The following is a 141,514-nucleotide window of genomic DNA, read 5'->3' as shown; positions in this document are numbered from 1 at the left end:
CGACTGCTGACGCAACGGTTTCGTTAAGGTTTTGTCAAACAACGAAAAAACGAGCCCTTAAGGGACCCTGCTACACTTTTCCAAGTAACCATCGAATGACTTCATTTAGGAAGTTCATTTCCTCACGAAGCGACCGCTGCAAAAAAATTTTTAGAATCCGTCAAGTACGAGCGAGTTACAGGGATCTGTCGCACGCTGTAATTGCTTCCTCTCATCTCTCGTCCCGACGAGCGCGATGGAAGCTAAGCAGGGAGGGATGGCACGGGGAAAAGAAGTTACGTCACGCGAGCCTCATAACCTTGAGCGCATTTAGAGCGCAGCTCCTGGGCGCCCGTTCCTGCGTTGAGCGGCGTCGCCGTCGCCGTCGGTGGCGTAACCGATAGACATGAAACCATAAAATAAGAACAAAATACCCAGGATCGAATGAGATTCGAGCCCGAACCCTCTGCGTGGCAGTCGAGTATTCTACCACAGAACAACGCTGGTTTCTTTTTTTCTTTATTGCAGGGCTTCAGCTGTCAACATTGACATGAAAGTACATCCTGTCTACAATCAGTTTAAAGCGCCAGCGTGGCTCTGTTTCATATGTTTCATATATGAAACAGAGCCGCGCTGGTGCTTGAAACTGATTTGCAAAAAGATCTTATGCAGGCGTCATGTCGGGCAAGGAATCGCGTTAACCTATGTAATATAGCGTGACAGAATAGTGAAATAACAAGCAGTCATCACACGATGCTAATTGCCCAACGAGTGTGTGGTTTAATGCTTCCCACCCACTGCAATGTGCTCGGCCACAATTCTTCATCGTCATCAGCCACATGCAGCGTCAACAAAGTGCGCATAATGCCTTACAGATGTCTAGCGGGTACCTCGCTTATCCGCAGAAAGACGAATAATGGCGTAGTGGGTGCTGTCCTACTTCACAAAAATTGATTTATGGCATAATTCGCATTAGGCAGTATCGTAATCGTCGGTGAATTTTTCTTCTTTTTTTCTTCGAACGCGCGGCTCACTTTTAGTGTGATCGCGTGCGCGCGCGCTCGGGCACGGGGCGGCCTCTCTTGGCGGTCGCTATAACCTTGCAGCTCACGAGGCTCACATCAGCCAATAGCCGTGAATTTGGGTATATGACGCTGTCCTTTGGGTATATGGCATCATTCGTAGAAAGAAGAGGGAACGATTTCTTCGACTGCGTAGCGCATAAAATACGGACACAAAAGATAGAGACGTACATAGAGACGAGTTATGCGTCTTTACCAACCTGCCCAACTTGCCGCACTTATCGGAACAATTTCTAGCTGATTTTGAAAATTAATTGTAAATTCCAGGCCGCGTGCTGTGCTACAATGTTTGGCTCGCGTGTTCTCACGAGTCTTGAGTACCGATCGGCAGCGTTTTCTGACCATGCTGAAAAAGTGCTGCAGGGCCCCTTTAAATTAAATTCTCATCCTTTCGTTTGTTTAAGTGACAGTGATAGCTGCGATTGGTGGCATCAAACTTTCAGGTGAGCCTCAACCCAAACTTCCACCTTGACGGCGAGGTGTGCCTCAGCATACTGGGCACGTGGCCTGGACCGGCCTGGACGCCCTCGCTGTCCATCGAGAGCGTGCTGGTGTCCATCCAGTCCGTCATGGCCGAGAACCCGTACTACAACCACCCGCAGTTCCGCGTCGAGCTGACGCCCGACGACGTGTGCCGCTACAACGACATCATCCAGCACGAGACCATCAGGGTGGCAGTGTGCGACGCCGTTCAAGCTTGCCTCGACGAAGAAGCCGCCGTCGAAGGCGTCGTCTCTTCGTGCGCGCCACTGCCAGCCGCCCTGAGGGAGGTGGTCTTCGAGACATTCGCCGAGTCGTACGACAGGTATGCGAATCGAAGTATGACAGCGTCTGTAGAAATACTGCGAATCACAGCGCACAAACTGGACAATGACGATATGGATGGATGGATGGATGGATGGATGGATGGATGGATGGATGGATGGATGGATGGATGGATGGATGGATGGATGGATGGATGGATGGATGGATGGATGGATGGAATGGAATACAACTATGTGTAATGGGTGGATGGTTGGATGGAATGAAACTGTGGAATGGGTGGATGGATGATTGGAATGGAATAAAATTATGTTGAATGGATGCATGTATGTACGGAGTGGAATGCCGGAAATGTAACTATATGGTAGGGATGGATGGATGGAATGAAACTGTGTGGAATGGGTGGATGGATGATTGGAATGGAATTATGTTGGATGGATCAATAGGAGGGTCTTTGGAATGAAACTATGTTAAATGGGAGGATGGATGGGTGGAATGGAATAAAACTACGTGGAATGGGTGGATGGATGGATGGAATGAAACTGCGTGGAATGGGTGGATAGATGAGTGGAATGTAATTATGTTGAATGGATAATAGGAGGATGGAATGGAAATATGTTGAATTGATGGATGGATGAGTGGAATGGAATACAACTATGTGGAATAGGTGGATGGTTGGATTGAATGAAACTGTGGAGGGGGTGGATGGATGATTGGAATGGAATAAAATTATGTTGAATGGATGCATGTATGTACGGAGTGGGAGGTATTCATGTGGGAGGTAGTGGCCAAGTACTACACCAGGGTGGCCAATCCTGCTCTGGTGAGGGAGTGCATTGCTGGCTGTGGTCGCCAGTGAGGCTGCACCCCAGGCCTTTTTTACACAATTCCATCATCACGCGGATTTTTTTTAAATCCGGTTGGGAATTGTCCGGCACCAGGATTCGAACCACGGACCTCTTGCATGCGAGGCTGATGCTTTACCACTACGCCATCGCTGCATCACATGTATGGAGTGGAATGCAGGAAATGTAACTATATGGTATGCATGGATGGATGGATGGATGGATGGATGGATGGATGGATGGATGGATGGATGGATGGATGGATGGATGGATGGATGGATGGATGGATGGATGGATGGATGGATGGATGGATGGATGGATGGACGGATGGGTGGGTGGGATGGGATGGGATGGGATGGGATCGGATGGAGCAAGCGGAATTATATGCAATGGAGGAAATGGAACTATACGTAAGAAATGGGTGGGATGGGTGGAATGAATGTAATGGATTAAATGAAATGGATGGCAACTAGTTGGTTACCCTGTATGGAGAAGAGAGCGGACGTAAAAAGCCGCGTACACTGAACAACCGTAAGTGGCAGTGCTCTTAGTCCGTCATGAAAACCCGTGGACCTCAGACATCTGAACAGCATGATTATTGCTCTCCGTGCCCAATTTCTTTGAAAGCAGTGGCCTTGAACCGTTTGTTCTAGGACATGAAATTTTCATTTTAAGTGTCCTTGTAAAAAAAATGAAAATAAACGCTGTTCTACTCTTTGAACAGTGCGTAGCTAACTGCATTCATTGACCTCACAGGTACGAAGCTGCTGTGAAGGCCCGCCTGGATATGACCGGATGTCTAATGAACGATCCGTTCGGCATCACAAGAGGTCGCTACGGCTACAAGACGCTGCTGCAGCGACTGCGGGACCTGAACGACAGGATCAAGCGGAGGAACGAAATTTCGCCCGGCAAGAACGATCAAGCCCCGGCTAAATAAACCCCGGTTCCGATAGGAAAGCGGAGCTCGCTTTAATGATGGAAGTGATGGGCTCGACACGTAACTGCGAAAAATCAGGTTAAGGTGGTTTGTTCAGTTTAATACCGTACCACATGAGCCAGGTTCAGCGACAGTAAAGACAAAAATCAATTACCACCGCGGTGTACAGGTTGAGTTGTCCGTACCGCCCCTGTGCCCTCCTGGGGCCAGGGGCGGCCCCAGGAGGGCACAGGGGTGCAGCCGTACCCCCAATATTTTCTCATGCCGCCCTCCCCCCCACCCCCTGGTGGTGCATATCGTGGTGCCTCCCCTGGTGAGGCCGTCTTTTAGGGCACAGAAAGCGAGTAGCACTGATAATTGGGCGAGTAGGTACGGACGCATGGCTTCAGAACGGCGTAACAAGGCAGACGAAAAGACGAATGATCACACGAACGGCGCTTGTGTTCAGTGGCGTACCAACTCGTTCGCGAGTGGGGGGGCTGGCGTCGCTCTCTCTCTCTCTCTCTCTCTCTCTCTCTATACCGCGACAACACAGCAGTGTTTAATAACATTTTGAAAACATTACCGTGAAGTTTGCAAAGTATACGCAAATTTAACCTGATAATCTGAGCATTGCATCAGCAAGCTTCCCAGTTTTAGTTTGGCGTTGTAGATACGATGAGTATAAAGAACCTGCTATGACTCTAGTGCCTTAAATTCTCACTTATTAAAGAAAACATGTGGCTGACAAAGCAAGGTACATCGCAGAAGTCTTCAGGATAAGCCGAGTGCCAAATTCTTTACTGTTAGAGCCCTCTAATATAAAGCCTTTCTTAAGAACAAGACCAAGTTCAGTCGATTAATACACCACATTGAGCTGATTGTGTATAGTTATGAGATCATAAATGCTACGAATTTATATACTGGGTGTCGTTCCTTGCCCTCCTACTTTTCCCAGCTTGGGTGGCGGGTGGACGGAAAAGCGGTGAAGTGGCCCTTTATTCTCCCCTCCGGTTCCTCCAAGTAAATAGCCTACGCAAATTATTTAAGCTCAAATATTCCTTTGAAAGAATGTGGGCGATTATAACGTTAAACTACCCGGCATTGTTTTCCTTCCGTAGAGGTCGTTAGCTGTTAATGATTGGTCGAAATTTTCTGGGTCATGCTCAAACCACCTGCTCGTAAAACGAGACAAGGAATGACGCGTGAGTGATACACCGCGTAATTACCACGTACGCATGATTGCGTAAAATAATAATAATGATGAACTATTTTCAATACGGCGTATTGTTTGTCATTGGTTGTTCCGTATTCGTCAAAAATGTTCAATGTGCCATAAACTCGCCTCCTTGGTACGCGACGTCACAAGTCTGCGAAAACTCGCGGCGTTAAAATGAAGTGTGCACAATAAGCAGCGCATTACTGTGCTGCTGAACAGTAACTCCTCTTTTTTTCGGAATAGCCAGACAGTGTCTCCTCTGAACGTAACTTAAGAAAGCTGCCCGCCAATCACATTGGCAGCGGCTGCTTATAGCAGCGGGCGAGATGGGTTAATATGTGTATAATAGATACTCATGACGGTTAGCGCAAACGGAGCACGGACGAAAGGAAGAAAAAACGACCGTGTCCCGTTTGCGCTAACCATCATGAGCATTTTCCAACTCGCCCAATTCGCTACCCTCATACGTATAATAGATTCTTTCAGTTGTAGTATAACGATGTTGAGCTGTTTTTGCGCGTGTACAACGCTCTGTGAACTCATCTTTGCTGACAAAAAGGTAGAGAGAGAAATAAACATTATTAGTAACAGACACAATCCTTTGCAGGTAGGCAGCCTTCTTAGTCCAGAAATCCGTGGACGCTGACCATCTCCCTGGTGAAGTATATCAAGTACCGGGGCAAACTTGCATGCTGGGCTTCTCAATGTGCTCGAGTCCACTGCCTTGTTACATGCCAGCACGATCGCTGCAGGCTACCATTTGATAAGCCAAGTGAAGCAGACTAATCGGAGACTAAAGTGGGAAGAGCTTGGGTGGGGGCTAGTTGGAACATACTGTAGAAAAAATGTTTTAGCGCTGCAAAGTTGAGGACGAAAAAACATGGACAACGCAGACGAAGCGCATCTAACTGAATTTATTGAAACAAGAAGGTCAAAAAGGAGAAGAAAAAAAGACGTAGCATACGAAAGAAAGGGCACTGCAGGCAAACCACGTGGGAATCTATTTTAGCTGTCCTGGCTAGCACAACTAAAATACTGGACACTTCTGCACACACATCAACTCACAGCAGCTTGAATATGGAGCAGTGGCGATGCTATTCGTTTTCAAAGAAAGAAACTCAATTTCCTGAAAAAGGAGAGCGTTTGATCGAGGTATAAAACGTTTACTTATTCCCGCCCGTATTTGCGTCGCCGGTTACTTAAATTTCAGGCCAGGCAGAACAAAATAAAATCATGACATATTGCTGTAATGTTATAGAGCCCCTGCTGAGCGATAGCCTCCTCTGCAATGCTCGAGCGCAAGACGAACAGGCGTGGAATAGGCAGCCCGCACCGCAGGTGGCCTACAGTGCGTGGTCAAGACACACGGAGGACAGTCATCACAGCAGAATCGTATGACAAATTTTATTACAAAATTACGTTATTGTTGCGGTCAACTAAAACTTTGCCTGACTCGTTAGTTTCCCAGTCTGCAGCCGGCAATTACCACTGTTGAAAGTGGGGGCCACTGCCTCCTAACTCAGGTGATGCGCGCTCGTCGCAAGATCTCGGAGGCCATGTTAATTATCCCAGTCTCATACAAAATTTTGCTGGAGCTGCAAGTATGGCGATTCTGTCAGTACGGGGATCACGGTTAGCGTATATATTGTACCTGGAATTCGCCCATTTATGGTTTCTTAATGGTTTTGCGAGTTCGCAAATTGACCATATTCTACTAGATTTCGCGCTATCCATGTAAGAGTATGCGCTTGTGCAGGGGCTAAATGCCTTGCCATGTTTCGAAAAAATATGATACTCCGAAAATGTGTAACCCGTAAGAAAAAGCGCCACAATGACGTTTGGAGCGAGAAGCGCGAGATATGACAAATCCATGTGCTACTCGTCGTCCGCGCTTTCGCCGAAGAATCTCCTCGCCACGGTAAATTTTGCAGGGAGCTCTATCATCCCGAGCGGTGCTGTGACTGCAGGTGCTAGTACGTTATTGATACCCGGTCGCATTATACTGTGCATTTTACAGCAGAAAACGCAGAGCAAGACACCAAGCAGGAGCCCCAACTAACAAATTAACTCTCATCTAACAACTCCTCCTTGTGTCTCTTCCTGTGGTTACTGCTGCAAACAGCGCGGTGGTGAGAAAAAGTCATCTATGCTGAATACCATCCACCCTTTCTCCTTTTTTTTTCTTTTTTTTTAACGCGTAGGAGTGTTTCTTTTTCTTGCAGCTATTGTTTCATACACCAGCTAAAAAGGAAAAAAATAATAAACGTAATTGGTGATCCCAATTAGTATGCAGAATACGGCTCTATGTCGTCTACACTGACCCCAGGGGCATAACCATAAATTTTTCCGGGGAAGGGGGGGGGGGGGAGGGTACAAGTATTTTTTACGTATGTTCTTGCGCGCGTTTGTATGTGTGTATATATGCACAATGCAAAATAGAATAATTTCTTGGGGGAGGGGTAAGAGGGGGAAGGGGGTATTAAACCCCTCAACCGCACCGCCCGCTTGGCTACGTCAGTGTAGAACGCCATAGTCTTGGCGTTATTATGGTAACTTCCGTAAGGGTGATGCGAATATCTCGCAATACCTCACCAGTACTTTTCACTGTAGACGAGAGCAGGCAACTTCGTTACCTCCCGCATAGATCTGAACGTTCATACGTTCCCGTCACTTCGCAAAATGAGCAACCTGTGCCGGTGGGAAACACTCAAGCCCCCCGCTACCGTCACCATCCGATTAACGAGGAACGTAAAAACAGCCTTCCTCAAGCTTCGTTCCTTCTCGAAACACTTGACGACGGCGCAAGCCTTTTATCTCTCAGAGAAAAGCCGATCACGACCAGAAAGAGCCCCCGGGGACTTAATTAGGTTAATAAAAGCGCTGTGCGTACGGCCGCCGCCCCCTTAAAGACTCAATCTGTAGATATATATAGCCAACGTGTGATAAGCCTATATGCTTAGACACGTGCCATGTCGTGTAACCGTAGGTTCGATCATGAAGCGTAGCTCTTCACGGGAGGTTGCTTTGGCACATGTAGGTGCTTCACGTGAAGAGTGTGGAGCCCGAGAACTAGGGCGTTTGCTTTATACGCTCTCATTTCGATCGTCTCGGGATGAATGAGCACAGAGTGGATCTCAAGGTCGACTCGTTTCCCGTTTCTTTCGGTACGGTAATTCGGCCATTGAATGTAACGAAGTCGGCCCGGTTCTTATAAATGGCCGTGATGAAACACTGCGGGTGTACTGAATTAGCGGCTAGGTACGAGCTAGTTGGCATAGTCACATATTGAATCCGGTGAGCGCACCAAGACAGGGACAGTGAAAACGACACGCAGAACTGCGGGTGTCATCCTATAACTTAAAAGCTAGTTATTTCGCTTTTTTTCTGTTTTGGCTGCCTATGTCTGGGAAGGATATATTTGCGAACAGGTTACTGAATTGTTAGTGGAGCTAACGTACAGCAGCGTAGCGAGAAAATTTTTCGGAAACGAGGGGGGTTAGAGGGAGAGGGGACTTTATACCAGCCTGACAAGGGGAACCTTGAGGCTTGAGGCCGACCTGAACTCGTCACACCGGCTCGCCGTGACGTCATTTATTATGACAACTTCTACACGTGTCTAGTCAATTACTTACCAGCCGGTACAGAAGATTAACATTGCGTCCTAAAAAAAGCCAAAGGCTGTAAGCCCGTGGAAAGTTCCGAGAACGTTTCATTGTGCTGAAACGACGGTTGCAATACGAGTGAACGTACCTTAATATTCGTGCTTCTTAGCGAAAAATAAGAAATGAAAGCCAGAAAAATATTAAGTCAACTGCAGTTTAAGATCCCAGAACTACCATATGATTATGAGAGACGCCGTAGAGGAGGGCTCCGGAAATTTCGACCACGTGGGGTTCCTTAACGCGCACCTAAATATAAGTACACGGGCTTCAAACATTTTCGCCTCCATCGAAAATGCAGCCGCCGCGGCCGGGATTCGATCCCGCTACCTTCGGGTCAGCAGTCGAGCGCCATAACCACAAGACCACCGTGGCAGGGCGGAAGTGCAAAGCTGGGTGGCCTTCTTTGGTTCTTTCTCTTTTTCTTTCTTTCCTTATCTCTTTCTTCCATTTTCTCTCTTGTCTCTGTTTTTTGTCTCAGTGTAAGTGTATTTCTTTCTTCCTATGTATATTTCTTTCTGCTTCTTTCTTTCTTCCTCTTTCTTTCTTCTCTCTCTCTCTATTTCTCGCTTCCTCTTTCTTTTTATATCTCTATTTCTATCTATATATTTCTCTCTCTTTCTTTGATTGTCTTTGACAAACAAGCTGGTGGCCTTACCTTCGTCAGGCTAACGCATTTCTATGTTTTGCAAGATATGTTGTATCACTGCTCCTTATTAAACACTCTTTGTTCAGTTTTGGGGTGGTAGTATAGTTTTATTGCATCTTGACCGTGCCACTCTTATATGCACAGGTTTACAAAGCAACTTCAACTGTTGCCTGTTTCGTTTTTAGTGGACCAGTGCGTGGTGAGTAGTGGGACTTGCACACTTTTTGTGGCACGTACCCCTTTACGATGGCGACAGTCTTCTGATAGGTCGCGCAGTGGCACATACCCGTTTGATGACGAGTTTTCGTCTTCATTTTTAGTGAACCAGTAGCGAGTGGCGGGATTTACCCAATTTCTGTGGCACATACCCGTTTATAATAAGCGTTGCCAAGGCAGCGAGCATGAAAGCCTCGACTAAGAACAGCTTCGTTATTAAAGACATTTACATCTTCCTGTGCTGCCATTTGCCGTTTTGGTAGGACTTAAGCAGGGGCCGGGACAAGCTGCTGGAATCGCCGGGACTAAAGCTTCGGAGATAGAGGCGTTTTCGCGACTTTTCCGCTAGGGGAAGAGCGCCGGCACCGCGGTATCGTGAAAAAGACTGATTTAATGTCGCCCATCGTCGTCATGTCTGCAACCAGCCCGTTTCTGATACGGCAAGTCTGATCTTCAACTTACCGAGGTTCTCGAGGTGACTTGTCATTTCACGCTTGCGACGTTTCACTGTTGCCTGGATATGAACGCGTGAGCGTCGTCGTTGAGCTGCTATAATGGGGGCGGGTACTGTCCAATTCCCGGCATGGATGAAGGTACGGTTATGAGGGGAGGATTGCGCAAGTGCGGCAGTGACGAAACGGAAGTAGTACTTCAGGTGCACGCGCACGCCAAGTTTCGCTTGCCCTCATGTTTTTCCCGATAGGGCAATAAGGGCGGGGTCCTGAAATTTTTAAATGTAAGAACGGCTCTTTCAGCACTTGTCGAATCGGCGTCAAAAAATCACTATTCGCACATAGATCGCGCACGATAAAGGTGAGTTCGTGTCATCCGATAACGTTATTTTGTCCCTCCTCCAAGCTTTCTCCCGTAGTGGGTCGAGCCACGCGTATCGCCTAGAATGAATCGACCAGCCATCACCAGTGCGGAGGGCGCGTGACGAAGACGAGGCCTACTTCTGGTGGTGGGCATGGCGAGCGGCTCGACAGAAATGTCCAAGGGCCAGCCGTCCACCAAGCGCAGCGGACTGCAGAAGTCCGACTCGTCCACCAGCGCAAGGAGCATCCTCCGAGTCCCCAAGGGTGCCTCCAAGCCGTGAGTCAACGCTACACTCGATTGGGAGGGGGGGCTCCGGGTTGCCACTACCTGAAATCTATTTGCGTAGCCAAGAAGGGGGGGGCGGCTTAATTCCCCCCTCCCCGAATTTTTTCGATCATGCGTGTGTATATACACGCACGCATACAAACGCACGCACGAACATACCTATAGTATGGTTGAACCCCCCTTCCTTGAAAAAACATTCTGGCTACACTACTGCTGAAATCTATCTATCTATCTATCTATCAGTGATTCCACTCCTGCGCCAACTGCGCCAAAGTGCGCCAAATTGTATTTACTGCGCCATCCTGATAATATCGACGAAATTTGCGCCAAACTGCGCCAAAGTCTCGGGTTTTGGGGCGTCTATCACCGGCAATCGCACCGCCGGAGCGTCAGAATATGTGCAGCTCGATCTTGGGGCTGCCAATAAAGTCGCAATCATGGACCAAGAATTATTCCGCTGAATAAATAGTGCTCGCGCGTGCGTTCCGAGTAAACCACGATGCCATGCACGGTGCCGACGCAGCTTCTGTTCTGCAAATCGGCTCGATAGCAAAACGCGCTCTCCGCCGAGGCTCGTGACGTCTAGGCCTATCGGTAGCGAGAAAGTGCGACGGCGATTCATCGGCGGATGTCGTCTGTTCCAGAAACGCTGCTGATAGCTCGTTTCAAGCGTCGCACGGCACATAAGGAAAGCAATGGTCAGTAATAACTACATGAGTGCCGCTAAAATGACTGTCAATCTGTTTCCGGACATCGCGGAATAAAATCTGGGATCGCTCGCAGTAGATATATGGGACAATATCGAATTTTCCTTGCTTAGCGTTTATGGAAGAGCACGCGAACGGTGGAAACGCGTTGACACTTTTCCTCAGATATACTTTATCCATGGATCTTCATCCAGAACAGCTTTTTCGTAACTCCTTCCGCCAGCACGTCCGAGTTAATAATCACTCTGCGGTAAATACTACCCCCTAACAGGGCCTGCCCTTTCGAGCTCACGTGCTAGGGTACCAATTCGAATTTTTTGCTTTCTTTTTTTAAAAATGTCATCTCATTAGTAAAATCATATCTCCTGGTCGGAGCAGCCGCAAATGCGCAGCTGTCAGTAGCGGGACCGTCGCTGACGGCCCACAGTGAAGCGGCTACGCCATGTTACACGTCTGCCCCTCGCTTTCGGGGGTCAATAGCTAACGGTTAAAAAAGCTCAGTTTCGCTTAAAAGCGAAGCAATGAATGCGATACCGAAGAATTGTATTGTGAAACGAAGTAAGACTAGCAGCTAACTCTTTTGGATCCGATCTCGCGTAACTCAACAAAACGCTGGTTTAAGGGAATACCATGGCCCCTCGAGGAACCGAAGCGTTTTCTTGCTCTGAGAACGCGAAGTAAGTGTTGAGAGCACAGCAAGTTTACGAGTCGTCTCCTGATGCCTCGAGATAGCGCGCGCGCAAGCGACTGCGCCCTTCGAACGATGCGCCCCCCCCCCTTCCGCTCCCCTGGCGTCCCTTCATGCTCCTTACGAAAGACGGGCGGGGCGTTTCCTCTCTGTTTGATGAGCAATCGACGGCAGGCCCGCACGCGGGAAGATGTTCTCATGCGCTGTCCGTGCGGCGGAGACAGACGGCCGGCTAGTTTAATCTCCGCTTCAGCCGCGTTCGTCGCCAGCGCTCGCGAGCTTTTACCCGCGGCTAGAATGCACGTGGTGATGTTATTAATTTGGACTCTATACGGAAAATTACGGCAACGGCGACGGCAAAAATCCGCCGAGAGTGTCCATATAATTGCTGTCGCAAGGGTCAATGTATGGGGCAGATTTTACGCCCCCCCCTCTTAGGTGATTAGGGGGAGCGGCCGCCCCCCCCTGCCCCCCCCTGTGCGCACGCCTATGCTCCTGAGATGATTTTTTCCGTGAGATTTGCAATGAATCGAAATATTTCTAGTCTTCATAAGAGCCCCATAATAATACTCAGGTGCTTGAATGTTAATGCAATATGCTTCTGTATTGCACTCCAGGATGTAAAATTCGCTGCTCCAAAGTGCTCCCAGATGCAAAATTATCTGCTCTAAAGTGCTCGAAGATGAAAATTTTGCTGCTCCAAAGTGCTCCAAAACGGAAATTTTGCTGCTCCAAAAATTGCTCCAAATCAGAAGTCCTCGGTAGCATCACTGATCTATCTATCTATCTATCTATCTATCTATCTATCTATCTATCTATCTATCTATCTATCTATCTATCTATCTATCTATCTATCTATCTATCTATCTTATCATGTCTGTCTGTCTATGTGCGCCTCAATACAAAACGCGAGTGAATTCCGTAAATATATGTAAGTACCATACAGCGCGCGTTTGTATCCGTTTTCCTGGTTTGCCGGCACTTGTGACGGTGGCTTAGACTCAGACTTCGAAATGCACAAATTTCACATATTCAGGTACCGAAAGTTCGAACTGCAAATTGTGTCGGGAAATTCGTGAGCTCCAGACATAGTTTCGGATTACAATCTGAACAAACGAGTACACACGGTTCTGTCTTCTAGACGAGTGACTACTCATACGCAGGCAAATATCTGTGTCAAGTGTTAATCCGGGTTTTTTTCTTTCTTTCTTCTTTTTTTTGAATGACAAAGCAACGTGCTTTGCGAAGTCCTGCATTATTATGGCAGCAGGTGCTCCGCACTCTGACGCCTAGCAGTTGTCACATTGAGAGAAGTCCTTCAGGGGGGCCAGGGTGACCGTCCAGGGGGCGGAGCCCTCCTGCTTCCGAGCTACCTGTAGCTGTTCTGACGTGTGTCCGCAGTATTTCGATTCTACTTTGATCTGTTCCGGAATCGAAAGTCACATGGTCCCTCATGAATTTGCCTAAGACAACTCGAACGCCAAGCCCATCTTCCTTTTTTTCTCAGCCAAATGTATCGACCCCCCCCCCCCCCCCGAAAGCTTTTTTGCACCCAAGGTGGATTTGCGGTGTTTCCGGAATCGGTCCACCTTTGACCAAGCGACGATGGGATGTTATGACGTCGTGATGACGTATAGAGCGACTTCATCACGTGACGGTGATTTTTTGCACTACTCGTGTTGACGCCGACGGTCACTCTTCGCGTTTGATGAGGCCCGTCGCCCTAAAACTTTTTCAGGGTTATTCCGGTGCCGCCGGATGCGGCCGTCAAGTGGAACGAGGAGAACGTCAAGAGCACCTTCCACCCAGAAGACAAGGACTACGGCCTGATGAAGGTGAACGAACCCAAGACGCCCTACTGCTACGACACGACCACGGAAAAGTGCCCCGTCAGCGCCCAGGACTTGGCGCAAAGGTAGGCACGCGTTGGTCGTTTCACGGAGAAGGTAACTCCAGCAGAAGGGTTTGATAGGCGGGTTAGTTGGTATAGATTCATTGCGGAATTTTGGCAGCGCAAACAAACGGGACACAGAAAGAGCGCTTGTTTGTGTCCCGCTCTCTCTCTCTGTCCCGTTTGTTAGCGCTGCCAAAATTTCACAATGAACTCCAGTAGAACCCCGCTGATAAGTTTTGAGGGGATCCATAAGAAATAAACGTAAGAGCCGGGAAACGCAAGAGCCGAGAAACAGCAAAAAACGCAAAAATGTTCAGTGGTATACAGACTTTCATTTCAATGCCTACGCTTGAAATAACCGTGCAACATTGCCCGGTGCGTGTACTCATGCCGATTGGGGGGGGGGGGGGGGGGGGGGTAGGGTAGGCGTTCGCCCTCCTCTAGTCACCTCAGAAGGGGGCGCAAAGTCTGTGCCCCATACTTTGACATGGTTAGCGGGGGGCGGGGGGGGGGGGCGCTACGATGAACCGCCGCCCCTCTGATGGGGAACCCTGCGCACGCCTATGGGTGTGAACATCGGTCGCGTAGAGTCGCTTTTTGATTGCCAGTCGCAAATGGTCGCGCGGCCGGTGCTAGTCGCAGGTTTGAATGAGCCTCCGAAAAAGTGAGCTGGCTTCTGGCGTCAGCTGCGCGCACCGTCCCGTCGTCGCCCCCGATGTGTGCTGGTAAGACAATTGGTGACGTGTGGAAACTAAACCGTAACTTTTTTTGTGAGTGACCATCTTTCGAGTTGCCGAATTTTTGTTGTGGTAACTTTGCTTTGTGTCGGAGCATGTTACAATGGTGTGTGAAACTGTGAAGTTTACACGGAGATATAGTTGAACTTCAACTTAGATTAGTTGCTCTACGTCTCCGTTTCATACATGAAAAAAAAAATCTCTCCATATCTCCAGAAGTTAAAGATTAAAGTGCTGTGTCAACGCCCCCCACCCTTCTCCCAGTCAGGGTGTCCCGCATTTTGCTTGCAGGAAGGCGGTCACCCTAAAGGTAACACGTGCGCCAATCATAGGCGTGCGCAGGGTTCCCCATCAGGGGGGGGGGGCGAAGGTTCATCGCAGCGCCCCCCCACCCTACTAAGCCAATGTATGGGGTAAATTCTGCGCCCCCTCCCCTCTCTTAGGTGACTACAAGGGTCAATGTACGGGGCAGATTTTGCGCCCCCCCCCTCTTAGGTAATTAGGGGGGGGGCGCCCCCCCTGTGCGCACGCCTATGGCGCCAATCATTCACTCAGAGGGCCGTAAGCTTTCGGTTTATGATGCAAAGATACAGGCATCAGCAATCGATCAGCAACCGATCGACACATGCGGTATTCATGTAGGGATAGAATAATCCGATATTGATTGATTGATTGATTGATTGATTGATTGATTGATTGATTGATTGATTGATTGATTGATTGATTGATTGATTGATTGATTGATTGATTGATTGATTGATTGATTGATTGATTGGATTTGACTACTCATTGAGAGTCTGGTGACCTGACACTTCATTTATGGCATAGAGCATGTATATATAAACATTGACTTCATGAACTTCACACGCGGACGCGGCATATGCACTGAGGTAATTCTACAACTACGCTCGCATATTCTATTTCTACGCACGCGCATTCTAAACTACGCAGGCATATTCTATTTAAGGCCTGGTATGTGACGGACGGCAAAAAAAGTAGAACCATTGTATACCACGGCCATTCAGTAATAATCTGTGCATATACTATACGAATGCCTGTTCCAAAGTTATTTGCAATAGTAACTCCCGCGTAGTCATATACTTAGCATAACCACTAATAATGATAATAATTTCGGCGGTTTCGTGTGCAAAAACCAGGATATGATTATAGGAAAGAATATGACTTTTAAGGGCTCGTTTTTCTTTGTTAGATACCATTATGAATGAGAACTAACAGACAATAATGCCAAGGAAAGTATAGAGGATGTTATTTGTAGTAATTGGGACATAAATGTGAAGAAAGTAAAGTGGACGAAAAGATAACTCACATTTATGTCCAAATTACTACAATTAACATCCCCTATACTTTCCTTGGCATTATTGTCTGTTAGTTTCATTAATAATGTGTCTAACAAATAAAAACGAGCCCTTAAAAGTCATATTCTTTCCTTCATTCATAGCGAGGGTCTCGTTCTGGCACACTTGGTGCCTTCAGGTAGTATGCGAGGGATTATTGGTCAGCTGCTAGATCGTAAAAAAGATCAAGTGCTACGTGACGCCAACAGGCAGAAAAAGGGTGTTCTACACTCGCCGCCATGGCTGCGATTGGCGCTGAATAACACTTCCAAGTTTAAATGCACATATATACTCGATAAAGTGGACGTGAGGATGGCCGCCGCCGTAGCTCAGTGGTAGAGCATCGGACGCGTTATCCGAAGGTCGCAGGTTCGGTCCCTGCCGGCGGCAAGTTATCTTTTCGTCCACTTTACTTTCCTTCACGTTTATATCCTAACTACTACAAACAGCATCCCCTATTCTTTCCTTGGCATTATTGTCTGTTAGTTCTCATTAACTATATTATTATGAGGCACGCCGTAGTGGATGACTCCGGATTAACTTCGACACCCGTGGTTCTTTAACGTTCACCAAAATCCACAAGTGCACGGGCGTTCGTGCATTTCGGCACCCTTCAAAATGCGGCCGCCGTGGCCGGGAATCGAACCCGCGTCCTTCAGCTTAGCAGCGCGACACCTTATACCAACTACGGCGAGTATAGTTATAACCTCTCGTGCGAGTGGTTTTACATACAGGTGTGGGATGGAAAGAAACGCGAACAGCGAGGCGCGCTGTTTTCATCACGCTTTGACCTTGGTGGCTATAAAAACGTGCTAGAATATGGCTCTTGAGTGTATCGTGAAGGGTTCTAGTGGCTTTTTATTGCCATCCGGGCTACGATCGCTTGAAAAGAAACGCGAAACAGCATAGAATGTAGATGCCACACTGTTCGCGTTTCTTTCCATCCCCGCTGTACATTCACTTAATCCATTCATGCCACACTGTTCGCGTTTCTTTCCATCCCCGCTGTACATTCACTTAATCCATTCACACGCGCGAGTTAGCGTGACAACCGTCCGGAATTTCAATTACAGCTCACTCATTGTCTCTCTCTGTCACGCAGAATGGAGACCTGCCGATCCGGGACGCTGGATGCGGCCCGGGCCCAGCGTGCGGATGATGCGAGCATGTCGGAAGCTGAGAGAGGTATGCGTCTCACCCTTTCAACAGAGAACACGTGTTAGATTAGACACGCGAAGAGTTTTGCGTTCCTCTTGCTTACGCAAGTCAACTCGGATCTCTGAGGCCACGTAGAAAAGAGCGCGTGGTTGAGATCTGCTCCACCAGGTGTCGCAACGATCCTAGCTGCTCACAAAAAAAAAAAGCGTCTGCAGTTTCAATGAACTGAGTCAATTTTTTTTATCCTTACAGTTAATAGGACCTGAAGGAAACTTATGCCCCGGTATCGTATGTATATAATGTAACTCTGAACTTGAACCACCGCCATCGATTTCGTGCTAATTTCATTTTTTTTTAACATTTTCTGAATATTCGGCAAACCGTGAGTGCTTGGAAGCGAAACAAAAGTGTCACGCTGGCCACTAAAAAGCATGGAGGAAGAAAAAAGAAAGGATTGCAGTGTCGGCCCAACACGTGATCAAAACGTCAGAGCGCGCGGTTGGTTTTAGTACTATCGGTGGAGTTCTGTTTTTGAACCTCCTCTATGATCCGGCCGGTCTGCACCGAACGAGCGCGCTTCGATTAAAAGCTACCGGGCGCCATACCCGAAGTCTCGGCGAACCTCATTTCTTGCGTGATTTTGACGCAAATGATCACGTGTTGGGCCGACACTGCTGTCTTCAAAACGAGTTGGATTGCCAAGGCTGGCTGCGTGACGTAATGCTCCCTCCTTTCTTTTTCTTTCCTCCATGCTAAAAAATTTTCAGAACTCTTGTACAGGGTCGTCCACAGGAAGGTGGACACTTCATTGGTGTTCAAGACCTCATAGAAGCTCGTGTTTAAAGGGACACTGAAAGAGAGAAACGATTTATCTCGTATTAGTAAATTACTCTTTCACGATACCATTAACACCACGCTTGCCGTGAGAAGACGCTTCGTAAGCGAGAAGATGCGCGAAAAGAAAATGCGGCTGGGGACGCCGCCTTGAAGTTTCCGCACCGGTATCCATGACGTCACAGACTTTGACGGCGTCTACTAGGGCCTACGTAGTTCCTAATCGGTAAAAACGAAGTGCATTGTCCTAAAACGGAAGGGGGGGGGATAATAAATCAGTATACCATGTTTCAGGAAATTTAGTTGAGCCAATGTCGCTAAAACACGAAAATACAATTTGAGAAGCGTGACGTCACACGCGGAGATTTGGGCGCGAGATTTAAAAATGAAACTTTGACCTTGATTTTCTCCACTACTAATAAACCTATGACAGTGTGACTAACGACGGCAGAGTTATCAGAGTACACTTTATTAATATATACCGATTCGCTGTTTCTCTTTAGTGTGCCTTTAATACATAATTCGGAAAAATTATTATTATGTTTACCGACACGACGATTAGTCGTCATATAACGGACATTTCCCCCGTTAAGTAGAATACAACTCAATAAAAAAGCGACTTTTCGCCGTCAAAGGACCCCCCTCCAGCCAGTGGCGTCGCCGTGTCATCGTGACCCCGCGGCAGACCGCCTTCGCGCCGTGCTCACGAGAGGCGTCACAAAGCAACGTGTCAAAGCGTGTCACAAAGCACGCCACAAAGAGCCGCGACACCATTGGCTGGAGGGGGATCCTCTGAAGGCGAAAAGCCGCTTTTTTTTCTTGAGTGGTGTCCGAGTATAGTTTTACCGGCTTGCACTGGCGTCACTGAAACAGCCACGTTGGAGCAACAACATGGCGGGACGCGAACTTTGTGAAGTCACGTTAGTGTTATCAGTACATCGCCTACTGGTTCCTTCCTTATTCACGCACAGAGGCCAAATAACTTTCCAGCGATGTCGTTATCGCACTGAAGAAGGTTAATCGCTGCGTGAGTATGCTGCCCTGACGTCATCTAAGCCGCCATGTTAGAGCCATGTTGTACGTCCATGACGTCACGACGTGAAGCCGGTCTTTCTTTTTTCTTTTTGCTCGAAATGGCCCGCATGCACATATGTCGACGTCGCGCCAATGCATTCGCGAGTTTTCGCAAATCCGTGTCGCGCACGAAACGCTGTCGCAGAGCGCCACCTGGAGTTCGAGAGGAAGCGCAAGATGCACTACGACGAATTCTTTGCCGTCAAGGAAGCGCGGGAGAAGATGAAGATGGGCGAGTCTGAGGAGCAGGCCGAGGACGAGGTGGACCAGCAGGAGGCCAAGAAGGAGGCTCAGGCCCAGAAGGAAGAGGCCAAGGAGGAAGCGGCTGAGGCCAAGGCTGAGGCAGAGGCAGAGGCGGCAAGGGCGGCGGCGGCAAGGGCGGCAGCGGCAAGGGCGGCGGAGGCAAGGGCGGCGGAGGCAAGGGCGGCCGAGCGCGACAGAAGGAATTGACAAGCCCCTGCAGTTGAAGCCTGCTCGTAATACCCGGATACTGAAAGACGTAAGTTAAAGGGTCCCCGCAACGTTTCTTTTCGTCTTCTGCACTCTGCGGCGCTGAAGTGTTTGTAGTGCTGAATTTCATTATGAACGCAAAACGAATTATCAAAATTGGTGCACGGGAACGGAACTTATTAGTCTTCAAACTTCAAAACCCCGGCAGACGACGAGAAAAAAAAAAAGCGTCCCCTTTCGCATTTCACTCGGCCACTGACGTCAACGGCAGGTTCCAATCGCCGCGCGCCTCTTGTAGAGACATAACGGAAGTATCGCCTTATGGTGGCTAGGGCAACGTTTGGCTAGGGTGCCTTGATGCGCGTTTTGTTGGCGCACACATCGAGGCACACTAATGGTGGCCGTTGTGTTGTTTGTTTAAAAACAGAAATTCTTTTATATCTGAGGAAGTACAAAGAGTACCTTTATAATTTTTAGCGCGCCATAGTGTGGACTGCTGGAAGCATATGAATATTACACGTGACTTGTCGCGTCAAACCACTCCCATGTGATGCAACGTCACTTCCGACCACAAAAATAGCCGTTGTGTGTCGCCCTAGTCCGAAAACAAAGTGGTTTCTCCGTTGAAATAAAATTATAACAGCTTTGTTTTCGGCGTTGCCACTTGCGCAACGATGTCGGTGCGTTCCACAGTTCCAGAAGAAGCGGCGAAAACGACACGGTTAAATTGTGTCGCAGGGACCCTTTAAATGTAGTGACGATGATGGTATTGGCATCGATTTTCAAAGGGGTTCTGACACCGATTTTTGAAGGTGACTTTATTACGCCATACAAATCTCCTGTATATGGAGACGGCTCTGAGCAAGTGTGAAGCTCAGAAAATCGACAATAACGCGGCGTCATGGTACGTATCACTGCAGTAAAGTGGCCATTGAGTCCCTTTTTATAGGGAATCAGTGTTACGCACCCCTCTTAAGCGTATGCAGTTTTCTCCCTTTTGGGAGTATATAGTACTATATGCTCCCAAAAGGAAGTAAGGGAGGAACCAAAAGGAGTAAACTGCTTAATTTACTCCATTTCTATAGGAATCAACGTTACGCACACCTCTGCAGCGTGTGCACTTTCCTCCCTTTTGGTAGTATACAGTTGATACGATCCCCTTTAGGGCCCTCTCGAGGGTGTTTGCTCCCCCCTACACGGGAGGGCTGAAGAATGTGAGAGAGGATGGTATATGGAAGTAGTCTTTACGTGACAATGCTGACGTCTCGGCTTTGTTGCCGAAACGTCGTCGCCAAGTTTGGACGTCCTATTTCTTTGTTTTCCCCCATCTATTTCAAACTTGCTTTTATTCTCTTTAGAGCATTTTGATAAAACAGCGCGTTACTAAACGAAGGACGAGAAAAGAAGGGTACAGCACAAGCGCTGAACTCGCAACTGAAGTTTAGTAACCACGGCAGTCTAGTGGTTATGGCGCTCGAGTGCTGACCCGAAGGTCGCGCGATCGAATCCCGGCCGCGGCGGCCTCATTTGCGTTAGAGGCGAAAATGCTTGAGGCCCGTGTACTTAGATTTAGGCGCACGTTAAAGAACCCCAGGCGGTCGAAATTTACGGAGCCCTCCACTCGTGGTTTTGGGACGTTAAAGAGACACTAAAAACACAAACAATTTTTCTTATATTTTAGTAAAATACTTTCACAATCATAAAGTCACCACTCTTGCGGCGACAAGACGCCAATGGGTAAGCGAGAAAACACGTAAAAAGAAAATGCGGGTGGCGACGCCACCCTGAAATTTTCCCACCAAACGCCGTGACGTCATAGATTTTAACTGCGTCTACTAGGCGATACGTAGTTCCTACTCAGTAAAATTGAAGTACATTAGAAGAACTGAGCGTTGAGCGAGTTGGTATTGCATTCTGGATTGCATTTTGCGCGAAAAACACGAACACGAAGGGAAGCCTCGAGTACATTGTCCCCTTAGGGGGCCATTGACTTGACATTTTTGGAAATTTCATTCAACCAATGTCGCCAAAATACGAAAAATACACTTTGAAATCCGTGGCGTCATGCGCCGGGATTTCGGAACGAAATTAAAAAATAAAACTTTGACCTTGATTTTCTCCTCTATGAATAAACCCATCATGATGAAATTAACGACATCAGAGTTCTCAGAGAACAATTTATCAATCTAAACCAATTCATTGTTTCACTTTACTGTCCCTTTAAACCCCAACAATTATTACTGGTAATCATCAAAATAAACTTCAATCAACTCGCCATAATTTTACTTTGATATATGTGTCTTCAGAACTATTTGTCTCTCTTTACAGATCGACATTTTTCCGTGACAGAATCAAAATTCGTCTCCAAATACGCTGGTCGTCGCCATGCCCACCAGACATGAGTCGAAACACCCGCTTCACACCTCCACAAGATTCCTTCCAGCCGTTGCCTGTACAGACTTCGACGGGTGCGCGCTTCCGACGTCACGTGGATCGGCAGAAGACGGCGACGGTCCGGTAGTCGTTACTGTACAAGATTAGCCGGCAGCTCGTGTGTCCCCTTTTCGGTTTTTCCCGCCAAAATTCGGCTGCACTCTCGAGCGGCAGGAGCCTGACCCGTGATGATACGCATGGTTGAGGTCGCGACCCCGCTCATTATTCGGTGATGCTGAACGCTGAAAAAAAGGCGTGATTTGCGTGGTGAGCGAGATTGACACTTGTTGTTAATAGTCACAACGCGCACCGCCTTTCCTCGCTGTCTCTCGTGTCCTTCTTTAAAAAACACACACATACAATGGCTTCAGCTTGTCTATTGTACATGCATATGCAGGATTTAGACAGTCCTGCTGTCACTGTCTTTTTTTTTTTTTTAATCGAAATGCATCCTCAAAATGCACCAGCAAGTTGTATACGTGATCCTGGTGCGAGACGAAAACATTTCTTTAACTTTCCGTGCATCGAATCCTTTTGCATTGCGCCAATTTGTTATAAAAACTCGCACGTTCTCTTATGCATTCGCCTGTGACGACTCGAAGGTGAAAACCATCCTTTTTTCTTTTTCTTAGTCGATTGCAGCGATCCTCCCCCGCCTCCCTGCGGAAGCTTTCTGCACCTAACGTGGTTTTGCACTGCCTCCAGGATCGGAGGCACTGCAAACTTTCTGCACCTCCCCTCGTTTTGCTCTGCCTTCGTGATCGACCCACCTTTGACCAAGCGACGACGTCGCGTGATGGCGTCATCGTGTGACGTCACAAATTTTGGCGATCTGCGACGCCATAACGACGGCATATGGTGACGTTATCGCGTGATGATTGCCGACGGTCAATTTTCGCGTTTGATGAGGCGTCTAAGCAAAGTTTGTCTAGGTGGCGTTGGTCTAAGGCTTTCTCATGAATGAGTCGACGGGTCACAACGGATGCGTTCCAGCGTGGTACATGAAACGCTCGGCGACGCAATGCTCGTCGGAGCTGACTTCGCCGCAAGGCACGCTTGTCGTGCGGTGAAGAGCGCTAATCGGCTCCCTCTGCGAATTGTGATCATTTCGTCCCACGAGCGAACGGGTTGGTAAAAATGTAACGATATCGTAAAGAAATAATCCAATCAAATCCACCCGAGATCGCTGATGTGTTGTTGAAATGCAGGATAACTTCGCACAATTAACGCAAAAAAAGAAAAAAACATGGCGCAGCCTGCGTTAGTGGTGTGCAAGGCTGGATGTTGGAACCTACTGTTACCTACGGCGGAACTTGTGTTTGGACTCCCGAGGAAGGAAATGCCCTTTCAAGCCCGTGTCCCTGCCCCGCTTGAACGACATGGGTTTGGCGGGAACGTGTCACGTGACAAATGTTACGCGATTTCTTTGGCGAGGACATGTCACGGTACTTGTGTGACGCGTGGTATTGGCGGAAACATGTCACATGACTAGCGTCACATGATTTTGGCGGGAGCATGTCACGTGACTAGTGTTACGTGATTTTGGCGGCAACATGTCGCGTGACTATAGTGTTACGAGATTTTACGTCGCGTTTCCCTCCTATTTATTTCTATTTCTCTCTTTCTATTTCTCGCTTCCTCTTTCTTTCTCTCTATTTCTATTTCTTTTTATCCCTTTATTTCTCTCTTTCTCGCTCTCTGCACTCGTTCTCTCGACCATCCGAGTTATTGCACCCCACGCCGGACTAATCGACGCAGCGGGAGAGCGCACTCCGGGCGCACGTTTGTTTGTTTGTTTGTTTGTTTGTTTGTTTGTTTGTTTGTTTATTTGTTTGTTTGTTTGTTTGTTTGTTTGTTTGTTTGTTTGTTTGTTTGTTTGTTGTTTGCCTTAAGGAGACGGGCGCACGTGTTCCGGCAGCGAAGCAGAAGATGAAGAGGAGGAAGAAGAGAGAGCGCGCCTTCATGACGATGATGTCAGTTTTTTGGCAAACATTGTACGGGGTTAAGTCGAGCATAAACTGCTCCGCTGATAAAAAAACGCAGATGGACCGCTGCACCGGATATGCGTTACGTCATGGAATCGTTTTGTTGTGGTAAGTTAACTTGATGTCATTTAACAACTACTATGACGATTGCCTACGCTCTTAAAGGAACAGGGTGAGTAACTTGGCAACTTGAGCGAGAATGAAAAGGTCGAAATAGGCGAGAACTTGTGACGCAACACCGACGTCATGCGCGGGTGAGGGGACTTATACGGGAGATCTGAACAGGAAATTTTGTCTTCTTGTTTCTGTCTTCCCGGCCCGCAGTCGCAAAAACGTCTAACGCTAAAAATTTTCGTAAGAGAATATTTGAGCCAATCACGATGTGGGACATATCATTAGCGAAGTCGGCTGATCAATGTGAAAGCGGATTTGCGAAAGAGAAGTTTTGGGAATTCGGCCCCTGGTTTCTTTCAAGTCTCAGTTTGCACCATATATATTTCGTTAAGCTATGCACCAACTCGCTCTAGGTAATGCTGTGCTAAAGGAATTTTTTGCCCTTCCCTGTAATGTATGGTAGATGAACTGAAAGGTGGGCCAGTTGGCGACAGTTTTTGAACATATTGATTTGGTATTCAAGATGTAAGCTGGTTTGCCTTTTTTGTTGCGTTAAAGTGGTCACATGGGTGTGAGGGAGGTAGTAATCTTTTCTGCCATGTGCTTACAATAAACATTCAGTTGAGAGTCACCGCTGTGGTTTGTCCCTTCTTTTTCTGTGTCCGCGTGGTTGCGCTGTTTCTCGAGTTTGTAATTTAATCCCCGGACTTAAGGGCCCGATCAATGTGTCACATCAACAAGGAGCAGGGCGAAAAGGAAGCCTTTGGAGGGTGTGTGTGTGTGTGTGTGTGTGTGTGTGTGTGTGTGTGTGTGTGTGTGTGTGTGTGTGTGTGTGTGTGTGTGTGTGTGTGTGTGTGTGTGTGTGTGTGTGTGTGTGTGTGTGTGTGTGTGTGTGTGTGTGTGTGTGTGTGTGTGTGTGTGTGTGTGCGTGCGCGTGCGCGTGTGTGCGTGTGTGCGTTTATGTGTGTGTGTTTATTTGTGTTTGTTCTATACAACGAATTCACAAACTCTTTCGTAAGAGCGCTTTCCCATTGGTCAGCCCACTTCGCTAATGATATGCCACACATCGTGATTGGCTGAAATATTCTCTAAACGAAGATTTTTAGCGTAAGACGTTTTTGTGAACACGGGCCCAGTATTTTTCCATTTATATAAACACACATACAAACAAACACGTGCGCGCGTTTTGTTTTTAAGATCCTGGAACAATTCCAGTCATCTGAGATATTTGTGTTTCAGAACACGGGGAAAGAAATAGTCGCGACTCCTTGTCTGTTAGAGGATGTTTGCGGTGAGGCAACCGCATTAGCCATTTACTCTCTGCACGGTCTAGTCAACATAGGACCTTAGGAGATGCCTTTATCAGACCACAAGCACTATACGTATATACAGAAAGAGGCATTTAGAGAGGATGCATACATGTATCGCTGAGGGCGGCCGGATATGGGACATTCCGCAGATAAACAAGAGTTGCCGGCCGATCGTCGTTATCTGTTGTCCAAAAGCACTGCGTTGCCACTCGTATACTCATCCACATTTCATTTTTGGTCGCGCACGTATTGGATCGGCGCCATGTATTCACAAAAGTTTTCTTACGTCATAAGCAGGGTTGTCCCCAGAAGTTTTTACCGGTGGAACATTCTGAAAGCGGGGAGAGGGGATGGCAGGTTTATTATATATATATATATATATATATATATATATATATATATATATATATATATATATATATATATATATATATATATATATATATATATATATGCACATATATCGATGGAACTGCAGGAAGATTATTCGAGTTTCCCCAGATTTTCAAACTTTGAATATTGGAGAAAAAGAAAATGCTGTCGAAGGCAAATAAACCTTAGACATGGTGAAAATATTAAAACTCTTTTATTACCCGTTTGCGGTGGTCTATATAGTGGTTATGGTGCTCGACTACTGACCCGAAGGTCAGGGGATCGAGTCCCGACAGCGGCGGCCGCATTTCGATAAAGGCGAAATGATAGAGGCTCGTGTTTAGGGGCACGTTAAAGGACAGCAGGTGGTCAAAATTTCCGGATCCCTCCACTACGGCGTATCTAATAATCGTATTGTGGTTAATAATTATTGTATATTGCGGCTAATATTTATTAATAATTGTTATTGTAACAGGAATGCTACATGTGAGCAGGCCTATCTGATTTGTGTCACAGCCAAATAATTTGCGCCGTAGGCGAACACAAATATTCACGTGGCAGCGTTAATCATGATGTATTCAGGTCAAACAGAGAGCGGCCGAAATTTTGTCTGCCGCTCTGCATTTTCTTTTGCGTGTGGTCGCCAGCGATAGGCCCGAATGACCTAGCGTGTTTGTAAAGTCAGGCTGGTCGACTGTATTTGTGATCTGTTGAAACCAGGCCCGTAGCCAAGGGGGAAAACCCTAGCCCCCCCCCCCCCTCGAAATTTCGGTGAAGTACGTGTTTTTAACAAAAATAAATAATGAAAATAAATGTTTTTCTCAAAAAGTCAAGGTTTTCAGCAAGTGCCCCCCCCCCCCCCCCCCCCCGAAAAAAATTCCTGGCTACGGGCCTGGTTGAAACCAACCATGTACCTAACACTTGACTCGGCATAATAAAAAATGGAAGATTACTGGTGTAATTACGTGCGACGATCGTGCAAACAAACACTATTGCTCACCTTGATAATATCGTAAAGCTGGCACGCTTATAACAATAGCGATGACAGCCATCCAGTGACAAACAGTACTATGCGTGTGTGAACACAAAGTTTTTCTTTTGTTTATTCTCCAGCAATGCTAAATATAAACTGGAACGCAGTACCTGTGGTTGAAAGGACCCCAAGCGTGCAAACGCTGAATTTGTGTAAACAAGCAAAAACGGTAATCCGAAAAATGTTTAATTCATTCGTCACTTTTTCTTATGCGCCGCCGTGTACAGGATTTGGTGCATTTCGACCAAAAGCTCATATTGAGCGCTACAGGCCGCTCTTTTATTTATTTTTTAATTGACACAACACTAAGAAGCTTTTTTTTTTTATTGCGAAGCCTCGCTGTAACGAAGCCTGTGGCGGCCTGTTGATCGAGATGGATGGAAACACCCTTATTGGGTGGTCCTGTAGGTTTTAGAGACCCGGGCTCAGGTCTCCCACGACGATAGGACTTTCTCGTTTAACTTAAGTAGTAGTAGTAGTAGTAGTAGTAGTAGTAGCCTCTGCTGCAAGTTTCATACCCACTCTGGCGGATTGGCCAAGAAGTCATCTTATGAAAAAAAAATTTTTAAGTATTTTGAGTATTGAATGCTGATGCCAATAAAAAGAATAAATAAATAAATAATAGTAATAAATATACAAAAAACTCTTTGTCGTTTCGTTGTTTTCATCATTGTTATAAAACGGTTATAACATGAATCGAAATTACGCGTTTATACGTATTTGCATGCTTTGAGCGCAACACACTTCATAACATCACAACCACGAAGTAATAAAACCGTCATAGTGTATACATTTTTGTTTCACGTGCGTTCTAAAGGTCGACAATCGTTTTTTTTTTTTTTTCTGAACATTTGCTGCCTTGGCATTCATCCGTTCACCCGCTCACGCAGACTAAAGAACAGCGCGACGTCGTAAACAACTGAGCCCCTTTAAAAAGAGTGCTTCTCTACGCAGGAAACGCGTCATTTGCATTTATACACTGTTAAGTTGGCACGTGAACTCACGACGTCCGACACAGTTCCGAAATCAGAGCGCTAGTCAACAAGTCCCGTTAAAAACCTCATGCGTGGGACCCATTTGGTTCGCAACCCGCGCGTTCGAGCCTCCTAGCAGCCAAGGCTAAACATATGGCATCCCTCTCCCAGGACACCGCTTGTTTTCTTTCTCTTGCCTCTGTTGCTAGCGCTGTTTTACGCGCCATCATAAGGTCAAACAAAAAATCCTGGCGCCGCGCCTGCAAAGCCCGTCAGTGCCAACGCGCCGCTGCTCGCTCGGGACCAATGGCTTCCCCCTCTCGAACAGAACAATGGGACGATCTTTCTCCCATGCATTCACCACTCAAACGGGGATACATGCAACGTTTTACTGCCGTTCCATCACCGACACCAGGATGAGGAACGATGGACGCATCCGGAAGCAGCCGCATGAAACACAACGCCGCCAAGGATGCAGTCGAAACTAAAGCAGCTGAGCTATCATCATCATCATCGTTGTTTGTTGACTGAAATCTCTATATTCCCGAGGTCGATATGCATACGAAACCATCTTGTATCAACCTGATGCTTAACTATGACACGTAACAACTAAATTGCAATGTACCTCCTTGGAAGCCCCCTTGATTGGCAGCCAGCGCTCCTCTTCTCACGTGCGAGAGTTGTCCTCTCCTCCATCATCCCTCTCCATCTTCTCTTTTCCTTTCGCTTTATTGCGTTCGCTCAGTCTGAATCAAACATGGCGGAGCAACTGGCGAAGAGGCCTCCGAAGGGAATATTAAAGCCTTCCAGCAGCTTCGAGTACACCGAAGCACGACGGCAGTAAGTGGCGCTCGTACTGAACGACAGGAACGTTGAAGCCCATGCGTTCTTTGCTCGTGTCAAGCGCGTTCTGACTCCCTGTTTCGTCTCACAAGAGTCGAGTTGGGTTTCTACTAACAGTAGCTAGTAGCACTTTGGAATGCCGATAGAACTCGCGCGTTGCTCGCGTGGTAGCAGCCTCTATGGCGTTTATATTCTGTGCGGTACGTAGTGGAACGGTGAAACGACATTTCCCACGATCGTACTGGCCAGTCGGCGCGTGACCGCGAAAAAAAAAATTGTAACACATCCGACCCTGTCGCGCGAATGTTGTCGTGCGCGTCGGGTTACAGTAGTGTCCCGAGTATCTTGTTTTTCGGGCGAAGCAATCGCCGTGCCGCGTCTCGTTTTTCTTCGCTCGAAAGCGGGTCCTAGAGCGACTATTATGCATCCTCGTGTGGCTGAAGGGTGCACCGACGAACGACAAAGAAGCAGCGCGGAATGTCAAGCTTGCGGCAACAACGCCGGCCCTTCGGTGTCGGTGGGCCCTGGAGACATGCGTGAAAGACATGTCTCGGGACACGCCAGGAGGCCGTCCTCACCGAGGCTACTCGCCGCAGGAGTACCTCGACCAGCCGTACCGCCAGCCGGGATATCACTACGCGCCCCAGCAGTCGGCAAACCACGCTCGGCAAGCGCCGCAAAACCACGGTCACCCAGTCCACGCCGCACCCGGATCTTCGCATCACAAGAAGGCCATCCTTAGACCGTCGCGCAGCTTTGAGCGTAGGGCGTGAGTCAAAAGTTTCGTCGGTTGGCGGGTGATTCGCACCCGTTGCATCATAAGCAACAGCGTAGATGTTTGCCGTCGAAACGGGCGTGACCCGCGATGCGCTCAGGTTCCGAGTATTTGAACAGGCTTGTGCAATCTTCTCAGTTGCACCTCGTTGAAGATTTCCTAACGGACAAAAGCGAGTGAAAACGTTTATGTTCCACATATTCGCGCAAAGGAAGTCCTACAATATTTTCCTGTATTCGGCAGGCGCGTTTCATAGTATGTACTGCCTTTTCAAAGTAAACCGAATCGACTTGCAGTACTTGCCAAGGTGTGCCACTATTGTTTGCGCATGCGCTGATTGTGTGCCGTCCTTGCAGGAGTACGCAGGATCTCAAGTGGGATGAACAAAACATCAAGGAGACCTTTCATCCAAAGAACAAGGACTACGGCTTCATGATTGTCGACGAGCCCAAGACACCGTACCACTACGACACGACCACTGACCCCGGAGGCGTCAACCCTCAACAATTAGCTCAAAAGTATGTACCATTCTCCGAAATTTCAATGTCAACTAAAAGACTAGCCAGCTTTTAGCCGAGTTTTACTTTGGCTCGACTGATTTCGCAGTTTTCATAAGAGTGTCATGGAGGTGTGTGGTGCCACTCAGCTTGGCTACAATATTACAAACAAACCAACCAAGTGGATGCGCCCTTACAGTCCACTCTGGTATAAGTGTTGTGCACATGCATTCCCGTTGAACATGCACCTGTGTGTAGTTTGTTAGGATACAGCAGCGAGAGCAGAGGGGCACAAAGGCACTGTAGTGAAGGGCTTCCAGGTTACTGTAATGCTCAAACATAGACATCTTTAAAGCTGTGGACACCATTGTATGAAAACAGTGACAAAGCGTACCTGTGTATGTCATGTCTAAGTATGCTTCTGAAACATACTTCAGAAACACACTTGGGTCAATTATTGCTTGTTTGGGACCTGAGCATATCAAAGTTACCAATGGGATGGCACTCTGTTTATTTCTGTCACAGATTTGTTTGTTTGTTTTTTTTGTTTGTTTGTTTGTTTGTTTCCTGTGTGTCACTGTTACCTTTGCTTGGTGACGCTTCAGTGTTGTGCATGATGCAGTGTCCTAGAGCTAAACAGCCTATTTTAAGGTACACCAGTGCACAGACAGACAGACAGCAAGCACCATCCTGTCTGCTTGCCTGTAAATTTTGTCTATGTGCCGGTGAACTTAAAGGTCTGCTCAACATGAACTTAAACCAACTATAGTCTATTTCAGCGTTTTGTCCGAGAAGTAATTCTTTTTACATATTTTATTCTTTCTACCTTAACATGGCTTCCAGAGCTCATCAGAACCTTAACCAACCAGACTAGTAGTTTGACACAGCACACCAAAAGACATTCCCTCTTCCTTCCTCTTTTTTGTTACAGTGGCCGTAATTCAAAGTAGCCCTGCTTCCTATCGTATACCAGTGTCACACAGTCACTTTTAATTAATCGCGATCAGAGCCGATAATGATCAACATGATCGCGATCTAGCTCCCAGATAGCAGTTTGACTCATGTCTGTGCCAAACTCTATTTGGATTAGTTTAGTCCGCATAGCAGCAACCGTTGATCACGATCGAGGACTCCGATCCGGAATGGCCCTGATCACTATCAGAAGTGCCCATGTGACACTGGTGTTGCTGTATATCGACAAGGGTCGAACATATACTGGTTAGAACATCTTGTTTACTTTTAAAACTTCAGTGGCTGAAAACAAGTATGAAAAATAGAACACTGAGGCTGTTTAAACTCACTCTTATTAGAAAGAATCGCACGAAATTGTGTTCGTTGTGTGAAGGTCTGGTGGTTCCAATTCGTTTTTCCGTGTGTATGCAGAATCGAGTCGGCTACATCGATGCAGCCCAGTGCGCTCACCCCAGCAGTTGTTCTTTCAGAAGAGCAAAAGAAGGCAGAGGAAGCAGCAAGAGGTACGTCATTGTACCATTGTGGGCGTGCTTACTCCGAATACATTCTTTGTTAGCAATGCCTACACTCGACGGGCATGCAAAGTGACACTGCTTCATCCTGTTCTGACATTGCTAAGGGGGACACAGATGTCTAGAAATTTTTAAAGGGACCGACAACTGATTTTTTCGACCCAGTTTTTTACGGGGCGACAGGAAGCTTACCCTTCGTAGCGTTTGTAGCTGCAGTGGTTTATCCTAAAAGCACGTAGTTATTTTATAAGCAGTATTTTTCGATCTGAAAGGCTCCAAACACGCATGAAGGCTTGCTCCAGCAACGCTGAGAATTGATAGCGATGCCGCTAGCCCTTGTGAAAGCTACCGTTGTTTTTCTTTCGCAGGAGTTACTGTAACTATGCTTAACCACCTTTATTTTGAGCTTTCCAACCATTTTTGAAAATAGCAAGCTGTTACAATGAGATGATGTGGCTTTATACACCTTCTCGGTATTTGTACAGCGTTGTGTGCGCCTGCGCCCAAGGTTGCCTGCGCCTGTGACATGGATGGCTTGTCCCGGCATGGGATCATTACGCCAAGCGAAGGCAGTGCCACTTTGCTGCATAGAACTAACGCAGGCCTATATGTACATTTTTTATGGAGTAATAGCTTTTAATATAAAGAAATGAACAATATTTCAGTACTAACAGAAAAGTCATCGAACTCATACACCAACCAATGGTCACGTGACCGCCTTCATCGGACCGTTTATGATTTTGCCGCCAGATGCGTCAAAGGTCACTTTTCGCGACTTTCAATGAAGAAATAAAAATACAAATCCACCTCTCACGAGATAAACAGGGTTGGTTTGAGTCAATGTGACGGGCAATCTTTCCATCAGTGCAGTCATCTCATTTCGTGTTCTGGGCAGTTGTCGATCCCTTTAAAAATTTGTTATTGATTGAGATAAGACTTGCTGAGTTTATGTATGTTTGTGTACAGATTTCAAATATGCAATTATTTTATGGTATAATATGTAGCTTTTAAAATATCAAACACTTTATATGCTTTTTGGGAGCAAGAGTTGGCCTAAACTGAGAGCTACAAAGTAAACAAGCATATCAATGTGAACTGGAATGAGTACTGAATGCAAGAAAACAAGAATGGATGCTCTATACTTTGAACTAGAGTTATATGTTCAACATTCGCGAGTGAGTATGTCAAGCTGGGATTTTAGTCACAGATGTTCAACATACTGTAACTTTTGTTTAAATGGGTTTAGAAGATCCATTTTTGTTTTCTTGCATACAGTAGTCATTCCATATTACTTTGATAAGCTTATTTACTTTGTAACTCTCTCAGTATAGGCAAACTATAGCTCCCAAAATGGCACATAGAATGGATAATGTATTACAAACCAGATATTGTACTAGAAAAGCAATTGCATATTTGAATTCAGCACACAAATCTACATAAACACAGCGAGTTTCATCTAAGTTGGTAAGGAATTTTTAAAAACGTTTTCTTAATGAAGGAGGGCAGTGCTCAGCATGGTGCCAATCGCATCTGCAAAGTGTGAAACAACTGCGAGATACGAATATGATAAAAATTTAAACTGCCAAGGCATGCGTTTCTATTCTTGAGGGACCTGTGCTCTGAGCAAGACTAACGATCTCGTGCACAAATGCCCATACTCAAAGTGCGCTACTTGTAATGTCGATAATGGAATGGGGCTTTGGCTGAATGGCATGCGCAGAACAAGCAGCACCACCACTGGAAACATTTGCCGCAAAGCAAAATGAAAACAGAGAAAGAGAGAAAACAAGGAGATAGCATTCGTCACGTCGATGTGATGTGGTCTCCTGGGTCTGACACATGGAGGAGGCGCAGAAGGAACAACGCTTGTAGACAGTAGCCAAGGAACAGTGGAGGAGTGCATTGTTTGACAATGAAGCTTTAATAACAATTAATGTTATTAAAATTGTGCGTACATATAAATGATGTCAGATATAATGGCATTAAGTTGAGGTCATTAAATCGCGTGGCAAAAGCCAAGTCTTTCATGTCTCCTTTTCCATGGACTCGCCTGGTGCTGCAGAGAAGCATCGGTTGTTCGAGGAGAGGCGCAAAAAACATTACCACATGGAGCGATTTGCGCCTGCGGAGCACTCTGGCGAAGAGGAGGAAGAAGGGGAGGACAGCGAAGACTGACATTGCTTGCGGCACAAGCCACACAGGTGGGAGAAACTTGTTTGCCCCTAGTCCGTTCCATTTGCCTCTGTTTCTCGTGACTGGTTCGGAAACTATTGCTCGTCGCTGTTCGGTTATGTTGTGCCAAGCGTGCTCAAACTTTCTGGCCTTAGGGAACCCCTATGGCTTCTCCAGAGCGCTGTCGAAGCCCTAACTTTTTCTCTTTATGCTCATCTTCAGCATGAGGAAAATCAGGAGGTGGGGAGTTGGGAGGGGGGAATTGCACGAATTTCATGGTGCATACTGCGACTGCGCGTCTTAAAGTGCTGCTACCACATGAATTTCTTACTAGTCAGAATCCTGACATGCAGATCAGATTGCTAGTCAGACTTCCAACTGCTATCACGGCGGCCGTAGATTCCGAATTTGGAATGCATGCATTGTCTTACAAGCATGTAGTGGGGTCCCTGCGTCATTAAACACAATATATGGTCAACAAATATGTATTGAGTACTTTGCAACTGTACTTGCACTAGATACCCTAAGAGAGTTTACGACAGGCTCTAAGGCTGCTCCTGCAGCTTATGCTGTGACTGTGTCCCATGCAGGCCTGTCGTTTTAAGCATGAAATGCTTTTAGCTCTCATTGTCGGTGGCCTTCAAGGGACCTTGAGTGAAATGCCGGCAACGTTATCCGGGCATTTGTACGAGATCATTCAGGCAATCGGCCCAAAAATTTATAAAAGGGTGGTCTTCGGCAGTCAATCCTTCATACAGGACCGCATTACATACCCTAGATGCAGTCCAAATAAGTTCCAAAATATATTGCTTTACAGTTCTTAGTGTTTGTTCACACTATCACCGAAGCTGTAACTTCTTGTACCCCGAAATCTTATTTACCAGTTACAATAGTGACGTTTCCAAGGCAGATAGGGCCAGCGCCAAGCCTGTGCTCATTTGAATGCCAGCGGTAGGCAAGTAAACAGCGCGCTGCCAAAGGCAGTGGTCTCGTGGCACGAGTTGCTGCATTCTTCGAGAGATGGCGCCACGGCGCGTGTGGCGCACCAGCTTGCTTTCACGTTGTGTCTGCATAGGCCGCATAGGTTGGGCAAGGCTTAACCCTTTCAGACGCCACCTATGAAGAACTGTTTGTACATGCATCAGATTTACACAACATTATTTCAAGGCACTGGATATTTATTCTATTGCAACAAAAATAATCTCGTAATACATTTATTTACACATTTTATATTAATTACTATTAATTGAATTGTAATGAAATATCTATTTATTCTGAAGTCATTTATGCTCTGTTTTTGCATAAATTGAATCAAATCTCAGGCTAGATATATAGTGCAAATTTGCTTTCAGTTACGTTCATTTCGAGCAAAGAAAAATTATACTTTTGATGTGGCTTGAGGAAAGCGGCACATCGAACGACTCATCGAACATGGTAGTGCCTTCAGCAAAGTGATAATTTGCAACAGTACACTGCAAAATAAAGTTTACTGAAGACACATGTATTAGGCAGGAGGTTCAATTCATCCAAAGCACAAAGTATCTGGCTCCTTCTTAGGCACTAGTTGACGCAACTAGCAAAAACTAGAGGTGTACACAGTTGTGTACAAGGCATCTCAAAAGGTTTAAGATTTATTTCACACAGGGAGAGCAAACAGTGGCATCCATTTTTTCGAAGGAACAGCGCGGATTTAAAACGAAGATGAAAGGAGGAGGAAACAAGACGAGCACTCCTCCTCCTCCTCATTTTGTCTTCGCTTTACATCTGCGCTGTTACTTCACCCAAATGTGCATACTTCTACAATTCATTTAGAGTTTTTTTTTTTTTTTCTCTTTCACAGAACCTGCTCGTTGGCTGGTGCCATGCGCACTGGCGCAGTCACGGATCGCTTCCCGTTCGTCTGGCCACGCCAAGGTGTTCCGTGCGCCAACTGCCCAGCGTCAAATTTTTCTTGTTTGCCATGCCATTGGTGGCACGTTGTCCTCAGTGACAGCCGTGTCCTAAGCCCACGAAAAATTTCCCTTCGAGCCCTCGGCGTGACGAACATGCCCGCTGCTTTTAGGGAAAAAAAGGTGGAACTGTGCTAAGCTTTTTTTTTTTTTCTTTTTGATCACCTGCTAGCTAATGTACAATTTTAGATCAATTTTTTTTTTCTCAGACGCAGCGCCTGTATAGTGTTTTATGTACGCTCCCATTCCATTTCTTCGTTTCCCTCCTGCCCATCCCCGCTAATGGACTCTTCTGACAAGCTTGGGACACACATAGACGATACGGAAACGTGCAGTTCTGCGTTGCGTGCACTGCGAGGAAATTAGTCAAGCGTCGCCCCGTGGTGTTGTGCGAGTGATACGGTGTGCCGCTGCCAAGTGAGAGCCACTGCACTACATCTGGCCAGCGGCCAGTCAAAGTCTTCCTAAGAGGCGGCCAGTTTGTTCTGCTTTGGGTGGTGAACTCTCTCGTGTGCTGGGGCACCCGTGGGTAAGGGGGGGCTTTGGGTGCGCGTAGGAGTCCTTGTGATTGTGATCCCCGGCCATTAAAAATGTGCTGCAGAATTGTCTTGCACGTGTTGGTGCTTTCTTGCGGACGTAAACGACTCGTCTGATGTCACGACCACGGTAGAAATGGTCGTACGCTCACGTTCCGTACACGTCAGTTTTTTTGGGGGACAGTGCTGGAATCGTAATGTTTGGCAAGGAGCACCATACCAGGAAAAGCAAGCATCGACGCATTCGCGGAAATGTGAGCATCGGCAATGCCATTTCTCTAATTTGTTGACTTAGTAGAGTCAATTAGCTAGTTACGAAAATTCAGTACAGCATTACTATAGTGCTCCTCCTTTCTCGCTCGTTGTGCTTAAGCCGCTCCCAGTTCCAGTGACAGTGCATCCCCCGAATGACAGGTTCCTCACCAATATTGTGTAGACTGAGAGGCAACAATGAGGCATGACAACCCCATAGTAATTTTTGAAAAAAGCATCTGTGGTGTTGGCATGCCTTCACTGGAATTAGGAGCGGCAAAAGCACAACGAGCGAGAAAGGAGGACTGGCACGGTAATGCCGTACTACATTTGCACATCATATTTCCATAACTTGATAAAAGACTATAGTCGGGTACAACTTTAGAAAAAAGGAGAGGCCCCGCCCATATGACCGAAGCGCGGCAGCCGATTGCCTCCGCGGCAAAGAAATAGTCCCGCTTCTTCTCCTTGAGCGGAGGCACCGGCCGTCCGGCTCGTGACGTCAGTCTAGAGCGCGCGCCCATTGGTGGAAGCGCGTGTGCATCCGCCTTTGAGGTGCAAATGCCGCTTTTTTCTAAAGTTGTACCCGACTATAGTGCCGCAGATATTGGACGTTTTGTCCCACTGTTCTGCGGAAGGTCAGGTGCCGCTTCACGCTGTAGTTGGGCTTCTGTGCTGCATCCTTGGAGCCCATTGCCCTTAACGCATCACACAAATGTCTGTCAAATAATCTATGGGCTTATTTCACTCTGTCGCAATTACTAATCACGGAGTCTGAGAACTGCGCACTCCTTACAGCTCGTTTCGTAAAAAAACGAGTCAATTCATCGACATAAACTTTAGTGGGAATTTTCAGTCTTTCCCTGTCGTTCACTGTCTCTTTTATAGTTGAATGTAATACATCATGTTCACTTCGGTCAAAACGACTGTGCCAGAAACTATGCTCTGCCGATTTAGTCGAAGTAATGCGGCATTTCTCGTGGTGCATTTGAGCAGGTTGACACAAATTCGTTGCGAATTATGGGTGGCACGAGAAACGAAGATGTAGCTTCTTCCTTCATCCTTACCTGTTGTACCACCCTCAAACTTTAATGCTGCGTAAAAAGCTACAGCCAATTTATCCATCGTGCCAATACTTTCAACCTTGGGGAAAATGGTGGCCGTGTTTAAACTGAAAACTTGGGTTCATGACAAACGCATGGAGAATTAGTGCAAAAGCATACAAGGAACAGGATGGAGCAGTGAAGTTGCAAGCTTGACTTCCAACTAAGCTTCATTTTCGTAGACATACACCCACCTGATCACAAATGCAACTTGTCTCCATGGTTTCTTTGTTTTTGTGCAGTACACCTGATCGGACTCGGAGTTAAAATTTGTCCCACCAGATAATCCATTCCACATATCAGCTGCAATGCTGTTGAAGCTATGCAAAAAGTTTAATCTGCAAAATGTATGACTTCGTGTGTCTAGTGGTCAGCTTTCGCAGTTCTGAATGCTTGTGTGAGCCACGCACGAGCCTGCGTGAGGTGTCACGACTGGCTGCAAATAAAACAACATAAACCGAAAACAACGAAACGCTAAGTGATGTGGAACAACATATTGATAGCCATATAACTGAGTTTGTTTCTAAGGCACAAAACCTCTTCATGTATTACTCAGCCTAAAAAAGAATTACATTACGGGCGGTAAAACCAACTAATTCTTGGCGCGAGCGCACTCAGTTCAAGAAGTCTCCCTAGCCTCTACAGTGTTGCACCTGATGTATGAAATGGAGTAGTATAGCTACTAAACTTTAGCGTGACAGCAGGACTGGTCCAACCAATAATTAAATAAAAAAAGCCACTTCCATGTTGCTAGGGTAATCCGAAGTTGAACTTAAGCGTATGGGAGCACTGCAGTTTAAATACCTGTTAAATGCGCTTTGACAGAGGGTGTGCCCACACAGACTTTCACCAAAAAAAAGCAAGCAAGTGCGAGGTCTGTGTTGCTTGTTTTTTCACGAATGTCCTTGTGTGTGCAGCTCTACAGTGCATCCACTACACCGCCAGTTGAAACACCCCATACAGTCTCATGAGATTCGGTGAGGGGTTCGGTGGTGAAGCAGTTACTTACATTGTACAATGCAGACCAGTGGGCTAACATTTATTACGAATTTGTATTGTACACTTTGCCATCTACATTACCAGCAAATGCAATAACAAAATACCAAGACGTCAAAGAAACTAGCGCGGTACTGTGATGGTATCTAGGAACAATAGCTGCATTTCAGGTAGAGAAAACTACCAGATGTCGGGAGTGCTGACGGTGTGTTCCGTATAGCAACTTTTGTGAGCTTGACATTGTAAACGAATTGCAAAATGTCACGTCAACAGCTTCGTTTTAACTATGTTCACTCTCGTGCAGAAAAACACTACTGATGTGCAACATTACGTGACATTTTTCTTGCTTTTGTCATCTCCAGAACCTCCACCAAACTTCCTTGGACAATGAATCTGGACTGCCTTGCCAAACATAAAGAAAAAATAATGCTTTCATGACTGATATGAAGTTCTTAAGTTTATCGCGGCATTTCACAAGCACCGTTTTGAATCTCCTACCTCTCGTAGATGCGTGCTGTACAGGACATGGAATGTCGACCAAATTGGTGGGCTTCTTTGATCATGCAGTCCTGGACTGCCCGAGGTGGTGTGTTTAGCTAATGAATGTTCCATGTACAGCATCCCAAATGCAGTTACTCGTGCAGTGATAATATGTTGGGCACAGATAATGAAAGACGCATACTGCCCCCTGACAGTAGACCAAACTTGGGGACAAGGGAAGGTGCGCACATCCATACCTCAATGTACCCTGCATATTTCAATATGCTTGACATGCTTGGTCACGGCATTTAGTACTCCAGCGGCAAAATCGAGACGACTCCCTCCACTCTCATATTTCGCTCCGTTGAGGACTCTAGGCGACGTCACAGCAGCCACGGCGTCGTCACAATTGCCTGACGTACGGTAAACATCAAATCGTCAAGAGAATGCGCACTGGGTTGTGTTGAAAGCGGCTTCAATTTGTTTCTTTGTTGTCTCTGGTTCCTGGGGAGAGATGTAGTGAGTCCCCAGCGTCAATCCAGCAGCGATTCGCTGGCACGCTTCCCGGCAGTTCACGCCCATGTACTCGAGCGCGACCGCTGGACCTGCGAGATTCAGGTGAGCACAGGGGAAGATATCGCTTTCTAATTGCAATTATTCTCCATAATCATGCCGTGCAAGCTGTGTCCAGTTCTTTATTCCATTTCTGGTGCGTGAAAACTTTGCACTCCAGTATCGCTTGACACACAGGTAACCGCCTGCTTTCTAATACTGAAGTCGATGGGACAGTAACCATGGTTAAGCAGAACTAACTGCCCAGCTGCTGGAAAACCCTGTTAAGGCGACGGTCTTAAATGTCTGTTTCAAGGTTGTGGTACAGAAAATGTGCAAGAAAAGTGGGCATGCCAGCTGCACATGTACTTCGTCCACTTTGTCTTTGTGGCATCGCAACAGTAAAATACCAAGATAGTGTGCTAGCTGCATGTCTACTTTGCCCACTTCATTTTTATGGCATTTGCATGAGTGAAAAAAAATTTTAAGGAAGCACATGAGTGTGCAAACTGTGTGTCGGCTTTGTCTTTGCACCATTCGCGTGAGGAGCAGCGCAGTAGTGATGTGAAAAAGGATGAGATGCGTGCTCCATGCCGGTCCTGCTGCGGAAATGGCCCTGCCAAGTATGCACGGCCTAGATAAAGGGGGGGGGGGGTGAGTAGTGTTCACTTCTAGTTGGATCTGGGCCCAATTTGGCTGCTTCTGCTCGCTAGGTTCTTTTGCTGCCGTCACATTTCGAAAACTCCACTGCGTGGTGCCTATACGTCGCCGCGTGGGCTCGGACCCTCATGCCGCATCGCATTGGGTCTAACTAGGCTTTTGCCTTCGCATCCCGGCCGCGGCGGCTGCATTTTCGATGGAGGCGAAAATGTCTGAGGCCCGTGTACTTAGATTTAGGTGCACGTTAAAGAACCCCAGGTGGTCAAAATTTCCGGAGCCCTCCACTACGGCGTCTCTCATAATCATATGGTGGTTTTGGGACGTTAAACCCCAGATATTATTATTATTATTATGCCTTCGCATTCTTAGTTCTTAGCATTTCCTGTAATCTTTATTTATAAAGAGTCCGTCAACATGGTTGAAAAAAGTGGTTTACACTTTTTTGGGTAACCGTGCGATTGATCTAAGTAATGTGTCCAACTTGTCAACATGGTTGGCATGCCTGTGTAACTAGTAAATAGCAACAAGCACAGAAGCATTGACAGATTGCTTGCCCTTCTTTGCAAGTTTTCCATGTTGTCCATTCTGGAACACTGAATGCGCCAGGCCATCCTCCAGACATGCTTCCGTAGTCTGTACGAGATCTGCCTGCAATGTAAAGGTGTTGTTTTAAGGGCCCCCTCACCATTCAAAATTTGGGCCATATAAGGAGCATTTTACTGAAGGAATCCTTCAAATCGCTTATTAGAGGAGAGAAAGAATAGAACTCTCCTGTTACGTAGTGTGCCACCAGGAGGCAAGTAGCACCCGCAAGTGGCACTCCTTTCCTGCCTCCTTGCATACAGTAGCCGAGAGATTGCTTCACATTTACTTGACAAGCCTGTCTTCCTCCTTTTTCCTCACTTCTTGTTTAGGCACATGGTGACACAGTTCTTGCCTGGGTATCTAAATATCATTGGTTTACACAGTGAGCCATTCGTTCATGTTTTCATTGTGGTGATCAACTGACCAGATAGTGAAGTTGAGGTCATTGAAGCTGCATGAGATTATGTTAACCTTCTGTGGCTTCTTGACTAATGCCAATATCGTGGTGCCTGGGTTATGAGAATACAGCTGCCCCTATCTGGTGCAAGACTTGTGACCATGTGCTCAGAACAAGAATGTTGAGACATGCAACACGCAGGATGAGGAGACCTAAAATGTATGTTGATAGATGATCTGTTTTATGTATAATTTTACTACACTTACATCTCATGACCAAGTAGTGGTGGTCTGCTTAGATTTTAATGACCATTTTGCCATTCACAGACAGAACCTAGAAAGCTTCCAGTCTACCTTGGACCGGGTAACAAAGGCAGCAGTGAGTTGTAGTAAAAGAGGAGCTGGCATGTTTTTGAAGTTTCTAATGACAAAATAGCATGCGAATTTCGTCATGCATTTTGATAAATATCTTTGGGTAATGTACAATGCACATTTCTTTTGCTTGAAAGCAAAGAGGCGTCTCGTATGTTGCACCAACTTGGAAAACATTTATCCTTGTCAGGGTGGTAAACCAATACATAAGACAGGGGTCTGAAATCTCACGTGATCGCAGGCACACTGCCGAGGCTCGTGCAAGGGTACCTTTAGTCACATATTCGAGACTTGGAGCAACTCGGCCAGTGCAGCGTCGTGAAAATATACATTACCTGCGCTTCTTTCATGCCCTGTACAAAAGCCATGCTATTGTCCCGCAGCATGTTGTCCCAGAAGAGCACCACCAAGCACCTCTGCAACAAGTAGACATAAAGGGAGAAAGAGCAGTTCGTTTCACCTGGAATGCAGAACATTGTCAAAATGCTAACCTCCTGAGCCATTCAAACATTATATCGCATGTGGCCTGAAATTGTAAGTTAATTATAAAATGATGTAAAATATTTATCTCAAGCATAAAGCAGCCCCTTGCAGATATGCATGGAAGTGGTGTTGTCGTAATCATAACATTAGTGTTCAAGAAATTTGTCACTAATCTTATGTAGACCTTTCAATTGTCACATATGATGAGCAGCATTCGTGAAGTCCGATCCAAACACTGCAAAATGACATCGAAATCCAGGATGCAGCGTCAAATTGATATAAAAACCATTTTTATCAACGAACCGGGTCATACCCGACAAGTCATCATATTTGTATGTTAAAATTTGGCTTTTCACGTCAGATTACACTAGTTGGTAATTATAACCAAGTTGAACAGTGACAACATGCTCTTGAGCTGGTTTCTGGTGCACCCTTAGCAATTCGTACAAGGACTTGCAAGCAAAAGAGGGCTACGTTGGGAACAAAACAGCACGCAGTGCTGATCCCATCTGTGTTGTGGTCATATTGTGCTGCATGCATACTTGCAATGTCCCGCCAACCCTACGAATCTGTTAGATGCAAGGATGCTCCCGACAACGACAGCGCATATCTAGCTGGAGGGTGTCCTATAGCCAATATATGTGGAAGAGAGACTGAAGTTTGGGTTAGTTTGTAGATTTAGTGCAATGTCCCAGGCACCAAGCACAAAACGAAAGGAAGAGGATACAGGGATGGAACCACAGTTTGTCCCCTTCATTTTGTGCTCTGCTCAGCACTCAAGACACATATAACCACAGGCGTAAACCATGGAGGGTCGGGGGGGGGGGAGGGGTCAGGAGGGTTTTGACCTTCCTTGTGCTCAGACTTGCGGAGACAACCATCACAAGTATCGTCTTCTTCAGACTTATCTTTCAAATATCATATTTAAATTGCTCCACAGTTAAGTATAGCTCTCTCAGTAAAACCAACTCTGAAATCTGAAACCCTTACAAAGAGCAGGAACAAAGTACAAAAGTGAAAGCTGCTTTCTTTTTTTCAAAAGGGACTGTAGAGTACAAGCTTTCTGACATGCCACAAATGTTTATTACGCTGGGCTTTAATACGCAAAGTCAGTATTACTGCCTGTATTAATGGCCGGTTGTGATTTACTTATGCAGGCAATTTGGTGGAAGCCATTGACATGATTGTGTTATTTAAAAAGAAATCGCCAGTAAACAGAAACATGCTGTAAAAAAAGTTTCCAGGCGTAAATTGCGGGACGCTATTTTTAAAAGGTATACACAATGAGGAATGAAGCTGAAGAAAAACTATGCCGTAACGCATTATAACAAAAAAAATTGCTAGGAGTGTTATAATTAAAAATAAGACCTATACTATTTATGGAAACAAAAGGGCCTCTGTGGCTTGGTGTGTGTGCTCCCTTGCGATTGTTCAGGAATTTACACCACTGCATGCTTTTACAATGGCTGTTGCTGAGAAAAATGAAAAGTAGCATCATCATGCACTGAGTGGTGAAACTTGCCTGAACGTCGCGTTTGCAGCTGGGTCCAAGTGTGAGCGGCACATTGCTTGTCTTGGAGTCCAAGCTCACCGGCACTGGACAGGATTCCACCAGGGTCTGTGGCATCACCTGTTTGGCCAACACGCAGATGCTCTTGACGATCATTGCACTCTTTCCGAGTTCTCTCACTCCTTATCGCAACTTCACAATCACGTATAACTTGAATATGGTGTGGACCATTTAATTAGCTTTATTTTATGACCAAATGCGCCCTCATAATTCCATCAAGTCAGGGATCACTTACAGGTCACAGACAGCGCCAGTAATTCCTGATCGTGAGCGTACGCGCGTTAAATCTCTGTCGAGAGAATGCTACAATCGACACTTGCCTCTGGCGGTAGCAGGGACCAGTTTGGCTCTGGCGGTGTTGGAGTAAAGTCGTACACCTCGCTCCAATGGTTGTTGAATGGACTGAGTTGGGCCTTTTGTAGCTGCTCTAAAGGAGTAAATCATTGTGTCAGTGTCACTTAATTTTGTTTCTCATATTGCAGGCTGCAACTGTTTCGGAAAACTTACAAAAAGGGAAAAGTTGTTGTCCGCCTATTTTTTAGCGCGACGCTACCATACGTATCCATATGGATTTTGCAGAAGGAAAGCTTCGTAGTTGGTTCAGTCTGGTTGTAGATTCAAACTCGGGACCAAACATATCCCGAGCGGTCACTCTACCATCTGAGATAGAAGGCTAGCAGATTTCACAGTGAGAATGAATTAATCAACTGAAAATGGCCATGCACTGGTGCTGTGCACAAAGCTCTTAGTGAAAATAGCAGGGGGGTGGTCCGAACATCTGGACTGAAGCCTTTTCATTGAATCTTTTGCCAGCTAGTAAGAGTATCATGGAAGGGCTTTTGTCTAGACATCCTTCTTGGATTTGTGCATGGCGTGGATTCATGCACATCATTTTGTAGTTCTGATGCATTCAGCTATCATTGGTCCAACGAATTTTAATGTAGACTTCTACGCATTTTGAGAACTTCCTGCTGACTTTTTACTCTGGCCATTGCATGTATATGAGGAATTAACCATACATTTATTACTTTTCATAATGAGAACGCAACAGGCAGGCTAAGTAAAAATAATCAAGAAATGTCAATGAGGAACCTTCCTTATAGAAAAGAATACATTGTGCACATGCACACCATGCACATCGATTTGATTAGTGATATGAATGTAGACTTGCCTGGGAACTGCTCATACGCCATCGTCAGACAGCCGAATCGCATCTCGGAGCAGGACTCTATGGATGGCTGAGTGGAGCAGCAAAGCCAGGAATCGACGGCAGAGCAGTCACGCGCCCGGAGCTGTTGGCATGCGGATGCAAGCCGCACGTTGTTGCAGTTTCGCAGGAACACGCTGTAAGCCAACAGATTTCGGAGTACTGAGAGCAGATCAGCAGAAATATCCTATAGAGGTATTGAGTGTCATTACCTTCCTTGCGTTGGGCCAAGGACAATGTTGCAGTTGACGCAGTCATCAATAGTCACTGAGTTGATGTGGTCCAGTATGTAGAGGCTTGCATTCTGCATGGAAGGTTATATTTTAGGGTGGGATTGAAAAAATATATATATATCTTCTCTAGAAAAACTCGGGTTATAGTGTATATTGTTGGAGCCACAGTAGGCCACACATGACAGTGCTTCTGTGGTGTAAACGCATTACACTGACAACCGACATCAATGTGGTTGACGTTCAGAGGCACGTGTTATAGAGTAAAAGGGAGGGGAGAGAAGTGCCTTTGGTTTCGGTAGGGCTGCCATTTTGGAATGCATGTAGCATGATGAACAGTAGCGCCTTAACCAGTCCCACCTAATTCCTGATTCATCTACAGTGGCACTCTGAAATTCGTGAATGGGCCTCAGAGTATTTTTGGAAAAGCAAGTTAGACTTCTTCGTACATCCGATTGCATTGAAGGCGTGGTTGCATAAAAAGGTTGTGAGTTGATACATTACATTTACAGTATTACAGCTTGGGTACTAATTCATACAGAGAGGACATATGATGGCTTTGCCGTACCCGACCTCCCAGACTTCACCCCAAGTGGAATTTTTTTCGAGAATATGCATGCTGAGGACAAGTATATACAAGGGGTCACCTATATGCTTCTTTTGTTATACACACATTAAATAATATAATAACGATAATAGGGCAATCTCATAATGTAAATTAATCGCGTATGTATATGTAATAATGTCTATATTCGGCATCACTATTGGAGCGCGCATTCAGGCAAGACTGCCAGAGTGGAAAAGACCATGCAGAATGACGCGCGTTGTACGAGATTTGGCATAACGAATTTCTGGTGCAATGATTCTGAGGTGGCAGCTTCGAGGATAAATGCACATATTATAAGGAATTCTGCGCCAAGTCGACGGCCACCATAAACTGACAAATAGATGTACTACTGCATAACCATATGTGATGACCTTATAAGAATTATCCTGAAAAGTACAACAACGTTCATATGAAATACGCGTGCAATGAATTACCGTGGGATACATGCAACACTACACTAGCTCGAGCGCGCGAAAATGCTAAGGAACAACTGAAGTGCTTAGAGAAAAAGATGGGATGAACCTCAAGAAAGAGCGCGCAGCAGTTTGTTATTTATTCTCATGTGCACGAACATTTTTTTTTTTTTTTTGAGCGCCAGGTACGTCGCTTTTCTCTCGCACTTTGCGTATATTCAAACACCGCTATTTATAATAACTAACGCGCGAGCCAGTCGCAAAACGTAAAAGCGCATACGTGGCAATTTCGTATGACGAACTGTTCTCCATTGACGTTTCCCGGGCATTTCGTGACGGTTGTGTCGATCGCATTTTCCACGGTGTAGTTTGAGGCGTCCACTTTTGGCTTGGCGTCCCTGAGAAGATGCGAGCGATTCTCTTGAGATGGGCTATAACAAAAACCGCGAAGACCGTCGCTTCACTTACCACGAATACGTTTTAGATTGATCGCAAGCTTCCCTCGGCTGACCACTTCCTTGCGCAAACAGCATCAGTTTGCGTTGTACTGCCCCCATATTGGTGCGCGATTCGCATACGTAACGACGTAAACGTCATAAACAGTATAACTGATTGATTTAAGTGTGCGCGTACAACAGTCCTCGAGAGTGTTCAGCGGTGTTGTCCATTTAAAGCACGCCGTTGCTAGGCGACGTTATTGAAGCCGTGAGAGAGTGGACCCGTGTCTAAATCGGTCGTAATAAAGAAAGGAACATTGCTTCAGATCTCGTAACGGCATCACCGCGCACTTGTATGCGTTGGCTGCACCACAGTGAGCGAGTGATATTGCTGAACAACTTAGAAATATTGACGAACCACTGTTTGGTGGGAAAGACACAATTCAAATTTCGCGGTTCTTTGTTTCGCTTTACGTGCGACATCGCGTCATACTTCACGTAATCCTCTAGCGTACTTTAGATGTGTTCTGAACATTTTGCGACTAACGAATATTTTTGGCGCTACAGTTCACGGTTTAGAGTATTCTCTGAATTTTACGAAACTAAACCTGCAGCGTCTCCGGCTACTTTGCATTCTTTGGCTGTGCGGTTTGTATGGTCGCACGCGATTGCCCTCAAACGCTCGTGTTTACGTGTTGTTTCTACCGGAATTCTTGCCGTAATGTGATCCCACGAGGTAACTAAAACTCACCCGCTTATCCCAGACTCGTTCTGTACTGTTGACGGCATGTTTAATGCTATCGTTTGGCCGGGAAACCGCTGTGCCTCGAGCCAGATTGCATGTCGATGAACGCGCTGCTAGTCTTGTTTATTACAGGTAGAAAAAAAGAAACGTCACTATTTCTAAATCACGCTTAGCAGCCTTTCGTAACAGCCGAACGCTGTCGCGCTGACACGCTTAATAACGCTTTGTGACCGTTGTTGACAACGTGATCTCTTCGCGTTCGTAGCAGTGCACCGTGGTTTCGCTCTTCTTCGAGCTCTCTGTTGACGGCGACCATGGAGCTAGAACGCCGGCTGCCAGCAACGTCCAATGCAGTCCTGAAGCCGTGTATGGACATGAGGCAGCTGTTCGTCGACAACATCTTTGTCGAAGATGACATGCTGTGGTAAGAGCCTCTTCCGCGTTTTGCTACAGGTGTTAGCGTAGTTGATTGTAGTGGGTTGAGCAACCCTTACGCTTTTCGATTTGCTGCTTGGTGGTAGATTGAAACGCACTTTGAGCGAAGTCGCAAGGGCCCATCAGCGGCTGACAGCGCGGTGTTCTGTTTTATTTTTGTTGTTATTAAAGATTTTCGTAATGGGATGGAGGTGTGAGCAACTGATTCAGTGTGCTTTACCTGGCCAACATTGGTGTTCTTTCAGTAATTGGATGGTAACCCTCATTGCATCATCTAGACAACCTGTCAGCATCATTAGAAGCGTTTTCTAACGACGCAGACAACGTACATGCACACACACAAACAAACAAACCTATTCGCAATACACATCTCAAGTACACTTAATGTAGGATGAGTTCTTATTTATTACATTTCAGAAATCCTCTTGAAGTAAAACTGAATGTTCACCTACATTGTATTGACTTGAAGTGCAAATTTGCAAACAGTCAGTGTGTTAACTGATGGTGTTTCTTTTAGCACAGTCGTCAAACATTGCGTTTCTTTTTGCCAATTTGGCTTTCAACACTGCAGAGAACAGCACTATAACTGGGCACAGCGAAGCACAGGGCCATGTTATAGTTCTGCCTTCTATTCAGTGCGATTGGTCTGTAATACCAAGTGATACGTAACACCAGTCGCATGGCAGCAAGCCTAGTTTTGTTGGAAAAGCAACTTAAGAACTTGTGTACCTTCCAGTGTGTCAGTGGTAATGTCCCGTAGAGCAGTTAATCACATGCTTCAGTTGTTCTAGCACCATTGCTAGTTGTGACGTCTGCAGATGTGCACGCGTGCACCTGTACGACTTGCCAAAGCTATATAACACATAGAGAATGATGCGATAGTTTGCCTGTCCTTTTGTGAAGAAGTGTGCTGAAAGCATATGCAGCCCAACCTTGTTGTCCACTAGGCTCATTTCACAAAGTACAAATCACATGCTGTGAATGACAGTAGATCTGACTACTTTTCTTCTGTATTTGTTCTGCTAAGGACCGCTATGACTAGAACGTTTTGTAGCAGTGGTGGCGTTGTGACAGTTGGCCTGCGATCGACCTCCATGAATGATCATGTCCACATTTGGTGCTTGCTAATACTGCCAGGGTTACACTAAACAAATACACAAGAAAGTGGATGAAGGAACAACCTCCGCTGACACGCTGCTGGTAGTGCACCGCTGTGGAATGCAGAGGTTGTGGGTTTGACTCCCACAGGGGGCCAGGTGTTTCTCTGTCTGTCCACTTCAAATTCTTTTTATCACATGTCTGTAAATGGCAGCTCCGTCCATAGTACTGCGGTGCGCCTGCCTTTCACCTGTGAAGAACAGTCATGCTAGCTGGTCTTTGCTCAAACCGTAAGTACTTTTTTCTCGGCCAGTGTAAACACTACACATATTAAGAATTAAAGGTTCGTCGTTACCAACAGAAACATTGCGTTTAGCTGAGCAGCGATGTCAGAATCACTGACGATATTTTCTAAGATGTTCAAGTTTCTGACCTAAAACCAGTGACACAAACGCCGGTCTGCATGGGCAAAGACGGCTATCTGAAACCCTAGGGAAGTGCTTGACACCTCGGAAATGAGCAAGCACTATTGAATGGAGCACATATGCAAATTCTCTTGATAGGGACAGCAAAGGCTGTGGGAGGAGCTGACATTTTTTCTTAGGTTGAGACCGAATATAGTACAATTTATTGAGGAACAACAAGAGTGCCTCCTGTGCCTTCCTTGACTTGTTTATCTGTTAGCGTTGCATGGTTTGATCTGGCGTACGCACGTTTGTTTCTGCAGTTACGATGCAGGGTCTGAGGGCAACCCTGGCTTGTACGTTGGCGTGGAACCAGCGAGTCCGTCACGAGCCTACTTTGAAGTGGAACTCATCGGCATGGGAACGGCCGACCTAGTCTTGGGGTTCCTCTGTCCCAGCGGTACAGGAATGCACCAGTGGGACTGCGCGCTGTCGCTTGCTTGCCGAGTCAGCCAGGGCAGGTGATTGGTAGTTTTCTAATCAATCATTCTCCCTGAACACACTAATCATTGCAATATTAATTACATTCTTTATTGCATGCATTGTTTGTCGCAGTGATGGTTGAACTTATCAGTATGCATGGCATATCAGTTATGCAGAACCTTGCATAGTGAATGAATGTTTGTGAAAGGGAAATGTTGTCATTCACCCATCTGTTCATAGCATGCAGCTACAAAGGTAGCCTGTACGGATTGCTCAGAAAATAAAAAGTTTTGCCATTGAAAAAAAAACTTGCCCAGGTCTGGGATTTGAACGCGCGACCAACACCTCTTGGGCAGTCATTCTACAATCCTAGCTAGTTAGCAGGCTAGCAGATTGCAGCAGAGGGACGCTGAATATGACAACCCTTTTGTATTAAATGTGTGCTTTGGTGCTTAAGGTTTTGTTACCTTTCACAATGTTTCATCGCAACCACATGGACTTTTTTCAAGCCTTTGAACTTCAAATGTAGCATCATATTCATATCGGAATTAACGTAGTCAAGCAGGTGTATACAAATAATTTAGACACAGACATATGCTTCTTAGCAGTTTGAATAGACACAAGTTAACTGAACTATAATTATACTTGTATATCACCTATAAAAAAAAAAGGCTTTACATCCATAAGCCACTGTTTCAGCATGATTGAGTCTGTAGCATGGGGCATCAGATTAATTTGACCCTTCTTTATTGTACTCGAGAGCGCCAGTGTACCGTTGTTTATATCTTCCCACTTGCCCCTTCGGCCCAGTGGCTGGGACATTCTGGTGCAGTGAGCAAGGTTGTGGGTTTGATTCCCAGCCACCGCATTTCAACTAAGGAATGCATGTAGGCTTGTGTACTTTCATTTAGGTGTGCATTAATGAGCCCTGCATGATCCGAATTGATCCATAGCCCTCTACTGTGGCACCTCCCTTAGTATCACTGTTGCTTTGAGCGATTCCTCGATATTAGGTTGACTGGTGTTTTGTCTGTGGGCCGCGTTATACCATTGAACCTTGATATAATGAACTTCAGCGTAATGAAAGTCTTGATATAATAAAGTGCCATTAGCTAAATTGTTGTGCCCGTATTTCTCACAGGCTATCAGAGTGTGAAAGCTGCATGCCTGGAGTGGCCTGCAGACCTGGTGACAGGATTGGCTGCGGCCTCTCGTTTGACCCCAAGGTGCGGTTTCGCAACTGGGGCACCGTTGTCACTTTCTTCATCACACATAACGGCAAAGAGGTAAGTTGAGCCTCTGTGAAGTTATTAAAGGACTGCTGGCTTTAAGATTGAGGTGGCAGTGCATTTGTGAACAAGTTGCCTTTGTGAACCTTTCTTCTACAAGAACACTCGTTGAACAGAAAAAGAAAGATCTGTAACTGCGGTCAGATGAAGCACCACAAGATGCTTCTACCATCGTTCGTTGACCCTTTAATATGCCGATGCCGAGGAATACACTGGAATACCAGGCATACTAAAACTCTTTTTTATGGAGCGAAGCTTCTTTGAGTTAAAGATTTTGGTGGCAGTGGCGGCGGCATAATTCGCGAAAGACGCTGCGCCAGCAAGCGTACAGAAATGCGAGTGTACAGGAATGTGGCCCACGAAGGTGTGTCGGTCACATGCGTATTGTATGCACTGTTTTCCAATAATTGATGCTGTCTAGATTGTGGGTTTGTGGGCAATCAGCCATTCTAATATTGCATTCTGATCTTTTATCGAGGTCACTTCTCATTGCATCTTGCACCTTTCACTGTTAACTAGAACTAACAGACATGAAAGCCAAGGAATGTATAGGGGATGTTATTTGTAGTAATTATGATGTAAACTTAAAGAAAGTAAAGTGGACGAAAAGATAACCTGTCGGCGGCAAGTTATCTTTTCATCCACTTTATTTCCTTCACATTTACGTCATAATTACTACAAATAACATCCCCTATACTTTCCTTCTCTTTCTTGTCTGTCAGTTCTAATTAATGTTCTGTCTAGCAAAGAAAAAACGAGCCCTTAAAGGGGTCATGAAGCACCCCTTGGGCTGATTGAAAAAACACATCCTGCGGAAAGCTGACACGGTTATGAACTGCTCTGCCAAATAATACAGTCGTGCGCGCCGCGTAATGGCCACAAGCGGAGCGCGAAGTTGCCGTTTCTCCAGGCACCCTCTTTTCAAACAGAGGCCGGTTCTCACTCTCGTCGGTGGGCGGGGCGTCTGTCCGCTGTACGTTGCAAGAGACATAGCATGCTTATTGGCCGATAGCCGACGTAAATCGAGAGCGGCGTTCGGATCAGATGCGCTTCTTGCCGCGGGGTGCCGCCACTTGCCGGCGCCGCACTCCTCAGTACACGGTAGCCGCACTCGCGCAAGCGAATCACAGCGGGAGAGCGATCGCGTTTCATGACGCGCGCTGGCGTAACTTCTTTCCCCCATGCCATCCCTCCCTGTCTAGCTTCCAGTGCGCTCGTTGGCACGAGAAAAGAGGGAAAGCGCTGGGAGCGTGCGCCAAACCCCCGTAACTCCGCTGATTCTTGACGGATTCGAGAAATTTTTGCGGCAATCGATTCGGGAGGCAGTACACTCCGATACTGAGGCCATTAGATCATTACTTGGAAAAGTGGTTCATGACCCCTTTAAAATTCCCCTTCTTTCGTTTATATCTTTAATTGTCACATTTTAATTGTTTCACGCATGACCTGTAGCAACGGAAATGTTGCACTGCTTAGCATGTGGGTAAAAGTCCAGTTCCCAGCATGGAGGAAGGAAAAAGTTAGAAGGGAGCATTGCACAATGCAAAAGAAAGAAACAAAGAAAAAAAATTCAGAGGTCGGGTGCGCACACACCAAGCTTCACTTGCCCCCAATTTGCCCCCAATACGGGAAGTGCTCCTTTTTTTTTTTATTATTCTGTTCCCTGTCACAGCTTTTTCGAGGTTTGGAACATAATCAAAGGGGCCCTGCAACATTTTTCGAAGTAACCATTGAGTGGCTTCATAAAAGGAGTTAGTTGCCTCACGAATCGACCGCTGCAAAAATTTTTCGAATCCGCCAAGTATGAGCGGAGTTAAGGAGATTTGTCGCACGCTGTGATTGCTTTCTCTCTTATCTCGTCCTGACGAATGCTCTGGAAGCTAAGCAGGGAAGGATGACACGGGGAAAAGAAGTTACGTCACAGGCGCGTTCTGACCTTGAGCGCTTTTTCTTTTTTTTTCTTCCAACGCTTACTTTGTGTAATCGCGTGCGTTGGCATGGGGCAGCATCCCACGGTGGCCACGGTAACTATGCAGCACATGATGCTCAAATCAGCCAATGGCCTTGAATTTGGGTATATGGTGCGGTCATTTGGGCACTACATGGCATCATTTGTAGAAAGAGGAGGGAACGATTTCTGGCTGACTTCGAAAATGAATTGTAAATTCCAGGCCACATGCTGCGCTACAGTGTTTCGCTCGCATGTTCTCAGGAGCCTCAACTACCGATCAGGAGTGTTTTGTGACCATCCTGAAAAAGTGTTGCAGTGCTCCTTTAAGAAGAATGTCCTTCTGCAGGTTGGGAGGTCCACTTCGCTGGTGTCTGGGCGTCTCCATCCCGCCATAGTCATGCGTGATCCCGGCCATCAGGTTCGGCTGCTGGGAGAGGGACGGCCCACTTCATGCTCACTTACCGAAGACGCACTCATGTGCGTTGACTCGAACGAGGACGAGTGGCTACGGCTACACGACGTCCATCTCAATGGGCCCGTGAGTTGAATGGCTACGCAATGCTAATGTGCTTAGTTATTCGATCAAGGTTGCTTAATGGGCTAGTTGATGAGCCATGATATTGATGAAGCAGTGCACAAAAGACGCAATCATGCACACATAAAAATGATGCAAACACAAGCGCTTGTGATTGCGTCATTTTTATGTGTGCGTGATTGTGTCCTTTGTGCTCTGCTTCATCAATTACACGACGTAATTGCCCGCTTGTAAATATGTGGCTAGGTTTGCCAAAGTGCTGAAGCGATATTCTTAAGCATATGCAGTTGGGATGCGATCACGTATGTTCATGCACGAGATCACGCACGACTCACTCCTCCGTGAACAAAACTGCTGCGCCGCTAATGGCTTAACGAGTGTAACTCTACGCAGTGCACGTAACAGTCGCGGTACAATGCAATGTGAAATCTCGCCGCAAAAGGGATAGTGTCTTCGAAAACGACAACTGCTCGCGGTTATTGCGTACTACGTTGCACACACGTGTAGATCAGTTAGTGTGCTGTCTTAACTTGAGACATGCGGCGGTATGTTCGCTGCCACTCGTAATAACACCATCTTGCGTAGGGGAGCGGGCTTTAGAAGATAATGCCAAGCGTAGTGGCAACTGAAGGTGAAGTCCCCAAATGCCCGCATTGCAATCCGTCAAGTCCTTACAAAAATGGCGGCAAGCGTGCATAGTCTCTTTTTGGCGCCTGATAGCCAGAAACGTTCCAGAATTCTTCCAGAACAAATTTGTCCTGGCCACGGAGGAAGGAAAGAACTGCCATGATTCTGGCAAGTTCTGGCGACACGCGAGTAGGCAGAACTGTCCAGCCAGAGAAAAATGAACGTACTCTGGAAGAAAAGTGTGGAGAAAATGACGTCTTATCGGCCATACGCACTGGGCACAATGGCAGCGTTGCTATGGTTACGTGGCGCGGTGTGTTGTGCAGAAGCGGCGGGGTGTGCGCCCTTGTACATTTCCGTAGGTCTCATACCAAACCGTAGCAGACTGGAGATGTTCGACAGCATCCATTCTTTTTGCCGCATTGTTAGCTCCGCAGTGTTCTCCTGGCTGTTGTTGTAGCCATGGGGTCTGAACAAAAGTGTGTGGAACGAGTACGTATCTACGTACCGTGCTGCGGATGAAGGATTTGCAGTGCTCAGTGAAATCTCAGAATGAAACCACTGTGCTACAGAAAAGACACATTTTTTTTTTGAAAACCGTTTGAAGATTTTGACGCCAATTTCGGGTCGGTGTTAGCTTGACAGAGAGCTGAGGCAATGACTGAAAGGGCAATCGAGCAATGTGGACAAGACACGAGGGGACGGTCAAGTAATTCGGAAGAGGCGCGGAGGGGGGAAATTACCGTATTTACTCGATTCTACCGCACCCTTGATTGTAACGCACACCCGTTTTCCGCGACCAAAAAAAAAAAATGTAATACATCGATTGTAACGCGCACCCATTTTTTCGTGAGAGAAAAGAACAAAAAAGTCCATAGGAATCAAACTTTGCACATTCAGAAGAACAAGTATTTGGGTTTTAAAGAACTAAAGTTTCAAAAAAGTAAAACACAAAGTCAAAAAGAGGGCCTTGCCGCTAAAACTGTCACCACTACGGCGGCGATACGAGTCGCGTAATGGATCAGTCCTTGTCGCTGTCGGACAACTCCTTGTCACTGTCAATGCTCTTCGATTTCGGGAAACCCGCCCTGCCTTGGTCCACTGAAACCTTTTCGTGAAGCTTTGCTGTAAAAAAATCTTCTGCTTCTATTTGCGCCAGTCTTGCACGCACGTTGCGGGAACTCCGAACGACCGCGATGCGGCCTGATTTCCGCCCGTCTCAGCACATGTAATAACTATTCTTTTAAATGCTGCATCGTGGTGCACTCGTCGAGTATTTGGAGTCGGCACTTCCATGCCATCGATGTGAACGCAGAACGGGATGACAATCTCCTCAGCACACGTACAAACTGAAACAATAATGGCAGAAATGGCCAAGGCGCGTAGGAGGCGGCCATTTTGAAATGCCGATGGCAATATGATAACCGAGTTTCTTTTTTTTTTTTTTTCGGTACTCGATTCTAACGCGCATGCGATTTTTGGACTCGTTTTACCGGAAAAAAGGTGCGCGTTAGATTCGAGTAAATACGGTAGGCACGACGAAGGAGTCGCCGTCGCCACGCAGCGGAGCTTCACAAGTAGTACACAAGAAGGGCTTCTCTGCACACCTGAATAAGAGTTTTTGGCTGCAGTATGTATCGTATGTCCGCAGTTTGCCGTGGTGCTGAGCCTTGCTGCTGAATAATCATATTTTCCGGGAATGTATTAACCAGAACCTGTTAACACGTAGCTCTATTGGGTTATATTCAGTTCTCACGATTGCGAGCGTAGGGCTGGGGAATCATACTAAGCGGGAAGGTATCAACGAGGTTCCACTGTATTCCAATCTCTTATGGTACAAACAAAGGAAGAGTAGTGGAAAGCATGACCCTTAAAATCAGTCTCGCATATTTTCAATTAACGATTCCGTCTTTGAGAAACATAAATGGGTGGTTGAAAATACAATTGCCTAATTAGCCCAGTTGACATAGGTGTTAAATTTCATCTTTGAGACTTTTTTTTTTTTTTTCATAGAAATGCAGAGTGTGTTCTAAAGAGCAGTCTGACAGGCCAGTATGACTTGTGCACCAGCATTCTTGCGCAAATGTGATGCAACTACACATGTCTAAATCTGCCTTTGCAGGTGTTGGAGTACTCGGGCCGCGGCACCAGCATGGTGGACGTCGGCTTGGCTCAGACGCGCAGTCCGCTCAGCACCACAAACCACTATTTTGAGCTGGAAATTCTAGACCCTGGAGAAAAGTGCTGCATTGCCATTGGCCTCGCCCACAGGGTACTTGCAAACCTAGTTCTCTTACACTGGTGTCACACGCACACTTTTGTTCACGATCAGGGCCCATCTGGATGAGGCTCGATCCGGGTCATGTGCTGTTATACACGGTCACTTTTAATCGCGATCAAGCCAGATTGGGATCAAGACAATCACGATCAAGCCAGATTGGGATCAAGACGATCTCAATCTGCACATCGCGATCTGGTTCCGGGATCGCGTTATCTCAAAAGATCGCGTTATCTCAAAAGTTTTGAAGACATGTCGAAGTGAGACGCAATGTGATGCAAGTTTTTTTTTTTCTTTTCTTCAGAAAGAAAACTGCGACGTTTTCCCGAAAGGCTGTCTGTCGGAGCGAGAAGTTTTATTCAAATTAACTGCTGGGCGGTGTTTTTATATTTATGGGAGCTACTCCAGAGACAGTCAACTGCCGATTTTTCGGACGCCCTATTTTCCGGACATGCTCGAAAATTTGGACGCTTTCGCAGCACCGTCACCAGCCCCATAGACTTCAATGTATTAGAACGTCCAAAATTTCGGACGCTGAAGCTATTTCACGTCCGATTTTTTGGACTTTCTGCCCAAATTGCACGTCCGAAAGGCATTATTTGAAGCCCCCACCTCTGCCACGTCTATGATCTCGTAGTTTCGAACCAGCGCTTTCGTGAGTTGATTTGTTTGAGACAGTAGCAGAGTCTGAAAGTGGCTGTGGCGATTTGACCACTTGAGCAGAATAAAAAAGCATGAATTTGTTTTTTCGTACTGCCCGATTTTTCGGACGATTTCGTGGTCCCTAGGAAGTCCGAAAAATTGGCAGTTGACTATACAACTTTGCTGGAACCAGCTATTAGATTATCCACCGACTCAAATTATTGAGATTCTGCTATCCTTGCACCAAAGCAGCTTTAAATGGCCACAGTTGCAAAGGCCACTTAGTAACGCACCTAACTTGATCGGTGAACGATAGTGAAGACATGCAGGCTGCAACTAGGCCAATAGCAAAATTTTCTTCGCAGTAATATGATAAAACTTGCTGCAGAAAACAGCCGATTAAATACTGGCTTAGTACTAAGGATCCTTTCTGCTTCCTGAGAAAAGACTATATACTAACTTTTCAGTCGAAACAAAGGAAGATGCATTTGAACACCTGTCAGAGCCTTGCTTCATTTTCATTATTTTGTGTTGCTGACTTCCAACAGCATGTAATACATGATTCTGGAATGTTTTGTTTCATTGAAATGCTTTCTTCATTTTTGTATGGGGCCTTTATTCTTTGAACGGCTCCAGCAAGAGGTTTCTAGACTTCCTGGTAAATTTAAAATGCTTACTGATCTGATGCATTCTTGAATTGCGTGCAGGATTATCCCAGGTACAGGCATCCTGGCTGGAACGAAGGGTCCATTGCCTACCATGCAGGTGAGCCCTGTGTGCCTTAAAAAAGATGCAGCAAACTTTTTCTGAAGTCTGCTTCTACCGTCTACAGCAGACTTACTTTAATTCAGCTTGCCGCAATGACTTGATGATTGTTAATGTGGAAGCATTATGTGCTCCATTGGATGAAAAACCCAGCATCATCCCCAGCAAATGGCACTTGAGTCACGTTACCAAGTGATGACGTTATTACATAACATCGTGTGATGACATTTGATGTCATGTGATTGCGTCAGTTATGACACCATGTCATGTGACATGCATGCTGAAATAGTATAGATGTCGCTATGATTGTCACACCCAGACACACACTGCTTTCGCATTCAGTGCACGTGAAGAAACTTAAGTGGCTCTGTAACTTCTTTCCACTCAGCTGTTGAATGGAAGGCCATGAGTTCAATTTGTCATCCAATTCCTGTGATGGGGAAATAGAATTCAATATACAAAAGCGCAGAGTCGTATATAGTGTCGAGGGAAATCATATTTCTTTTGCCCATTGTGACTTCAGCTGAACTGACACGGCGTGTTGGAATCTGCTGAGCCGTGGTAACACATGTACTGATGTCGCATGAAATTCAGATATAATACAGTTTAACTGGCAGAAGGCTGAAGAGGCAGGAATGGAGATTATTACTAACTCTCAAGTCGGTCTCTTGCCACCTCTTCTAAAGCTTTCTCCTCCTGATTACAGATGATGGAAAGATTTTTGTAGGAAGTGGTGTAGGATCACGGTTTGGACCCAAGTGCCAGAAAGGTAATGCAGAACGTTTTGACTGTCATATAGCTGAAAAAATTTTTTATTGGTATAGATACAGCACATGGGCTAGCAAACGTGTGCTGTGTGTGCATTAATAAAGAAAATGAAAGCCAGTTTTCTACTACCTAGATTACTGAATCACTGTAGCTTGTGTCGATCGGTACAGGAAAGCCTGGATGTATCAAAATAGAAGGGGGGTCACAAGATAGGTCGATATATTGATAATGCATGATGCAATTCATGATGCAATAACTTGGAATCAGTGCGATAAATTTTTAAATGTCGTGATGCCTTTGCCAAGAGCGCCCACTCTGTGCAATTCACTACAATAGAACAGATTCATAACTAGAGCTGTGCGAATAGCAAAATTTTGGGTGCGAAGCGAATTCGAATATTGAAGTGTGAGTGCGAATCGAATCGAATAATTTTCAAATATTTCTCTAATATTTCTAGAATATTTTTCGAATACTTCGAAGCAAAATTGCAGAAAAAAAAGTTAGAGAGGATTTCTAAGCATATCCTTATGAGATAGCAACATGAAAGTGTTTCTTTTCGCTAGATTGATGAAGCACTGGCGGGGTGGTGTTTCATAGTTGTCTTATCCAGAATGAGGCAATGTAGAGGCCGAATTTGATTTATGTACGTGATTTGGTGCAACCAAAGTGTTGCCGACAACATTTTACACGTGATAGGCAAAGATGCCATTTCCTCAGCCTCTCCTCCTCTTTCAACTTCTGTGGAAGCCCAACTGATGTGGCGGACAAGGGTGTGCTCCCTTCAAGTCCAGAGTTCCAAATCTGCCTCGTAGACGCCGATATATAAGAACATCTGAAATTTTGGATGCTAAAAAGCTTCGGCTTCCGATTTTTCGGAGTTCCTGCCCAAATTTCAGGTCCAAAACAGCATTAATTGAGCCCCCACCTTTGCCACATCTTTCATCTCCTTGTTGGAACCAGCGTTTTCTTGAGTCAGTACATTTGCGACTGTAGCAGAGCTTGAAAGGCAGCTTCGCCGCAATAACCGGGTGTGATGAGGTGAAGCATATTGAAAATCTAGGGACTACTTCCAATCGGACGTTGACTGTCTCTTGGCAAAGTTCGACCGTAACGGAGCTTGAAGGGCAGCTTTGCCGCAATGCGAGAGTGTAATGAGGTGAAGCATATGAAAATCTGAAGGGGTCACTTTCAATCGGACATTGACTGTATTTGTTTTTGGGAAGTTCGAATTGTTCGAATAGTAAAATTCCAGTGAGAATCGAATTGAATAGCAAACACTATTCGAAAAATATTCGAAATTTCGAATATTCGCACACCCCTATTCATAACCTAACCTAACCAAGTCCCTTGTCAAAACATCGACTCCCGCAACATTCCTTATTTGATAACTTTTCATCACACAGTTATATACAAGTTATATCGTTGGGTAGGTTGTGCACCTTAGTGTTTGCAATATGGCCTGAGACGTAAGAAATGCATCATTGTGCAAGCCATTTTGTTGTAGAGGAATTCGACTACATGGATGCTATTTTACCATTCGAGAGCTATTGTCGTCGCAGGAGACATCATGGGTTGTGGCATCCTGTTCCCACGCGAGTACGTGGAGCCCAACGAACCCAACAGAGACGCCATAGACAATGATGACCAGGGCCGGTTGGAAGGGGACGACAACGACGAGTATGACTTCATGAAGTACGATGTAATTCCACTTGAAGGAACCCTAGTGCAGGTGAGCGCTTGACATAGTTGTTAAGGCTCGTTCACACTCGCGATGAGCACTGGTAGCGCGACCATTGCAACTGGCGACCAAGAAGCGACTCAAGGCGACCAATATTCACTCTGGCAAATATTCCTAACCTAACCCAACCTTCTGTCCTTCTTGTGTCCTTGTTTGTACGTCCTGTCTTTTGACATGAATTCTGTTTACTGAAGTTATGCCGCATATTCTGTGAAATGTCAAAAAGGCAATTGAGGCTTTTTTTTTTTTCCCTGCTGAATTGGGCAGGTCTTCTTCACACTGAACGGTGTCCACGTTGGTCGGCGAGAGATGGCCATGCCCCAGGGCGGTCTCTTTCCGACGGTGGGCATGCTGAGTCTCAAGGAGAAGGTCAAGGTAGACCTACACCCTCTAACAGGCTGAGAGGGCTGCAACGCCGCACCAGCGACTAACACGCCAAGTGACAGACACTGCGCCCATTGTACATTGAGCCAAAGTATCGCACATTATTTTGAACTTACTGTTGGAAGTGAGCAGGTGCTGTTTTATTTTTTACTGTTCGTGGATCGGCCGTTTCTCTGGTTCTCCCGTAACATCCCACAGGTGTGTTGAGCAGTGTGCTTGTTGGCACACGTCAGCATAGGGGATGGGCTGGCCGGAGTGGAACGTGCATATGACGAAGGAACGAAATATGACCCATTATTTAGCCGACAGCTGCTGACTGTGGTTAGGGGGTCCTTGACGCAACCTTTGTCTCGAAAAATTAAAAAGATAATCGAATCAAAACATATGACTGTGATTGCAGCGTCACAGACGTAGGCCTTAGGCTACCGTGCCAATTTGTATATAGCATAGCAGGGTTCTTGCCGTGGCTATGAGCCTCGTCAGTGACAAGTGCAAAAGCGACGGCTGACTAAAACCACTTCTAGTGGTACTATAACAAGATGTACAGGAAAGAGATGTATCAGTCCCTTCAATAACAGTGCCGTGCAAGTTCTGTGTAGTAGGGATGTTCAAAACACAGCCTGACAAACGCAGTAAGCTGCTGTGTTTCACGAATGTAACTTGAAAACTGTAACTAAAAATATAACTTTTCCATCTCTTCAAGCTTCCATCTTCCCCTGAACTTCCACCACCAATGTAACTTGAAATATCAGAAATAGTGGAGAGGCAAAGAAGAGTGATTCGACCTGCTGAAATTTTCGGTTCAGATTCTAGTCATGTGCATCTGGCCGCTGTCTCCATTGCGTTTTGAACTATGCCGCACGACGTTTCCAGGCGTGTGGGAAGTGCGTTAGCACATTACTGCATACGATCAGGGGCCGACTTCCTTCCACACCTAGAAGCGCTAGCGGTTGGTCAAGCCTAGTGCGTAGAAAAACAAAATTTCACATTACCATAACTTGAGCGTCGTACCAGATACAGCGGTTGGCACTGCAGCTCTGTGTCAAAGATTACAAGGAGCAGAGGAATTGGTGTTGCGTTTGCGTAAGTGGAGCAGTCGCAGGCACACGCTCGTTTCCGTCTTTTCTTGAACAATGAGTTGTTTGTTGCACTAACTCAGGTTCGGATAGCTTCAAAGCCAGGTATTTGGCGTGCCAGTCCCCCTTGCATTTTTAGCGAACGGTGTGGCAAGGAGTGTGCATTAGCTGTTCCGCTGAGAGTAGCTGTCACTGTGCTGTAGAAATGTGCCTTTGCTTATACGCTTGCCAGCCCGCTTGTTTTGAAAGCGTCATATGTAAAGCCGGGGTCTAGGGCGCGTTGCGTCTTAAATTCTTGCTGACGAGCTATGGTTTGTTAATTTCGCCATCTATGGAACACTTCGTGTCACACTGAACCACTCCAAATGAATCACGGAATGCTACCTTCCCAACGAAACGATTTAAAATTCTCTTTCGGAAAAGCCACTGTGTTCAACTGCAAAGGCGTGGATTTTGCGAGACATAATTAATGACCACTTGACGAAACGTGTCTTGCCTAAGGAACTGCAAGAATTGTGTACAGATGACAAAAGGCTCTGGTTGTTCACCCTATTTTGCTTGTCGAGAGCTATTTTCAAGACAGCAACGTTGACTGCAATACCACTCTTCATACTCCGTGGAGGTTGATCCTGTTGAATGTGCTGAGTACTGTCTTGAAATGTGTGGCTAATTACCCAGAGTTAAATTTGCCCCATCACTCGTTACGGCTGTGAACTTGTGCTTGTAACTGTCTAATATGTACTTTAAAGTACATTTACTTTACATTGTCTTTGGTGTATTACCTGCTCTGTAATTAGAAAAAAAAAAACTAGTGGTTGTATTAAGAATGGCTAAGAACTTGCAAGCTTGGTCAATTTACCTTGCTCAGCTGACTTCCTTTATTGATATACAGTGGCTCACAACAGCAAAAGTTAGCCTGCACCTATTAATGTTCATCTAGAGAATGCTTTGTGTGTGTGTGTGTGTGTGTGTGTGTGTGTGTGTGTGTGTGTGTGTGTGTGTGTGTGTGTGTGTGGTGTGTGTGTGTGTGTGTGTGTGTGTGTGTGTGTGTGTGTGTGTGTGTGTGTGTGTGCGCGCGCGCGCGCAGATGCTATCATCAGCAAAGTAGCCAATGCAAGGATCAGTCCGTAGCAGCCGACATGCTTCCTTGCTTATTTTTGCATCCTGCACACAAGTGCTACATTACTTGATTCACGTGTAGGCTCAACTTCTCAACTCTAGTACTGGTCGAACACTAATGTGAGAGGGAACACTCGAAATTTTGAACCATCAATGAACGATACGTGAAGCTTCATAAGCAGAACTTCCCGCACTTGCCCTAACCAAGATGGCAGCTTTTGAGCTGGTAGCGCTGTTGAAGCTCGCACAAGTGTGTTGAAAAATTGGACAGTGCAGAGAACAGAGGATGAGAGAAACGATGTTAGCAGGCCACATGTTGATGCCCTAAATATTATTCTAGCCCGAGGCCTCTTGGTTAGGTCAAACGAGGTGTGTAGAATGAAGCACATTGGCAGGTTCTGCAGTCTTGGACAGTTACTGGTAACCACTTCCTTTATCATGTAACTTCTAACCTCAACTTGTAACATCTCGAATCGAAACGAAGAAATTTGGCACCAGGAAATTTCTCCTGCAGTATTGCAGTGCAGATGTCAGTAAGCAGCATTTCAGCTTTCACTTCAAACGCAGATGTTCCCTTTCATGCTCAAAAAGTCTGTATGCTGTTGCTGTATAAGACAGAGGATGACAGGAAGCTGTAGACTCTTAGTGACTGGCTCAAGTGAAATCCCTTCGTCACACCTTTTCGATCACTTCCTGTGTCGCGTTTCATTTATAGTTCGTTCTGCAGTAGCGTTCTGCTGGTAGCATTGCTTCGCAGCTAAAAAAAAGGAGCTTTCTTTTCGATGTGCGTGTTTGTCCTTACGCATGCATCGTGTTGCATCTATGGTTTATATACTCGTCCTTGCGTCCAGATAAAACTGTGCTGCTTGTGTGATACTAACCTATATAAGATCTGGATCTGGTTATGTATTATTATAACATGGTTCACTTCTAAAAGAGCCAGAGTAGGGGTTAGTTGATTGTGCGTAGTCGATACCTGTATTGCGCTGCGTGAACACAAAGAAAGATGCACAAAAAGAATGCACACAAGACGAGCGCACAAGATGATCTATCTACACAAGACGAGCGCGAATGTCGCGCTCGTCTTGTGCACATACATACATTTGTCTTGTGCGTATTTCTGTGTGTTCGAGCAGCGCGTTGCAAGTATCGACTATAGTTCACTTCATCCGCAGGCATAGTGCTGTAGAAAGGCAATGGCCAGGATCTCATCACACATTCTGGCCAGTCGTCAGTCCCTTTAAGGAAAAAGAAACTTCATGCCCTCAGCCCTTGGCTCTCAGAGCCAATGATAGGGTAAATGTTTCTTAACATGGATTTTCTTCTCGTTTTTTTTTTTTTGCAGTAGTGTAAAGTAGTGTAAAGTAAAGAGGCAGAGTAATCAGCTAGCCACGTCAGCTATTAGGTAGTAAGTGGCACTGTCTTGTTAATAAGCATCTTCACGTCATTGCCAATCACTTCCGAGACACTCCCCTCGTGGGGGAGCAAGGATACCAGTCTGTCTTGTAATCTAGTCATTATTATGAAGTCTGGTTGCTGCTTGAAAGGGGCACAGCGCATGGCCGCCTAGATTTGTCTTAGCAGTGCTTTTCTGCTTCATCTATAAAATGCTACACTAGTGATGCGAGCTGCTGAAATACTTCCGTCATCTACGAGTACGGCGCCATCTTGCAGAATGCCTCTCTCAGTAGCAATTAAGAGCGCCTGCTTCGCCAGAACCACGTGTGCCTTTTGTAGCTTGTCGCAAGTGATAATGCAAGTGTATTCTCGGGGGGCTGTCACAAGCACTACATGTTCCTTTTGCGTGTGCATTGCCACTTGTTCGTTTCTCGTCGGAGGTTGTTCTATGCAGGTTTTGTAAGTGTCATGTGCCGCAGGCACTTGTATGAATGGGAAGCTCTCTCAAAGCGTGGTGACAAGCAGTGATAACTGCGATTTTGTGCATTTTCTTGTCCGGCCAATTGATGCGATATGTCTTGCACCCTCGACAGGTCACGCTGTTTAGGCTACGGCAACCTTTTACAGCACCTGCATTTGTGATACTGTGAAGAAATCAAACAAATGTGAATGTGCTATGCAGTGGTGGTGTGATATTGGCATTTTTAAGTTACAGTTGCAATGTTCATGCTAACTAGGGCAGCACTGGGTGCAGCAAGACTTTTTTGTGGCTTTCATTGTGTGCCGCCCATTAATCATGATCAAAACATAGCGTGCCGCGTATCAGGAGCAAAATGTTTACAGACTGCGTATGATATGATGTACTGGCTCTATATGTTTGTAGTTATAACGCTGAAAAAGTTATATCGCTTAAGTTTTATACCAATAACCAGTTTACTACAGAACGCTCAGTGATAAAGATTCCTATGACTCCACTACAGGCATAGGTAGCCCCTGCAGTGTTCTCTGTCAACTATGAAACATAGAGCATAGGTCTTTCTTTTATTTTAACACAAAGTTTTCTCTAAGAAAAGTTGTAGTTGGCAATGCAGAGGTAGGCCTTGCTAGCATTGGCAAGAGTGTCTCAAATCAAGCAAGGCTGCAGATAAAGGATTGCAATAGCAGTACCGGTAGCTGCTTTAAAACGCATACAGCTCTGGTACTTAGTAAGCACATTGCTGCGGCTGTGCTTCGCAGTTTTGCCGATAGATGCTGTGTACATACAATGTATATAAATTGGAGCTGAAATCTGCTCATACTGCGCCCTTCTTGCGTTCGCGTCATGTACTTATTTCAGTGTCCACTTCTATGATTTTGTCGTGCACGTCACATTGTTGGATGCGGCATTCAGCTGAAGTTTGTGGCCTCTGCTTTTAAGTAAGCCACGTGGAAGACATCATAAAAGCTTCCATTGTGCATTGTAAACTTTTAACTAATTTTATATAACTTTAGATGTAAGCGTGCACGTGCAGGCATGTCTTATGTTGAATCAATGTGTCAAGGTGTTACAATAGTCTTTTTTTCTTCAACTGGAATATTTTGGGCAATAGTGAAAACATTTCAAACACACAGTCGGAAACAGCATCACAAGCTGTTGCCGATGGCACTGCGGCTTTAGTGTCTCTGCATATTGTTGATGCTCGCATCTAGTTTTCATCATTGAAACAGTAGTGCGTGTACAGACATACTGAAAAGTAGGGGTGTGCGAATGCAATATTCGAGACTGAATCAAATAGTTTCAGAAGCATATATGGATAGAATGTGAAGCAGTTTTCAAATAATACCCCGGTCACACTGGCAAGTTTAGTGTCATTTTGAGCGAGTGCACTTACGCCCCCAGAATGGCACTTTGGCAGCGCACTGCTACACAAGAAAGGGAAGTGCACTTTGGAAATGATTGTAATGGCGATGGGTAATAAAGTAGCACAACAGATATTTGTTATTTCAGGCTATGTCTTTTAAGCAATACTGTGTTACAGCTATAACCAGCCCTTAAAATAAAATTTACGCACAAACGCGGCAGCTGCAGCCATTGCACGGCGTGCGCTGGGCATGCCCCTGGCAGCCGTGGCTGTAAACTGCCCGAGAACGAGAATAGCAAAGTAGTTTTTTGTGTTATAGTATGTTTTAATGCATAAGAATATTCCTAATAAAGAAAACAATAGTTCAAAAATGCTATGAACTGGGTTTTGGATAATAACTCATTTATTCTTGAGCCACTGCTGTCGAGGCTAGACACTCAGTCTCGGCGAAGTGAGTTTGGCGAACGCACTCGCCGGCAAGTGCGCTTTGCAGCGAGTGTCACTAAACGTTCCCGTGTGACAGCGTGCGAATGGCACTAGAGGCGAAGTGCACTCCCTCAAAGTGCACTTAAGTTGCCCCGTGTGACAGGGGTATAACAGCCTTCATCACAACTTATGTAAAACAACCTTTGCATTCTAGTACATTCATGTTGGCGGATTTCTGTCATCGCATTAAATGTCAAGGTGATGTGTATCGAAAGCGCGAATGGAGCCTTGGGAGCAATTGAGCAGTTTATTTACCTATTCAAGGCTCATCAGAAAGTGTGATAGCGGTTAAGCCAAGATAGTCTGGCTCCCTGAAAGCTTGATCAGTGTTACTTTCTTGTGTTTTATGTCTGTGCTACTCAAAGGTCAACAGACTCACTCGAAATCCTTATGACCCGTCAGTCTTGAGCAAATTCAACAAGGAAATTTGTTGAGATTGAGCGAGCCCAAGCAAGCAACATCATTTGTGAACGAGTAAATTTTGCCAACCTATGACGCTAAGGTCACCAGGATTAAATATATAAATTTGTGCACGATCACACAGCATTTGCAATTTGAAATGCTCGAAAACTATTCAAAGACTGAATCAAATAGGACCATATTCGGTTTATTACTCCAAGCTTCAGAATATTCGCACACCCCTAACCATAACTCTAATGCCAACTGTCCTGTTTGTCCACAACTTGTTTAAGATATTGCCTAACATTAAATGGCTTTTCGTTTAATGCATTTTTGATGAGCGCACTTCAGTTTCTCATTACTAGCACTAGAACAAAGGTTTTGTGGATCGTAGCAGCCGTGCTACAAAATGGCAGCCACTGCAACGTCCAGATACATATGGCAAGGAAGTGAATGTTAGGCGATTTAGTTTCATTTTCTGTTGTCGGTCCACAAAATTTTTGCTCCAACTATACGCTTAGTTCCGGCCGTAGCTTGGTGGTGCTGTTAATTGCTCTGGCAAGACTTAATTAGCTACAGCATGTTGTTGACCAGTTATTAGTTCCAGGAGTATGCCAATGTTATATTTTCGTTTTGCCATATTTTCCTATTAAAGTGAACTTGAAAGTGTTAATGAGCACTGTTTGCAGTCTTTGATGTTTGTTTCTCTCTCCTAATTCGCGATTTAGTGCTTATGCACTGCGCATGAAATGGCATTAGCTCGCTAAGCAAGCGTATGTGTGCCGTTATAACTGTGATGTAGTGCTGCTGTTTATTTCCCAAGTATTAGTAACTTGTATTGCTTATCAGTATTCTTCTGGAACCACTGAACACTACATTAGTGATACCTCTTTAGATGTTGAGCACAGATTCCTTGCTTCAAGGTAACGGCAACATTAGGTTAAAAGAACTGTGCTATTCCTCAGGGTTCTTTTATTGATGCTGTCAAGTCCATGAATGTTTTGCATGATTAAGGAAAATTGACTCGCACCCCAAGCCCCAGTTTTCTCATCTGATCTACGCAGACTTGCCGACGGACTGAAACAACCAAGAAGTGTTACTGTAGCGAGAGACTGAGCTAATGTCATTGTCAGTTACGCACAATAACATGTAAACCACTAGACATTCTTTTATTCGTAATACACAAACCACATCTTCCCCAGGCTGCATCATCATCTACTTATATACACATCTGTACAGAACAAACAAGCAAACACAAAAATCTGCCAAGAGAGTGAGCCCAAAATAAGGCAAAGCAAAGAACGAGAGGTAAAATAACGGACTGGAGGGAGGGGGGGAGCTTTCGCATTACCGACGACGGTGTGCCCTTCAATTCCCACCGCAAACGCAGGAGCCGTAAAGCCACCCTGCATTTTTCACTGCGATGCACCACACTCACGTGCACACACGAGGGAAGGGGGCGGGAAAAAACAAAACATTCTTGGAATGTCGCGTATTTACAAATGTCCTCCGTATAAAAGAGGACACGTCCTTGTTGTGGTTAACGGCCTAGCGAAATAGACCGCACAGGAGGCTCTATGCAGGAGTGCGCGATTTGAGAGCCGCCTGAAGCTCTTCGGTCCGTTCGGTGCCCGACATGCTGCCGTCGAGAAAGACGAGCAGCAGCAAGGGGTGTGGGCAGGGGACACCAGTAGAACTGTACACGAGGCACACTCTCCGGACGGCTACTTGGTGCTGTCGCCCGCGGCTTGGTCCGGCTGCGCGTTGGATACCTGCTGCTGAATCACCTTGCGCGTCTTCTCCCCTTTCCTCCACAGCACAATTTCCTGGGGGCACAAAACGAAAGATTAAGTTCCGCTGTTTCACGTGCTACAACCACGACAAGATTTCAAAACGTCACACAAGAAATGTCGCTGGAGACTACGTTTAGACAAAAAGACTTGTCTTCATCAGTTGCTGCCCTGGCAACGAAAAGTCTTTCGTTTGAGACATTGGTCGTGGCAACATTGCTTGTTCAACGACTTCTTATCGCACCAAGCCTCCATTTTTGGGCACGCCATAGTGAGGGAAGCAAGTTTTTCAATGTGCCCCTACATCTATACTTTTTCTCAACCTGGTTGCAACAGGGCCGAAGCTACGAGTTGTGAGCAAAGTACAAGCTAGCGCTGCTCACCTGTTGTTTGAAGTAGCGGCGCTCTTCCTCGTCGACCAGAACCAGGTTGAGATAGTAACGAACCGAGAACTTCTTGTTGATGTCCTTCATGGTCGGGGTCAGGTCGTAGCCAGCCAGGAATAACCGAATTGGTATGGACTCCCCTGTATCACAGTTGAGACGCAAATGCATGAATGAATATACAGTGGGATAAGTGCCACAATTGTTAAACTTTTCTCTGTGTCTAGAATAACTTCACAACATTACTCACAGAAATGATCATCACATCCAAATACAGTCAACGTCCGATTTTTCGGACTCCCTAGGGACCGCGACATCATCCAAAAAATCGGGCAGTCCGAAAAAGCGAATTCATGCCTTTTTATTCCGCTCAAGTGATCAAATCGTCACAGCCACCTCCGAAATAGCTTTAATGCCTCCCAGTACACTTATCAGGCATTTTGGTACGCGCCCAGGCTCTCGAAAATACATACGGTACCTGCCGCGAACCCCGCTTAATTACGTGCCAACCACCGCTTGCATTTGCGTCTCGTGATGAGCGCCGCTGATACTAGCAAAGCGCGGAGTAGATTACGGCTCTCTCGCACCCGAATGCTACTCGTAAATTATGTCAGGCAACTAGAGCGACGCTCTCACACATGTTATGGGAGTGCCCTGTCACAGCAGCTCAGATGGCAGTAGCTCCGCGCAGCTCCAACTTCAAGACACAAGAATGGGCAGTCCAGCGGGCCCGCGAGGCGGCGTTGAGGCAAAGCCTCGAAGTCCCCTCATGGGAGACCTCAGCCCGGGTTATTAAACATCGCCGGACTTTCAATAAAGTTGTTTCCATCCACGGAGCATTTGGAAACGATGATGCGGAACACAAAGACCGTGGCGGAAGAGCGGATGACTCCTCCGGCTTTCCGCGATGCTCGTGCGCACGTAAATGATGCGCACACACGTCGCCGAATCTCCGCCGATATGCAGCATTTGCTGCCGTGTGAAGCCGATCGTTTCTAGTTGTGTGCAGCACATCGCCAACTAAGCTGACGCCGTCACTGTGCTGTTGCGGTACCATATGCACGCATTTGTCATGAAAGGGTTCGTGATGCCCACTCCCGTGCATGACCGCACACGGACACGGCAATGGCGAGCGGGTTTCGTTCGTGAAGGCAATGCGTCTGTGCGGCGCACTTGGCGCTCTCGCACAAAGAAGTACCGTGAATGGCGGCGCGGCGCGTTTGGGTTCTCTCCTATTAAATGCGTGCATTACGCATGCAACTGCGCTAGGCCACATGCACTACCGACTGAAGATGCTTATCCTAAGGGTTGTCAGCGACTAAGCCATACTGGCGTGTTTGCCACCTGCCGCCATCACGCCTCCGTGTATTTCCGCTGCTCACCCATAAAGACATCGCCGCACGGCGCCGTGATAGCGGCCCCTTTGAATTTCTGGTCTGCTTCACCCCATAACACTTTTGCATTGCAGCAAAGCTGACTTTCGGACTCTACTACACTCGCATACAGATTGACTCGCGAAATCGCTGGTTTGAACCTACGAGATGATAGATGCATCAGAGGTGGGGGCTTCAATTAATGCCTTTCGGACCTGCAATTTGGGCAGAAAGTCCGAAAAATCGGACGCCGAAGACTTTCAGCACCCGAAATTTCGGATGTTCTTTTACATTGACGTCTATGGGGCTGGTGACGGTGTCGCGAAAGCGTACGAATTTCGAGCATGTCCGGAAAATCGGGCGTCCAAGAAATCGGCAGTTGACTGTATCTCCATGTCATCACATCATATAATTCCTATTTTCTGATGCTCTCGACTGTGCTGTCTCCCTTATCAGGCACCCATTCTTTAACTTTAATGGATTGCTGGATATCCACCCTGCGAAACACAAGGCTCGCCAAGTGCAACTTCTTTCTTAAAGGGGTACTGACACAATATTTCGCAGCCGAGATAGCCTGCGGGATGAAATCCGGTGAACATGCGTATGTCATCTGCAAAATACCAACAGCGAATATGGCTTGGAAGTTTAAATGAATTTTGAAGTTTGTGTGAGCAATCGACATCCTCGAGCTACTGACACCCTCAAAGGGGACCCTTGGGGACCCCCTACTTCCCTCACGTGACCACGCTGCAACAAGTTATGATGACGTCATAGCCGCCATGTTTTTTTGCCGCGTTCGCTCCAGCAGCCTACTTCTCGGCGGCTGTTCGTGAAACGCGCGGCAGTTCGTCACAGTTCTGTGCGCTGACGTGAACGGGCGCTGCACCCGCTAGGTGATGATAGTTGCACCTGGAGGCTTGTCGTTTTTGAAACAAACTGACAGTGGTCGGTAATGATGAGCCTGTAATTAATTATCTGTCGCGCAGTGAAGCAAACGTTGCCGTGTTATGACTAACAGGCCCCCAGCAACACATTGCAGCGAAAAAACGCGAGGGCAAAATTTTTGTGTCAGTACCCCTTTAATGTCCACTAGACTACCTGAAAACAATGTGATAAAACTTGGAACAGCAATTTTTTTTTAGTAATTTCATTATAGGGAAAATCATTGACGCATGCCTTTCTTTTCAAGGTCATTACAACAATGCACATCTTAAAGAAAAAGGCAGACTTAAATGCCACGATGTGATTATAAGGAATGCCGTAGTGGAGAGCTCCAGAAATTTCGACCACCTGAGGTTCTTTAACATGCACCTAAATCTAACTACAAGTTCGGTTTCAGTGGCTACATTTTGATAGGGCCAAATTCAGGAAAGACTGTGTTCGTATATTTTAGGTGCACGTTAGAGAACCCCCAGTGATCAATGTTAATACAGAGTATGCCTCACTCTGGTGTTTTGCAATCATATTGTGGTTCTCGCACATGAAAAATGACCATGTACATTAAACTAAACCGGACAAAGCCAGAAGCAACTCGCCTCGGACAGGTGCACCGTCCATAATTTCATACTTGGCGATGGTTTCGTTCTCGTTGAAGATGTTTGGTCCCGAACCTGTCGTCTCACGCTTGATGATGGCAATTTCCATGTGCTTGATTTTGATGCGGACCAAGAGGAAGTAGATCTTTCCCACTATGACATCCTTGAGGTGGTACCTGTCAAAGAGACAACGTTCACCTCATATGATGAGCAAATCTTGCACATCCATGCATTGCATGAGGATTGCTTACAGTTTAGTGCCACACACCAGTATGCTTCTAACAAACTGTGGTACATCTCTTAGAGACAACCCCCCCCCCCCCCCCCAAGACAGTATTTTCTTCCAGTGCCATATCACACCCACACTGTCATAATTCTAGGGGCCCTTCAAAGTCTCACATTTGAACACATTACAGATAAAAATGCACACCACATTTGCGACAATGATCCTCGGGAAACAAGGCAAGTGCTATTTGTCATCCTGAAGACGCAAACTTCAAGAGCAATCCTCTGCTCCTCTCCAGGCGTTTCTGGTCCCCTTTAACCTTTTAAAGGGACACTAAAGGCAAATAACAATTTATGTTAGAGTGAAAGCCCAATGTATGACAACTTCTAAAACGGCAATATTATCAACAGCAGTGCCCTACTTACCGAGAAATTAAGCTAAATGTATCACATGACGAGCGCCACGAGTGGGACATTTTCGAAGTGATCCCGATGACGTAGGGAAGTCGGCCTACAATAAATCACTAGAAACCAAACTAGCAGCAGTAAAAAAAGAAGATTCCGAGCATCAAAAGATGTAATAAAATGCTGTTTGTTCGTTTCCGCTTGATTCATGGAAAACAAAACCTCCGTGGCGTTGCCATGGGGAACGGCGCGCGTGGTTCAAAGGTTCCGTTTTCGCCGAGCTGTGCCTCGCCCGTCTCAGTGGTAGTTTCGGGATCGCGTACTGCCGTGCGTGTTTTGCGCGCTCGTGAAGGTCGCTCTGACAGAAAGTTCGACAAAATGCCGCATGCGTGTGATATTGCCGGATGCCCGAATGGTGCACAACGCCAGTGCTGCAGCAAGGAAACCGGTGTGTGTTTTCACTGGGTGCCGCGGAATGAACCCTTACGCTCGAAGTGGCTTATAGTGTCATGCCATTGCGCCTGTGTGCTAAACAGTCAAAACCTCTGCGTGTGTGCTCGCTGCACTTTCGTACTGAGGATTACGAGGCCAACCGCAACTTGGTGACGGCTTTGAATGTGCCCATCCGAGCAAGTCTTTGCCGCAGCGCCGTTGTTGCTACTGTGGGTCCCGCTACTTCCGCTCGGCTGCTACTAGTGTCGGCGGCCGCGCAGTAAAAGCGGGCAACGTTGGGCATGGCAGCAGTGACGTATGAGAGTCGTATTTTCAGGCGGGAGATTTGAAGCGCGCTAACGCGATGCGGACCACTAAAAACGTGATTTTATTTCAAAATAAGCACTTCCTTGGCACAAAAGCAGCGCTACGAGGTTTCTGGACCGCTATTTCAACAATCAACGTCGACTTAATATTTGCCTTTAGCGTCCCTTAAACATACTGCGAAACCAGAAGGGGTGTGGTCGTGACATCACCAGGTTAAAAGCTGGTGATTGGTACAACACCAATGTTGTGAAAACCCACTGCGAGTTTCAAAAAAGGACGGAGGCTTGCCCATTTATCCGCACAAAAATATGTGGCCGTAAAATCGTTCTACACTGACAGACACCTTCAAACACACAGAATAAGCGCCCTGAACATACACAATAAGATGATACCCCAGTTATACGGTTCGATACCCGTCTGATACACGTCGAATGCCTTGTCCTTCAGTCGCCATAGATTACAATAAAGCTTGACTGAGGTAGAACGTCTTGACTGTAATTGGCTCCTTTTAGCAGTCAGTGTAAAGAAGCTAATTGATCACAATTTCATTGAGATTGAAAGTGCCCCGTGTATGAAACAGCTGTTCTCGTGTATGGCAGACAGTGCACTCACTTGGACTTGTTGTACTCGAATTCAATGTGCAGGCAATCTTCAATGCCCACTTCCATTTTGATGGAGGAGTTAATCTCAGGGTAGGATGAAAGCGTGTGCACTACTATGTCCAGTTCCTTGACCAGGTCAGTGAGGCGGCGCACGATGGTGACTCGCAGGAAATATCTGGACGTAGAGAAAGGCTCAGTTCAAACCCGGCACATAATGCCCATTCAAGCACTGCAACCTTATACATCAAACGGAGTGCATTGTAGTGTCACAAAAGTGTGACCTGAATGAAAGCATCGGTAACCGTTTAGTATGTGCGGAATGTTTTGTCAATAACGGTGCTCAGTTTCATGCTCAAATTTGCGCAGACCTGCCATTTTGCCAAGCTGGCAAATGCTGCTTAGCAGTTCCATTCAGATCAGATGAATCAGTGCACATTAGCAGTTGTGGTGCCATCTGTTGCCAGTAGGGCAACAAGCACCCCAGCGAAACAGATCACGAAATTTTCCTGGTGATTTGTTAGTGCATTTCAATAAAAACAACGCAAAATGCCAGCAAACCTGTGTGAAATGTGACCGTAGTAGCCAATCGAAAGGGTGGCAATCTTACAAACTCGTAATTCTTGTGTAAAAAAAAGTTTCAGAACTGATGAAGAACAGTCTCTCATACAAAAATGAACTGTCTGCTATTCAGTTGTACATTACGCCTAGACAACACATGTGGCCCCGAGAGCAGCTCTGTAAGAAAATCTGATTCTCAAACCTGCACCTACTAGTACATATATGACAAAATGTTTGCACATATGTCACTGGAGCTATGAATGACAAGGCGATAGATATGTAATCGTAGCAGTGTAGTGGTGTGTTTAGAAGAATAGATACTTGGGCGAGTTTGTAAGGATCCATGATAGTACTTGGAAGCGCAGAACACACAAAATACACAAGAAAGGACAACTAGACAAGACGAGCACTCACTTCAAATTGATATCAATCAAATCAATCAAATCAAATTTTATTCATTCATAACATAATGTACAAGATAAGGATATACAGAAGGGACTTGACATCTTGTGTGTATTGCACTTCCAAGTACTATCATGGAGTTGTGTGTTCTACAGAAGGCTAATTATTACTTAAATGAAGAAAAGAATGCGAGAAACATACGAAAGTCTTCTGACAAGCAAGTTCAGGGATGCTTACCTTAACCGGACATTTGAGCCGGTGTACGACTCATATGGCTTCTCTACGTTGACAAATTCAAAGCTGTAACTGGCATTCTGAGCTAGCTCTCCAGGTCGTGCCAGCTCCTTGACCAGGGACGCAAACTCGTGGTGATTGCCGCGATCATAGTAAAGTTCTGGAACACAGAAATGACCGACGAAAGGTAAGGCGATGGCACAAGGCACGCCGTGGAAGAAGCATATGTAATTAACTGCTGTATTGGGAGCTCTTAAAGGGACACTAAAGAGAAACAATGAATTGGTTTAGATTGATGAAGTGTGCTCGGAAAACTCTTGTGTAGTTTATTTCACCACCATAGGTTTATTATTAGAGGAGAAAACCAAGTTCAAAGTTTCATTTTTAAATTTCGCGCCGAACTTTGTAATTCGTGACGTAAAAGGTTTCAAAGAGCGTTTAACGTTTTGGCGCCACTGGCTCGACGAAATTTCCACAAACTCGTTATGTCAAGTCTCTGGCCCCCTCAGAGGACAATGTACTTCTATTTAACCGATTAGGAACTACGTAGGCCCAAGCAGGCGCCGTCAAAAATATGTGACATCACGGCAAATGGTGCAGGAATTGCAAGGTGGCGTCACCACCTGTATTTTCTTTTTGCGCGCTTTCTCGCTTATTAAGCGTCTTCTCGCAGCAAGCGTGGTGTTTTTGGTATCGTGGAAGACTACTTTACTAATGCGAGAAAAATCGTTTTGCTCTTTAGTGTCCCTTTAAAACGGAAGCTTTGCAATATGAGTGAAGTGGGAATGAAGACCACGTGCTTGATTCAGTTGTCAAACACAAAATGCAGTTAGGCCAAGGAAAGTATAGAGAACATTAATTGTATTGAACTGTGCTGCAGTTATAACGACAAATGAAAATTAATTAAAGTTTAAAAAGCACCCTTTCTGTCGGTGGGATCTGAACCCACAACTTTCGAATTACATGTCCAATGCCCTACCGATTGAGCTACGGCGGAAAGCACTGCCCCGTACACTTTGTTGGGTATTTCTGTACATGTAATCCCTGGGAGTGTTAGCCTGTGCCGCTCGTAGCCAAGGTGGGGGTGTGTGGTAGGCTCGGATCCCATTGACAGAAAGGGTGTTTTTTCGTCCAATTCATTTCAAGTCATTACATACAACGATCAATGTCCCCTATGCTTTCCTTGGCCTAATTCATTTTGTTGTGTGTAACGAAGAAATGAGCCCCTCGTAAAGATTCCCTGTCTTTCGTTCACAGAATGCAGTTGGCTTACAGAGAATGTGCTGACAAACACCGAATCGCTCGTGAATTTCGAGGCATGCACATCACAAGACAGCCTTGCGATGTCCATGCCTTGAATGAACATTGAAAGGCTGTCTTGTAATGCATGCACAAATGCATGAGGTGGATCAGGAGTATTCTGATCGCAGAGGGTAATGTTTGATTACATGTAGAAGGCTTCCCAACATCTGTGAGGACTAACAAATCGTTAATCGTGAAGCTCGGTGTAAGCCATAAAGTGAATCACAGTAAGATTTGTGCATAAGATGAGTAGGGCAGCTGAATAGTATTTCTAAATGAAACGACGCTTGCCTATCTGTCCGATGAACTCTATCTTGATGCCCTGGTGTTCCAGCTTAGAGCCTGGCTTCTTGAGGGTTATGTTCACTTTTCCGGACACCGATTCACCGTCGTAGTAGAGGAGGTGTTTCTCTTTCTTGCCGTCTTCCGTCTTGATCTCGGCCATTTTGCGGTTTTCCGTGCCATTGAGAATTATGTCGATGTCCGCGCTCTGCCCGAGCCCGAAGAACGCCTGCAGCATGACAACATATGGTGCGATGTTGAGAGAACACTTATTAGAAAATTTAAGCCAGGAATAGCTCGTTTTGAAGTGTACTGACAACTCTTGATCTCCTCCTGGCACAAAAATTCCTCCCGAACAAGAAAAATAAGAAAACACTGAGGCACTTTGTACACAATTCAGATGTCGTATACCCACCCTAAATTTTTTATCATTGTAGGTCTGGTCAAGTGCCCTTTCCACTGTGCCCAATGTGTACAGTAGACAATATTACTGACCACTTCAGTCATATTTTGTGACCACTTTTTGTTTTTGAGTAAAAGCACTCTAGAAACACAATTTCGACAAATTAGGCATAAATTGTTCTATTTAGGATAAGGAACATGCAATAGTTATGAGGTGATATTAAGTACTCTGCGAACCTTTTTTTCCCCGTTCATCCCCATTCATTTCTCCCCGAAATTTGCTGTAGACATCAACAATAAATTAGTTTACTTTTCATTATCACCATAGCCTTGCACTGTCCTTTGCAACGGGTGTGCGCCAGTCGAGAGGGACGACACAAAGCGTTGCGAGCTGCAATCTCTACATAACGCAACTGTTGTGGCTGACGACAGACAGAGGTCGGAGGAGATTTGGGTCGGTAAAGATAAAAATGGTTTAACGTAACCCGGATGCGACGTTCTCTGTGTCGTGTCTAAAATTGATCTAGCTTACGAACGTTGCAACGATCGCTCGCTACGCATCTCATAAACGCGATTAATGCGCCCAAGAGGGATACCGACCATTGCTCGCGATGTCATTTTCGCCTTCCGCCACGCCTTCTGCACAGCCGACAATACCTCGAAACGACGCAGATGCGCCTAAGCGAACGTCGCCACTCACAGACTCTTCTTCTTTTGTCATATCCTGTCGTGGAACACACGGGGGGGTCCCTCCCTCCCACTACTTGACAGTGTAAAGCTCTCGTAACGCTATTCGTAGACGACATGCGGGACAAAAGCCCAATCGCGGGCGAAACATGAGACGTTCCGTGCGTCACGCAGTACATTTCCACGTGCGGAACTTCAACGTCTGCACTCGCGACTACAACGTATTGGAGGACAACGGACCGCGGTTATATCCGCATATGGGTGGCCGGCCCGACTTTGTACGTACGACTTGTGGCGAAAGGCATCACGGCAAGCCGTCAAACGCGACAGGGGTCTCAGGTTCGCAAGGCGCCGATCGCACGGACAAGTCTCTGCGCTTCGCGCAAAATGCAAAGAAAAAGTGGGCAATCGCCAAAGGCACCCCACCACGGTGTCCACTAGAGAGCCGGATAGCAGCTTGTCCGTAATCCGCAGTCATCTAGATTACGCACGGATTAGCACAGCTTAGTGGGCGTCGCTGGAGAAGCAACGGTACTTTCGACAAGACGGGGAGTCCCACAGCGACAGCGCGCAAAACGGGGGGACGTTTTCGGAAAGCCAGCGCTACGTGTGCACGGCACTTGCCCGCGTTCCATCGGCAACGAGGACAGAACGATCGAAAACAGAAGGTTACGAAGCGTTTATACAAACCATTTGCACGGCTTTTGTGGTCACCGACACACTTCACACCGCTGCTGACTGCACGCACCCCTCAAGTCATGCACACTTTCGCCCTTTCCCAAGATGGCCGATGGTAGATATGCAGCAAGCTGAAGCTGAAAGCAACGTTGGCTGAAAGAGCTACTGGTGGAGCAGCGTTGGTCTTATCGATAAAATATTACAGCCCAGTAAATGGTGTACCGTTCGCTCAGGTGATTGATTAATCAGCTGGAAGCGCTGCTACAGCATACATGCTGACGTAGATGTGCGTACGAAATTCCGTGTTTATGACAAAAATACCCAGAGTTTTATAAGCTGTGGCTAGCATTTTGTTTTTCATATTTGGCTTTATAATCTTCCGCGATTAGTTTCATTTTTCATTTGCTGTTTACGGGAAATTGCGAGGTACGCAACTTACGCCATGGAAGCGGCGCTTAGGGCTTGTCGCAACGGCGGTCTTTTTGATTTCCGCGCCATCAGGTACATCAGCTGCATCAGCTAATAAGCAATTCCACGGAACATTATGCGTCCAAATTTGATCTTCACTCCATCCTTCATTTTATCCATCACTCAGATAAACTCTCTTGGTTATTTGTACCCGCTTATTGTTGCTTGGGATTATTCACGGCCAAGTTCACGGCGGACTGAAAAAAACAAAAAGTCGCTGCTGCTAGCAGCGCCACCTGTAATTTCCGCGGTACGTGTTCTCGGCATTCTCGGCTCGATCTCTGGCTCGATCATGTGAGATGTCAACATGGATCTCAACATTGCGGCGAAGTGTGCTTTGTAAACAATCTTTTGCTATGTCAAGTGTGTGTTGTGCCGTGAAAGGGTGCCAGCGTCGACGAGAGAACAGTGAGGGCGTTTACTTCCACACTCTGCCTCCGAGTGCCGCCCGGAAACGTGTATGGGAGGAAGCCATCGGCTGCAGCAGCTTGCCGTATTCTGCTCGCGTGTGCTCCGCGCACTTTCTTGACTCGGACTATTTACCGCAATACGGAAACCGAAGGCTTGTAAATAGACTCAGATGGACGGCTGTGCCTTCTGTTGACCTGCCCGCCTGCGGAGATGTGGTAGTAGTAATTGTTCACTTTCAATGCGTAGCAACAAGTAAACTCGCGACAGCGTAAAGCTTCTGTTTTCGTTTGCTTACGCAAACTCAATTTCTTGCGGAAACGGCAGATGTCAGGGTAAGGCCACGCGTTTATGTCACAGAGGAGGTCGTGGTTGATAAAAGCGACTTTGGATATCATCTGTCGGTGACGAAGAAAGCTCTTGTCCAACGTTACTCTCTGGTCTTCGTGCAGTGTGCGTGACCCGCTAAGTTCGGCGGGAACGTGTCGCAAGGAAGCGCCACTTGTAGGCACCGTGTCGTGGATTTTCGCACGTGCATCATAGAGTTACTGTATATGCTACAGCGCCTCTAGCAAGCTGAAGCAGCATTTCAGCAAAATTGGGCCGGGACCGGACTGGAAGCGAACGCAATGCGGGTGTTTGTTCTCTTGTCCAGCCATGATTGGGCGGACCTAGTGGGACACTGCACGTGTGTCTCATTTTCTTTGCACCCCTAACGGCTGATTTTCGTGACTCTTAGCCGTTTAGAAAAGGTACATGGCGCCCTCTAGACAGCACACGGTGCCTGCACGGAGGTTCGAAGAAATTAGATAATGAGGTTTAGTACTCAACCAAAATACCTGCATAGTGCCCTCTGGTCCTTGCACTGCTTATATATGGAGGTTTGAAGAAATTGCATAATGACAGCATACAGCAACAAGACTGAAGAAAAAAAAAGAACATTTATTGGCTCAACACATGATTGCTAGGTCGGAGAGCGAATGCAGTGCAGGCAAAGCAAAGGTGCAGCAGCGTAGCAAAACAATTATTCTCTGCGAAAAGAATGTGTTGTCGAACTCGCGTGCCAGTCCAATATTGTTTAGGCAAGAGGGAAGAGAGAGAATGGCTTCCCGGAGAGTTCACCTTCCAAGTGCACACCATAATGCTCTCTCCTAATTATTTCTTCCTCCATGGCAACGCCACACAGACGTTAAAACACAATAGTGGGGATACAGACGAGTTAACTAGTGGGACATATTTTTTGAATTGCTTATATCTCAATATGGCACTCCTAGTTTGTTTCAAGGAATAGAGAAGAAGTTTCATGAGTGATTATAAAAAATGCTACGCACCATTTGACATTTACCCAGCCAGAAGTTTCTGTGTCAGTTGTTTTTTTTTTTTTTAGTAGTTACTGGCATATGAGAGCAACTTGATCAAAGTGAAGTGTGAGGCTGTTTGTTCTGCAGCCCCCAATAACTATTTTATAGTTACGTGTGGTTGGTGGGAAAGTTGATGCCAATATAATGGTGGTGAGCACACTGAAATGATAAAATTGTTCCAAACTGATCGACCATTTCTACACGTGTGACCATGTCTACTGCAGACTTGAACTTAGTTCAAGTCTGCGGTAGACCTTGGCTAGCGTGTCTGCCGACGGACTTGCTCTTGTGTGTAGTAGCTCTGAAGTGCCTAAGCATATGGCAGTTTGGCAGATGTCACTGAATTTCGAGTATTTTAAAATGAGACTGTATTCTGTATCAAACACTCTTAGCAGCGCGGAAGCTAGTACTTTAAGTGTGTGTTTACTGGAAATAAAATTTGGTGGCCATAGCACTACTTAATGCAAAGCAGTGTTTGATTATACAAGGGCACTCGTAAAATGCAGGTTAACATAAAATGTTTATATGACATTGTGTTGTTATAAGAGATGATTATATACAATCTTACATTGTTGGAGTGTTGAAAACCATAAATAACATGTGCATCACTTGACGTAACTACTTTAATATCTGTAATGAATTCACTTGTGTGATTCTGTCTATGTCTCAACCAGTCACATAACTGATTCACAAGTTAAGGCAGTACAAACCCATTGTACATCGCTGATGACGTTAAAGCACACTTGTGGAAGAACCCAGCATCACTACACCTAGAATCCTAGAGTAGATCTGTCATTTGACAACTGTTTGCTCAATGTCCTGACAACTGCACATGCAGGTGCAGCACTTATGTAGCGTAGGAAGGCACATAATGCACACATTATAGAATCACCAGTTGTCATACTGCACGATGTGCATAAGTATATTTTGAACGCCTTGGATCATTTTTCGGCAACGTCGCTGTAGTTTGTGGAGCAGAGAACTTGTTTCAAAGTTTAGCCTTCAGCGCATCCTCTTCGGATTCTTGTGATCCTTGTAACAGCGGAGCTTAAGCTTGAGTTACAGCCTTGCTGGGCGTCGCTCAAAAACTCAGCGCAGGAAAGTGGAGAGAAGGATAGCCATGCTGAGCGGTGAGATGCGTGGTGAGAGAGGGAAAGGGGAGATGACGAGCAAGTGTGTGGGCAGGGCTTAGAGGAGGAGGGGATAGCTACGGAGGCGCATCGCGACACAAGTGTTTGGGTGAGGAGGCATGCATTGAGGGATTGGCTGTGCCTAGTGATGACATAAGCTCTGACGTACAGGTATTCTCCTATAAAAGAGAGGCGGCGTGCACTCGACGGCATCAGGGTCTGATCTACCGATAAGATGGGCAGAACTAAGAAGGTGCTCTCTCCCGAGGAACAAGAAGAGCGACGGCGAAGGAAGCGGGAAGCCGATCGTGAGCGTATCAAGTGGCGTCGAGAAGATCCTGAATTCCGAACGAGGGCTGCCGAAGCTAAAAGGGCAAAGGAGGGCTGAGTATCATGAGTTGCGGGCAAGAAAAGTTGCTGCCGATCGCCAATATGACGCAAGCCACTGTGAAGAGAGCAAGACTGGCGGCCCAGCAGCGAAGAAAATCCGATTTCGGCTTGCCAGTCTTTAGACAAAGAAGACTGGCCACCACTGATGCAAGGCATAGTGGTGCGAGAAGTGTGCTTTCTACCAAGCTTCAAAGTTGTGTCAAGTCACTCCTTTGATTGTGGTTGAAGGCTTTATTATCGATGTCCAAAAGGAAAAGTGGTTGTCTGAGTTGATGATGAGTCATCTTGGCTTGTGGTGCTACACTAGAATATGGGAAGGTGTTGCAACTACTGTGCTAAGGCAGCTATATAGACTTGGTCTTTAGCAATCTCAAGAAATTTAGTATAGAGATGCTTGGAACACCTCTGGCTCTGGATGAAATTGATCCTAAGGCAGTTGTAATAAAGTGTAGGACGGATCCACATTGGAATCAGCTTGGTGAGATACAGATGCAGTTCTGGGATGAGATTGCAGATGATTACTGAAATGTCTATGAAGGGTGTCAGATGCCAGTACGGATGATATGTGTGAGGTGTGCCAAAGTGATGAAAACATTTGCGGGGTTGGGTGGTATGGCGAAGAACATGGGATCTGCCTTTGCAAGGAAGAAGACGAAGGAGAAGCTTGCCAGGAGGGTATTGAGGAGACAAGTGAAGGTGGAAGTAATGAAGATGCAGTTGATGAAATTGCCCAATGAAACACTTCGAAAGATGGTTAAGGCCATAGAAAAAGCCGAGTTAAAGCTAGTGTGGACCACCAGCTCCACTCTTTCCTCAATGTTCGCATGTCGATTGCGAAGCTGTCTTTTTTTTTTCGTTCCCAAGTGGTTGTTCTGGAATGCACAGTTGGCCACAAAATAATACGGACCGTGAGAGTGTGTGCCGAAATTGCTGTCTAGTGGCGAGCCGTCTGCTGTCGAAAGCATTGCTCTGGCGAATGCGTGGCCACAGCTATGCTCGCGACAGCAGACGGCAGTTATAGCACGCGCGGCCGCGGTCCATGAAAAAGATTTAGCAATGGCGGCTAAGCATACTGTGTTGCATGGAAAGGTACTTATGCGTCAACAAAAGTCCAAAGTCCATAAGCTCAAAGGACCCCTGACACCAAAATTGAAACCTCGAGATCTTTGTGTTGTTTGACTTTCCTGTATACGGGGGCACATCTGACCGATTATTAGTGACGAACGTTGCCTTTAAGATATCTTAATTTGGTTTTAAAGTAAGCGTGAGTGCTCACTTGAGTTGGCTGCACCTTCCGACATCCTGGTAAGACGTAGATAGAGGCCCCGTGTGACGTTCCAGGAGTAAAGCAAGTATTGTGGACGTCACAGAAGGTTTGCGGGGCGCACGTGCACAATACGACGACTGGCACCCGGCGAGGCCTACTGTTCCTCACCCCTCTCGCTCTGTTGTCGGGCTGCTCTCGAGGTAGTTTTCGTGAGGGGACACGCGTTTAACAGGTTTAACCTATAGCGAGGCACCCACATACTTTCAATCTCTACCGCGCGCGGGGCCCTGATTTGAAAACCGCGCTGTCAACGTCACCACAGCTTGAGTGCACGTGGTCTTTGACGCTCCCCCGCATGGGGCGCCGGTTTCTTGTGGTTTTTAGGCGGGCGTTTTGAAGTGATGCTAAAATGGTCACAATTAACTACGCTAGAATTAGTTGTACGATACGCTAGAGCATTTACGATTTAATTTAGAGATTACCAGACACAAAGCTACAAATTACAGCAAAAAAGTCACCAACAAAAATTTCGCTGTCAGGGGTCCTTTAAAGTGCAGTGGCAGCGAAAGGGTGTGCTCACTGAAAAGCAGTTGAAGGATGAAGATGCGGTCGCTGACCAAGTCAGCGTGAAAACACGCTGTTTCGGGACCCGTACGGGTTCCTACTAAGCAGGTAAGGACAGGACTTATGGCTCTTGCCTGCTTAGTGTGATCAAGGAACCCATACAGGTCCCCAAACGTCCGTTTTCACCTTGACTTTGTCAGTGACCGCATCTTCATCCTCATCATGTTACCTGACCAGACGGAACTTTTGTCGAACTCTTGACTTTACTGAAAAGCAATTGCATGTGCAGTGGCATCTTGGGAAATCATTTCAAAATACCAGAATTCAGGCTGACAGTTTCCTGAATGGTTGTCTTTATGGTTGCAGGTACCAACAACTTCTGCTGCTGATTCCGGCTACAGTTCGGATGCATCGACAGAGGTGAGTTACACCAGGAGCTTTTAGTGTAAAAGGCCAATCGTCCCAAAAAACAGAAAGCAACACTCCACAGTGCGCTGTCGAGTGATGTTACTTCACATTTGCCAGGACATTCTAATGTTTGGCAAGTCGAGAAGGATGAAGCAACGTGGTAGCAATTGTAGGTTTATACTGCAGTTTAACACAGAGGTAGGAGTAAAGATAGACATGTTGAAATGCAATTATAACTTACTTCGCCAGACACCACCAGTAGTTTTGGATTATTTCAGGTGAGCAGTGGGCCCAAAGCTCCTGCTTCTGTCAAAAAAGACAGCAGTACAAGAAATGCATGCTTGCTAGTGCAAGACATGCATCTCACACAAATGGTAAAATGTCGATATATTCTTATACTTCCCTTTAATGCTGTTTTGCAAACAAACATGGCCCATTTTGGTACAGCCAGTGTGTGTTTTATTCTTGTGTTTCTTTCCTGGCCAGACAACTATTTTTTAGCTGTCATGAAATCACAACAACAGCTGCTTTGGTGGTGTAGTTGTCTGCTGCCACTGATGTCCGTAACCACTATCAAGTGCATTGAGAAAAAGATATCCAGGACCGGGTGGGTGGGAAGAGCGTACACCAGCAAAAGGTCATGTGATCACCATCAAGTGCATCTTAATTTTTTTTCCGCGAGAGGTGCCAAAAGTAACTTTGAGTAAAGAAATTAAAATATAAATCCACATTTAACGAGAAAAACACGGTTCGTTTTAGACGATACAATAGACAATCTTTCCATTAGTGTGGTTATCTCAGTTATTGTTCTGAGCAGTTGTCTCCTTAAGCTCCTTAAGGTCGAGGCTTGTCTGCCGTTGCGTTGTAGCCAGCCACTAGTACTCGGAACGCCCACTGATGGCTCTGCGGCGCTCGCTCCATTCTGACACATGCTCTAGTTTGATAGGAGCTGCGCCTCTAGTGCAGCTCCTATCATACTAGAGCACGTGTCAAAGGGAAAGGGAAGGGCAGGAGGTTTTTGGCTCACGCAGCAGGCATCTTTATAGAGGAGGCGTTGCTTTGATGCATGCTTTCGTTGGATAGGAGACCGCTAGAGGGCCACAACTGTAAACTGCATTCGCTCTCAGTGCGCTTCGACAATAATGATATGAACGAAGAAGACAAGGCAGTGGAGCGGAGAGCTCGCAAAGCGGCTGCAGCGCGGGCTCGCCGTCGAGACCCGGAGGTGAGATCTCGAGAAGCCGAAGCAGCACGGGCTCGCCGTCAACAACAACGAGCCACCACCAATCCAGAGGCGGCGAGGGCTCGCGCAGCCGAAGCGGCACGGGCGCGTCGTCAAGCCAACCCTGAGCTGAGAGCCGGCGAAGCTGAAGCGAGACGGAAGCGGCGGCAAGCAGACCTGGATGCAGCACGGGTACGGGATGCTGCAGCCAAGCGCCTCAAGCAGTCGCTTCCTGAGGTTGTTGGCGCCGATGCGCGCTTTAAATGCGACTTCCTAGATCGCACGTTCGGCCACAGCTGCAAGATTTGCGACCGCTGGTGCTTCGATAACAATTTGACCACCATCTCCACGGTGACGAATACAGTGACGAATAAAACATTGTGTTGTGTATATACTGTACCACCCCTGTGTTTGTCATGTCTTTACATGATGATCGAGTGGGCAAAAAGTACGGAGGATTCACGGTTTACCATATTTAACTCCGGAGCTTCGCCCACTCATCATCATTCACTTTGTGGATATGGCGTGAATTGTTATTTTTTTTTACAAAACAACTTCAAGCTGTGGAGTGGCTCCGTGGTAGAACACCTGCTTGACACGTAAAAGACCTGGGTTTGATTCTCACTCAGACCGAAGATTTTTTATTTATTTGCATCTATCTCAAATTTTCACTCACGGACAAAGCCGATTTCTCGTTCACAACAAATGACACTGACGCTGGAATTTCTGCGATAGTGTTAAAAACTCATTCAGCAAAGTAAGTGTGCTTTGCTGAAGGTCATTCAGCAAAGTAAGTATACTTCCGGGCATAATATGATCGCCAGTTTTAAGAGCAACGAAGCTTCCTCGTCTCGCTGTAAATTGGTGGAGGCTGAGACTTCATTTAGCTATGGCAAACTTGATACAAACCGAGATACACTGAGCGACCTGCAAAGCCACCATATATCCCACATAGCCTTTAAGCACCTTTGTAGATACCGTATTTACTCGCGTAATGAACGCACTCGCATAATAAACGCACCCTAAACTTTAGTCGTCAAAATTGGGATTTTTTCCCCGCGTAATAAACGCACCCCTAACTTTCATCCGCTGCAGTCCCACGAACCAACGTGCGGCACTTCCTCGTCCGTTGATCTTATCTTTCTTCCTTCCTTTTTTTTTCCTTTATTACGCCGACCCCCCTCGGTTTGCTTCCCCCCTCCCTTCCGCCCGCGGTAGCGCACCGTTTTGTTAGTTTTTCTATCTGTGCGCGGCGCGGTCCCTCTCTTTTTGTATTGTTTTTGAAGTAAGTATCCGCACGCCGCAGCAGTATTCACGAACGGTTCGAGTGTAGAGACATCGCGGCTCACAAGCACACAGCGTAGGGAGCCTACACGACCGGTCGTGTGGGCTACCTAACAGCAAAACTGCCCACGCCATCCCACGGTCACACAAATACGAAGCTTTGCGGAGCCGGGGGCATCTAAATGTCTAATGCGGCGGTGCGGGAGCGCGCGGGGATATGATGATGGTGAAACTGCGGCTTTCCCTTTGCATCGGGTGGTCGCAAGTCGCAAGCCTTGCAGCTTGCAGCTTGCAGAAGATAACGCAACGCCATCTACCACCGAAGCGGCCGGGTAGGACAGCCAATCAAAATGATGCAAGACGGTGACGCGAGTTTTAGCATTGTTGTCGTTGTTGTCATTGGTTGTCATCATAGCATCGTAGCCCTACTTTTTTTTTTTTTCGCCTCAGAAGTCATGCCATGCTGCTCACTGCCCATTCTCACCTCGTTGGAAGTTCTTTCTAAGCCTGTGTTGCGTTTTGTCGTGGACGATGGGCCGAAATGTGAGCTACACGGCCGGTTTCAAGCTACAGGCTGTGGAGTACGCACTTGAACACGGGAATCGTGCTGCCGGTAGGCATTTCGGAATTGATGAAGTACGTGTGCGCTACTGGCGGAAGCAGCATGACAAGCTCCACGCTACAAATAGGGAGCGACGTTCCTTCAGGGGACCAAAGACCGGGAAGTTTACTGCTGTGGAAGAGGAGGTCTTAAAATATGCCCGGGACCTACGAAACGACGGCTGTGTCGTTTCGCACGAAATGATCCAGACGCAAGCGCGAGCCAAGGCCAGGAAGCATGGCATCGCTAATCGCTCCCACGGCGTTTAAAGCGAGCAATGGGTGGACGACGCGCTTTATGCGGCGCAACGGACTGTGCTTGAGGAGGCGCACATCACTTTGCCAGCGGCTTCCTCCTTGCTACGAAAATAAGGTAGTGGATTTTCACAAGTTCGTTATACGCCTGCGGCGGGACCGAGAATTCGTTCTCTCGTGAACATGTTCTGCTAGATGAGGGATCTCTTTCAGGTGGAGCAGGGTGCTCCATTACCTGACACGACGGTAGTATAATTCTAACACCTTGCCCGACACCAACCTATGAACACCTCGCACCAACGACCTTGACTTGGCCTCCCATGACTGATGTGAGCGCTCACGCTGCTCGAGCACCAAGCTCTGGCGATATATCAACATCCCTAAGCCATTATATAGCAATAGTACACATTGATGCATAGCGCCTCCCTCTCGGTCGCTTGATGAAATAGCTTGAGGCGATGAGAAATCATCAAACAATAACTTCACACTGTCAGGGGTGTAAATTCACAAAAATCACAAGGGGGGGTCACATCTTGCAGGGGCGGCCATATTGTTATTATAAATACATTATTTTTAACTATAGAAAAGTTAACGTCATGTTTTCAAAGAAATTTAAAAAACGAGCATGAGCGTCGGCGGCGGGTCAGGGAAAGCAGCACTGAGCAGCCAATAGTGCAAACACACTTTGCATGACGAAGTTAGTTTCTAAGCATAGCTCCTAGGTAGGCTGTAGCATATTTCTAGCTAATATGTGATTATGGTTAAACCATGAAATAAAAATGCTAGCGCTTTCTTGCGATAATGCATGAAGGTACAGCTTTTCTTTAACTTCAGCTCCATCCCCCATCACGTATACCTGTTAGAAATGGCCTCCCACAATTTACCTTTGCCTGCAGTGTATTGGAGTATGGTTGTTGCGAACCAATTTGCACCCCCCGATGTTTGATACGAACGTACGCTAGCGCACAGGTACGAACAGGTGCTGCCCGCGCTGTCGCGGAAGACGCAGCAGTCATGCGTGGGCGCGGGTATGCGCGCTGCGTGACCGTCAATGGTGCGTCGTTGCCTCCGAGATAGCGCGCGCAAATCTTGGATGCCTTTAGGCGCCTTCGTGTTTAGATTACAGATGACGTTGACGTCACGTTCTTTTTTTCCGACGCGTTGACGCGTGCTCCTGTGCTCGAGGCAGCAGCGTCTTTGTACTGTGGAAACACATGCCTGCCACGTCGATGCAAGCCATGTCCCTGCAATCGGACGTTCTCTGAAACAAGACTGAAACTTAGGCTGCGGGTCCGTCAATGGTAGACGAAGACCCCAAGAGACGAAGCGGACGGCCTTGGCGAAGGAGCTTGGCCTCTATCTATCGTGTGCAAAGCGATTCTTAAGTCACTTTTGCCGCAGTACTTTAGTGTCATGCAGAAAAGCGTAGTAAGATTAGGAAGAGGCTACTAGCGGTCACGGGGCACAACACATCTGGCTCGTTAATTACACAAGCGCACATGCACCGTATATTTACGTGTACAAGTATGATCGTTGATGTCTAAAAACTTTACTGGCAATCATTCAGAGCTGTTCATGACGTCGCTGCGGCCCTGAGAAACGCTGAATCTAAACGTATGCCGACTTTCTTTTGTTGCATACTAATTTTCCATGTTTTCTGGTGATACGAATTTCGGATCATACGAATATTTTTGGTAACCCCGCGAGATTCGTATCACCAAGGTTTTACTGTAGTGCATTTGAAAGATAAATCTCAAGGGGTGAACACAAGGGGAGTCAAGACCCCCTAACTCCCACCCTATGATTTACGCCACTGCAAGCATCACACAATGCGAGTTGCGTAGAGAGTGGCTGGTTGAAAGATTTTTATTCATTACAAAGGGCTGAGCCATAATTCTTGGTCATCAGCCACAGAATCAACAAAGTACACATAATGCCTTACAGATGCGTATTGGGTACCATGCTTCTCCGCAGAATGTGCAATAATGGCATAGTGGGTACCACCCTACTTTGCAAAATTATGATTTATGGTGTAGTGGGTATCTTGCAACTGTACTTGCACTAGTTGCCCCAAGAGAGTTTACAGTGGGTTCTAGAAAGGCTGCTCCAGCTTTCACTGTGGCTGTGATGCGTGTCCCACGCAGGCCTAGCGTTTTTTGTTTGTCTAGCCTTCGACTGCAGAAATGGATAGCGCTTTCAATCACGCATCATCCATCCATGCAGGCTAGCATCCTCAAGCAGCCATGGCGCCATTGTGCAGTTGTTGGCTGTACCAAGCCAACACAACCTATGCATCGGATGCCCCAAAAGGACGAGCTGCTGTGCAAGTGGCTGAAGCTAATTGGCCTGCCTAAATCGGAGACACGTACTTTCTTATTCGTGTGCCAGCGGCATTTTGCCGCCGATGCTTACACCCAGAACCCAGACCTGCAGGAGGACATGGGCTTCACTGCGAGGTACTACCTGCGGTCAGATGCGATGCCATCCCTGTCCCTTCCCAGTGAACCAGTAAGTGCGCATTATTCCTTAAGGACTGTCGTAACCCACCTTTAACAGTTTATCTTTCACGTACATAGAGCCACGCACGTCCCATATTGCCATCATTCTCGAGCATGCATATATGAGTTTGTGTCTCCCTTCTTTTCCACCGCATTGCGACCTTTCAGTTGATAATCGGCATTTGCGCCATTCTTTTCCCTTCTCTTGTGTCCATGGTTGCATGACCACCCTTCTACGAGAGCTACTCTCTACGATGTCTGCTTGGTTCTCATCGGGAAACAGTGCGGTTAAAAGAAGAGAAGCCCCAGCACGTGATTCAAGTGTCACGGTTTGAATGATGACCGGTGCCGCCATTACCTGGGTAAATGTGTAGTGCAAAGAAGGAAGCTTGTGAATTAGGAAAAAAGTTATTTGATTTGGTTTTATTAACAAAGCATGCGAAATTAACAGGCATGTTTGCATGTTCTTCACAGGAAACAGTTCCTAATTTAATTAGGATTGCCAACAGTCGTGACGAAGCGCAGAGAAAGGTGAACCTAACGAATGGTATAAGCTAGAATGGTAGCTAGCAACTAAATGACAAAATGCGTTTGCAAGAAACTGCAGAAAAATAAAGAAAGGAACTGATGTGAAATCTGTAAAAGCAATGCATAAGTCAACACAACATTGATCAGAGCAAATCGATTCAAAACCTTTAAAGGGCCACTAAACAGACCTCTGCTTTTTTTTTTGTTTTACACCTCATTAACAAGTTTGCTCATTCATACAAAAGGCCGCAGTGATCACATTTAGTGAATATCACGGTGCTGCACGTCACACAGACACTCAATTTCAAAAAACAATTCCTGCAGTCCTCTCCAGCGCTCAAACGTTAGTTTTCTCTCCCGCTAAGTAACGTAATGTCGCCAATGGGGAACCTGAAGCTGCATCTCAAATTTTTTACCGCTGAGCTCATCGAATGGTCCTCCACTTCACGAAAACGCACTTTTGCCATGCAGTGATGTGCTTATGGCCTTGCAGTTGTTGCGCGCATTGCATATTTGTTTACCTCATCAGTGCTTTGCAACGTGCTTCGTTATCGCGCTGCCTGCAGATAATTGACAAGAGCAACAACTGGAAAAAGCCTTTCTCGGGCTTTGGCTGCGTGCCAATGATGTAAACCCCTGACATCGTGTTAGATTGCCGAAATAGGCATAGTCACGACAATGGGCTATGCCTACCCCTCTTTGCTGCCAAGAAGGGTGGAGTGGCCGAGCAAGTAACCGAAACCTGCCAAGGTGGTCACGAAAGCGTTGTTCTATCCCCTGTAACTTCCTTGTTACAGCAATTATTCGCAAAATTCTTGCATTAGCATGTTCACATCGTACAAGTGTGCCGTTATCTCTTGTGGGGTTGCACACGCAACCCATTGTCTTCAACGCGGCGGCACCTCGGCTTCGCGCTACGTTTGTACGCGCAGTGGCGAGGGGGGTTGCATGGGAGAGGGCACGTGCCGCTCTCGCAGCCCATCACGCCCTGCTCCCTGGCCGAAGTCGAGATGCCCCGTTTTCCTTCCTTGCCCTTTTCTGGAGAGACTCCTCTCCAGACCCCAAGAGACGCGCGCGGCTTTCTTGGGGACCGCCTGGTCTTTCGACTCGAGCAGCGGTGACGACCACAGCTGGATCGAGTCGGGAGCCACCCAGGCGCCATCACCCCCTGCGCAACGCCCGGTCTATTGTGAGGTAACTTACTGCCTCTGGGCCGGACTGCGAAGCCACGAGAGGTGAGTCGAACCTTATCGCTCTCAATCTCGTGTGCTTCCCATTTTGTTGTTGTTTTCACGTTGTCGTGCGGAACTTCTCCGCCGCTTCGTTTTATCTGTATTTTTGTTGCGTTGGTGGCGCTTTTGGCACAATAAATTGTGTCAGGCAAAGAACTTGTCTCTGTTACCACTGGCCTGAAACCCGCCGCGGTCGCAGCTTACGCGAACCGCGGGATAGGGGTCACAGCTCTGACTGTTAGGGCTGCTGCGTAGCACTAGTAGCGAGTAACTACACTCCTCTAGTGCGCGGTGTGATCCAAAGACTGGACAGTTTCGCATGCGCGGATCTGTTCGTTACAAAGTAACCCCTATACTCTTCATCTCAAATTTTTGACCTTGTGGCTGGTTACTGGCACATCAAGCGTGTCTCATTTAAATATGTAAACGCTATGTACGGTGCTCACGGATTGTAACGCGAGATCGAAGTTTTTAGCATGACGACTGGCGTGGCCAATTGCTTGTGATAATCGCATTATGTCGCTACGGATGTGGCCACCAGAGCTAATGTTGGCTCTGATGTACATCTACGATTCAATATTACTCAGGGGTGGAAGTGCTGCGCCATTTGCGCCACGCTGCGCCAATCCGCTTCTGCTGCGCCATCCTGCTCCAAAACGCAATATTGCGCCGAAACTGCTCCCAAGCGGTCTTTGGTGCACGGCCTCCGCGATGGGCTCCGGTGCGCTGCCGGAACCGATCACCGAGGCTACGTTTGGTGCCTTCATGTGCCGCTGTCATTCGTGTCATGGCGTGCCTATGCGAGCTCATATCATCATCACATCACTTGGCGCGCTCTCGTGACGTCGTCGAAGGCGCAAAAAAGCTAACGGGCCTCTACAGGAGCTCGCTACAAGAAAGCAACGTTTTTAGATTCAAGAAAGTGAGTTGTCCGGCCATATTTCGATGGCGCCGGCGGCAACGGAGTTTTTTGCCGTGCCGCGCGCATGAGGCGGTTGCTGTCATCGTGGTCTGGGATTGCGAACATGAATAAAAGTAAGTGCGTTGACGCTTCATTATGTCGAAAAGGTTCTGTTTACTGCGAATATTTAATTTGTTGTGAAGCCATGAGGATAGTGAGAGCAGCTGCCGCGGACGTAAACGCGCGACCATTATTTAGAAACTTTGCATTAAAGGCCCGAACACACGTACGCGTTGACGCGCGGCAACGCGTACGTGTGTTCAGGCCTTAAGGAAACTGCTGTATAGCTGAGTGTGTAAGATGGATTTTTTGTCATAAGTCTGCATGAGGAAGAAAAATTTGTTTTATCCGTTTGCGGTCAATGAAGCCACTACCAACCGCGAAACCACTCGCAAGTCTTCGGTTTGTGTAAGTCGGTTGGACCATTTCCGAAACTCATTTTCTTTAGTGAGAGCGTGCCATGTGGAGAATTTATTGCATTGCACACAAGCCCTTAGACGTTATAAATGCAGCATGTAAACGCGCTCGTGCAGCGACGAGCTTAGTCTCGCCACTGCGATTGGTTGTGTTGTTCGATTTTTGCTCGTCAGAACCTGCGCTCGGCTCGTGGTTGAATGCGCTGTAGCTCGTACCATCCGCTCGCCGCAGTTGCTGTGTGTGGTTTGGTACATGAGGTGGCGAGTGAAGAAATATACAAAAAAGAATAAGATAGACACTTGGAACGCTTATTACTCAGACGAATGTGAGAACAGAACCACGCAATACAAATTGTGTGCTTGCGACATCTAGTATCATCGCTCCTCATGTGCCATATTTGCGGGCATATAACCGACACCAATAATTGACAAATCTTGGAAGGGAACTTGAAGGGAAAAGGTGGAAACGCATGGCGCAGTTTTTGATGCGATTTACGCACGTTTGGAGAGACGCGCACGTCATTTTGACGAACGCCATCTCAAAATTGCGCCACCACGTCTTCCTACTCGAAAACGCCTCGCGCGGCGCGTCGCTCGCTCGTCCGACAAGCGGACTTTAGGGTGCAGACGCGTGTTTCCTTGGTTTCTTCCAGTGTCTCCAGATGGCGCTGACCTCCGCGCATTTCGAAGGAACAATTTGAAGCCGGCGTAGGCTTTTGACGGAAATGTAGCAACCCGGCAAACGCGGCGCGAAAACGCCGCTGGTGAAAAATGTTCATTACCATGAACGTTTTTCATTTGTCAGTCTAGTCAAGTGTAGCTATTCAAAACATCGCTTATCTCGTTTTCCTGAGTCATTGCTCTATCACAGCTGTGATGTTTTAATGATAACACGTACGCGTGTGTATATATATATATATCATTTGTGTTAAGTGTGGTTGGTTCATCAGTATTGAATGTTTTCTAAAATCGTTGGAATTTCTAGTGTTTACCAGAAATAAAAAAAATTCAACAACAATGATGTTTGACCCTAGAATTCTGCTCCAAAACTAACTTGCATTGCTCCAAAACACATTTTGGTGCTCCAAAGCTGCTCCAAAACAGCATTATGCCTGCTCCCTGAGCTGCTCCAAAACACTCAAGCCCGCTTCCACCCCTGATTACTCCAACAGGACATGAACTGAAGGTGGTGGAAACCTAAGTTTGTGCATCACTTAGCCCTAAATTGTCACATTTAAATCTTTGAGCACTGCACCATCTGGGCAAATGCAACTGGTGTACGCGTATTGGCATAGTTCTGCTGTACAATTACGTACAATCTAAGAGTGGTCTCACATTACTTCTCGTTCAGGTGCACAACAAGCAAGGAACCCCAGCTGTTCAAAACTAGTTTGAGGCGCTCTCCTTCCGCCCTAGCATCTCTTATAATGCACGGTGCAACTTCAGGCGTTAAAAACTACAATAGAGCCAAATCTGCATCGATGATAATAAACATCTACTATGTCTGCTGTGGCTTGAGGTTGACTTGGATCCCCTGCATTGGCAACATTGAAAGGTGAAACATTATTGAACAATGTGAAAAAGAGCCCTCTGGAATTCGCGTACCTTGTACCATTTACGAGTGCTCACAAGAATAAGCATTTTGGTGGCTTCTGAATCAAACTCCGTCACCCCCAAAGCTGACCTTGAATTGAGCGCAAGTGACAGCTGCAGGCATTTAGAATAACTATGCGACGTACAAAGGTGGTCTGTGTGGCTGTCTTGATTATTGCAGTATATCGAAGAGGAGGAGGAAACGCTGATGAACCAGACAACAGCTGCGTCTGAGAGGGTTGCTGAAGCACCGCCCCGAGTGAGTTCTGTCTGCTATATACATATTATGTCATGGTTATACTGCACTGGTTCAGCGGAAGTATAGACATGAGCAGCCGCATGGGTGGCGCCATCTTTTGCAAGAGTGTGTGCTTGCTATTACTGTGCTTGTATGCCACATTTTACTTTAAGTGGTGGTGTAAAGAGAAGGGGGTGACAGTTTTTAACGTTCAGTCCTTCTTTATTTTCTTTTGACGGAAGTGTCTGTGTAACACAAAATACTAATTCTAATGTATTTTGATTGCACAAAGTGTCGCGATGCATTGCTGTCAGCATTGCTTCCATTATCTCTGCCCTGACTCTGGTAACTCGGTTCTAAAGGCCAAGATGTAGCCTGTCATGAGTTAATTCAGTCAATTTCTGACTGAGTTAGAGAGCCTAGCTAAGAAGCCTTTCTTAGTGTTTACTGGAAGCAGGTTAAGTACAGGAGGAGGAAAGTGAGTAAGCTGTTACCGGTGTTTTCTACTTTGCTGGAGTGCGGCAAAGACGACGACACGTAGAAAAAGGAATACTTGACAGCGCACAGCGCTGTGTGCCATCGGATGTTTTCTTTTCTGCACGTCCTTGTGTTTGCCATGCTACAACGAAGTATACTAGAAGGTGCCATAGTGACGAGTCCATTTAGACACCCTTATTGAGTGGTAAAACTTCTTTTGGGCCTAGTTGGTTCATCATCCTACAAGTACATTTACAGCGCAAACGTAAAGACGCACCATAAAGAAAGCGCCACAGCGCTTTCTTTGCGCACCACAGCGCTTGTGTGTGTCATTTCTTTCTTTGTGGTGCATCTTTACGTTTGCGCTGTAAATGTACTTCTAGGATTATTGAGTGGTACTAAAGGGACACTAAAGGCAAATAACAATTTATGTCAGAGTGAAAGCTCAATGTATGACAACGTCTAAAATGGCAATATTATCAACAGCAGTGCCCTACTTACCGAGAAATTAAGGTAAATGTATCACACGGTGAGCGCCACGAGTGGGACATTTTGGAAGTGATCCCGATGACGTCAGAGAGTCCAACTACAATTAATTACTAGTAATCAAACTAGCTGCAATAAAAAAAAGAACCCTCTGTGCATCAAGAGGCGTAATAAAATGCTGCTTGTTCATTTCTGTTTGATTCATGGAAAAAAGAACCTCTTTGGCGTTGCCATGGGGAACGGCGCGCGTGGTTCAAAAGTTCCGTTTTCGCCGAACTGCGCTTCGCCCGGCGCCCTGCTTCGCTCACGCGGTCGCATCTCGGTGGTAGTTTCGGTATCGCATACTGCCGCGTGTGTTTTGCACGCTCATGAAAGTCTCTCTGACAGAAAGTTCGACAAAATGACACATGCATGTGATGTTGCCGGATGCCCAAATGGTGCACGCCGCCAGTGCATGCTGCCGCGCAGTTAAGGCGGGCAACGTTGGGCACGGCAACAGTGGCGTGAGAAAGACCGCTTTCAGGCAGGTGATTTGAAGTGCGCTAACGCGATGCGGACCACTAAAACATGATTTTATTTCAAAATAAGCACTTCCTTGGTACAAAAGTAGCACTACGAGGTTTCTGGACCGCTATTTCAACAACCAACGTCGACTTAATGTTTGCCTTTAGTGTCCCTTTAACTATGTCAGCAAGAGCCGCCTCAGACCAGAAGTGAGAACCTGAAATAATCTATGAAGACTAAAAGTGGAACTGAAGACCAAAAGCGCGTACCCAGAAGTCACTTGATGGACTGGATGTTGGGTACGACCCAGAGTCACGTGACGGACATTATGTCATAAGGTAGAGGGAAGTGTGAAGTAAATGGAACGTTATATCAGTTCACTCTCAAAACTCCCAAAACTTTCAAAACTTTCATTTCAAGAATTGAATACTAACAGGCATCACACAGATGCACATGTGATCTCGCAAACCCTTGAACTGTTTTGCCTGCCGATTTCACCGGCACCATAGCTCAATAAAATTTGGGTACCTGTTACGACATTGCATCGTGCGATTGCTGGAATAAAATGGAGCAAGAGTTGGGCTTTTTGTTACCACAAGCTAAACTTTTGATGATCAATGTAAGAGGCTTAGAAGACTGGAAAAAGAAGTGCTGCTGCTCAAGTCATTAAATGTTAAACCAGGTAGTAAAGAAGATTTTCCTCTGTGTGGTATTCCAAGTATAGTTGCATGTCGAATCCACCCAACACAAAAGCAGGACCTTTTGGGGGGCCTGCCTTTTAATGTGAATCTACACACTGTATGCAGCAGCGTTACCATGTGTAGCTGAAACTTCGACCTGTGTAATGGCTGTGCAGGCTCCATTGCGGCAGTATGGTCGTCGTCGTCCAAGGGGCACAGTTACCACGCAAACAGCCCACTATCAATGTACAGTTGGTGTGCAGGCCTCTACATTGGCCATGGGAAGATATTTTGGTATGTGCAGTCTTTCTTCAGCAGTTGTGTTGTTTGCTTGTTTGAAGCTTAAAGCAGTGATTCAGCCTCCTTTTCTCCTTTTCCTCCTTTTCTTTTTTGACTAATGGATTTTTAATAACAGTGAAGCTATTAGGCCTGATTCACAAAACCATAGAATGGTCTGCCATGGCATTGAAGCCTGTCATGACCCACCGCTTTTCTCGCCACCTTCTCTTCGAAAATGGGGCACCGGCGATGTTAACTCACCTTTAAGTGTGCTTCAACACTCGTGTACTGATTTTATGATTGCGTCCTAAGAATAACAACCTTACTGCTGTTGTATGTATCATGTCCTCCGAGGTCTAATTGCATGACGATGTGTTAGGCGTGCAGGCGTGCAGCTTTGGCATCTCGATGGGAACACAGACCGAGGTCCAGCCTGCAGCTACGTGCACGATACAGAATGCTGCTTCTTTATCGGTACGGGTTCATATTCCCAGCCAAATCATCCTTGAACATCTGTGCCAGCCAAGGTGAAAATAGTGAGGCCACTTACCTTGATGCCGCATATGTATTGCCTTCGCAGGATCCGATGTGCAACTGTGGCGTCGATGAACCGTGCCACTGCAGCTCATTGATGGACAGCAAACATGATATCCACACAAATTCTCAATGCGGAGGTCGTCACCAGCACATGGACGACGTGATAAGCTGCTGTAAGTGATGTTGATGTAGATGTCATTCTGGCACTTGTGAAACTGTTAACTGCATGAAAATTGACACTGGTTTTTTTTTCTCTAACGAAATTGGAGCGGGGCTGCTTAGGTGATGGGATACTAAAGACGAATGTTAGGCTGCATGATGTCAAGATTTGCGGTGTCGCTTTTCCTCAAGACAGAACTTTCGTAAATGAGCAAAAGACGATAACCCACGACTCAATCGATTCTCCCACTGCGAAAATAGGAGTTGCACTTACGTGATGCTATATTTTGTGCCACTTGTATATTTGGTAATTCATGCACTGATGACAACACTTTGCAAGCTTGATTTGGATCCATATTTCTTGGGTGTGGCCCGTACTTGCTTAAGGAATACAAAACAGTACCATAGGCATAGCCAGGGGGAAGGGGAGATCCAAACCCCCTCAAAATTTTAGTTTATGTATGTTTGCATGTATGCACATGCACATAAAAATGTGTGCACATATGTATAGGGTGGTCAGACCTCCGCCCCTTCAAGTAGAATCATGGCTGTGCCCCTGACATATGATACCTATACGTTAAAAAAAAAATAGTTTAAATCTTTCCCTACCCAGTTTTCTGCCCAGAAACCATATAAGAAAGCACAAATTTTTTTATTTGCGTAATTGATTCTACATGTCTTGAACAACCCGAAAAAGTATTGAAAGGCTCTTTATTCGCAAGATACACGCAAAATATTTTTTTAAACTATGCAGAGGATTGGCTTCACTGCACTGCATCATGAAAAGTGCCCAAGCCTCTCCAGTCTTCGGCGCAGAAAATGTCTCTGAAATTTTAAAAATACTAAAACACAGCGACACGTGAGGCCACAAAAATAAACCTTGGATGTCCCAGGTGGGGGTTTATTTACGGCGTCCACTGCCGAGACTCAGTCATCGTCCGAATCGGATGATTTAGAGGAGATATACCCCTGTCACACGGGCACCCGTGAACTCCGTTTAACTCCCTCGTCTTTTCCTCGAGGGAGATAGGGTTCATGTCACACGGTCACCATTTCGCTGAGGAAGTTAAATGGAGCTTTTGGTGGAGGGAGTTCGGTAATGACCATTTGTAATGACCATTTGGCCGTAGACTTGAGTGTTAGTGGGGTAGAGAAAATTGCTCCCTTAAATTCAGAAAAAAATCTTTCACCGAAATGGCGAAATAGTGTGGATGCGATCGCAACATGTCGTAATTAATCTTACACGAAGTAAGGCTAACAGCTAAATCCTTTTGATCCAATCTCGCCTAACTCTACGAAATCACTGGTGTATGGGAATACGGCCGCTCCCAGGAGAGAAGTTATTTTCGCGCAGCTTCTTGTATCAGTGATCACAGCACGAATCGGTGAGATCACAGAGCGCAGAATGGTATGCGAGCCGTTTGCTGATGTCTGCCTAGATAGCGCGCACGGCAATGCTCGCGCGGCAGCGCTCTTAAAAGTTTGCAGTTGCTGCTCCAGCCACGCAGCCCCCCCCCCCCCCCCCCCCCCCCCCCCCCCTCTCCTGGCGTTCCTTCAAGCTCCTTCGCCCAGTGAAATACGGGCGGGGCGTTTCCTTTCTTCTTGAGGAGCAATCAATGGCAGGCCTCGCATGCAACGTTATAACGCATGAGCCTTCCATGCGACGGAGATGGGCAGCTTCTTTCATCTCTGCTTTAGCCTTGTTCCTCGCCAACACTCGCGAGCTTTTACTCGCGGGTAGAACATACGATGCGCGGAGCGATGTTATCAATTTAGAAAATGACACCGAGGGGAAAAACCTGTCCAATGTTTCCATCTAATCACTATTGCAAAATATATATATATATATATATATATATATATATATATATATATATATATATATACACACACACACACACATACCTGCCAAGTCTCCCGGATTACCTGGGAGACTTCCGGATTTTGAACGTTTCTCCCGGTTGTACGGATTATAGGAAAATCTCCCGGAAATCCAGTTTTGCCCCGCACGTCCAGTGCATTGCGCACCCCGTGCGTCACGATGACACGAAGTGGGACATTTCACATACAGATGCGCTACACGCAATTTAAAAATTGATCCTAAATGTGTTATAGGTTATATCAGCCGTTAATATTTCGTAGATGATGCATTTGTGTACACACAAATCTATCCCACAAGTTATCTCGCCTTCAAAAATTTGTGTCATTACTGCTTTAAGTGGAGAGCCCAGCACTTAAAAGGGTAGCTGTTACCGATGTCTGTCGAGATAGCGTGTTCACCAGCGCTTGCGACCGTCCCCGTCTCAACGGCGCCCCTTATGGTCCCTTGCCCGATGAAATAACTGGTAAGCAAGCGACGACAGGCCTCACACGGGGAGCGATGTTATCGCATGTGCCCTTCGCGTGACGGTGACGGCCGGGTCGTTTCATCTCTGCTTCAACCGCGTCTGTCCGTAGCACTAGCGCGCATTTGCTCGTACGTGAAACAGACGATGCGTAAGCGATGTTATTGGTTGAGTACATCTCCCGGATTCCGTTTCTCCAAACTTGACAGGTATGTGTGTGTGTATATATATATTCTATAATATAATCTATAATTCTATATATAATCTAGTGAAGGAGAGAACGAAACCAATGGAAAGGCGACGGATCGTTTGATTCTTCCAACGAACGAACTTTTTACAGCGGAGACGATGCAGGTTCTCTCCTTCACTACCCTTCTTACAGGCGATATCTTCTCGCTACTTATTCTTCTAAAGCACGCGTACAGTGTCAGCACTAAACGTTGAGCTTATCGGGATTTCGCGCTTGTCGGCTACACCCTGTTATCTCCACTTGCGCAGTCGAAAATGCACAAAATGGAGCGAAATCAGTTGATCGCGCACGATAGTCATGCGAGACAAAGAAGAACTTGTGGACGACTGCATGGCAAAGCAGGATGTGTGGACCAATCTAGAGTATGTACGCTACTCATGTCAAATCACCATTCTGGAGCCATGAGGTGCGCCAAGAAGGCTAAAAACGCCAAAATAGAATAATGTGCACCAGGGTGTTGGAACGGAACGAAAACCGAAAACGAAAAACGAAAAAAACGATATTTTTGACCGGAACGAAAACGTAACCGAAACTTTATCTATTATTTCGTTCCGGAGTGAAACCGAAATTTTTTCAATCGTTTTTCGGTTCACGAGAAAACTTCGCAGTCCGGAACAACTGAGTTCACGCAATGTGAGCATATCTCAGGGTACAGTATTAACGCGTACCTCAGGCAGCAATTCCAAAGCAAAGATATGTTGAAATTGTGCGAAAAACGAAAACAGTGGCAACCAGAGATGCTGATATTAGCGCAAGTGGTCTTTTGCGGGCCTGTCACGCAGGCCAAAGTGGAGAGGGCATTGTCGGTGCCGAAGTTTGTTACAGCGAAGGCTCTTATGAGATCAGAACTGCTGATTTTGGCACCATAGTTGCCCGCCGCCGCCCGTGTCCGTGACCACTATCGCGTGAAGTAAGGAAAAATAAAATGAGAAACAAATTTCTAGGATCGGATGGGATTTTAACCCGCGTCCCCTGCGTGGCATTCGAGTCTTCCACCACAGTGCCACGCTGGTGCTTATAACTCCTTCGCAAAAATACTCTATACAGGCGTCATGTCGGGCAAGGAATCGTGTTAACATAGGTAATACAGCGTGGCAGAAGAGTAAAACGACAACCAGCCATCACACAATGCTAATTCCGCAAAGAGTGTGTGGTTTAATGCTTCCCACCCACTGCAAAGTGCTCAGCCATAGTTCATCGTCATCAGCCACAGCACAAAGCGCACATAATGCCTTACAGATGTGTAGCGGCTACCACGATTCTCCGAAGAACCACGAAAAATGACATAGTGGGAACTTCGGTACCCAAGAGACTCTACAACGGACTCTACAAAGTCCGCTCTTCCAACTTTCGCTGTGACTGTGCTGCACATTCCGCGCAGGCCTGGCAATCTTTTTATCAAAACAGCGGTCTCGCACATCACAGAGTGCACTCAGTGACGTGCTGCTTCTGAGATCGTGCTCACTCCCTTGACACAAAGCACTGAGCCCACTAAAATTGTGATTGAATTTGGAAAAAATAAATACTATGACTTTGAAGGGTATACTGGTTTGTGCTAGTTGGTAGGAATTCATATGTACAGTTACTTCCGCTCCTCTGAAGAATGTGTTTTACCCTTGTCCCGCTTTCTTAGGAGGAAGGCAAGTAACTACATCACAAATCAAATGTTTTTTTTTATGATTACTTTAGCTTCAAATTTTTCCATAAAAAAACGTTACGAACCGTTACGGAACATTATTTTTTCGTTCCGGAACAGAAACAGAACGGAACTTTTTGCAGTGGAACGAAACTAAAACCGAAACGAAAAACATTTCGTTCCGACACCCTGATGTGCACGTTTTTTGTATCTTCAGAAGCTGTTTCGGGGCTCTTTAAAAAGACCGGGTGTGCAAGCACCACCCCTCTCCCATGAAACATGCACTCGGAGCACAATGTTAGCAGAAGAAAGGCAAGAGCGAAAGCTTCATTGAAAGAAATTGAAGACAGGACAAGAGGCAGCCCGACGCCACCTGGGTCAAAGGCAAAGAGGCCTACACGGCCGTGGTGGTTGACAGCCGGGGCGAGGTATGGGACACCGTCACCCTCTTCACTAAGGAATCAACGGTGGCGGAGCAAGCCGCGGTTGCTTTAGCTATTAGGAACCAAAAATGGTCTTACATTTATAGCGATTCCCAAGCAGCAAAATAGCTTTGACAAGGGCTATGTCGCTGGGACTGCGGTTAAACTTATCGGCAATGTAGAAGCTATAGACTCTGAAATCCGATGGTTTCCTGCAGATATGGGACAAGTGGACGAGGCTCGGGTCAACCTCAATGAGGTGACGAATGACCTGGCACGAGGACTCGCTTGCCGTGCCGGTCAGAACCGAACCGACACCCACTACCATTCCGGGGATCATAAAGATAATTTACTAACTTACAACAATATCACTAAATACTACTACTTGGGGTGTAGGCAATTCCCACTGCCACACGTAAAGTTGAACACAGCTCAGGCAGTCACGCTACGTTTACTGCAAACCGGGACGTACCCCACTCCATATGTTGTTGATAAATTTCACCCGGAAAGTGAAATTAGAAAAGAATGTGGCGCATTCGATGGCATCATTAAAATCAGACACATGCTGGCGAGCTGTCCTGCGACTCTCGCCGACCCCCGAAAAAAAATGGCTTCACTGGCAGAAGATGATCTCCAGCTGTTCTTATCAAGATCAACTACGGGCTGTCCAGAGGGTCTGCGATGGCGCCATAAGGCTCGGCCTAACTGCGCCGACGTGGATGCAGCGCGCTTCGGTCTCAAAAGACCGGACTTCAGGACTCACAATAAAGTTTTGTGAATGAATGAATGCAAGCACGGACATAACAGCTAGAGTAAAGACGCCGAAAACGCTGCTATCAACTGAAAAATGGTACAGTGGTGGAAGAGAAGGTAGACACAAGTACTTATCTGCGCACTCCCAGGCAAGAGGCGATACCTAACAATCAGGTGCGCGGATGCACCAACTTCTCTGTTGTTTCTGCATTTGCACTTCCGGTCTTTTTAACGTGAATACCCTATGAACTAGCTAGCTATTCTAAGTTTTTCATTGTCTTTACTTCTATATTTATCAGTTTACTTGAGTAAAAACTGAGGGAATAAGTGTACTAACGCATGGATATATATTACTTATCTATTTTATCTATCTACGCACAGTGTACTAGGTTCAACACTCCGAGAATTTGCTATCCAGCGAGTTGTGTAGGCCAGCGGCGCCTGGAATGCGGTGATTTAAATGGACAGTCCATTACGTAGACACATCGGGAAGAGCTCCCCTGGTGATGTGATGTATTTTATGTCCAGGGTCCCCATTCGGGTTCAAAGGAAAGACTAACGGCGGTGCGCCGCAATTATTGTGTGGCGGCGGCGGCATGATCATTCTTCGAACTTCGGCGGCGGCGTGACCTAAACAGGCCGGCGGCGGCGCACATGTCTACTCAGACTGATAATGATGGATGATGAAGAGGCCCCTGGGTGCATACCAGGGTGGTATTCTGTAAGCATCCACTAAGTTGACTGCCCATTTTGGCATGCTCTGATTGGCTAAATATTGAGAGTGAGTGGGCCAGCACCAGTAGTGAACCCGGGCTTCCAACTCTATTGAAACAGACAGTGCATTTAGTGGACACTTACAGAAAAGCACCCTGGCCCTGTTTAATATTTCCTAGCGTCAGCTAACTGTTGGCTTAATGTTGGCTGCTGTTGGCTATTGTTGCCTGTGCAGCTTATACTTTGTATACAGGACAATTTCTTTTAGGGAAATTCACTGCCATTTTATGTGAGTTGCATTTCCAGCGCACTCACCAAAGGACCGTTTCTGACATGCAGGAAGGCCTTGGTTTCAAGAAGTGCCTTCGTGATGCCACGCACTGGTGCCATGACTTCCCATGACAAGAAATGCCAAGTCGTTCTCTGGCAGTGTGACCGGTCCCAGGGATCCAACTCGTCATCTGCGCCTAACAACTCAGTGGGGCTTCAAGATGAGGACAAAAGAAGTGTTAGCAGAGTGCAGATGCGATCAGCGATGCCTTTCAATGAAGGGGCAAAAATATTGTCCTTCTTTCCGTGCCTTTGGTGCCAGGCAACTGTACAAAGATATCCTTTCACCTTATTCACGTGATCGGTCAGGTGAAAATTTTTACTGGACCAATCACCTGAATCATCCACTCGATTGCACTGGAGAAAATTATCTGACCCATCGCTTGAATCACTCGCCCGATTGGTCAGATGAAAATTTTTCGGTGCGGAAATATTCTAGTTTATTCCTTAGTGGCTACAGGTGTTAACCCATGAGGAAATGTTTTTCATTTGTCATCCAACTGTCTGCCTTTCACCTTTGAAACATGAAAAAAGCAGAGGTGAAAATGCAAATGTGCGGAATAAACCACATCTGGTCTTAAATTACTTTGAGAGGCCTCTTATGCATGAGACTGCGTACTCAGACGTATGAGCTCCTTCGCGACTCTTATGGCAACGAGGCATTATCGCGGGCGCTTGTTTTAGGGGCGAAGCTCCTTAAAGCGGCACCCGTTCGTCCCCGTCGTAGTGCGTAACCAGTCTTAACGCTAGTACCAGATCTTGACCTCCAAGGTGGTGCCGGTGGGAGATTTCTCCTGTGCATTGTTGAACAATAAAAAATTCGCAGCGTGCGTGTTAACTAAAAGCCGAATTCTTCTGTCTCTCATTCCCCATTAGCAGCCATTGGCATGTTCCAGTAGGAAACGTTAGTAGAAGTAGAAGTGTAAGTGTTAGCTAAAAGCCGACTTCTTCTGTCTCTCATTCCCATTAGCAGCCATTGTTTACCTCCAAGGTAGTGCCTGGTGAGATTTCTCCTGTGCGTGAATAAACAATAAAAATTTTGTTCAAAACGCCGTTGATTGATGAAATAAACCAACGAAAGACGCCAGATATTTCTAAAGCAAAACGAAAAGACGCCAGCTGCTTAACGAAAGACGCCAGATGTCTTCTAAGGCAATGGTTTTCTAAACAATGAAAATTCACAGCGTACATGTAAAATTAAAGTGAGCTGCAAGTCGTCATAACTCTCATCGAACCTTTAGTATAAACGCGCCCGATCTGACGTCGGTGATGATGTACTGGGCCGAATTCACGGAAGATTCACGGTTTACCGATGAACCTCCGCAGCTTCGCCCACTCATCATCATTCACTCCGTGGATATGCTGTGATTTTTTTTAGTGGCACAAGAGGTTCGTTTCAGGAAGAACTTCAGTGGAAGACGACACAAGGCAGGGGCACCCTGCAACCTCACAGAATGAAAACAATGTGGCTCAGATCAGGGAGATCGTACAGCAAGACCGCACCATTACAGTCCGCATGCTGTCGGATGCTCTCTACATTAGTAAGACAATATGCTGCCAAATTTTGCATGAGAACTTGGGGAAACGACAGCTGAATGCCAGACGTGTGCCGCACAGGACCAGAAGGACACGCGGGCATCAGTGAGCGCTAATCTGCTCTCCGAGGCAGAGAAGGATGCTGCATTCATCGACAGCATCATTGCTGAAGACGAAGCATGGTGTTTTCAATATGATTCTCAAAGAGGCAGAGTGTTGAATGGCAGTCCACAAGCTCTTTGGCGTCGAGAATAGTGCGGCGACAGAAGACCAAACAAAGACGATGCTGATAGTTTTTTTCGATACCAGAGGTGTCATACAGCACGAGTTCGTCCCACAAGGGCAGATGGTGAATCAGGAGTTTTATATCCGTGTGCTCCAAAACATGCGTGATGCACTGCAACGAGGTCGCCCTGACTTATGGGCATCTGGACAATGGAGCCTTCTCCACGATAACGAAAGGCCGCACACTGCTCTCAGCGTGACAAAATTTCTCGCCAAGCACAGCATTACTGTACTTCCCATCCGCCATACTCACCTGACCTCTCCCCATGCGATTTTTTCCTGTTTCCTCGTGGGAAGAGAGCCTTAAAAGGTCGCTGGATGGGGAGCGTGGAGCTGACAGCCCTGCCAAAAGAAGCGTTTTCCAAGTGTTTCCAGGACCTCAGAAGCGTTGGAAGCTGTGCATAGACTGCAAGGGAGACTATTTTGAAGGGGTGCTGCACAAATGATTTCAATGTTAAACGCATTTTTTAATGGACTCAGTCTCAGAACTTTACGGACAAAGGTTTTTTAATACAGTTGAACCCCTTTATAATAGACATGCACCGGGGAATAATTGTTGTCTCTTATATGAGGTGTCTCTTATAAGCAGGCTACCACATTTGCATTTTCTTATCAACTCCTGTTTCAATGTAGGCACTCTGGTGTCTCTTATACCTAATTATCTGTACATCAGTGTCTCTTATAAAAGGGTTCAACTGTATAGTTCTAATAGTCCTGAGCTGCTATGGAAACATATGTATTCTGAAGCAGATACTTCTCAGTGTGACCAGTGTAAAAACATGTACGTGCAGCCATTCTTTGGAAGAGGGGTAAGTTCCTGCATATGCACGTGCAGGACATAGCTGCAGACCTGACTCGTTGGGAAGTACCATGAAGAAGTTTTAGCAATGGGTAGCCAAGCATTCTGTGTTGCATGGAAAGGCACTATCGCGCTCAGTATGAGCTACATCACGCGAGCGCGTGGCCGAGCGCTCTGCAAGGTTGTACAGTTGCGCCGATTATGGCATATTTTTGAGTTATTGGGAGAGAGTTCGGCTGTCCCTGTGAGCGCCCATCGCCCCCACTTGCTTGCTTTCACCCTCAAAGTTATCATTTTCGAATCTGATATCACCGCAGGGTAAAACAAGGGCAAGGGTGAAAGCAAGTGGGGGCGATGCGCGCTTGCAGGGACAGCCAAACTCTCTCCCGATAACTCGAAAATATGCCATATTCGATGCAACTGTACAACCTTGCAGAGCGCTCGGCCACGCGCTCGCGTGGTGTAGCTCATACTGAGCACGATAGTACTTATGTGTCGACAAAAAGTCCATAAGCTTGGAGTGCAGTGGCAGCAAGAGGGTGTGCTCACCCAAAAGCAATTACATATGTAGTGGCATCTAGGGAAATGACTTGAGAATACCAGAATTCAGGCTGACGGTTTCCTGAATTGTTGTCTTTAGGGTTGCAGGTACCAACAACTTCTGCTACTGATTCCGACAACAGTTCGGATGCATCGACAAAGGTGTATTACACCAGGAGCTTGTAGTGTAAAAGCCCAGTCCCGAAAAATAAAATGTGACACTCCATAGAGTGGTGCTGACTGATGTTGCTTCATATTTACCAGGGGGCATCCGAATGTTTATTCGAATGGATTATCATTGTGACTTTCTTTTGCTTCTGAGATAAATAGTTACGATGTGTCATAAGGTAAATTTTGTTATACTTTCATGGGTAGATGTTCTAAAGAGAGCTTTTTTTTTTTTTCAAGTATCAATGAGGGCATTTTTTAATTTGAGTTCGGCAGCCCACAACTTTCATTGGAAATGGCATAAAGCAATGATTTATCCTTTATGACACACTACGAACATCCTCGATGGATTCTGTGGGTTGTACTGTCGCGCTCAGTATAACCTGCAACATGGAAGCGCGTGGCCTCACGAGCTCAAAGATAGCGCATGGCTTCAACTTGCCCTTATTTTCACAAATAAATGATATTTTCTTATTAGGGATCATCCCCAAGTGACTGGAACATAGTTTAGTTATCAAAATAAAGGTTAGTGGAAGCTATGCGCAATCTTTCGGCTCGTGAGGCCATGCGCTCTTGTGTTGCAAGTCATATTGAGTGCGACTGTACATTGCTGTGCAGGTTGCAGTTAATTGTAGCTAGTGAGGCAGCTGTTTGTAATATCTTCGAAACTACTTATCATAGAAAAAAACAAAACCTGCATAGTTGAAATCAGCACACAAATATACATAAACTCTGCAAGTTCCGTCAAAATTGATCAAGAATTAAAAAAGAAATTTTTTAAATTGCGGCATATTGGGCTGAAAAAGAAGCATCGATGTGTTACATGTTCTCTTTCCTGAGCTTCCTTGTCTTTGCCGTGCTACAGGAAAGTGTACGCGAAGGTGCCATAGCAACGAGCCCATTTAGCTTCCCTTATAGGCTTTATAACCGGTAATTAACTAGGTCAGCAAGAGCTGCTTCAGGCCATAGGATAAACTCCATTGGTGAAAATTGAACTGAAGACCAGAAGTACATACACGGAAGTCACGCAAGGGACAGTTAATTCGAGTACAATTCAGAGTCGCGTCACGGAAGTGGGGAGTGATGTCAACGGGTAAAGGGAAGTGTGAGACAAATTGAACGTTATATTAGATGCGAAGCAGCTCTTTGACTAGCCTCGCTGTCCCTCCGTGCGTCCGTACGAACGCGCTCCCCTCGCCGCAGGTGTTGGAGCGGTGCCAAAGTAGGTCACACCGCAGCTGCGCGTTGACGTCACGCTCCCCTCGCAATAAACCTGACGCGCGCCTAACGTACGCGTTGAAACATGTCATACGTACTGTACTTGTCACCTCTCTCGCTTCACCCTCTCCACCGATCGCAACGTTCGAGCGCACATCGAGTGCCGAGTGGTAAAACACTTTCGGCTCGTTTATCTGCGATGGAGAGGACGCCGGAAGACGACGCTCCTTCGCCCGCCGAAACATCCACCGAAGCGATTGGGCCTAACCCGGCCGTCGCCGGCGTTGCGAGGGTTTGCGGAGCCGATCGCTTTCGCGAATGGCGACGTCGCGCCTTCAACACCGACGAGGCGCGAGCCAGGGAAGCCGAACGCAAGCGTCGGCAGCGGAAGACCAACGACACCGACGAGGCGCGAGCCAAGGAAGCCGAGCGCAAGCGTCTTCAACGCGTCCGCAACATCGACGAGACGCGCGCCAAGGAAGCCGAGCGGAAGCGCCGATGGCGCCGACAGCGGAAGGCCAACGCCGGCGAATCCTCGATGTCGTCGCCGTCGGCAACCTCTCGAAAGCGCCGTGCGCCCTCCGCCGAATCGCCCGCCGAAGCGCCCGCCCGCAAGCGCCGGGCTCCGCCGGCCGATCCGGAGGAGTCTCGCCGTTCAACCCGTGACCCGGTTAGCGCCGTTCAACCGGTGACGCCACCCAGGCGCAACGCTGCTGCTTCGCATCTCATCAGGGTTCCCTTTGGAAAGATGGTGTTAATTTTTGTTAACTCTTAAGTTGCCTGCCAAAATTTTACTTTAAAGAATAGTAGTTACTGACGGACGTCACAAAGATGCATGTGCGATCTCACAAACCCTTGCACTGCTTTGTCCACCCCAATTTTACCGGCACCATTATTGCTCGATGAAATATGTTATGGCTTTACACTGTGCGATTGGCGGAATAGAAGTGGGCAGGAGTTGAGCTTTTTGTTACCGCAAGCTTTCGAGGGGCAGGCCTTTTAATGTGAATCCACACACTGTAGGCAGAAGCATTACAATGTGTAGCTGAAACATTGACCTGTGTATGGCTCTGCAGGCTCGATTGCGGCAGTATATCCGTCGTCGTCGTAGGAGCACAGTCACCGCGCAGATAGCCTTCTTTCAATGTACAGTTGGTGTGGAGGCCTCTACATTCGCCGTGGGAAGGAATGTTGGTATGTGCGATCTTCAGCAGTATAGTGTTGCTTGCTTGTTTGAAATTTAAAGCCATGGTTTAGCTGCCTTTTGCCCAGTTTCATTTTTCCTGGATAACTTATCTTAAAGAACAGTGCACCTATAATTCGGCCCGATTCACACAGCCGTCAATACGCATTCTGCCATGACATTGGCACTTGTGACACAGCGTCTTTTTCGTCACCATCTGGTTCAAATTTTGGCGCCGGCGGTGTTACCAGTATTGACTAACATCACTGGTGTTGAGGTGAAATTGATGGGACAACGCTGTGAGGTAATGGACATCGCTGTTATGACCATCATGGGACAGGGTGCTTGACAGCTGCGCGAATCAGCCCTTGAGAGTACGGGTGAAGCTGAAAAAAAAATGTATGTGTTATTCGGTCGTTAACTTTGGAGCTGAAACATAGATGACAGCTGGGAAAGTTGAGGAAATTTTGGGGCAGCTGTAAGATGTGGTGGCAGAAGAACGTTTAGGTGTACTATTCAAAAACGAGAGTGTGAGAGTCCATATTAGAGAGGAAGCAAGCATTTTAGTTAGGAGGCACTGGAGTTTGGCAGGTCATGTAATGCATCTCTACTAGAGTAGCAAGATTGCTTCCACACGAGGGCAAATGTAGTGAAGGGTGGTAAGCAATTACACTTAAAAGTGTAGATCAGGTGTGATCAGCAAAGTCATGATTGACTTTGCTGGAGTGAACTGGTTTGCTGGAGGTAACCAGGTAACCAGGTTTCCAAATAACTGGAAAAATACTTTTATCCTGAAGTGACGACCATGATGAAAGTAAGAAATAGAATCAATGGTGAACACTCAGCCTAGTCATGGTGGCCGCATTTCAATGGGGGCGAAATGTAAAAGCACCCGTGTACTTTGACATCAATTCTGAGCCACCCACTACAGCTAGTGTGTACACCTCATAATGATGTTGTGGTTCTAGTGCAGAAAACCCTGCAATTTATTATTATTTTTTTTTAAGTTCCGGAAGAATGGTCGATGCTTTCACTTGTATTTAAGTATACCACAACACTGGCATACCGAATTTATGATTGCATCCTAAAAGTAATCACTTTACTACTATTATCAGGACGATGTCCTTCAGAGGACTAATTGCGCAGCAATGTGGCAGGCGTGCAGACGTGCAGCTTCAACATGTCGGTGGGAACTCAGACCAAGGCCTGGCGTGCATCCACGTGCACAACCCAAATGAGCGAGTGCTGTAATGCTGCTTCTTCACCGGTACGTGTTTATATTTTCAGCCAATTAACTTATCCTTGAACATGTGTGCCAGCCAAGGTAAAAATAGCGAGGCCACTTATCTTGATGCCACATGTGCACCGCCCTCGCAGGATCAAATATGCGACTGCGACGCCTCTAAACCATGCCACAGCAGCTTGCCGGCGAAGGACAGCGAACACGATGTCCACGCAAACTCTCAACGTTGAGATCATCGCCAGCACATGGATGACGTGATAAGCTGCTGTAAGTGATGCTGATATAGGTGTCATTCTGGTACATGTGATGCTGTTAACTGCATGAAAGTTGACACTGGATTTTTTCTCTAATGTATTTGGAGTCTGACCGCTGAGGTAATGGGATACTAAAGACAAACGTGAGGCTGCGTGATGTTAAAATTTGCAAAGTGTCGCTTTTCCTTAAAGCAGAAAATTCGTCAATGACGAAAAGACGATAACCCAAGACACAATTGATTCTAGTACTGCAATAGTAACGGTCTTATTTTGCTATATGCTATATTATATGCTATATTTTGTGCCACTTGTATATTTGGTAATTTGTGTGTTATGGCCACACTTTTCAGGCTAGATATGGATTCATATTTCTTGATTGAAGCCTGTACTTAAGGAATACAAACCAGTAAACCAGTACCATAAGCATAGTGAGGGCAGAAGGGGGGGGGGGGATCCAAACCCCCTGAAATTTTTAGTTTGTATGTGTGTGCATTTATATGTGTATACAGTTAAAACTATAGTGGCTGTGGATCCGCTGTAGATTTCTTCCATTATGTTTATATAGGCTTCATCGATGCCCTGATTCCGCAGTGCCTGCATGACTGCTGATGTCACCACCGAATCAAATGCCTTCTCGTAATCTATGAAGGCTATGTATAGGGGTTGGTTGTATTCCGCGCATTTCTCTATCACCTGATTGATGGTATGAATATGGTCTATTGTTGAGAAGCCTGTACAAAATCCTGCCTGGTCCCTTGGTTGATTGAACTCTAATGTCGTATTAATTCTGTTAGCAATTACTTTTGTAAATAGCTTGTAGACAACGCACAGTAAGCTTATGGGCCTGTAATTTTTCAGGTCCTTCACGTCCCCTTTCTTATGGATCAAGATGATGTTGGCATTCTTCCAAGATTCTGGTATCCTCCCCGTCGAGAGACACTTCGCATACAGGGTGGCCAGTTTTTCTAACATAATCTCTCCACCGTCTTTCAACAGGTCTGATGTTACCTGATCCTCACCAGCGGCATTGCCTGTTTGCATTCCTTTTAGGGCTTTCTTTACTTCTCCTGTCAATAATGGTGGGATGTCCGATTCCTCTGCGCTAGTACTGCTTCTTACGTTATCATCCTGACTGTCTCGGCTGCTGTACAGATCTCCGTAGGACTCTTTCGCTACCTCAACTATTCTATCCATATTGTTTGTGACCTTGCCTTCCTTGTCCCTTAATGCATACATCTGATTTTACCGGTACTTACCTACGAAGCAGAAACCTCGAGACTTACAAAGAGGGTTCAACTTAAATTGAGGACGATGCAGCGAGCGATGGAAAGTAAAATGATAGGAAGAGAGCAGAGTGGGTCAGGGAACAAACGGGGGTTAAGGACATCATAGTTGAAATCAAGAAGAAGAAATGGATATGGGCCGGGCACGTTGCATGTGGGCAGGATAACCAGTGGTCATTAAGGGTAACTGACTGGATTCCAAGAGATGGCAAACGCGTGAGGGGGAGACAGAAAATTAGGTGGGTAGATGAGATTAAGAAGTTTGTAGGTATAACGTGGCAGCAGAAAGCACAGGACAGGGTTGATTGGCGGAACATGGGAGAGGCCTTTGCCCTGCAGTGGGCGTAGACAGGCTGATGATGATGATGACAGTTAAAACTCGATCTGACGGAACACAGTTTTATGAAGTTTCTGATCTAACGAAGAAATTTTGATTCCCCAGCAAATACGCATAGGGCTCAGTGTTATCAACAAGAACTAACGAACTAACTTGGCCACCAAACCCGAGTTAACGAAGTTTTTCTAAAAATACCCAACTAAAGAAGCGCTGATTTCCTTACAATTTTGCAGAGACTGTTTTTCTTCAAGTGTGCGGTCTAATGCTACCGCATTAAAACATCTAGGCACCCTACTCACGATCCTAGATTTAGCTTAATGAGGCTGCACGCCACGCCCATCCATGGGGCAATGGACTTGGCAGTCGGTAGCGCTCTTACGTGTTAAATGGTGCTACGGGTGGGGGTGGTTTGTTTTGTGGTTTCAGGGCACTAATCGTCTCCTTGCAACTGTCTGGCCCGGCCTGCTCGCAAAATCACTTCATTCGTTCTCCGCATCTCCGCATACTGTTCGCCCGTCATTGCTTTACGTAACACCCAGGGGCGTAGCCAGGGGGTTGTAGGAGGGGCATTGTAGTCTTGAATACAGCCGACTACTTACAAGAAGCATACCGTGAACTAAATGGCTCAAAGTTTTACGAGCGCCTCCCAGGGGATCCGAGAGATAAATACTACGCGCGTATCGTAACAACAGAACTGAAGAAACTGTTGGACGCAGGAAGAATAACACGCAGTGAGCACAAACTAATGCGACCAGCACACCCTAGTCCAGGTCACTTCTACATACTCGCAAAAATTCATAAACGCGGTAACCCAGGCCGACCAATCATATCAGGCATAGGTACAGTAACCGAACCCATATCGGGGTACGTGGACAAATTAATAAGCCACATTCCTTGCACTCTCGCGTCGTATGTAAAGGACACCACACATTTTCTTCGAGATATTGCAGATCTGTGCATGCCGAAAGATTCGTTCCTAGTTACCCTTGATGTGACCTCATTGTATACAAATATCCCTCACGATGATGGCGTAGCAGCATTAAAAAACTTGTGCACACACCATAGACAACCTGACACCCCAGATTTTCCTGCCATCGCAAGTTTGACGAGGATGGTCTGGGAATTGAACTTATTTGAATTCAACCAGGAGTACTTTCGACAAATTAGCAGACCCGCTATGGGTACCGAACTTGCGCCAAATTATGCTAACATTTTTATGGGAAAGCTAGAATCCGAATTTCTGTCCCGAACCTCCTTGAAACCACTCTTATACAGAAGATACATTGACGACATTTTTCTCATTTGGAACCACGGCGAGGACGAGCTGCTAAGCTTTATCGACACTTACAATGCTGTGCATCCAAACATGCACTTCGCACACACCTACTCGCAAGTAACCGTAAATTTTTTTGACGTTACCATAACGATAGAAGATGACAAACTTTCCACAACCCTCTACCGCAAACCAACGGATCAACAACAGTACCTCCATTACCAAAGTGACACCAGCGCCATTGTAAAAACAACATTCCATACAGCCAGGCCCACCGTTTTAAGTGAATTTGCTCAAGAGACGCTGATTTTGACATGAGCTCACAGAGGCTAAAACTTATGCTCGATAAACAGAAATACCCTCCACATGTAATTGATGACGCTGTTCAAAAAGCTAGAAAACTGAAGTGTGGTGACCTTCTTAGGAAGCGGCCACCACAACACAACCTGCAACATACAAACCTGTGTTGAACTTACAGCACGAACTTCCCCAATGTAAACTTAAATGACATTACAACATACTGGAACAAAGTGTACGTCTGAAACGTGCATTTCTATCCGCCCCTGGCGTCGTTTACCGACGATCACGCAACCTCAAAGACACACTTGTAAACTCCCAAATCAATACTCCAACTCCCAATAATTCATGCCGACCCTGTCTAAAGCCTCGATGTCTTGTATGTAAGGCGATGCGAGAGACAAGCAAGGTAACCAGCACACAATCCAAGTTTTCAATTAACATACGAGGAAATCTGACATATGATTCCTTTAATGTGGTATATCTACTCGAATGCAACGTGTGCAGCATGCAATACATCGGACAAACTGAAACACCATTTAGGATTCGTTTCAATAATCACAGAGCCCACGCAAAATCAGCCCCAAATCTACCTCTATCAAAACACCTTAACCTTCCCGGCCATTCATTCGACAAATTATCAGTTGCACTCCTAGAAACGGGATTTAAATCAAACCGGGAACGTGAATAACGTGAGTCATACCTCATACACCGGTTTAACACCCTCGAAAGAGGCATAAATGAGAACCCGGGTACACTTGCAGCAATTAAAGCACTGTAAATTAATAATAAACATAACAATTGAAGATTTCGCGGCACTGTAACTGCGACGGTGACTGGACAGTTGGAAATATCTTTTATTGTCACTATTCTCTCTGAAGTACTACTGTCGTCTATTTCCATCTCTATCTTACTAACCGACCAGTGGTTTTAAACTTGACATGTCTAACAGCCACTGCGTACACAACCAAGAGACCCCGAATGCAGAATTCCGGAACAAACTAGTATTTACATTAAACATCTGTTTGCTTCTCCTTGCGGCAATGCGCGGTGTTGCATTGCTGCAAGGAAATGCTGTCCCTCTCGAAGCGAGACGTCGCCATAGTAATGAGTTGTTAATATCTCAACTCCTTGAAGAACCTTTTCTGCCCATGCCGCCCCGCCAGAGCCGCGGGGCGCCGTCCTGTTGAGGAACAATATGCGAAGGGAGGGAAGGATAGACGAAAGACTCCAACCGATTGCTCCACCACTGTTGTCCACTCAAGGCCGTCGACACTTCAATGGTGACTGTCGGTAAAAAAAAGGAGGGGGCGAGACACAAGCGAGTAAGTCGTTGGACGTGCACTTCCGCACACACCAGCCCTTCCCATTGCCGGCCACTCGTACACGTCGTCTACATTAAAGGTGCCGCCACCCGAACAAACACAGAACGCAATGCTCCAAAGATATAAGCATTGACGACGCCACTTGCATAGCGCAGTGACCCCTGGAAATTTCTCCGCCTCGTGTTTTTCTTTTTCCTCCTTTTCTTCCTTTTTTTTCTTTTTTCCCCTCTTTCTTTCTCTCTTTCTCATTTTTCGTACAAGACTGTATAAATGTGAGCGCAAGCAACATATGTACCCTTATTCCTGATGAAGGCCAGACTCTGGTCGAAACTGTCGAAATAAACACTTTCGTTATTACTGTTCTCACGGAGGATCTACCTCACTGTTTGCAACGCTATGGCCACTTTCGCCACCATGCCTGCCTGTGTGTGTGTGTGTGTGTGTGTGTGTGTGTGTGTGTGTGTGTGTGTGCGCGCGCGCGCATATATAAGCATAAAGGTTCAGTTTTGTTATAACGCATTCAAAAAGTTTGGCAGAATACGTAAACAAAATGGTGGATGAGCAAGCGGCCAGTGTGTGTCCAAATGTGGTACCTGCTAGCCGTTACAGACAACGAGCAGTGTTGAAAAATTTTTTATGCAAAGCTCTGTATTTTTGTCTGCCTGGTCTTTGCGTCCGTCTTTATTTGTGCTAATTTCACTTTGTTAAAATGCAGGACCACCTAGCCTAGCAGTGTGTCCTACTGAAGCTCTGTACGCTTACCTAACTGGGGCTTTTGAAAGACATTTCGGACTCGTTTACATCACTATTTTATGGGCTAAATTTGTGGTGTGGGATGTGTCTAGCGAAGTGCGAATCCCAGCATAAGAACATAACAATCGTTTATTCAATTACGAGCAGCAGTGGGCGAGCATGCCGACACTACGCTCGTCTGGGTAGCAGAGCAGTGATCCTCTTCCAAGCTTGGCAGCTTGGTTTTGTAGCCACCGTTGGTGATGTATACTTCGGATGATGCTACGGTGGTGCTTTGGCATATCCAAACGCAGTGAAGCGTGTAACCGTGTCGCGCCGGGCTGAATGATAGCGAGGTGTAGGCTGCACGACATGATGCACAGAGTGTGTCGCCACAGTGTAAAATAATCCTAGTGCAGTAAAGTAGGATATAAAAGTATCATTAAAAATATATAATCAAGACTAAATGTGTTTTATCGCTGGCAGGATACACCGTCTGGCGTAGAGAAAGGTGCTTAGCACTGGAGCGCACGCTGGACACGTCAGACCAGGCTGAGAATGGGGAGGGGGCTCTCTCTTCATTCAGAGAATGCATGTAACAATGGGTTACAGAAAATCACCGTCGTGCAGCACTCTGTGACATACCACGAGAAACCGAAACTGGTCGAGGGTCAACAAAGACTCTAAGATTAATAACATGCAATGCGCGACACCACAAAATGTACAATAGAGTATTAATTAGTATAGGAAGAAAACTCCATTAAGAAGACATTATAGACTTTACGTGAGGAGTAAGATGAAGAAATGGGCAGGTAATATAATGAAAGGCAAGATGTTGATTGTCATTAAGGGTAGTAGACTGGATTCTAAGAGAAGGCAGGCATGATTGGGGATTGCAGCAAGTTAGGTGGGCATATGACATTAACGTTGCTGGGATAATTTGGCCACAGCAGGTGCATGAGTGGAATAATTGAAGAAATGTGTGAGAGGCCTTTGTCGTGCAGGGGCCGTAGTCAGGCTGGTGGTGATGGATTATGATGAGGCTCCTGGGCATATACCAGTGGTAGTATTCTGTAAGTGTTCACTAAGTTGACTGCCCATTCCAGCACGCTCTAATTGATTAAATCTTGAGAACAAGTTTGCTGGCACCAATAGTAAATCCATGCTTTGAACTCTATCCACTCAGTGCAAGCTTGAATGGACAGTCCATTTTAGTAGACACTTACAAGAAACCACCCCAGCACTGTTTAATGTGGCCCAGTGTCTGCTAACTGCTGCCTTAATGTTCGCTGCTATTGGCTGGTGTTGCCTGTGCAGCTAATACTTTGTACACAAGACAGTTTGCTTTAGGTAAATTCACTGCCATTTTATGTGAGTTGAGTTTTCCAGTGCACTCGCCACAAGGACCTTTTCTGACATGCAGGAAGACCTTGGTGTCAAGAAGTGCTTCCGTGATGCCACACACCTCGGACTATGCTGCGGTACTACCCATGACAAGGAGTGCTGAGTCATTCTCTGGCAATGCAACCAGTTCCGGGGATCCAATCCGTCACATGCCGCCGAACTACCAAGTGGAGGTTCAGGACAAGGAGGAAAGAAGCGTTAACAGAGCGCAGATGCCAACAGCGATGTCTGTCAATAAAGGAGCAAAAATATCGTCCTTCTTTCCGTGCATTTGGCACCAAGCCTGTTTGAAAATATCCCTTCACCTTATTCAGGTGCATGGTCAGGTGAAAATTTTCATCTGTGTGATCACCTGAATCATTCACTCAGTTGGACAGGAGAAAATTTTATCTGACTGATCACTTGAATCATTCACTCGATTGGTCAGATGAAATTTTCGGTGCAGAGATTGTCAAGTTCATTCCTTGGTTGCTACGCATGTTAACCCATGAGGAAACTGTTCTCATTTGTCATCAAGCTGTCTGCTTTTCACCTTTGAAACATGCAGAAGCGGAGCCTTAAGTGCAAATGTGTGCAATGTCACCATCTTTGTTGTGAAATTACTGTGAGACGTCTCTTACACATGAGACTGTGTACTGTCCTCACTTCTTTCAGTCCTCACTTGAAGCGAGTCTGTGAAGGTGTTATTGAATGGCATGTGAAGCAAGAAGCACTTTCAGTTGATCGTAGAGCTGTGAAATAGAACGTTCAATGTCTCAATCCTAAAGACCATAGTCACATGTGCACATAGGCGGAGAGTTGTCATTTTCCCAGAGGGGGCGGGGGCTGCACTGGCTTTTCCACATTTCTCTCTCCACACACACACACACACGTATGTATATATATATGTAGTAAAAGCTCGTTAATTCAGATTTCACGATACCGGAAAAAATGTCCGAATTAACCGAATGCCGAACTAACGAATGAACAGGAAAAACATTAAAATCAAATTGGAGAAGCATACCTTTATTTGCTGAAGTATTTTGTAATGGCCGTCTGCATTTTCGCGCAGATTCCGGCTGACATTACAATTTTTCTTAACTCTTCCAAATGGCCAACAGCACGCAAACTGTCGGAAGTGCTCAGGCAAACGTCCCCTAATATCAAAAGCGCCTCCGAGACTTCCCATGAGGTGCGATGAGGTCGCGGCTGCATCTCCTCGCATGACTCTTCGTCAGAATCGTGGTCTTCCTGGGCGCCCGTGACATCATTAAGAATTTCTTGATCGGTCAGGAAACCAGTCGTCGGTCGGTCATAACGTGCCGTCTCAATTCGCCGTTCTTCAGAGTTTCCAAAATTTCCACTTTAGTCGCCAAGTTCCCTGACTGATTGTGTCGGGATTGCTTTGTATTCTCAGTAGCATTTTTGTTTTCTGAAAACCAGTCGCTACGCGATTCAAGACTCAGCATATTCTGCCCATACAAATCCATTTGAGGGCATTTTCAGCTGAATGTTTCACTCGTCACATGGTCCATGATCCGAATTTTAAAAAAGCCTGAAATGGGGTGGGGGGGGGGGGGGGGGGGAGAAGCGGGCATAAGTAGCCCCCTGCAAAATAGCTGCCAGACAGAACGGCCAACAGTTCGTTGTCAGTGGACGGGGACCTAAGCCGAGACCTTGACAAATTTCTCGAGCTGGCGCCGAGGGAGCTCTGCCCCCTATGAAGCAGTCCGGGGGGGGGGGGGGGGGGGCTTTCCAGCCCCCCCGTACTCTCCGCCTATGCATGTGCATGTCACTTTCTGTGCATAACGGCATCTATTGCCTTGTCATCTTTCGTTTGGCGATTTATGATTCTGATGCACATAATACATGTGTATTTTGTCTGTGCTCATCACGTCACTTTCATTAGATACGGCCAGTGTATCTGCCTTGTCATGTAGATACTGCCTTGTGTTTCATTCAGCATATAGGAAAACTTTGTATCTTTTGTTGCATTTCTTTTCACTCCTTTGAAGTCTCTTTTGGACTGACAAGGAAGCCAACAAACTTTGTTTTGAGGTAACTCTGCTGGTAGACCTCATTGAGCTCTCCGGTAAGCCATTAGAAAATGGACAGCCTTGATGACAGCCAGAGATGGTGTAAGCATTACATGTGCCAATGAAAAAGATGTAACAATCCTAATTCAATTTCATCCATTCTCACTTTTCGTGAATAGTCGAAAGAGCACTCCACCTACATTGTCAGCAGGATGAGCCTGTCATTGAAAGATGAAGAATAGTTTCATAGATACGATTGAAAGTACTAATTGCTATGCTAGATCTGCCCTAGCTGCTGCAAGTTCAAGACAATTTCGTCAGCACTCACAAATGTAGTAGTGAGAAGGGCAACACTGCTTAGTACTGTTGTTGGGGCTGACATTGGTGCAATAAGCAGTCACTACTCGGAAAGCACGCTATTGAACATTCTGTGCAGTTTTCAGTAATGATGCTTCCGGCCCTGCGGTGTGCCAGCCATACAGCAAAATGTTAGCAGGTGCAACCTTACATGCTCGACACACTTGCTTTTGCAACCAAGTTCATGAGCCTTCCCTAATTTTGGTGTGTTCTTTTCGAAAATACCAGTAAACCATTGGAAGCTTTTGTACTTGTGCATTCCTCTGTGCTTGCACACATTGCTGTGTTCTGTGTGTTGGGAAGCTCAGGTGTGCAGTGCTGAATAAACGCTGCTAGATCTAATCCTTGTATGGCACCTATCGCCTGTTGTGCACAGTATCCTAGAGTACAGTGCTCGAGAGTAAACACCATAAAGGTGGAAAGTATGCGTCCTGTACCACTATAGTGATTTAGATCAGTTCTAGATGCATATCAGACAGGGCACGCTTCACCCTTAAACTTGTGTTGACTTCTATGGTTGCAGTATGTAATGTGGCTCTGTGAATCCTAGCTCTAATGCTGCAGCCAATGACATTGCTAGGGTTTTACCGTGGAATGTAGAGGTTGACTTATCCACAAACAGTCAGCGGCTACTTGTCATTCTATAGAGCAAACTGCAGCGTGATTAGGAGCTTTGCAACATTGGACAAGAAACATGCATTGGACCATTCTGTTCTTGTGGGACATTCACAAAGCCACAGCTGACGGTAAGTAATATTCACAGTTCTTTGAAGTTGAGCCGCACGCTGTCTAGAGTATACCCTGGTTATGGTGGCTAGACCCTGGTCGCCTGTTCTCTAGTAAAACCCGCAACGTGTCCGTTAAATATACGCGGCAATTTCGCCTTTCACCTGCAGCAACAGCTATTTGGAAATTACGCGGTTTCAGTTTCACTTTCGTAACCAAAAAAAAAAAGTTCGTGACGTCGTGCTCGCCTTATTGTAAATAGTTTACTGTATTCTTACTACTTTTTTTTCTCAGTCTTAGCCAAGGTGGTTTAAATAAAAATTTTATTTTAACCTCCTGCGCATACGCATCTGCGGCGCTTTTGTGGCAAGTCTGATAGGCTTCCGTGTGGCGAGTGTTTGCTGCCTGTGTGCGGTCTTGTTCAACGTTCGCGTTTTTCGGCGGCATTGACGCTTTTGAAACGTTTTCGCCGGCTCATCTTAATTAAGAAGGGCGAAGTGTTCGGCGACGTTTAAGAGAGACGCAAGTGTCGTGAACCATGACGGCCGATCTGAGTTCCTACCGGGACCAGCACTTCAAGGGGAGCCGAGCGGAGCAGGAACGGCTGCTCCGGATGAGCTCGACGCTCTACATCGGCAACATGTCCTTCTACACTACCGAGGAACAGATCTACGAGCTCTTCTCCAAGTGCGGCGACGTCAAGAAGGTGATCATGGGTCTGGACCGCTTCCACAAGACTCCGTGCGGCTTCTGCTTCGTCGAGTACTACACGCGCGCCGACGCTGAGAACGCTATGCGCTACGTCAACGGTACCAAGCTGGACGACCGCATCATTCGTACCGACTGGGACGCCGGATTCATCGAGGGACGCCAGTTCGGACGCGGAAAGAGCGGAGGCCAAGTGCGAGACGAGTACCGGACGGACTACGACAGCGGTCGAGGAGGCTACGGCAAGCTAATGGCACAGCGCGTAGTGCCGCCAGCAGCGCCCGTCTAGTCGTCCAGGAAACTGAGTGTGAACTAACTAATGGACAGTGGGTGTTTGCACTCGAATGCAGGACGTTTTCACCTGATGTGTTAGCGAGATCGCCGGATGATGGGCTCATCTTTTGTTTTTTTGCGGAGTGTCTTTCTTCTCGACTACCGACCGTGTTGTTTTTTCACACAAAGCGCGTTTTCACACTTGGTGTGTTTGCCCCCCATCCCCCGCCGTCCCATTAGGCCAAAAAGTGCTTTGTTTATCAACACTGTGTTTTTTGTATCTGTCATGCGTGCTTGGAGCGTGTGTGAGGGTCTTTTCAGGAGGATTCCATAAATAAATGCTTTCGTCGCATAAGTAATGCTAAGGTCCTTTCCTAACGAGTGGCATTCGTTACGAATGTCTTTCCTCATACATGAAAAAAAAAATTGTCAGAAGTATCGTTGAACTAGTATTCATTATTGACCAAATGTACTTGTGTTGGGCGAATGCGTAGATGATGGCTGATCATAGCAGATGGGCAGGAATCTTCGGCCAAGACAAATGTTTGATAGGCTGTAGCTTTCTTAAGGATGAAGGTTGTGCTAAACTATAACAACTGACACCTGCCAGCAGTTACTTCTTGGCTGCGACACATTGCTGTCGGTATGAGGTCGTCAAGCTTTACTGCGTGCCTTTAGACGCGAATGAAATGCACAAGGCTCTGGAGTACAGGCTCCCGTCTGTCCTTGGACTATAACAGTGCTGATTTGGCCAGACTGGCACGTGTTGCAAATTTTGAGGAAGCAGCGCTAGAACTAGACAATGTGTACAAATGTCTCTAGGGTTATTTACATCAACTGCATATTGTTAAAAATAAAGTCCCTCCACTTCATTCTATACAGTTTTTGGTTGAATTTTGCCAAATGGCTGTCATATTCTGGAATAACACATCTCGAGCTAGTTGGTTGATCATAACAAGGCGAAAACAGCGCACACTTGACCAGGACGGACAGAGGGAACGCAGGGCATCTGTGCCCTGCGTTCCCTCTTTACGTCCTCGTCAACTGTGCGCTGTTTTCACCTTGTCATATACATAGTCTTCGTTGACGTTACTGTGGTCGCCATCTTGGAGTACTAGAAAGAAACGGTGACATCAGGTTAGTGCCGGTGCCGTTGGATAGACCCTTGTCATTCGTTAGTGCAAGCTGTACACCACTAGGCAGTCATAATTAGCTGGACACCCCGTGCTTGTGTATCCCACATTATCTATGTTGTCTCAAAATATTCAATTGCATAGACTACTGTTGCCGTCCTCAAAATGAAGGAAACCAGAGGGATGCACACGTACACATTTCACTTCTATTTACTTTTTGAACAAACATAAAAAGGAATACACACGAAAGGTACCATCATCTATATTACACCTCTAATGGCTGATTCGACATCGCTAATTAAGAGTCCCAATCACAGCCTAATTTCACTGCACGTAAAAAACAATAAAATACGAATTTACTTTCGTTTGTGGCAGTTGTTCGGGGTTGCACTTGAACACTCGCTGGAACCTTTGGGTCGTGGCTGGGGGGACAACTTGAAATTGGGGACCGGAGCGTAGCCGATGTGGGTTCTGTCCAGATGGAGTCACTGTACGTCCTTTCGCCATAGCCAAGGTTCGACTGCCTCAAACTCTAGGTCAGCTTCTTCGAAATCTTGCTGCCCTCTCCCGAGATTCCTTCATGGTCTTGCGCGCACAGTGTTTATACTGAACTTTGCCCGGCGCCGGGATCATCGATTATGTGAGATGGTGGTGTTAAATAGCATTGGCACTATGGTCAAGAAAGCTAATTACACGCTAACAGACTCATGAGTCGACTCACTCAGACTCGGGTAGAGCCGTGAGTCCGGTTGAGTATAATGCTGGTGAATCTGAGTGAGCGCTAAGCGCAAAATATATTTTTTGGGTGAGTCTGAGTGGGCTCCACGTTCTTTGCCGACCTATGGCCTGTTTGCACATTCACTGCATTCTTTCTCCACGTCTCCACATATCGGTAGAATGTTGTTGCTCCATGTAACCGTCTGCCTTACTTGCATCGCCCAGATGAGGTGCCCCCTTTATCCCAGCGACATGTGAGGTTCCATGTCCGAGCCGCCCTCGCGCACTTTTCACATGCGCGGGAGTAGATTGGCAGCAAGAATAATGGCCTGGTGGCTTTCGAGTGTCGCTGCGTTACAGTTTTATATTTTGAAGAGCACAAAAATTCCTTCCTTGATATTACAAACTTCCCTATTTTACGAACTAATTCGAGCGCAGTCATTACTTTGTTAAATCGAGTTTCAACTGTACAATAAATCTATTTCAGTGCTAATTATTTTTGCACTTTCACAGTGGTCGAAATGGCAGTGTGCCCCAATGTATAGCTAGGATCAGCTTATACCGTGAATAGTAAACCATAAGAAAGGAATAGAACCAAGCTCATTTTGAGGAAAACTTGCCTCTTTCTTCAAAGATCAAACAGTGAAGGCTGACAGAGAGCAGTTTTATCGAATATTGATAACACAGAGCCCGACTTTCACTAGAACCGGTTAGCGTGTCGTCCTTTTTCAATGGAAAGAGGGGGAATATAGAGGTGGCGTCGATGTGGAAGAGATTGAACAGAGATTAGATTTATGGGCAGCGTATTCTGTATTTCTCGATGGAAGTCGGGGCTGCTTAATTGGAATTAAAAGGAACTGAGAATTATGGCTTAAGGTACAGAAAGAAAGAACAACAAAAAAAGAAAACACGAGGTTCGTGATTCCACAATGACCATGAAGGTGATTTGTGGGTGTATAGGTGCTTATGTTGAACATTGCGTTATTATCCTTTATATCCTCAAGATAACCTTCAAATATTTCCCTTGTGTTTTTTTTGCAAATGGAATATGAAGCAGGTATCAACAGTTGAACATTTTGGTTTAGGTGTCTTCTCAGTCGGTTCACTTTAAACCTGTGCCACGTTTTTCTTTCTTTTTTTTTTCTAGTTCAGTGCTTGCTATGCAAAGATGTTTCTCTTCTTCCTCGATTGCACGCACGCCTAGGCTAATTCACATTCATGGCTTGTTCACTGTGATGAAACATGCCTGGAGGTGACAAGCAAGCGTTATGTTTTCATTTAAGTAATTTCCAGCTTCGCACGGGAAAAGTTGTGAACATGCTCTGAGGTTTTGTATGGCGTAGACATGCACAGGTTAGGCTCGAAAAAGCCGAAAACTGGACGTTTCAGTTAGCGTCCTGCCTTCTTGAAGCAATACCGAAAGTGAAACTTTTCAGCGACTAGAAACCTAATCGCCGTGTCATCACAAAAAGCTATCTTAGCCGCCTAGCGGCCACCTTACAAATATTGTAAGACAGTTCTTAAATTAAGTAATGTTGCTAAGATTGTATTTTTGTTGGAAATATTTTATGATAATGCTATGTTTATCACAAAAAATATTTAACTTGTTACTAGCGCCATAAGTGATAGACACACCGTTTACATCTTCCGGCGCGTGCTGCAAGCCTACTGTAACAGTGGACTACCGGCGAATCAAGCACGTTAGTACACATTTTCCACATTTTTTCGCTGTTTTTGTGGGAAATTGCTTGAGCACGAATTGTCTGATATATTGCTTGGCCAAGCGTTAGCTGCGAGAAAGCCTTTATTGTCCGAGCCAGCTGTCTACGCGGGGTGCGCCGCTTTCCGATTTGATCGCTGTCTAGCCGGCCGCGCTGTCTCGTATTCCGAAGCGTCATTCTGTTGATTGTTTCCTCTAATATCTCTTCTGTTTGCAGAGACATGATGGACATACGTCCGAACAACACAATCTACATCAACAACTTGAACGAAAAGGTCAAGAAAGATGGTAAGTTTCGAACAACAGTGGCGGCACGTAGATTACGGAACATGGTCTAGAAGATAGGCTGGCTGATTCTGTGCCGCGGTGAATGTTTACATCGAAAAAAGGACGAAACAAGTATGTGCCACGGTTACAACACTGCCTCTCTGTTTGTTCGCAGAGCTGAAGAAGTCGCTGTACGCCATATTCTCGCAATTTGGCCAAATCCTGGACATCATCGCGCTGAAGACGCTCAAGATGAGGGGCCAGGCATTCGTCGCCTTCAAGGACATCAACAGTGCCACCAACGCTCTGAGGTCGATGCAGGGCTTCCCGTTCTACGACAAGCCGATGGTAATGTACCGTGCGATTTATTGATTTGTTTACATGCGCCATTGCTTGATGCAGCGTGCATGTTGGAAGTGGCTTCGGCGTTTCTTGCGTTCTTATGCAAGCAAGGGCTTCGCGAGTGCTCAGTTGAACATATATTTTTCAAACATCGCTGGCCTGCTCTAGCTAATGCCATTAGCGATGACAGTTTAAAGTGGGTATTGTTCCGTACTCTGACAAGTGAGGCGTTCATATATATATAAAGTTGATCCTTGAAGCACACTCATTGATGCTGCTACAGTTGCATCAAATGAGGAACGCTGAGCTCCACAGAAGGGAAGACAGAGAACTCAAGTTACATTTAAGAAATGTTGCTTATTAGACTGATTACCACATAGGTATGGTATTTGCTGAGCAACTTAGTTTCATTAAGCACATAAAGGTTGCTCATTGCTGTGTTATACCTTGGAAAGCAGATAATGCCTTAGAAGCAAGCACTGCTGAAAGTCATACAATACAATAAGAGCATAGGATAGAATGCTGTTGCTACTGTTTAGTCATGCTTTCTGTGCAATTTGTTTCCTAGTCGTGTTCTAGCCACATCACCTCACTGCATTATTGCAGATAATTCTTTGATGTGTGATATCTTGGTTTTGGAGACTCAGAAACACTGACATTGTACACAGAAGTCTATACTTATTTTGCTTCTTTTGTGCTCCTTTCAGTTTCCTTTTTAAAGGGATACTGAACAAAAATTTGAAAAAGCTACGAAAACACTTACATTCGACTCGGACGACACGACTGTTCCTGTACGCAGCGTTTATTTCACGTAATTTCGAGCAGTTGGCCGTATTTTTAGTGGATTGTGAGAGCGCGGCGGCTGCATGCCACTGCGCTTGTCGGCGGACGTGACGTCGAGTGCTCCAGCAAGAGGGGGGCAACCGGCACGCTCTCTCCTGCCCTGCCACTTTCCTTTCTCCACCTCTCCTCTCAAGAACCGAGGGTGGCTGATGTGGCGCTGGGCATAGCTGAGCCTTGTCCTCTTTTCCCCACATAGGAAAAACCGCTACAACTACAGAGCGTATCGCGAGAGCGCAAAGATGCAAGGTGCGAGTGACAGTGGTTCCACGAGCGGTCATTGCGACTCTGAGTTCGACGGGCCTCCAAAACGGATGCGCCAAATACAACCATATGCATGTGACTGTTCTGCTGTGTCAAGCGACAGCAAGGACGACGAGCCAGACGAGCCGCCGTAGCCCAACGTGGGTCGGCAGCCGGGACCAGCAATTTACACAGTAACTCATAATCACTATCCTCGAAGTGTTCAGAGCACAAAAAGTCACGCTTTGAAGGCACCCACGTTGGCTGCGATGGGCGCGCAGCGCGAATCCATATCCTTCGAAGCTTCGGCTCTGTTGGAAATGTATGACAGGGCACACCCTAGCGCAGAACAGCGTTGAGGCGTTCTGCGTTGTGTCAGGTGCTTCACCGTTCACATTACGTAGCAGCACACAACACAGACGGCAAATTCGTAGACGTGGGCGCAAGCTTCGCTTGAGAAAACAGTCTATTCTAGGGACCGTAATACGGCCGAGAGCGCGGCAATGGCGTCGTTGGCTGCCGGTTGAGAACACGCACGGAGAACACCTTCCCGAGTCCCGACCGTGAAAACACGTTTTGGGAGAGACGCGCGGCAGCAGGTGGCGGCTTGCGATGTCGATTGGTAAGCGATTTTGCTGCGAGCACGGTTGGCGAGTCACTATCCGCGGAGTTTCGCGTCACTTCCTCTCTAGTTCGCGGCGCGGCCGCTAGACGCGCCAATTCGCGAAAAATGCATTAAATTCATTATTTTCTGCTAGTCTTTGGCTGAAATGAAGGTTGTTTCAACAAATTTCAGCACCCAATCTTTCAATTGAGTCATTTATCTCGGCGGCGAAAATTTTGTTCAGTATCCCTTTTTGTCTGCAGTGCTGATAGCATTGCCTCACTTATTGTACCCCGTTTCTATAAACCGTGTTGTGCACGTGTGTGCAGCGCATCCAGTATGCGAAAACAGACTCGGACGCCGTGGCCAAGCTCAAGGGTACCTTCGTGGAGAACTCTCGGAAGCGCACGCCCGCTGACGGCGAGCCTGCGCCCAAGAAGAGCAAGAAGAAGAAGACGCAGCCACAGGCACAGGCGCAGCCAGCGATGATGATGGGAGTCGGCATGCCCATGGCAGCAGCGACGGGAGCCCTACCAGAGCAGCCCCCGAACCAGATTCTCTTCCTGACCAACCTGCCTGAGGAGACAAACGAGATGATGCTCTCCATGCTGTTCAACCAGTGAGTTTTTATTTTGGGACCATGCTGACACCTTGCGCTGAGTGAACTTGGATTACAAGCTAACTAGAAGACCTGTCTTCACTTGATAACCCGCCACAGTGGTGTAGTGGTTATGGTGCTTGACTGCTGACCCGAAAGTCGCAGGATCGAATCCCAACTGCGGTGGCCTTATTTTGATGGAGGTGAAATGCTAGGGGCCCGTGCGCTTAGATTTACGTATGCAGTTCAGGTACACCCCTGGTGGTCAAAATTTATCAAGCCCTCCGCTACGGCGTCCCTCATAATCATGTCGTGGCTTTGAGACGTCAAACCCCCAACAGTTATTATTATTATGTTCTGGCTTGATGGAGTCGCTTGTGAAAACGTTGGCTCCTCCGACATTCCTTTTTTTTTGGACAGCTTCTCATAACTCCAAGCCTCAGTCTTCCCATGGAGTTTATCTACATTGCCTTACTTGATATGATTTTGTGTAGCTTGGGCATACCCATCTTTAATTTCCTGCCCCTCCTAATTGCGCATGACTTCTTTGTGCGCTCCTTCTTTGTCTGATGCGTTCTTCCGCGTCGCAAGTTTGTGCCCAGTTGCACTCGGCACAGTACAAATCAACGAAATGAGCACTGCAAACGCCAGGAGCTGCTGCGCTGCCATGACAGTAGTATAGGGTCTTCCATTGTCACAAAGCAGACGCTAGGATTCAATTTGGGTATAGTACTGGGTGCACACACATCCAACCCTCCTTTCGAGTCTATCTGGGATGTTCGCATGTGTGGGTGTGGCCACACATGGTTTCATGTCTTCTGACAGGCATTCTTTATGACTGGCTTTTCCAGGGTCAGAATAAGAAGAATCGGCATTGTCTAAATCCACAGCTGCTTGATGTAATTTTTTTTTTTTTCAGTTATTGTGGGCTGTGCTGCATTGTGCTTTCTTTGTGATTCAGAATTTTACTTCACACACCACGATTTATTGCCCATAGGAAAGGGGTGGTTTCTATTTATCTTGTTGTTTCCTTGGTATTCAATGTTTGAAGCCGAGTATCACATTTTTATATTGCTCCATTTAACCTGTGATAGCTTCACTGTACTGCATCTTACTACATATATGAACAGCTGCATAGTTAGACAACCACACAAATGATGACCTCGGGCTTGATTACCACTGATTGGCTATGAGCAGTACCAACTACACTACACCCCATGAATTCATTCATGTATTTATTTATCACAGGCTGTTTTTCAACCAGTGAGCTAATTTATCTTGTCGATTTTGTGGAACGCTTTTGAAGAATTGAGCGAGAAAAAAGCAGCATCGTCTTTGAAATGGTCTCATCAAAGTAGCTGTGCAATTCGCTTGCGTTAATTATCACTCTTAAGATGAATTGATGAAAATAAGTTTACTACCATATCATCAGCTATAATTGGTGATGGCTGAAATAGCTTGTATTTTTCTGATAACCAATTGGTATGAAAATAATGGCTGAAGTTTCTGTACTGGAGCTGACAGGTTGGCTGCAGTGCTCAGGGGAATGAATAAGTAAGAATATGTTCATATCACACATTTAATAGTTCTCTCTTCTGCTTTTTTTTTTAATGTCTGAGATAACCTGTGTGACCTATTTGATAAGTTGCCTTCACGTTTTTGCAATATCTTCACCTTTGCATGATGAACAGATCTGCAAGGTTTACTGTATGCAAGCTATCCCATAGGCATGGCTTGTTGCCCCTGCTGTTTCTCGTTTGCTGGTAAATTTGTACAGCCAATGGCAACGTGGTATTGTCATAATTGTTGCTTATTCTTGATTTTTGAGTTGGATTTAATATCGGAAGTGTGTGATTAGACAGCCAACATTCAATCCTTTGATTCCCTGTGTGATCACAAAATTATTCTAAAATTATAGCGCAGTCCAACAAAACGACACATGCCTTCTTTAATACCTTCAATGGCGGAAATAGCCACAGCCACGTCCAAAATGACTCTGAAAGGAGCACTGACATCAAATTTACGCATGTCAAGATTTTTGCATCCACGAGTAGTTATCTACCCCCTAGTAGCGATTCACGACTGAAAATGCAACTGAGGGACGAATAACTATCTGTTTTATTGATTTATATCACCGGTATCTAGCACAATTCAAAACGGCCGGCAAGCCCGCCATTTCTTAGCGCTGGCAGCGCTCCCTTGCGGTCAATTCCAGACCGCGCCCAGTTTACCACTTGTCCACAGAAAGAAGTGACGTGAGGATCAGCTGCTCAGCTAACATTTCGTCTGCTAGGCGCGCGCGTTCAGTCACGCCTTGTCACCAGCATCGCCGTCGTCGCCGTCAAAAGTGTCGACTAGTGTTGAAGACGGCATTCTGGAACTTAGAATCACCGCGATATGCGACGTTGCGAATCATTTTCGCTTCGACGCTTTGCAAAACAGCGATTCAAAAATGGACGCTGTTCCAAGCAGCAACGAGGAGGTGCCCGGGGACGCACGCTTGGGCCATACTCGCTGGTGTGTCTCATTTAGATATATTAGAGAATTTTAGCGTGCACAACATTCCGGTATACGCAAAGGGGTCTATGGAATATCGGCATAGCGAATGCACACCAGCGGACAAATAGAATACGATAGGTTTCTACAATAACAATTCTGTGCCGCTAGATGGCCCCACCTATCCGGCCTCTCACGGTTACGGCTGCAGTAACTCGGTATTACGCTAGCGCAAGGAAGTCCACGGACGAACTAACATTCACTAATAACGCTACATACGTGTTACTTGTTAGCGATGATATTTATCTATTGCTCCACTTCAATGACTTGTGGTCGTGTTGGCGTGTACCGTACGTGTAAGGAAACGCCACGCACTTTCCGCTTTTTCCGTGCCTCGACGAGCAGGTCCATACTATGCAGCGGTTCCCCGACATGCTGGCACGTAGTCGCTCCGATTGATCGCCCTCGCGCTGAGTATCACACGACAAATCAGTCGATACGATACGTTGAATCGCAGGCACGGATCGGGACAGCGAGGAGAGCCGGTGAGAGCGTCGCCTGGCGTCGGCGGCACTTTAAATACACTCAGATCGTCGATGTCATTGTTACTAGCGTATCGTCACTCAGGATGGTATGGTCGGAATGTATCACACTGGTTACGTAGCACTAGTGTCGATGTCGCAGCGTGATCAATCTTCCGTTGAGCTTTCGTACGCTGTTTGCCCTCGAAATAAAATTACTTCCACTGACGGACGCCATTCAAATCTGGCCAAGGAGACCTATGCATACCGAGCAATCGAATGAAGGGCATATCTCGACTTTGAAATTTGATGTCAGTGCTCCTTGAAGGCTGGTCTCTGCACTTGTTAGGCATCCCTGTAATCATACTGTGATGGGAGATGTTGAGTGTGTGTCTGTAATTATAATTGTGTATTTAATGAAAACATAGAACATCTCATGACAGTGGCCCCTTTCTGTTATTGGTATGCTTAATAACCACTTAGCATAATAGCAATGTGGTGAAGCTGGCTTTTGGGAAAGGCTACGGTTATCAGTGGATAGGTGTGTGAAAGCCCTGAAGTAGAGCTGTTACGTAGTAAACACGGTGCGATGGTGGCTTCGAATAATGTTGTTTGGACCTGTCATTACGAGAGAAAGCCCGAAAAATCAGACGTCAGAGTTTCAGGGTCCAAAATGTCGGGTGTGCTTTTATAACATTGCCCTGTGGGGTATGTCGTAGTGTCTTGAAGTTGTTCCAATTATCAGGCATATCCAAGAAATGGAACATTCAGAAAGTCTGTTGTTTACTGCATATAAATTATGATTGTGTGACTGTAGACCCCGTTCATTTATAACATTGAAGTCATTGAAGACACTGAAGTCAGGAAAGGTATAAAGGAACGTTATTTGTACCGTATTTTTCGTGTATAAGACGTACCCCTACTTTTTACGATTTTCTCGGGAAAAAAGGATAAAGATGCACCTCTGTGTAAGACACATCTATTCTTAGCTCTGTAAACATGATAAAACACGGCGAGCAGAGCACATTCATTGGGAAATGCATAGTCACGCATGGCACCCATCTCTAAGCAACAGTATAAAACTTGCAAATAACGTTGTCTAAGGCACAGAAAACCAATATTTATTCCACTGAATTTGAAGCCACATCCTCCGGTGCACTGTCAAAAGTTCTTCCGCCTCGGTTGGCAGCATCACTCGGTTGCCGTTGTTGGCCTCTGAGTAACTCTTTTACGTGGCGTTGTTAGCATATCGTTGGCGTTGCCTGTACGGAATTATGAGGCTTGGCAGGAACACATAAACCACGATTTCCCCCGCGTGGTTAACACCTAGACACACGCATACAAAACGTAATTGGCGACTGGAAGCTGCGATAACTGCTGGACTGCAGCGACGTCTCACACAGAAACTGATGATGATGATAACGAAGTGGTAATTTCGTTTTTGTAACTGGTATTGTGGGCGCTACAACATTACAAGGAAACGTTGTGGTGCCCTTTTTTATTTATTGCCTCAGTTCCGTGGGTCTAATGCTTCGTTTAAGAACAAACTGTCGAACAGTACAGTAGTGCACGTGATGGTGGTGGCTTTTATTGCGGCCGTAATCTCCGTGGCCGCCGCACTGCTTGAACAGCAAGTAGCTGACATCTAAGACCACACCCTCTTCATTGTTATAACAAGATTTGATATCTTTTTACGAATGCTCTTGGGCTTAGTTTATCGTACTCGCGAATGAAATATGTACATACTAGTCTTGCATATCCGCATGACTTTTTGCGTATAAAAGACGCACCGTGTATTGTATAAGACGCACCAGCAAAAATATTGGGAAAAAGGTGTGTCTTATACACCGGGAAAAAAAACAGTAATTCTTTTACTGTATTGTAGTAATTATTATATAAACTCTCATATAACTTCCTTGGCTTCATTGTCGATTTTCATGAAGGTTGTGTGTAGTAAAGAAAGAACGAGTCCTTAAATTATGTTCTTTCATTCATTCATAGCGAGGGTCTTGTTCAAGCAGACTTGATGCCTTTTGGTAGTATGCGAGGGCTGATTGGACAGTTGCCAGCTTGTTAAAGGATCACATGCTGTGTGACACCAGCTGGCAAAAAAGTGTTCCACACTCGCCGTCATGGCTACGAGTGGCACCGACTAACACTCCATGGTTTGCATGCACGGAAATACCCAATAAGGTGGACGGGAAGGCTACCGTTGCTGTAGCTCAATTGGTTGAGCGTCGGGCACGTTATCCGAAGGTTGCAGGTTCGGTCCCTACCACACATTTTTCACATTTGTATGATAATTAGTACAATACAGTTAAAAACCTTCCTTGGCATCATTGTCCGTTTAGTTTTCATCAAGCTTGTGTCTGACAAGGAAAAACGAGCCCTTAAATTGTCTTCTTTTGCTCGTTAAAACCTGCAGTTCACAACTCTACCATTATGGAAGCGTGCTGACACTGTTACATCCGCGCAGGTTCCCCGGCTTCAAGGAGGTGCGATTGGTGCCCGGCCGGCACGACATTGCCTTCGTGGAATTTGAAAATGAGATTCAGTCATCGGCAGCCAAGGAAGCCCTGCAAGGCTTCAAGATCACACCGACGCATGCCATGAAGATTACGTTTGCCAAGAAGTAGTCCAAGAACTGAATCTACCTACGTGACTTTTTTTTTACTCACATTTGTCTTTTTTTTTTTCATATGTGTGCGTGCACATCATGATCTATGAGTGAGCAGTAATAAACTGCTTCATCGTCGCCTTAAATGGAAAAGTGGCTGGTGTCCTTTGACAGAAGGAAAGCGTGGAGTGTGTGATGGCGCTTACTGGAAAGAATATCTCTAAAAGACTTGTTCGTTTTGTTCCTCTCACCTTGCTCATATTTTGTTATGTTTAAGTATGGGAACGAAACAATAAGACATTACTGTATTGCGCAGCCCCACTGAGATTGGACCAAAAGTCCGATGTTGCGCATTCGAGGCTCTGTTAATTTGCAGTACTTCTGAGCTGTGTGCTGGTTGCTTGTCTACTAATTAAGGAGCTACAGCATCCAGGGTTACGGGCGAAAAAGCAGCTTGTCACAGAAGTTGCAGACAAGGGAATCAAAATACCCAAGTGTGAAATTGCTCGTGATTATACATTATGTTGCAAGTCGTGCTTGTTGCTTGGGAAAATTTCAACAAAACCCAGTTAGATAAAACAAGTTCAACCGACATGTCTTATGAGTTCAATCTGATGTAGCTGACAGGATGATTTGTGCACCTGATTTGGAGCATGTGTGAAGGGGCAGTTTTCTGACTAAATAGGAGCAGAATGTTGAATGTTTTACAACTTTCACTTTATTACCACAGAATTCCACAAATCCATATATATATACTCTGGGAGCGTTCAAAAGTTACAAATGCTATTTGCTGGCAGTACTTATTTGCTTGACATTGAGGGTACTGACAACTGGCCAGAACAAGTGATCAGATCCTGGTAGAAATGAATAGACCTTCAATTATAGTGACACATTCAATGATTCTTTTCGTGATGTGAGTAGGATTTATCTTTTTAAATTGCGTTTAAAAGTAACAAAATACCGGTATGTCTCACTGTCTAGTGCGAACAAGTGATCAGATCCTGGTAGAAATGAATAGACCGTCAATTATAGTGACACATTCAATGATTCTTTTCGTGATGTGAGTAGGATTTATCTTTTTAAATTGCGTTTAAAAGTAACAAAATACCGGTATGTCGCACTGTCTAGTGGAAGAGCCTTGAAGCCGGATTATAGAGTCATTCACTTTGCTACACGTAGTCTGATGCTTTCGTGCGCACTATAATTAGTGCTCAACATTAGAGTTTGTATATTAGTATCCATCCCCGCTCAGTTCTGTGCAGCTTACAAGGTAAAAGGAGTTGCACGCTGAGAAGCGGCGCTTCCTTCACAGCAACTATTGGAACATGTAAAGCCGTGGCGCATGCACAAACCGCTGCGCGCAAACACAAACCGCTCTCACATTCACCTCCTACGGTTTGCAGCATGCGTTGTGTGTATATCACTTCGTAGTCGTCGCAGATCGAAACATTTAGAACATAAACGTTTCACAGTGTTTTCCACATTACCATTCCGTAATTAGACACTCTGACCAGTAAGCTTTTTGTTGCAGTAAAGAAAACGGGTAGTATAGGAATTGTTTGACCCTTTAAGCTTTTTAAATGCCTCTCTGGAAACTTCTGTGTGCCACTTCCTCCCTAGGAGGTTGATGACACTAGCATTTGGACAAGAAAGTCTTGTGGGGCAGCTCGACTTGTAGAATTTCGGAATAGTCCAATTTCAGAGTTTTAAAGAAATGAAAACTGAACTAGCTCGTGCACCTCATTCGAGCATACTGTGATAGTACATGACATTTTCTCCCCTGTTGCAGAGTAGGGTTCTTTGGAAATATCCCAGCGGTTTTCTAGCAACACATAGGTGTGCTGAAGATACGGCAGTTGTTTGCACCAGAGCCGTATATTCCTTCGGAGAGTTCGGCGGAGGGGCGGAGCCAACAACCATCCAAATTTAGCGGCGGCGCTGTCCGCCATTTTGTGCCGCGGCACTGTAAGCTCGCGTTGGCGTGCGCCCGCAACGCTCCGTCTCTGGCTAGGTTTCATCTCAAAAAATAACTACTGGTAGCACGAATATTTGATTATGTTCACAAAAAGGTAGCTTTAAAGGGGCTCAAACTGATCAGACTCGAAGTGAACCTGCAACGGATGCGCACACATGCGCACCATGAATGCGGATCTAATTGGGCCTACTAATTTTCACACTTACCTCACAAAGGCGGGAGTTGTCGTTGGCTTTCCATTTATCCCGCTTCGTTCGTACTTCCCAAACGCGGCGCCGTGCTCGATTCCTGTCGCCTTGAGGTTGAGGAAAACGGTAAAGGGCGAACCCTTTCTTCAGCGAGTTAGAGCAGCCTACTGCGCTGCAAGCCCCCATTGCGACGTCCATGCAGGTCCACGATGTTCCACGCAGCCGACACGTGCACGAACAGCAGCAAAGACACACCAGGTCGATCACAGAGGAAGCATAAATGCCGACAGCGACGTCATGGGTACAGCATCACGAGAAACCTCGGCACGAAATGGCGTCGGCGGCGCGGAAGCGCGCTGTTGCCAGACTGTAGTACGAGGGTGGTCTGAAAAGTTCTCGGCCTGATGTAGAAAAAAGCGTTTTGGACCTTCAAAATTATTTTTATTTTTCAACATAGTCTCCTCTCAACTCTACACACTTGGTCCATCGATATTCCAGAGCCAGGATTCCGTCCTTAAAATGACTCTGTGGAAGTCCTGAAAAGTACTCATCCACAGCAGCAATCGCTTCTTCATTTGATGAAAAACGTTGCCCACCAAGAAAGATTTTGAGTTTTGGGAACAGGTGGTAGTCCGACGGGGCCAAGTCAGGAGAATAGGGTGGGTGCTCCAACAATTCGTACTTCAAATCGTGAAATTTAGCCATTGCAAGATGTCCTTTGTGCACCGGTGCATTGTCCTGATGAAAGATGATTTTCTTCTTCTGCAAACCTGGTCTTTCCTCACGAATTTTCTGATTCAATTGAGTCAAAAGGCCAGAATAATACTCCCCAGTTATGGTTTTAGCCTTTTCAAGATAATCCACAAGCAGAATGCCTTTAGCGTCCCAAAAAACAGAGGCCATCACCTTTCCTGCGGAGGGAACTGACTTGGCTTTCTTTGGTGCAGAGGACCCGGCTTCAGTCCACTGCTTTGATTGTTGTTTCGATTCCGGTGTGTAATTGTGAATCCAAGTTTCATCCATTGTTATAAATCTGCGCAAAAAGTCCGCTGGATTTTTGTTATACAGCTCCAAAGCACGCTGTGACATCGTCATGCGGTTGCGTTTTTGCTCAGGAGTAAGGATGCGCGGCACCCATCTTGCACAGAGCTTGTTCATGTGTAATTCGTTATGCAAAATGTGACATACACGTTCCACTGAGATGCCAACAGCCTCGGCAATTTCACGCAACTTCACTCTCCTGTCTTCCAAAACCATATCGTGCACGCGGTCAATCAATTCAGGAGTTGTTGCACTTTTTGGGCGCCCTTCGCGCGGGTCATCTTCAATGCTCTCTCTCCCCCGCTTAAACTCAGCAGCCCATTTCTTGACTGTGGAGTATGAAGGTGAATCTTGCTTGTAAACTTTAACAAACCTTTGGTGAATTTCATTCGGAGATAAACCTTCTTTTACAAAGAACTTTATTACCGCACGGTACTCAAGCTTCTCCATGCCTTCCGGTGCTTCACACTACACCCACTGTGATCGACTGTCAAAGCCAAACTGCTAATCGGCACTAGATGGCGTTTCATCTGAGACTTGCAGAGACATGTATGAACATGCACGTGAGTGCTACAAGTTCTCGCTCGCGTGATTCTTATTCAGGCCGAGAACTTTTCAGACCACCCTCGTACAGCAGTTCCTAGACTGGCGGCGAGATCAAAAGAGCGCCGAACTCTCCCAAAAGGGAATATACGGCTCTGGTTTGCACCATTGAAGCAAGGCTCAGGTGTAAACACTGGCAAGCCTGAAGAATGGGGAGCGTGAGGTGTGGTGAAACCGCAAAGTACTATTGCACATTGGCTATGCAGGTCCGGTGAGCAGTGATGGAGTGAGCTATCGTCGTAGAAATGGCAGTGTAAACTCGTTTTTGCTGTACCTTGAGAAAGCTCTGTGACATTTCAAGCCGCATATAAAGGCACTCAGTTATGTGAATTAAAGTATAAGTAAAGTTTAGAACAGAGTTGGTAATGACGATTACTTTTGTACTGTATGGAGGTACAGCATAGGCAATGGTTGTCACAGTCGTAGGCTGCATTTATGTATTAGGACAACTTTGTACCCTCTGGATCTTGTCTCCATAAAGTAACCATCTTGCGTCTGTACGTATGCCTCGCTGCACATCCAGGACTTTAGCGTTCCAACTGCATTCACCAAGCCCATGGGGGCTATTTTGTAAGCGTTCTGTCACAGAACGGAGGCGGTCCGTTCTGTCAGGCCGCACACGATTGGTGGAGGCTCGTTTGACGGTCAAGACGTGAGAATAGGCAAAAACGGTCATCGAACGGTCTCTGACTCCGTTCTATCGATATAACGGATAGAAAATGGTCTCCGGACGACTTGGATTGGATCGAAACGTAACCGCTGGGGCTGGTGAGTTGAATTGTGATCTAATCCAAGTCGTCCAGATACCGTTTTGTATCCGTTCTATCGATAGAAACGGAGCCGGAGACCGTTCTATGACTGTTCTTGCCTATTCTCATGTCTTGACCATCAAACTAGCCTCCACCAATCGCAAGCGGCCCGATAGAACGGACCACCTTCGTTTTGTGACAGAACGCTATGAACGTTCTGTGACAGCTCACATGGGGTGACGCCTGGCGTTTTGAGCACTGACGTAGCTCTGTGATAGGATACTTGACTGCCATGCAGAATACCCGGATTCGATTCCGGCTCACTGATTTTTATTATGTTTATGAAAGTCACGCGTGTTTTTGTACCACATGCAGCATTTTTCTTCTGGGGAGGCACCTAAGGCTTTCACCTTAAAAGGCAAAAACTTGCAAAATTTGTTCATTTTAAGTATGAAATGGCATTGCTGTAGCACACTCTATGGTCCACATATTCAGGCTGTGGAGTTGTTGCTCATTGAGTAAATATTAACATAGAAGCCATTTAGTACTCGGTGGGGTTTATTGAATGTTGAATGTGGATATATATTCAGCGTTGTTGCACAAGCTTAAGTGATTTTAATGCGAGTAGCATTGGGCTCTTTGAGTGTTTGCGAGGTCTGTCTTGGTTATCGCTTCTGCTTTGCACTGCCTCTGAGTAGATATGCTCCGCAGCTGCACACGACCGCTCACTCGTTCCTTTCAACACCATCCGATGACTCTTTCCTCCACGCCAAGCTAGAGCGGGGTTGGCATGTCCACCTAAAAGCCCCTAGGGTTACCTGGTACAGAGGGTTGGCCACATCATCATCGTCATCAATGCTGCAGTGAAAATGGTGGGAACATTGCTGACGGTACAGGTGCTTCGAGAATGGCGTAAACATGTTGGTCGTCGAACTCAGTGGGCATGTGCGCTTAGTGGTACCTGAGGAATTCCTTGGATTCTGCAGCCTTCATATGCCGTCACCTCACCCTTGTGGTATTTGCTCAGTTTCTGCAATGTCTGTCTGGTTTTTATCGTGTCGCTTTGGCAGCGTGCACCTGTGCATCAGAAATGCAGTTGCTCCAGCTTGCTGCAGTTACACAGACAACACACTGAACATCATCCGCATGCTAACCTTAAAGGATCCCTGACACCAGAATTTCAAACTCGAGATGTTTATGTTCCAATCTCCCGCTTACATAGGTATCCCTGACTGCGTATTGGTGGGAAACGTAGCCTTGAACTAATGAATGTAAGAGCAGTGCTATAGGGAAGGAGTGGTCAAGAGCACACACCCAGCGCTGTGTGTGTTATTCACCAGTAGTTTGTTGCGCTGTTCTTACATTCATGATGCCTTGCCTAACTTTCCACCTTTCATACATTGAACATATTTAAATGTGGCGTCAAAGTGGCCCTGCAATACTTTCAGCATGGTTGGAAAACACTGCAGATCGGTAGTCGAGTCCTGAGAACACGCGAGCCAGACATTATAGTGCAGCATGCGGCCTGGAATTTACAATTAATTCTCAAGGTTCGCTAGAAATTGTTCCCCCTTTATTCTACAAATGACTGCAAACGCACACATATCCAAACCTCGCCAAGCTTCATGTTTTCTATCCCGACGCGTACCCCAGCGACACGTGCCCCTCGTGCGGACACACGGCGACACTCACACACATGCTCTGGGAGTGTAGAAACGCTCATCCCGGCTCTACCTCACACAAGTGGGAGACGTCCCTCAGAAGCTCGCTTCTCGCCGACCAGCAATGGGCTGTCCAGCAGGCCCACGAGGCGGCCGCCAGGTATTCTCTGTCGGTCCCTACGTGGGAGACGCCCGCTACGCGATGAGCGCGTTCTGCAGGACGTAAATAAAGTTTTTCCAATCCAATGCCATATACCCAATCTCGCCATATGCCCAAACTTCAGACTATTGGCTGATTTGAGCATCGTGTGCTGCATAGTTACCGCGACCACCGCGAGAGGCCGCCACGTGTCCGCGCGCTCGCTCGCGATCACACTGAAAGGAAGCCGCGCGTTCGAAGAAAATATTACACCATCTCCCACTAAAGAGAATCACGTGGGGATGCGAAGCAGCGCTGGGTGTTAACTTGTGTTTCCATTGTTGTTCCATTTGTACGTTTCATTTTTGTGTGTTGTGTATATGTTGTGGACCGCTTATGTTACCCCCCCCCCCCCAGCTCGTTTCCGTTGCGCTTCGGCTTCGCGTTGCCTCGCAGCTTCTAGATTCGCTTGCCGGCGTTGCC

At 46.3% G+C, this 141,514-nt stretch overlaps 9 protein-coding genes and 1 non-coding gene across 14 annotated transcripts in view; 8 read left to right on the top strand and 2 right to left on the bottom strand.

The window, feature by feature from the left end:
* The window catches only part of LOC119404109 (ubiquitin-conjugating enzyme E2 Z), a 6,281-nt gene extending 2,636 nt beyond the window's left edge, over window positions 1-3,645 (top strand). The window contains exons 2-3 of the mRNA XM_037670710.2: window positions 1,505-1,866; window positions 3,425-3,645. Coding sequence (XP_037526638.1) covers window positions 1,505-1,866; window positions 3,425-3,608 — 546 coding nt within the window. The 3' untranslated portion in view covers window positions 3,609-3,645. The remainder of the gene's footprint in view (window positions 1-1,504; window positions 1,867-3,424) is intronic.
* A 6,528-nt stretch (window positions 3,646-10,173) lies between these two features.
* On the top strand, window positions 10,174-19,328 carry LOC119404978 (protein phosphatase inhibitor 2). The gene is made up of 4 exons (XM_049419409.1): window positions 10,174-10,422; window positions 13,565-13,741; window positions 16,915-16,997; window positions 19,024-19,328. The coding sequence occupies exons 1-4, from the start codon at window positions 10,298-10,300 to the stop codon at window positions 19,326-19,328; spliced, it is 690 nt and encodes a 229-aa protein (XP_049275366.1). The 5' UTR covers window positions 10,174-10,297.
* Window positions 16,131-16,202, top strand: Trnat-cgu (transfer RNA threonine (anticodon CGU)). Its single transcript has one exon. It is a non-coding gene; the product is annotated as a tRNA-Thr (tRNA).
* An 8,873-nt stretch (window positions 19,329-28,201) lies between the features above and the next one.
* Window positions 28,202-35,859, top strand: LOC119404977 (protein phosphatase inhibitor 2). The gene is made up of 5 exons (XM_037671724.2): window positions 28,202-28,389; window positions 29,524-29,685; window positions 31,048-31,139; window positions 33,211-33,349; window positions 35,161-35,859. The coding sequence occupies exons 1-4, from the start codon at window positions 28,307-28,309 to the stop codon at window positions 33,321-33,323; spliced, it is 450 nt and encodes a 149-aa protein (XP_037527652.1). The 5' UTR covers window positions 28,202-28,306; the 3' UTR covers window positions 33,324-33,349; window positions 35,161-35,859.
* Window positions 35,860-43,141: 7,282 nt separating this feature from the next.
* On the bottom strand, window positions 43,142-46,381 carry LOC119404976 (protein XRP2-like). Its single transcript, XM_049419408.1, has 7 exons — window positions 46,180-46,381; window positions 45,992-46,109; window positions 44,674-44,765; window positions 44,426-44,598; window positions 43,575-43,681; window positions 43,207-43,314; window positions 43,142-43,156 (listed from the first exon to the last, which is right to left on the bottom strand). Exons 1-7 carry the CDS (start codon window positions 46,266-46,268, stop codon window positions 43,142-43,144), a joined length of 702 nt encoding a protein of 233 aa, XP_049275365.1. The 5' UTR covers window positions 46,269-46,381.
* Window positions 46,382-46,774: 393 nt separating this feature from the next.
* On the top strand, window positions 46,775-67,282 carry LOC119404971 (SPRY domain-containing protein 3). The gene is made up of 11 exons (XM_037671707.2): window positions 46,775-46,884; window positions 47,159-47,317; window positions 49,154-49,351; window positions 50,455-50,599; window positions 52,900-53,091; window positions 55,838-55,987; window positions 57,343-57,400; window positions 58,107-58,169; window positions 59,728-59,897; window positions 60,174-62,330; window positions 62,454-67,282. The coding sequence occupies exons 2-10, from the start codon at window positions 47,208-47,210 to the stop codon at window positions 60,306-60,308; spliced, it is 1,221 nt and encodes a 406-aa protein (XP_037527635.1). The 5' UTR covers window positions 46,775-46,884; window positions 47,159-47,207; the 3' UTR covers window positions 60,309-62,330; window positions 62,454-67,282.
* A 470-nt stretch (window positions 67,283-67,752) lies between these two features.
* On the bottom strand, window positions 67,753-78,446 carry LOC119404973 (vacuolar protein sorting-associated protein 26B-like). 2 transcript variants are annotated; one of them, XM_037671716.2, is made up of 7 exons: window positions 78,239-78,446; window positions 76,469-76,688; window positions 74,879-75,035; window positions 73,692-73,856; window positions 71,691-71,866; window positions 68,783-68,925; window positions 67,753-68,435 (listed from the first exon to the last, which is right to left on the bottom strand). In XM_037671716.2, exons 1-7 carry the CDS (start codon window positions 78,239-78,241, stop codon window positions 68,334-68,336), a joined length of 966 nt encoding a protein of 321 aa, XP_037527644.1. In that variant the 5' UTR covers window positions 78,242-78,446; the 3' UTR covers window positions 67,753-68,333. The 2 variants fall into 2 exon arrangements, with proteins under 2 accessions (XP_037527644.1, XP_037527643.1); XM_037671715.2 differs by lacking the exon at window positions 78,239-78,446 and adding an exon at window positions 77,462-77,608.
* Window positions 78,447-78,978: 532 nt separating this feature from the next.
* On the top strand, window positions 78,979-118,739 carry LOC119404972 (zinc finger protein 821). 4 transcript variants are annotated; one of them, XM_049419147.1, is made up of 8 exons: window positions 78,979-79,320; window positions 84,181-84,234; window positions 89,807-90,091; window positions 94,993-95,070; window positions 97,373-97,490; window positions 97,855-97,949; window positions 98,056-98,185; window positions 104,631-105,207. In XM_049419147.1, coding segments are annotated over exons 1-8 (1,089 nt in total). In that variant the 5' UTR covers window positions 78,979-78,993; the 3' UTR covers window positions 104,633-105,207. The 4 variants fall into 4 exon arrangements, with proteins under 4 accessions (XP_049275104.1, XP_049275103.1, XP_037527640.1 ...); XM_049419146.1 differs by having other exon boundaries at window positions 78,979-79,323; XM_037671712.2 differs by lacking the exons at window positions 78,979-79,320; window positions 84,181-84,234 and adding an exon at window positions 85,242-85,681.
* Window positions 118,740-121,962: 3,223 nt separating this feature from the next.
* On the top strand, window positions 121,963-122,980 carry LOC119404975 (nuclear cap-binding protein subunit 2). Its single transcript, XM_037671719.2, has one exon. It carries the CDS (start codon window positions 122,135-122,137, stop codon window positions 122,591-122,593), a length of 459 nt encoding a protein of 152 aa, XP_037527647.1. The 5' UTR covers window positions 121,963-122,134; the 3' UTR covers window positions 122,594-122,980.
* A 3,029-nt stretch (window positions 122,981-126,009) lies between these two features.
* Window positions 126,010-134,821, top strand: LOC119404974 (U1 small nuclear ribonucleoprotein A). The gene is made up of 5 exons (XM_037671717.2): window positions 126,010-126,127; window positions 126,365-126,435; window positions 126,590-126,762; window positions 128,773-129,062; window positions 134,535-134,821. The coding sequence occupies exons 2-5, from the start codon at window positions 126,369-126,371 to the stop codon at window positions 134,692-134,694; spliced, it is 690 nt and encodes a 229-aa protein (XP_037527645.1). The 5' UTR covers window positions 126,010-126,127; window positions 126,365-126,368; the 3' UTR covers window positions 134,695-134,821.
* Window positions 134,822-141,514: the final 6,693 nt, after the last annotated feature.

The sequence above is a fragment of the Rhipicephalus sanguineus genome, chromosome 9 (genome assembly GCF_013339695.2).
Source record: "Rhipicephalus sanguineus isolate Rsan-2018 chromosome 9, BIME_Rsan_1.4, whole genome shotgun sequence".
Lineage (NCBI taxonomy): Eukaryota > Metazoa > Arthropoda > Arachnida > Ixodida > Ixodidae > Rhipicephalus > Rhipicephalus sanguineus.
The sequence above is the reverse complement of the archived record's forward strand: the minus strand, read 5'-3'. Positions and strand labels throughout refer to the sequence as shown.

Excerpts from the sequence above, each read along its gene's own strand:
- LOC119404977 (XM_037671724.2), top strand. The coding sequence starts at position 28,307 with ATGGCGGAGCAACTGGCGAAGAGGCCTCCGAAGGGAATATTAAAGCCT. Across the intron at positions 28,390-29,523 it reads TACACCGAAGCACGACGGCA|GAGTACGCAGGATCTCAAGT; the intron begins GTAAGTGGCGCT and ends CCGTCCTTGCAG. Across the intron at positions 29,686-31,047 it reads CCTCAACAATTAGCTCAAAA|AATCGAGTCGGCTACATCGA; the intron begins GTATGTACCATT and ends GTGTGTATGCAG.
- LOC119404976 (XM_049419408.1), bottom strand. The coding sequence starts at position 46,268 with ATGGGGGCAGTACAACGCAAACTGATGCTGTTTGCGCAAGGAAGTGGT. Across the intron at positions 44,766-45,991 it reads TCGTCATACGAAATTGCCAC|AATGCAAGCCTCTACATACT; the intron begins GTATGCGCTTTT and ends CCTTCCATGCAG. Across the intron at positions 43,682-44,425 it reads GGCGTATGAGCAGTTCCCAG|AGCAGCTACAAAAGGCCCAA; the intron begins GCAAGTCTACAT and ends TTACTCCTTTAG.
- LOC119404974 (XM_037671717.2), top strand. The coding sequence starts at position 126,369 with ATGATGGACATACGTCCGAACAACACAATCTACATCAACAACTTGAAC. Across the intron at positions 126,436-126,589 it reads CGAAAAGGTCAAGAAAGATG|AGCTGAAGAAGTCGCTGTAC; the intron begins GTAAGTTTCGAA and ends GTTTGTTCGCAG. Across the intron at positions 126,763-128,772 it reads CGTTCTACGACAAGCCGATG|CGCATCCAGTATGCGAAAAC; the intron begins GTAATGTACCGT and ends ACGTGTGTGCAG.
- LOC119404971 (XM_037671707.2), top strand. The coding sequence starts at position 47,208 with ATGGAGCTAGAACGCCGGCTGCCAGCAACGTCCAATGCAGTCCTGAAG. Across the intron at positions 49,352-50,454 it reads TGCCGAGTCAGCCAGGGCAG|GCTATCAGAGTGTGAAAGCT; the intron begins GTGATTGGTAGT and ends TATTTCTCACAG. Across the intron at positions 50,600-52,899 it reads TCACACATAACGGCAAAGAG|GTTGGGAGGTCCACTTCGCT; the intron begins GTAAGTTGAGCC and ends GTCCTTCTGCAG.
- LOC119404972 (XM_037671712.2), top strand. The coding sequence starts at position 85,289 with ATGCTTTCGTTGGATAGGAGACCGCTAGAGGGCCACAACTGTAAACTG. Across the intron at positions 85,682-89,806 it reads TCAAGCAGTCGCTTCCTGAG|GCTAGCATCCTCAAGCAGCC; the intron begins GTTGTTGGCGCC and ends CCATCCATGCAG. Across the intron at positions 97,950-98,055 it reads AGAATGCTGCTTCTTTATCG|GATCCGATGTGCAACTGTGG; the intron begins GTACGGGTTCAT and ends TTGCCTTCGCAG.
- LOC119404978 (XM_049419409.1), top strand. The coding sequence starts at position 10,298 with ATGGCGAGCGGCTCGACAGAAATGTCCAAGGGCCAGCCGTCCACCAAG. Across the intron at positions 13,742-16,914 it reads GCCCAGGACTTGGCGCAAAG|AATGGAGACCTGCCGATCCG; the intron begins GTAGGCACGCGT and ends TCTGTCACGCAG. Across the intron at positions 16,998-19,023 it reads CATGTCGGAAGCTGAGAGAG|AGCGCCACCTGGAGTTCGAG; the intron begins GTATGCGTCTCA and ends ACGCTGTCGCAG.
- LOC119404973 (XM_037671715.2), bottom strand. Across the intron at positions 75,036-76,468 it reads AGAGTTCATCGGACAGATAG|AACTTTACTATGATCGCGGC; the intron begins GCAAGCGTCGTT and ends TCTGTGTTCCAG. Across the intron at positions 71,867-73,691 it reads TTCGAGTACAACAAGTCCAA|GTACCACCTCAAGGATGTCA; the intron begins GTGAGTGCACTG and ends TCTCTTTGACAG.
- LOC119404975 (XM_037671719.2), top strand. The coding sequence starts at position 122,135 with ATGACGGCCGATCTGAGTTCCTACCGGGACCAGCACTTCAAGGGGAGC.